The sequence below is a fragment of the Schistocerca serialis genome, chromosome 2, assembly GCF_023864345.2.
Source record: "Schistocerca serialis cubense isolate TAMUIC-IGC-003099 chromosome 2, iqSchSeri2.2, whole genome shotgun sequence".
In the NCBI taxonomy this organism is placed as follows: domain Eukaryota; kingdom Metazoa; phylum Arthropoda; class Insecta; order Orthoptera; family Acrididae; genus Schistocerca; species Schistocerca serialis.
Window position 1 is genome coordinate 231,494,708 of NC_064639.1, and position 133,967 is coordinate 231,628,674.

Sequence of the window (133,967 nt, forward strand, 5' to 3'; positions counted from 1 at the left end):
TCCTTATTACCTTTATCCATGGCTTCCAATATTTCCTTAATCACCCTATCTCTCTCCCTTTTATTTCTATCCATCCTCTGTAAAAACTGCAGTAGCACATTGTCATTTGCTACTTTCGGTGCGCTCACCTCGTTCGCCTGAGAAACCATAGCTTCGCCAAGGGTGGCTTGACTTTCACTGCATACCTGACCTAGTCCCAGCTCGCCCGCATCGTCGGGAAAAGCCCCGGGTTGTGGACAAAGCCTGCCGCTTAAAGGATCACCTAGCTGCAGTCTGCTGAACAATTAGGCCCCTTCCGAGTGTTTGCCGTTCTCGCTCATTAACCCAAGGTCGACACCTACTTCCTGCTGCACTGCTACGTTCACCCCAGAATCACTATTCTCCATGGTGACTACACTTTTCGACTGTGATCTAGTTACTACGGACATTACGCAAAAAAAAAATTATGCAACGGTCTTCCAGCCTTGTACGATATAGCAATTAATTACATAAAAAAAAATTAAAAGATCCTCACCAATCCAGAAAGAAATTGCAAACAAAAAAAAATTTTACTTCTTAGCGCTATCACAATATATTCCATCAAATAAAAAAATCTTAACACCAAACCCTAACAGCAAAATATCTTGGCAAAACATCCTGGCAGGGTCGAAATTACGAGAGGCACCCACATGCCTTGCTCATACTGTGGCATCAAGCAGTCAGGCCTGCAAGATGAGTGGTCTGCCAAGCGAGTGGATTCATTCTTATTTATCGAGTAACATGAACTCTCGTACTCACAATTAAGTTACAAATTATCCTCCCATATGAATAATATGTAACAGAAACGCACATCTGACTATCAGTAATTTACAGAACTCTGACTGTTCACTGCGCACTGGCAATACCACATTTTCATTTTTTATTTAACGGCTTTTATCAACACCTGGCCATCGCACTGAATATGAGTGGCGCACACATTATAAATTCTGGATATCATGACAACATACAATTCGAAGGAAAAGGCCACCAATTTTTTTCTTTTCACTATATTATTCATTCCAATAAATTCTATAACCTAAACACACAAATTCTATAACCATACTCAAATTACGTGAAATACACCACACTACAACATGAAATACAACACAGGGAATAGCCACAACATTATCACTTTCAGCTTTCCCGCTTCAATTAATATTTATCCCAGTTTCACACGACACTGCCCCACTTCGTAATTCTACTTTCCTACTATGAACTCTGGAGATATATACACGCCTTCCTGTGCAATGCAAGCCAAGTGGCGTTGCTGGATAGACGGCTGACTTACCTTGCTTCTCTCTGAGAGTATTATAGTTTGAATCCAGCATCACACGGAAACATATCACGCAAAGTAATATTAAGAAGATATTCATCAACACACGAGTCCTCAACTGATACCATGGACGAGTACTTCTCTTTATCCTTTGTCTCATACACAGATTGAGACTCACACAGTACTTACCACGTGGAAGTACTCGCCTCTAATTTCAAGTCCTGCACACGCTATTTCTTAAATATCTCAACTTATAGTACACACGCTAGTAATTCAGCTTAACTTAAGCACACGGAAGTATTTCAACTTATTGCTACACGTGGTTTCATTGTGACCGTTGGTCACTTCTGAAGATTACTACGATCGCATTAATATTACCTGCCTCACATTTAATTCTCCCCACAAAAGTTCCTGAAATAGAGAAATTATTAATTTCAAACCTCTATTAAGTATTCCACATGCATACCATGTCTCCACTCTTTCGTCTTTACGGAGCACACCTAAGACAGGTCTTAGCAGCACAAGGTCCAGTGGCAGAGTGCTGAAATATGGCCGTTCTTCAGGTCCTCTCGCACCTCTGCCCAAGTGGGGGAACACCTTGCTACCAAATTCGTCAGCCACATTTCAGGCGCTCAAAGCTCAGGTAAATTTCATCTCTTTGGTCCCACCAAAGGTGGCCAAAGGATCGTCTCAAACATGATCATATATTCAAGTTCACTATATGAGGTTAGTAGACGACCATACATTCATTCATTTCACAGATCTCACCAAACTGGATGTAGGGATTTATTTTGTGGGAGTGCACATGTGATCAGTTAAATAAATAAATTGTCATTCTTTCCCACACTGGTATCCAGCTCCGCTGTATTAATTGAAATTGAGTTATTTTACAAAATAATGTGTTGTTCTGACAAAAATAATGAACTATGTTGTACCTAGTTCCAATGTTGTGCGGTACTGTACAGAGGCGATTGCTTACAAATCACTCATATGACTCATTCTAGAACATTGCTCAAGTGTGAGGGACCCATAGCAATCAGGGCTAGTAGGGTGTATTGAATGTATACGGACAAGGCAGCACGAATGGTCATTGGCTTGTTTGACCACTGGTAGAGTGTCACAAAGAGCCTAAAGAAATTGAACTGGCAGACTCTTCAAGATAGAGATAAACCATTCTGAGAAAGCCTACTTGCAAAGTTTCAAGAGCCCCCATTAAATTATGACTCTTTGAATATTCTACCGCCCTCTAGGTATCGCTCACATAGGGATCGTGAGGAAAAGATTACATTAATTACAGAACGCAGAGGCATTTAAACAAGCACACTTCACGTGTTCCTAGGTGAATAGAATGGGAATAATCACTAGTACAATGCGATGTATCCCCTGCCACGTACATCACAGTGAATCGCCGAGTATAGATGTAGATGCAGATGTAAATATATATGTCATCCAAGATCAATTCGACTCGATGTCCAAGTGGGTTAGAGCAACTGTTGATGCCAGGTATGCCATATCTCTGTATCAAATATCGTTCCCTATGTGGCACCAAACCAGTTACAGATGTAGTAAAGAATTGTTCTTAAAATACTAAGTACCCATAATAAATTCGTTATTTGCTATCTTACCGCAGTTGCATGAAACATGGACCTTGCTATTGACAGGGTGTCCTGCGTGCCTCAGCGACGCAGTTAGTAGTACTACAGGTGCAACCACAGCAGAGTGCTATCTGCTGAGAAGCCAGATAAACACATGGTTCCAGAGAAGGGACAGAAGCTTTCTCAATAGTTACACTGGCAGGAGTGTACCTGTGCTGAAAATATACATTCTCAGAAATTTCTTCCTCAGTATAAGGCTTGTGTTTGATACTAGTCGATTTCGCTTGGCTAGAAATAAGTGCGAATATGAATTTTATTTGCCCCTTCCTCCGTCCGTCATGGGTTATTTTGCTGCCTAGTTAGTAGAATTCCTTAACTTCATCTACTTCATGAACACCAATCGTGATGTTAAGTTTCTCGCTGTCCTCACTTCTGCTACCTCTCATTACATTCGTCTTTCTACAGTTCACTCCCAACCAAAATTCTGTACTCAGTAAAGTGTCCGTTCCATTCAGTAGATCATGTAATTATTCTTCACTTTCACTGAGGACAGCAATGTTATCAGCGAATCGTATCACTGATGTCCTTTCACCTTGAATTTTAATTCCATTTCTCAACCCTTCGTTTTTTCCATCGTTGCTTCTTAAATGTGCAGATTGAACAGTAGGGGTGAGAGACTACGCCCTTTTAATCCGAGCACTTCGTTCTTGGTAGTGTACTCTTATTACTCCGTCTTGATTCTTGTACATATTGTCTATTACCCGTCTCTCCCTATAACTCACCTCAATTTTTCTCAGAATTTCGAACACGTTGCACCATTTTACAATGCAGAATACCTTTCCCCAGGTCGACAAATCCTATGAACTTCTTCTTCTTCTTCTTCTTCTTCTTCTTCTTCAGTAGCGCTACAGCCCTTGGTGAGCCTTGGCTTCTTCAGCAAACTTCCTCCACACTTCTCGGTTATTTACTGCTCTTTTCCACCCTGGGACACCCCTACTAGTAATATCCATTATTACCTCGTCGATCCATCTTCTAGGTCTCCCTTTTCGACTAGACGAATGAATAACATCTTTCATCATTTTTTTGGAATTCTATCCTCTGAGATTCTCTCAAAGCGTCCTAGCTGTGATTTCACAGATTTTACTATGCCCCTGCCTTGTATAAACACTTGTAATTCGGCACTGTAGCGTATTCTCCAGCCTTCTTCCTCCCTTATTGGCCCATAGATTTTGCGTAGTATTTTCCGCTCAATGGTTCATAGGGCATTTTTATCGTGTTCTGTCAATGTCCGTACCTCTGACCCTGCATGATAACTTGGCGGACTAGGGAATTATATATTAGCAGTTTTGTTTTTCTTGTAACAAGGCTATTTTTGAATAGTTGCATATTTGCAAAGTAGCCTCTCTAATACTGTTATAATTTGTTATTAGGGCTCCCAAGTAGTTAAAGGAGGACACTCCTTTGATGTTTAGGTTTTTAGGGGTTCTTCTGGCCTCAAAAAATGTTCAAATATGTGTGAAATCTTATGGGACTTAACTGCTAAGGTCATCAGTCCCTAACCTTACACACTACTTAACCTGAACTATCATAAGGACAAACACACACGCCCATGCCCGAGGGAGGACTCGAACCTCAGCCGGGATTCTGGCCTCAGATTGTGACGTTACCATATATTATGTTTTGTTTTCATTTACTATGAGGCCAATTTTTAAGGCTTCTGTTTCCATTGACCGGCATGTTTCAAGCAGTGTATTGGTATTTCTTCCTTCTATAGCAGTGTCATCAGCGTATGCACATATCTGACTAGTTTTCATAAATATGGTGCCTCTTTTGTTGATTTTATTTACTACACTATGCAAAGCTATATTGAATAGGGCAGTGGAGAGAGTATGACCTTGTTTCACACCTTTATTAAAGTCAAAGCTTTCACTTGTTCTATTAAGGACCTTTACTTTTGCTCTTGTCTCTGTCACTGTCATTCTGATTAGTCTTATTAATTTAGCACATGTACCAACTTCTTTCAGTACTCTGCATAGTTCTTGCCGATTTATGCTGTCAAAGGCTTGTTCGAATAGCAAATGCAGATCTATATCATATTCATAGAACTTTTCCATCATTTGTCTTATCACAAATATTTGATCAGTTGTCCCTCTGTCTGATCGAAAGCCACACTGATATTCCGCTAGTATGCCTTCGGCACACTTCCGTATCCTTTCGTTTAATATACTTGTGAAGATCTTATAAGCTGTGCTTAGGAGTGTTCTATAATTTTCACATGCTGTTCTGTCCCCTTTCTTATGGATGGGGATTATTATTTTAATTTTCCAATTATGTGGCACAGTTTCTGTTTCCCATATATCTGATCTTAATGTGTGCAGTTCCTTTATTGCAGCCTCACCACCAGTTTTTATTAATTCAGCAATTATGCTGTCTTCCGCAGGGGCTCGATTGTTTTTTGACGTTTGCACAGCCTGGAAAACCTCTTGTAGTGTTGGCTTTCTTGCCTCATTGGTTTCATTGTCTACTTCCAGCTCCACTCTTTCCTTCTGTGCGGCTGCCTCTTCATCTTCGAGGCTGGTGCTTAGTGTATCTTTGAAATACTCCGCCCATCTTCCCACAATCTGTTCTTCCTCCCTTATCATTTTCCCATCTTTACTGGGACAGGCCATTGTTTTCGGTTGGAATCTATTCCTCATTTTGCCTGTATCTTGATAGAACTTTCTTATTTTACTCTGTTCCTTTAATTCTTCTAATTCTTGAAATTTCTACTTATTCCACTCTCTTTTATTTCTCTTGCACAGTCTGTTACCTCTTCTCCTTAATTCTCTACATTGTTCCACATTATTTCTGGTTTCTCTCTGTAGCACTTTTGTTCTTGCACTGTTCTTTTCCTCTATTGCTGACCTGCAATTTTCATCAAATCATTCCTGAGTTCTTCTATTTCTTCTTATGCCTATTATTTCCTCTGCAGCATCCTTAATGGCATTTTCAATCCTGTTCCACTTTTCGTCTACTCCTACTGCGGTCTCTTAATTGCTCGACTTTCTGCTTAGTGTTACTTGGTATTTTCTTACTTCATCAGGGATGTTCAGTTTGTCTTTATTCCATTTATCATCTTTCCTATTCTGTTGCCATTTGTCTGTGACAGTTACTCTCTCAAGACTGATTTTATCACAAAGTGGTGTGAATCACAGTTTGGTCCTCTGCAGCTCCGTATATACGTAACTGACTTGGAGTGGCGTGCAGTCACTAAAATATAGTCAATCTGATTGACTACTCCATTGGCTGCAGACTTCTAACAAGGGAACCTCCCCATCGCACCCCCCTCAGCTTTAGTTATAAGTTGGCACAGTGGATAGGCCTTAATAAACTGAACACAGATCAATTGAGAAAACAGGAAGAAGTTGTGTGGAACTGTGAAAAAATAAGCAAAATATACAAACTGAGCAGTCCACGGGCGACATAGGCAACATCATGGACGATGTGATCTCAGGAGCGCCGTGGTCCCGTGGTAGCGTGAGCAGCTGCAAAACGAGAGGTCCTTGGTTCAAGTCTTCCCTCGAGTGAAAATTTTACTTTCTTTATTTTTGCATAGTTATTATCTGTCCGTTCGTCCATTGATGTCTCTGTTCACTGTAATAAGTTTAGTGTCTGTGTTTTGCGACCGCATCGCAAAACCGTGCGATTAGCAGACGAAAGGACGTGCCTCTCCAACGGGAACCGAAAACATTTGATCGCAAGGTCATAGGGCAACCGATTCCTCCACAGGAAAACACATCTGATATATTCTATACGACACTGGTGACGGCATGTGCGTCACATGACAGGAATATGTTGTCGACCCACCTAACTTGTATAATTGGTGAATGGGTAAAAAGATTCTTCTACCTTGCCCGATTTAGGTTTTCTTGTGGATGTGATAATCACTCCCAAAAAAGTGATGAAAACATAAGAGTTTGTCACGTAAACTGAAAATAAAAAATTAAACTTTTCGCTCGATGGAAGATTTGAACCAAGGACCTTTCGTTCCGCAGCTACTCACGTTACCACGAGACCACGGCGCTCTGGCGATCCCAGTGTCCTTGATGTTGCCTATCTTCCCATGAACTACACAGTTTGTATATTTTGCTTATTTTTTCACAGTTCCACACAACTTCTTCCTGTTTTCTCAATTGATCTGTGTTCAGTTTTTCAAGGCCTATCCGCTGTGCAAACTTATAACTAAATCTGAGGGGGGTGCGATGGGGAGGTTCCCTTGTAAGTACCCAGATGGATCCTTTTGTGTGGAAAGCAGGTACTTGTAATAATCATATTATTCCTTGCTGCGAATTGGCATAGTAAGTATCCATTCTCATTGTTTTCTTCATTTAGTGAATATTTTCCAGAAACTCCTTATGGGGTCTTCATTCCTCCATATTTTTTGCATTAAAAACTCCTATTACTAGCATCAGATCATGTTTAGGTACTGCACAGCATACTTTTTCCAAGTCTTCGTAGAACTGTTCTTTAATTATGTCCTCTTTTTTCCTGTGTTGGCGCACGTGCATTAACTATTGATACATCCCTAAATTTCCCTCTTAGTCTGAGGCTGCACATACTTTCATTTAAGGGTTCAAATTCTTGAAAGTTTTCCATAACTTCCCTAGTTATTATAAACTCTGATCCAAGTTGGCCTGTTCTTTCTTCTGGTCCACTATAGACCAATGAGTACTCAGGTTTATCTATCTGCCTATTCCCTTGCCATCTTATTTCCTGTAGCCCTACGATGTCACATTTGAATTATAAAATTTCATTGACTGTTTCTTTCATTTTTCCAGGCTGAAGCATTGTTCTCACATTCCATGATGCTACTGTCAGATACTTTATCTGTTTCCTTAGCCGGGGTCATGATACATGCTTTCTACCCAGTTTCCGAGGCTTGTGTTGAATTACCGTAATTTCTTTTTACAGTATGTGGTTATTAGCCACATGCTCAACCTCCCATCTGGAGGACTAGGATTTTATGAGGTTTACTCCTCTAGGGAAGCCGGCTTCACTATGCCTCTAGAGCTCTCCCTGTCCTATATTGTGGGGCACACTTTGTCTGGCTCCTATGAATCTGTCTCGATTTTTCTCTAGTCAGCTTTCATTATCAACCCTAACGTCAGAATTGCCTCTCTGGTACCTTTACCTTTCCTGATGCCAAGATGATGGTCATCTAACTCATCCTCAATTTTCTTTTCCATATTTCCGTGTATTACTCTCGTTAGCAACTTGGATGCATGGGCTGTTAATCTGATTGTGCGAGAATTCTCGCACTTACCAGCTCTTGCAGTCTTCGGAATTTTGTGGATGATATTTTTACGAAAGTCAGACGGTATATCGCCACACGCATACATTCTACACACAAACAGGGATAGTCGTTTTGTTGCCTCTTCCCGAATGATTTTAGAAATTGTGATGGTTTGCTATCCACCACATCCTCCTTGTTTGATCTTAAGTCTTCCACAGTTCTTTTAAAATCTGATGTAGTACTGGATTTCCTATAAGTTTTACATCTGCTCATGTCCTTCTTCTACCACATTAGACAAATCTTTCCCCTCACAGAGGCCTGCAATGTTCTGGTTGCACCTCTCTGCACTCTCTTCTGCATCCAATAGTGAAGTTCCCATTGCACTTATAATGTTAGCATCCTTTTTTTTTTTTTTTTTTTAAATTTCGCTGAGAGTTGCTTTGACTTTTCTATATGCTGAGTAAGTCCTTCCGACAGTCATTACTTTTTGAATTCTTAGATTTTTTATCCAGCTGTTTTGTCTTAGCTTCCCTGCACTTCCTATTTCTTTTATTCCTCAGCGACTTGTATTTCTGTATTCCTGAATTTCTCTGAACATTTTTGTACTTCTTTCTTTCATCGATCAGCTGAAGTATTTCTGCTGTTAACCATGGTTTCTTCGTATTTAACTTCCTTCTGCCTATGTTTTTCTTTCCAACTTCTGTGATTGCCTATGATGTCCTTTCCTCTTCAACTCTACTGCCAGCTGAGCTATTGTTTAAACCAGTATCTATACCCTTATAGAACTTCAAGTGTATGTCGTTATTCTTTAGTACCTCAGTATCCACTTCTTTAAGTTTTGATTCTTCCTGATTAATCTCTTAAACTGTATCCTACACTTAATCACTACTACGTTGTGATCTGAGTCTGTATCTGCTCCTGGGTATGCCTTACTATCCATTATCTGATTTCAGAATCTCTGTTTGAGCACGATGTAATGTAACTGAAATTTTCACGTATCCCTCTGCTCTTATGATTCTTGAACGGTGTATTCGCTATTACTACGTGAAATTTGATGCAGAATTCAATTAGTTTTTCTCCTCTCTCATTCCTAGTACCAATCGCATGTCTTCTGTTTGGTCTACTCCTTCCCTACAACCGAATTCCAGTCCACCATGACTACAAGATTTCATCTCCCTTCGTGTGCTGCATTATCCGTTCAGTATCCTCATATACTTTCCCTGTCTCTTCGTGTCCAGCTTGCGACGTCAGGATATATACCTAATTTATCGCTGTCAGTGCCGGTTTGCTGTCAATTCTGATGAGAACAATCCTAGCACCGAACTCTTCACAGTAATTTACGCTCTGCCCTACCTTCCTATTCATACGTTGTCCTATTCCCGTTATACCATTTCCTGGTGCTGTTGATATTACCACAACCAGAAATCGTCTTCTTTCCATTTCACTTTACTGGACCCCACTATACCTGGACGGAGCTTTTGGATCTCCCTTTTCAGTTTTTCTAGCTTCCCTATCATATAGAAGCTTCTGACATTCCACATCACGACTCTTAGGACATTATCCTTTCATTGGTTATTCAGTCTTTTTCTCATGGTCACCATCCCCCTGGCAGTCCCCTCCCAGAAATCAGAATAACTGATAATGCTCTTAGGACTAACATTTCGTTCCGATTAGTTAAGAAACGAGTAAAAGGGCTCTCTCCTTACTCACTGCTTTCAGCTTTCTTTGCCGTTGGTGCTTTGTTTCTGTGTCCACAGTGGGCGGTCGACCAGAGATATGGCAATTGCGCCACCAGGCCATTGTCTTCAACCCAAACTCCCTCTGCTTGCTAGACAGCCATCTGATGATGAGGATATTGGCAACACTGCCATGACATGAAGGATATGCATCAAGTGGCACACGTGCTTTCTGTAGCTGACAACAGGAGGACTGTTGAAGTAGTGCAGTCAAGGCTATGTTTGAGTCAGTTGCAATGAGTACTGGCTGAAAGAGCAGGGTTTCAGTTCGGGCGCCCTAACAGTATGATTAGACTGATGTTCTACTTTTTCAGAGAGCACAACAATGTTTTTAGGGACTGCATGATGATTTGGTATGGCCATCTCGCATGGTGGCGAGATGGGTGTAGGCGTTTCGAGATACCAGAGATATCATTCAGATAGGCTCTATTTCGGACGAGCCCCACAGACCATATGACAATTTTGAGTTCCTTGTTTCCTTGCTGGAAGTGGATCACCAGTGGACTGGGCGTAAGTAACCAACAGAGTTGGGCGTGTGCCACAAACAGTGAGCGACGTTTCGTACGACATTCTTCGGTTCTGCAAAACTGCAGCACATTGGTACCACATTCAATGACCGAGGTACAACAGTGGTAACGTCATGCACTCGTAGGAAATTGATTAATCACTGCCAAATGGAGGGTGAAGGCTAATGAGAGGCTCATCACTATGGACGAAATCTGCACTTGGCGAAACACAACATGATTACAGCGGCAATCCAATGAAGGGAAATGTTTTAGTTCTCCTCGTTCACAGAACGTGCGCCATGAACCAGATGGCACCAAGGTGATGGTTATTGTGTCTTATGACTACGTTGGTTAATCCTGCATCATGTTGTACCACAGGGGCAGACAGTCACTGCAGCCTACTACTGCAGTTTCTTATGACATTACCTTCGGACTGCACGAAGGAGAAATCAGCAGAACCTTCTGGCACTGTCTCTCGTCCTACTCCATGACAGTGCACAATGCCACACAGTGGATCCATGCAGGAGCTCCTGCGTCCATTATGGTGGTAGATACTAGAATATCCAGTGGAAGACATGGAAGTCATTATCTATGCCATATGACGATCCTAGGAAGACATCGAACAAAAGGCTGTGCTGACGACATATGAAACCTTTCACTTGTGGAGGGGAACCTGACCTACATGTGGGGCGATTATATTGAGGACATACAACAGAGTATTAAGAAAATCTATTACGAATTATAACAATGATGCCATTACTTTTTATCTAACCCATGTATACAGAGCGAGGCAGCCAAGCCAAGCAACGGGAAGTTCATACACAATGATTATTGCTGTGTTATAAAGCCCAATGTGGGTCGTTTTCTGACATATGCTACGTTTGTAGATGCCAAATTACGACGCCGACACAACGTGCGTGAAACTTAATCAAATAGCACAAGATAACACCACAAACTACTGTCTTGCAGTCACAAAAAGAACTCCAAAAACGTACACGCTACTGTACCAACTACATCCGCATCTAGATCTGCATCTATACTCTGCAAGTTATTGTGAGGTGCATGACACAGGTTACGTCCCCTTATACCTCTTATCAGGGCTTCTTCCCTTTCCATTGAAAAATGCGATGTGCAAAGAGTGATGACTTAAACACTTGTCTGAACTGTAAATAGTATAATCTCCACTTTTTTATACTTAAGGGTACGTTGCATAGACAATTGTTATGTATTCCTAGATTCCTCACTAACAGCTGCTTCTTGAAACTCTATAATTAGATTTTCATGGCATATTTTGTGTCGTTTTTAAGTACATGCTAGTTTACGTTTCTCAGCATTTCGTTTCTGATGAACTCTGAGTCGACCAACCTCGTGACTGTTTGTGCTGTGGTCTTTGTATCCAATATGCCTTGATAGTTCTATTTAATACGGGTCCAAAACATTTGATAAATGTTCTAGGACTGTCAGTTTGAGTTTTTGGTAATCAAATACCTTTCAAGAGTGCATTTTGTCATTAATCAACCAATTAACCGAAATACGTCACCTGCCTTATCTATACCTATGTGATCATTGCCCTTCATGTCCCTACTAACTGTTACGCCCAGGGAGTAGTGAGATTCGTGTTCTGACTCACTGATATTGTAGTTAAAGCTATTACATTTTTTCGTTTTGTGAAGAGTCAATTTTACATTGTTGAACGTTTAAAGCGAGTTATCATTCTTTTAACTAATTTGAAATTCTGTCTGAGCAGTAGGGTGATCCATATCCGGTTGGGTCAATATGATCTTTGATCGGTGAATGGCAGGTTGGTTGCGCGGTGGTCCTCGCGAAAGTGGAGACTCGCGAGACCAAGTTGAAGATCGGGAGCATGCGGGCTGGAAGTGCAATGTAGGAAGTGAGCTGCTGCGGCGAGTGGTAGGATGGCTGCCTGTGTATTACAGTTGGGCGGTGATGGAGAGCGAGTGAAGGGAAAGACCGAGAGAGAGACAGAGAGGGAGAGAGAGAGAGCGAGTAATTTGTGGATCAGCGAGGAGTGCAGGGTTTTCTGGCTCCTTGAAAGCAATTGACAGAGCCCTAAAGAAGACAGAAAGGGAACTACGAGGGTTTGCTTCAGGAAGTAAGCGGACGGGTTGACTTTGGGCCTCACGTCGTGGGATTAATCGTTTCAGCTCTTTGGACGGGGACTTGGGCGTGTACTGAATCCCACTCCACTCTCTCTGAAGGCTGAAAAAGCTTGGAAATCCGCCACAAATGTGATGGACGCAGTGCGGATTTATTTAACTTGGTGACCACTTAACTTCTGACAGTTAGGTGTGAAGTAGGGAACTTAGTTAGCAAAAGTAGAGCTGTTACTCACCTCCACCCATGTTTTCAAGGTACATTCTGAGTTATCTAACTTTACGCTTTATGCTGGAACTTTGTATTCTGTAGTGTAATCTAAAGCTCACACCAATGTCAGTTAAGGCAACATACAAAGATGCAGATGTGTATTTCTTAAAAACACGTTTGTCTTTGGAAGTTGTTATCAGCAGGCTAGGCCCTATGAAGGGAACCAGTACATAGAAGATTTTTCAACAGTTGTGTAGCGGAATCTATTGTGACGTTAAGGTGTCGTCGAATGATAATCAGAAAATTCCAGGATTGCTCTTTTATTGAAGTTGGTGCTGCTAGAATTAAAATTTTTAAGAAATGTATTCCCTTTAAATCAGATAACATATTCTTTAAATTGGAAGTTTAATTTTTCATGTGAAGAAAACATGAAGGGTAAACCAGGTTTTACTGAATTATTGTTTAAGGAAGCTTCTCATGAAATGTTAGACGGTATTCCGTGTCAGGTCAGTAAATACCTTTGGCCGTTTTATTATCAAGATCTGAATGAATATTCTGCAAAATTTATCACGCTGTATTCGAAACATAAATCCATCATTCGTGAAAAGTCTGAGTATACTATTAATATTATGTGCCAAGTAATTACTATATAACATAAAAAGCAAGGGCCTCAGCAGCCTTAAATGGGCACCCTCAATGTATCGTGTACACCTGTCTATGACTCTCCATCTAAGTTAATACGTTGCAGTTAGTATTGCGTGGAAGTTGATAAATATATAATATAAACAGGAAGAGACCCAACACCCTTTCCTGGTCACACCAGATGTCACATGTTCATCTGTCTATCAACCTTCGTCCAAGGGAAAATCTTGCGTCTCCCTGTCAAGAAATCCTCAATACAAATTTCGTTCGATATCGCCTCATTACCATGATCTCATTAATGAACATGGGTGTGGTATGGAACAAAATGCTTTCTGGAAGTCAAGAAATACTTCATCTTCCTTATTGCCGCTTGGTTTTGCATGATCGATGTTTTCTCAATGGTATGGATGAATTCTTTTATTTGATGATACGCATTCTGGCGGGCAACAGTTCATACCCTAGTCCGACGATCCACATTTACTTTTCAAATGATCCCCGTAAATAGCCTCAGGCAAATGTTGGAATGGTTCCTTTAAAGGGCATGGCCGGTTCTTTGCACATCCTCCCTAAATTCGAAGCTTATGCTCTGTCTGTCGATGGGATATTAAACGCTAATCTCCCTTTTTTCTATTTATGATACCTCATTGCATTTGAGCTCAAAATAATCCCAACATCCTACAACAGACTTACGTCAAAGACATTGCACGGTAGCTTTTCAGATAACTTTTACTGCTCTTCTCCAACTAAACAACACAATTTTTTTCTTAGACAGACCTGGGATGATAGCAGAGGTCAACACTGCTGCAAATTCCGTACAGAATGCAACAGGAATTCCGTCAGGTGCCGAAAGTTTTGTTCAGTTTTAACGATATCAGTAATTTCTCAACACCAGTAGCAATAACATCTCTACCACTCACCTTCGCAGTGTTGTGAGAACTAGACTGGGACAGTACACTTGGATTTTCATTTGCAATTGGGTATTTAAAGACAGATTGCAGCATACCTGTATTTGCTTTGTTACCCTCAATTTTAATTCCTGTGTCATCCATGAGTCTCAGGACGCTTTCCTTGGCATTATTTACAGGCTTTACAGATGATCAGAATTTATATAAATCTTATGAGAGGTTTTTCGATAAAATTTGGCTAAAGTACAGCTTGAAAGCTTCATGTATTGCCCTGTGGAAGCCAAATCCTTTTCTTTTAGCATTTCCTTATCCGTGCCACTACGCTCTGTTTTACACCAACTGTGCGATACTCGCTGTTATTTCACAAGTGTTTTTACAGAGACTGTACCATGGACAGACCCTCAGGTCACAAACTGTTCAGCTAGCTGCCTATGTAACCAGTACTTAAGTCACAGTTCTTCTACCTGCTCCTGCCCAAAGCTGAAAGTTTCAAATTTCCCATTGAGATATGACAGTTCTGCTGTTCTATCTAATATACTGAAAGTATGTTCTTTACATATTTTAGTGTCAGTTTGAACATCGATGTCCATTGTTGCTGTAACCTCCATAGGTTACTGACATCAGTCTGTGTATGTCCTCAAAGATGGCAGACCTATTTGTTGCTTTTAGGTCCTCAGAAGCTCGAGACAATGTTCCCTCGGACATTGCGGCGACTACAGCCTTTATGAAATGCGTAATGTCGAGCACAAATTGTAGCATACTTACGAAAATCGAAGGCACTGCAAATCGCATTTGTCCACCGACTCCGGGCAAACGGCTTTTGGTTAAAAGATCTCCCCGCCTGTATGGAAACACGCATTATGGTTGCACAAGAGCATGTTGTAGACACATACTTGACGACATATGGAAGTTTGGGCTTGTCTGTCAGTTTTGCTCGGAGAACATAATGGGAAGGCGACCACCCGCGATAAGCTGGAAATCCGGGTTCGGGTCCTGGTAAGAACAAATTTTCACTGCCGTCATTCCATTACACAGCTGATGGTGGTACATACTCTAAACTGTGAACACATTTGATGTAGCTGATATAGGTTGTTTTCATGATCTCTGATGTTGCTGGTGATAACTAGGGATGAGTCTTTTTCTCGACAGAAGACGTAAATTAATGTTGTGTGACCGTCTTTGATACTGAATCCTTGCTAGATAATCTTACATACAGTTTAATTTCTGTCTCGATTGATTGATTTTCTCATCTGCTGCAACAAGTTCATGATCTTCATTCTCCATCAGCCTACCGTTTCGATATAGATTTTGATTCACCTCAAAAATCTAATTGTAAAGAAGTGCGGCTTTTAACCAGTAACTATACCTATTATTCAGTACCTATTGTTATTTTGGGTCCTTCACTTGTAAATGACGATCCAGCTATCACTGATCCCACTTGTAGCACACACTCTTACCCATTTAATGGGACACTACATATCTCAGCTCTATGGCGCAAATCTAAGAAGTCACAGCTTAGCTTGTCATACAAGTTACTTAAAACTATTTGGGATGGATTTATGAAGTAATAAAAAAATAAAGGAATCGAAACTAAAATATACATTGGGTTACATTTAAATAAAGAAATCTTAGAAGAAATTAAAAGGAGGTGTACTACTGCATATGAAAAATATAGACAAAATATACAGCCAAAATCGTTCAAAATGCAGGTAACATGAATTAAAAATTATCAGCTCCAAAACTTACTTTCTAAATAACTTCAGAAATTTAATATGTTGGCATGAATTACATTTCAAATATTTCTACTTCCTATATATGAAGGTAGTATCTGTTCCCGAATGAACAGATCTATTGATGACAATACAGCTTCTCTAGAATGAAATGATAATTAAATCGACACCCTAGCTGCAAACAGGCGTTGATTTACATCAATGGGGACGTGTTGAAAACGTGTGCCCCGACTGAGACTCGAACCCGGGATCTCCAGCTTACATGGCAGACGCTCTATCCATCTGAGCCACCGGGGGCACAGAGGATAGTAAGCTCCCCGTCAGACCCACATCCCCAACATGTCCACACCACTACATTCGTTGTGCGCCTAATAGCTGTTTGCCCATCACACTCATTACTCGTGGCAGATTAATCTACCAAGTCCCGTACGACTTGGGGCACAGCGTGTGCGTTCGCACAAGAAGGTCAATGGCCGGGTAGCCATATTTTAACGATATATGAAGGTAGTATCTGTTCCCGAAAGAACAGATACTATTAATGACGGTGCAGCTTGTCTAGAATGAAATGCTAATTAAATTGTCACCCTAGCTGCAAACAGGCGTTGATATACATCATTGGAGACATTTTGAAAATGTGTGCCCCAAACCTAGACTCGAACACGGGATCTCCTGCTTACATGGCAGATGCTCTATCCATCTGAGCCACCGAGGGCACAGAGTATACCACACCTGCAGGGACTTATCCCTAGCACGTTCCCCGTGAGACCCACATTCCTACATGTCCACACCACAACACTCATGGGTTCGAGTCCTGGACGGGGCACACATTTTCAGCATGTCCCTAATGATGTATATCAACGCCTGTTAGCAGCTAAGGTGTCGATTTAATTATCACTTCATTTGTACATTCTACTGAGAAGAAGTTGCGAAAATATAAAACTAACAATGAAGATACACTAAGATCATCAAAGTGAAAAGCTATTGATATCGTCCCTAAGTTATAAATATTTCCTGTAAAAAGAAACTAAGTTGAGTTTCTTCTGAGATAGATAATAATAATAATATTATCCGATTCTATCGCGACGAAATATCGATGTAACCGATTTATTAGCTGGACAAATATCGATTAAATAACCCCTATAACTGATCCGATAGGTCGACATTTCGAAATGTCGCTGTGTATTTCCCACCCCTGGGCGTGTGTAGCACAGCTTTTTATGCCTTCAGGAGGCGTCCTGTTTCCTATTTTTTTTTTCGTCACAGATAAATATTAAGGGGTGTAAAGTCAAATGGTTCAAATAGCTTTGAGCACTATGGGACTTAACTTCTAAGGTCATCAGTCCCCTACAACTTAGATCTACTTTAACCTAACTAACCTAAGGACTTCACACACATCCATTCCCGAGGCAGGATTCGAACCTGCGACCGTAGCAGTATCGTGGTTCCAGATTGTAGCTCCTAGAACCGCTCGGCCACTCTGGCCGGCGGTGTAAAGTCGGATAATAATTTTGGCTGTGTTGTATATCCAGAGCAACAGGACATACAAGCTTCAGTTATGTTAATAAGAAGGACTGTTATTATCAGTGCAGAATGGATGGGAGATCCGTCATGCTGGTACCAATGGAACCTCATGCACATCGGTATACAATTTAATAAATGCGGTAGAATATCTCAGTAAATTTAAAACTTCTGGAAATTTAGATTCTATCAATAAAACAGGTATCAATTACGCGATTCGTGGGCAGCATTATATTGAGATACACGGGGTAATTATGGAGGTAGTTGGTTAGGAACGTACGTTGTGTATATCACAGTCATGTTAACACTCACACATTTAGATACATTTTATTGAGAAGAGTCACACACTTAGCTTTGAAAGCTGAATAAAACTACGCCGATGAGCCCAAACATTTCGACCACAGCCGAGCACGTTGTTGGATTCCGCCTGGTGGTATTGCGAGCAAGTGTCACGGTAAAAAAAGTATGTAACCGGAGTAGACACGGATGGGTGATCACCCTTTTGAAGATATGGACTGCGGATGAGGAAATCCAGTGAGATAAGCGCCTTTGACAAAGGGCACATTATTACTACGCACGACCTTTGAAAGAGTATCTCGAAAACGGAGAAGGTGGCCGAATGTTAACACGATGCTGTCGTGAGCATCAATAGAAAGAGGTAGGAGGACAGTGAAACTACCACTAGGTGCTAAATGGTTGGACACCCACGGCTCTTTGCAGAACCATAGGTTCGTAGGCTTGTGTGCTCTGAAAGTAGGATGAGTGGGTGATCTGTGGTATCTCTGTCGAAAGAGCGCTTTGATGGTGCACGCACAAGTGTTTCGGAGCACACTGTTCATCGTACATTGTTGAGATATTCTACCTGTGCGTAGAAATCTTGTGTCCCATACCTCCGGAACCTATCATTTGGCAGGAGAGTAAAAACATTAATACCTGCCTCCACTCATCCTCACCTTCCCTTCTATGCGGAGGGAATAACAAATAATGAAATAATATGCGGGCAATGATACTTTGTTATATTGAATTAAGATTGCAGTCAGGCACCATACTGATCTTCACTTTTGGGCCTTTCCTGTGCTTAGGTCGTGTATTAGATCCCACTTAAGCTGGCTGTTGACTGCGGGCGGCTGCCACATGTAAGGCAATGCTTGCGTAAACGACTTCTAGATCGGTCATCTGTACTCGGCAGATAAACATTCAGTAACATTTCGTGTATCACGAGGTGACAATTTGTGCACATTTGTAAATGTAGCAAGTGTTTGTGTTTTACTTGCCTGCACTGAAGCAGAAGAAACAGCTGCCAAAATATTCAGTGCATAGACTAACATATGTAAGACATTTGAAACGTCAATTTAGCAGGTCAAGGTTACACGTTTCGAAATTTTGGAGCTACACCAGAATGTTGGCCAGAAGCTTTGTCACATTAATTACTACTATTTCATCTCATATTACATATCACACTGTCATTCGAGTTAGTGTTTCAAGAACAGAAACGGTTTTAGTTACCTTAAGTTACGTAGATACACGAAAGAATTATTTACTTTTTCAAAAGTGAGATTTCATTTTATGAGGTGGCGGCTGAATTGTCTGGTAAACTCCCGACAGCTCAACCGTCTCAATGATGCTACAGACGCTGTCCGTAGTGTCCTACAGATATTGGAAGCTTACCGTAAGATCATGACAATTTAAAGCAAACAATGTCGCACAACGGATAATGGCTTATAGAACGAGACTTACTGGGGGTGTCCGAATGGAGGAAGAAAGTGTGGGGCAGCACATCTCACACATACATATTAATGAAGGGATCTATGAAACTAGGAAAGGAAACTAATGGTCACCAGAACTGTCTGGTTTCTTGCCAAGAGTCATCAAAAATGTTTTACCCACTCGATAGAGAATACAAACACTTAACAAGTGGACAAGGGATTTCAAATACGAATTATAGCCTTGGCGCAGGTGGGTGGATACATAAAAGAATGATGTAAAACTGTGTCCCGAATACGGGCAACGTATCCGAAAAACATTATTGGTTTAAAGAAACGTTCCTGGAAAAGCGTGAATGAACAGCAATACTCTCGCCCAAGTGTATTAAGCGTGCAACTAGCTTGCTGCAAAAATTAGATCCACAAAATGAAACCATGATACAAATGATCTTACTTCACACTCGTCTCTTCTTGGTGTTTCTAACGGTGGTGCATGCGTACCATTCTTAGACTGTGGAAGGATGGAAGACGGTTGCAATACTCGCTGAAAATTCTAAGTTCAGCACCCTCTGTACTCTGCTCTGAGTTGGAGACATCTCTCTCTGCAACGATCTGGAGGAAATATCTTCTGCGGCTGCCTAAGAAAAACAATGTTCTAGATGGCGTCCATGAAACAAGTGTATTCTAACTCTTCTCTGCAAACTTAGCTGGTTCTGCCAGCATCGAAATCTCGCCGGCCAACTGCACCAGACCTTGTAAGTTCTGACCAATGATAATTTAATAAACAAGTTTAAAGGTTTCCTACTCTTGCAGATCTTGTCATGGTTACCCAATAATGTATGTTTCTCTCATGGCATACAGAAGAAAGCTGAAAATCTTTTTCAGTACATGGCTGGTATTCAGTTATGGCCAACGTAAAGACGTGCATAAACGCACATATTGGACCACGTCCCCACTACCAAAATTGTATGAGCCAACCAGAGAGCCTAGCTACAAAATCCTAAACAAACATTCTAGCAGTCCGCGTTTGGGCTTAACGGCTGCTTTCACACATCATGGCTCGGGTTTTCTCCCGCCTTTCAGAATCTTAACTTAGCCAGAAAGGATTTCTTGCACATATTATACACTGCAGTTTTATTTAATGCTGCACAACTTCCTCGACACTCTTGCTGGGCTGGCAGACTATCCTCCTCGATTCTCTACCTGAGCGGGGAACAGTTTCCAGCCGAAAATAACGACTATTTCGTTCTCTCAGTAAACTTCCGTTTTGCGAGCGAACTAACAAGACTCCCTCACCATACTGCAAGAAAAGGTGATATAGAAAAAATTACAAGTCTAATCATTGGCAATAAATAATACTACTTGCAGGTCTCTTGCAGCTTTAGTGATTTGACTTGACTAACAATTGAAATCTGCATTTTACATAATAAAACATTTTAGTGGGCACGTTGGGAACTAATTGCCATATAAAAACTTGAAGGTTTCAAGTCCTACCATGACACTCATCACCACAGGTTCAAAAAAATAAAATTCTATTGATCTGTGAACCGAAACTGATGACTTATTTTCACCTTCAGGTTTCTGAATTAATTTGTGTTTTTTTCATGATGGTTCTACTGTGTTTCTTCCTCAGTGTAAGTTAATTTTTTTTTATTTGCTAGTTTCTAGAATTATTTGGGAATGGAGCTCTTGAAAGAAAAAGGATGTCTTTTCTGAGTACCTCTTGGCTTCTTTTTCTCTTTAAAATTATGGTTATAAAGCAACTTTTAGTATGTGGACCAGGAGCTTACAATGTCAGGATGACTTGGGTCAGTAGTAGTTTGTATGCACACATAAATTAAACTATATTGACAAACAACACATTGTAAATTGTAGTCTATGTGATATACAGTGCGTAAGAAAAGACTACACTGGTTGGAGGCGAAGTTGCAAAACGCTACTTATGCGTGGACGAATATTTTGTAGTAGCAGTCTCAGCGCTTAAAAGGTACTATGGATGTCTCCTCTTCTCACCGTTACCACTGAACACTGTTCACACCTTCCACTTCTTTACTATTGGAGCCAACGAATATCCGAGGTATTATTTCCGTGGAGTTGTGGGTATCTCTACCTCGTATTCGATCCGAGATATGTCTGCTACGATGTCTGACTACTGCCGGATTCTTCATACTCACCTGGCGTGATCTCCATTCTTCTTTCACATTTTCCACTGGCGCGTTCTTACCTCGTTAGCACAAAGGGGCTTCCCTCCTCCTTCTCATATCCTATCGTTACAAATCTGTCGACCGTATACATAGACTGGTAACGACACAGTATTTTCCCAGATTACCTGACATGAAAAAAAAGCGGCTCATTTACAGTGATAAAAATGAATGTTGCATATTGCCGAAACTGTAAAATTTAAAGCTGTGATGCAGTAACACGTTATAAGTGCACAGGTTTGTTTGTAATATAATTATTGCGGAAGCAGTCCATGTCTTCACCAAGAGGAGCTGTACGTGCACTTAATGCCAACCGTGTCACCTGTAAACACTGCAGTATTTGTGTTGTGTATCACCATGAGAGTTGTGTTGCTTCATGATGGTTTAGACAATATAAAGTTCCAAACTGCTACGGGAGTGCAGATGTTTAGATAAATGACACGAAATAGACCCCACGAGCAGGGTGTTTTTTTTTACGTGCCAGAGGACCTTCCAAGGCTCCTGCTGTAAACAGTGTCCGGAGAGTGACGTGTCGCCTGATCACGAATCCACTCATGGTGGGCTGGGCAGCAGTGGGACAGGACGCTGTTTTCTGATGAGACCCGTATCAGTGTCCAAATGACGATACTGATATTCATGTGTGGAAGCAACGAGGACAACGTTTACATGCAGCGTTTACTCCCCAATTGGCAGCTCAGTCATGTTTTGGGGTGGAATCATCTATGTCCGCAGGACATCCCTTGCACCAGTACAAGCCGGCCGGTGTGGCCGTGCGGTTCTAAGCGCTTCAGTTTGGAACCGCGTGACCGATACGGTCGCAGGTTCGAATCCTGCCTCGGGCATGAATGTGTGTGATGTCCTTAGGTTAGTTAGGGTTAAGTAGTTCTAAGTTCTAGGGGACTGATGACCTCAGTAGTTAAGTCCCATAGTGCTCAGAGCCATTTGAACCATTTGAACCAGCACCAGTACACGGGAGGAAAACTAGTGTGAAGTACCGGGACCACATCCTTGGACCCATTGTGGCTCCATTAGGTGAACATATCGGAGCGGGATCCGCGCTGGTGGACGACAATGTACGCCCACATAGTCACAATCTTGTAAACACCTTCCTTGGGGATCATACAAACGCCGGCCGGAGTGCCGTGCGGTTCTAGGCGCTACAGTCTGGAGCCGAGCGACCGCTACGGTCGCAGGTTCGAATCCTGCCTCGGGCATGGTTGTGTGTGATGTCCTTAGGTTAGTTAGGTTTAATTAGTTCTAAGTTCTAGGCGACTGATGACCTCAGAAGTTAAGTCACATAGTGTTCAGAGCCATTTTGATCATACAAACAGTTGAATGGAATGATCCACACATTTTCTAGAGCTCTTCTGCATTGAAAATGGTACATGCTAAAACGGTTCGCAGTCGTCCTGTCCCACCAGAGATTACATAGAGGCAGCATTGGAAGAATGGAGCAACATCTGGACAATCTGGTAAGGAGAACGCCTAACCACATTCAGAAGTGTCTCTAGTTACAAGGAGGACCAACTGGTTAGTTAACAATGTGTTATGCAAGATGACAGTGAGAAGTAAGTGTATTGTCAGCAGTGGAATCTTTTGTAAGGTTTTCTTGTGTTTAGCAAGTGGAAATCAGTTTCTCTTCATTATTCCAGTTTTCTTGCTTCCTCTTAAGTCCAGTGTTGACAACAAAGTAATATGCAACATTTATTTTGACCCCTGTATATTACAAAATCTCAAACAAACAAAAATAATGATACTTTATACTATCATAATAGCCAAACCATTTTTTACAACTGACAGAAATTGATGAACAAATAACATTTTAGTGTTACACTGTCTCGTTACAAGTCGCCAAGTCATTAACTCCTGGGACTATTCTATCCCGAGCTGTCGCCTCCTCTCCGAGTTAACGCCAGAGAGGTTCTGCAGGCACCATGACCTTCCATGACCTTTGCAGCTTCTGGCGTTTTGTCGTACTGTAGATGTTTCTGCCGAAACATACTGTATGAATATAGTGGTACATGTTGGATGGTTAAAAATGACGAAGAGTTGGGAGAATTTTAAAGTCATTTAGTTCTGTACTTCAGCACCTATAAAATTCGAGGCAAACTGTCCACTGCAGGAGTCACTGACCTACTGTACCAGTTTGTCAGTTTAAATGGTCTTTCTACACACAGGCAAAGATGTGCGTTTAATTAGCATTAAAGAGATAGAGAAATTAGCTCACTCCAGGAGATAGCACGTCAATATGGAATAATAAGTTGGCATCAGACGAAGTAAGTACTATGCTTGAATAGAAAACAAAGAAAACAATTCAAATATCAAAAGCATTCAGCGGGACGCCACAAAGCAAGAGAATGGCTGTTATTAACTAGCCATGAGAATTAGAGAGATTCGTTGGAAGGGACAAAATACTTCGCAGCTCTTAACCAACTTAGCGAAAGGATATAGAGGGGTTCAACATACACTACGATCCATTAAAATTGCTGCACCACGTGCTACAGACGCGAAATTTAACCGACAGGAAGAAGATGCTGTGATACACAAATAATTAGCTTTTCAGAGCATTCACACAAGGTTGGCGCCGGTGGCGACACCTAGAACGTGCTGACATGAGGAAAGTTTCCAACCGATTTCTCATACACAAACAGGAGTTGACCGGCGTTGCCGCGTGAAGTATTGTTGTGATGCCTCGTGTAAGGAGGAGAAATGCGCAACATCACGTTTCCGACTTTGATAAAGGTCGGATTGTAGCCTATCGCGATATTGCTGCTCGCGTTGGTCGAGATCCAAAGACTGTTAGCAGAATGTGGAATCAGTAGGTTCAGGAGGGTAATACGGGACGCCGTGCTGGATCTCAACGGCCTCGTATCACTAGCAGTCGAGATGACAGGTATCATAACAGCATGGCTGTAACGGATCGTGCATCCACGTCTCGATCCCTGAGTCAACAGATGGGGACGTTTGCAAGACAACGACCATCTGCACGAACAGTTCGACGACGTTTGCTGCAGTATGGACAATCAGCTCGGAGACCATGGCTGCGGTTACCCTTGACGCTGAATAACAGACATGAGCGCCTGCGAAGGTTTACTCAACGACGAACCTGGGTGCACGAATGACAAAGCGTCATTTTTTCGGATGAATCCAGGTTCTGATTACAGCATCATGAAGGTCGCATCCGTGTTTGGCGACATCGCGGTGAACGCACATTGGAAGCGTGTATTCGTCATCGCCATACTGGCGTATCACCCAGCGTGATGGTATGGAGTGCCATTGGTTACACGTCTCGGTCACCTCTTGTTCGCATTGACGGCACTTTGAACTGTGGACGTTACATTTCAGATGTGTTACGACCCGTGGCTCTACCCTTCATTCGATCCCTGTTAAACCCTACATTTCAGCAAGATAATGCACGACCGCATGTTGCAGGCCCTGTACGGGCCTTTCTGGATACAGAAAATGTTCGATTGCTGCCCTGGCCAGCACATTCTCCAGATCTCTCACCAATTGAAAACGTCTGGTCAATGATGGCCGAGCAACTGACTCGTCACAATACGCCAGTCACTACCCTTGATGAACTGTGGTATCGTGTTGAAGCTGCATGGGTAGCTATACCTGTACACTCCATCCAAGCTCCGTTTGATTCAATGCCCAGGAGTATCAAGGCCGTTATTACTGCCAGAGGTGGTTGTTCTGGGTACTGGCTCTGAAAACTATGGGACTTAACATCTGAGTTCATCAGTCCCCTAGAACGTAGAACTACTTAAACCTAAGGACATCACACACATTCATGCCCGAGGCAGGATTCGAACCTGCGACCGTAGCGGTCGCGCGGTTCCAGAATGAAGCGCCTAGAACCGCTCTTCCACATCGGCCGGCTCTGGGTACTGATGTCTCAGGATCTATGCACCGAAATTGCGTGAAAATGTAATCACATGTCACTTCTAGTATAATATATTTGTCCAATGAATACCCTTTTATCATCTGCATTTGTTCTTGGTGTAGCAATTTTAATGGCCAGTAGTGTATATATGGATAAACCATGCCTAAAACGGTGTAAGAAATCCGTTGGCATTCAAAACAGCTTTTCTCGTTCAGGAGTGTGTAAATACAGGTCGTGTATAATTTTAAAGTGGATGTTGTGCCATTCTTCCCTAAAATAATGGCAAGTTCAAGTAACAATGATGGAAGTGAATAGTGATCACGCAACATTCTCTCCAAAATTAGACGGAAATAGCTCAACAATATTGGGATCTGGTGCCTGCGGTGCCTAGTGGAGATGTGGCAGTGCATACTAGTGCTATGAAAACCAATCCGGGACGTTGCGAGATGTACGACCAGGGGTGCTGTCTTTTAGAATACGACGTCAGCACTGGGAAACAAACACTGCACCATGGGATGGACAGGATCAGCCATAATGCTCATATAGTCCTTGACAGTAATGCTATGTTGCCGGTTAATCATTAAGTTGAAGAAAAGCTACGATATGGCTGCACAAATCATCACAGAACGTCCGCCATGTTTCACCCTTGGGACGTAAACTTTGCCAGAAGCTAGAACTAGTGTGAAACAATCCTCATCTGACCAACTTACTGTCCTCGATTGCTTCGTAGCCTAGGTATTATTGCTGTTATGGTCATTCGCATCACTGATGGCTGGTTCTGGAATTCTAACTCGCCTTCCAATACCCTCATTGCGGAGCTCCCTTCACGTTGTATACGTTCTGACAGGGTTTGCGAGTACGACAATGAGTTTTGCAGCGAGTTTTTCAGTTTTCGACCTCTTATTTTTCCTCAGAATCCTCTTCAATTACTGCCCGTCGTGATCATTCCTGATACAATTTCGTTCATGTTGTGACTTAACAGACGACGTTTATCCATTATCCCATTACAAATCTACGATGCGGTACCGCTTGAATCCTTAAACGTTTCGACTACGTCGGTCACAGAAACACCAACAACTTGCCCCCTTTCGAATTGAGCTGATGTTTACTCAGGTGAATAAGCAAGCTTTGACTCATGTACACTAAGATACGTGCTAAGTGACGTTAGCATTGACAAAAGGTTTGCTACGATCGGCATTGTGTCCGTCTCCACCAACTATTATACAAATACAAATTGATGTTCTTTTTATTTAACAAAAAAATATCATGTATTCTTCATTTAAGACAGTCCATCACTATACCTTGACTTGAATACGCCCATTATGTGTGTCAGTGTAACCACGTTATGTAGCATGACGGCCGATATGCACTAACGTATAATGGAATGTTGGACTGAAAAGGTATAGAACTGTGCTGCGAACTATTTCTATGTTAATGAAAGTGATGAATTGTTCTACGCAAACACATCTTCAGAAAGAGAAGCATGACTGTTATTTCAACTGAAGCATACTACACCGAAATATGTCATACCTTTGAAAAATAATAGCTACGTGGACTGAAAATTTGTGTGCAATGTTATGCTGTTTGTGAATGATAACAGAAGAAATATTGAATTTAATTGATGAACGGAGAAAATATAAAAATGCAGTAAATGAAGCACGCAAAAAGGAACACAAACGTCTAAAAAATGAGATCGACAGGAAGTGGTTCAAAAATGGCTCTGAGCGCTATGGGACTCAACATCTGAGGTCATCAGTCCCCTAGAACTTAGAACTACTGAAACCTAACTAACCTAAGGACATCACACACTTCCATGCCCGAGGCAGGATTCGAACCTGCGACCGTAGCGGTCACGCAGTTCCAAACTGAAGCGCCTAGAACCGCACGGCGATCGACAGGAAGTGCAAAATGGCTAAGCGGGGATGGCTAGAGGACAAATGTAAGGATGTAGAGGCTTATCTCAGTAGGGATAAGATATATACTGCCTACAGGAAAATTAGAGAGACATTTCAAGAAAAGAGAACCACTTGTACGAATATCAAGAGCTCAGATGGAAACCCAGTTCTGAGCAAATAAGGGAAAGGAGAAAGGTGGAAGGCGTATATACAGGGTCTATAACAGGGAGGTGTACTTGAGGACAAGATTATGGAAATTGAAGAGGATATAGATGAAGATGAAATGAAAGATATGATACTGCGTGAGGAGTTTGACAGAGCACTGAAAGACCTGAGTCGAAACAAGGCCCCGGGAGTAGACAACATTTCATTAGAGCTACTGACAGCCAAGGGAGAGCCAGTCCTGACAAAACTCTACCATCTGGTGTGCAAGATGTATGAGACAGGCGAAATACCCCCAGACTTTAAGAAGAATATAATAATTCCACTCTCAAAAAAAGCAATAATATTTCCAATCCCAAAGAAAGCAGGTGTTGACAGATGTGAAAATTACCGAACTATCAGTTTAATAAGTCATGGCTGCAAAATACTAACGCGAATTTTTTGCAGATGAATGGAAAAATTGGTAGAAGCCGACCTCGGGGAGCGTTAGTTTAGATTCCGTAGAAATATTGGAACACGTGAGGCAATACTGACCCACGACTTATGTTAGAAGATAGATTAAGGAAAGGCTAACTTACATTTCTAGCATTTGTAGACTTATAGAAAGCTTTTGACAATGTTGACTGAAAGACTCTCTTTCAAATTCTGAACGTGGCAGGGATAAAATATTGGGAGCGAAAGCCTATTTGCAATTTATACAGAAACCAGATGGCAGTTACAAGAGTCGAGGGACATGAAAGGGAAGCATTGGTTGGGAAGGGAGTGAGACAGGGTTGTAGCCTCTCCCCGATGTTATTCCATCTGTATATTGAGCAAGCAGTAAAGGAAACAAAAGAAAAATTTGGAGCTGGAATTAAAATCCATGGAGAAGAAATAAAAACTTTGATGTTCACCGATGACATTGTAATTCTGTCACAGACAGCAAAGGACTTGGATGAGCAGTTGAACGGAATGGACAGTGTGTTGAAAGGAGGATATAAGATGAACATCAACAAAAGCAAAACGAGGATAATGGAATGTAGTCGAATTAAGTCAGGTGATGCTGAGAGAATTAGATTAGTAAATGAGACACTTAAAGTAGTAAAGGAGTTTTGCTATTTGGGGAGCAAAATAACTGATGATGGTCGAAGTAGAGAGGACATAAAATGTAGACTGGCAATAGCAAGGAATGCGTTTCTGATGAAGAGAAATTTGTTAACATCGAGTATAGATTTAAGCGTCAGGAAGTCGTTTCTGAAAGTATTTGTATGGAGTGTAGGAATGTATGGAAGTGAAGCATGGACGATAAATATTTTGGACAAGAAGAGAAAACAAACTTTCGAAATATTGTGCTACAGAAGAATGCTGAAGATTAGATGGGTAGATCACATAACAAATGCGGAGGTATTGAATGGGATTGGGGAGAGGAGGATTTAGTGGCACAACTTGAGTACAAGAAGGGATCGGTTGGTCGGACATGTTTTGAGGCATCAGTGGATCACCAATTTAGTATTGGAGGGCAGCATGGAGAGTAAAAATCGTAGAGGGAGAGCTAGAGATGAATACACTAAGCAGATTCAGAAGGATGTAGGTTGCAGCAGGCACTGGGAGATGAAGAAGCTTGCACAGGATAGAGTAGCATGGAGAGCTACATCAAACCAGTCTCAGGACTGAACACCACAACAACAACACTTATTGCAATGTTCTTTCAATTTATTATTTTATACTAAAACCTAACCCTGAATGACGCAGTTTTCATAGTCGTTATATTCATGACTGCAGACGATCCCCTCACATTTATGTCACCACCTGCCAAAAGTCTGAACATTCACCTTTTGTAGCGCGGACGTAGAGGTAGAGAGTCAATGAAGCTCTGCAAGGTACAGCCCGTTCGAGTTGGTCCCACGGTTTGTGATTGGGCTTAAATACCGAGAGTTTAGTGACTAGGGGGGTACGGTAAACTCATCCTGGTGCTCTTCTATCCTCACGTGTACACTGAGTGGTGTGCGACACATTCCACTTTCCTGCTGTAGACGCAATCACTCCGAGGAACAAGCAAACTGCTTATAGATGTGGACATGGCCCCAAGGATGTTGGTCCATTCCGCGTTCGAAAATAGTGTCACTCAAGGGAATGCCACAAAAATATTCCCCAGACCAGAATGTTGGCTCCTCCAAGCTCAACACTTCCTACACTAGTTCCAGGGCAGTACGTGCCAACGACCATCTGTGCGATAAAGCACAAAACGGGCTTCATCTGAAAAGGCTACCTACCGCCACTCAGTGGACGTTTAGCTGCGGTTTCGTCGTGCAAATTCAAGGCCCCTGTGCCTGATGAACAGCAGTCAGCATGGCTGCATGAGTCAGGCGCCTGCTGCAGAGGCGCATGCCCAGCCACAAAAAACACGATAGTAAGTTTCCTGCAAATGTGAACATTAGAAACGGTGTGCATGTGATTTGAAAGTTGTAAACATAAAGCGTAAGAAACAGTACCGGCAAGAGAAGAAGCATTGTTTTCAGTGCTCTGCCTTCATCAGCCATCGTTGCCAATACGGTAAAAGACGATATAATGAATTACGAAAACATTCTTCTCATATCATGGGCTTCTCATCTTTGCTGTCTCAAATGTAGAAACAAAGACAAAACTATATTTACGACGGTAAATACAGTATGTATTTCATACCAGAAAAATGTTTGAAAATAGCTCCCTGACAAGATGTTGGCAGCATAAGCATTGTAATAATTATTATTTAAAACAACTGTAAGCGACAGAAACTACGAACAAAAAACAACGTTGCCTAAACCTACATTATAATGCCGACGTGTTTAAAAACGGGAAATGACAAGAAAGATTAAGAAGAAAAAGAGTACACAGAGATTAATTTTTAAAAGCATCTGCTTCTAGTGTCCCGTGAGGAATGGTTAAGATTCAGGGATATTGGGAATTATCTTTGTATATGAGGTTTGTGAGGTGCACAAACGAAAAGTGAATACATGAGATGAAGTGGTTAGTCGCATCGTGGACGCTGTTGCTCTCATCAGAGAACGTGCAGAGGCATTCGGACAACCAACACAACATGTCCTGTGGCCGTGCGGTTAAAGGCGCTGCAGTCTGGAACCGCAAGACCGCTACGGTCGCAGGTTCGAATCCTGCCTCGGGCATTGATGTTTGTGATGTCCTGAGGTTAGTTAGGTTTAACTAGTTCTAAGTTCTAGGGGACTAATGACCTCGGCAGTTGAGTCCCATAGTGCTCAGAGCCATTTGAACCATTTTTGAACAACATGTCCTCCCAAGAGTGCTCATATGCAATGTAGCTGACCGTGGGGTATAAAAAAATTTACTGCCAACTTCACAATACCTTAATATAAATCTCTTAAAAATACGTATTTTTCAATTGATACTCTGTAAAAATCATGTTGTAATGTTTACTAACTGTTGTATATCTGTACACGTGTAGACCTGACAATGTATTGAATAATACAGAAGCTGAATAACACTCTACATGAAATTTTTATATCTCGGAATAGCGCTTATGTCCATATGAATTTTTTGGACTCAAATGATAGTTCCTGCCGTATCCCTGAAAAGTGATCATTATTCCTGGGTATCCTGTATACAGGGTGGTCCATTGATCGTGACCGGGCCAAATATCTTACGAAATAAGCATCAAACGCAAAAACTACAAAGAACGAAACTTGTCTAGCTTGAAGGGGGAATCTAGATGGCGCTATTGTTGGCCCGCTAGATGGCGCTGCCATAGGTGTGTGTGTGTGTGTGTGTGTGTGTGTGTGTGTGTGTGTGTGTGTGTTTGAGGTTTACGGGCGCTAAACAGCGGGGTCATCAGCGCCCAAACGCATAAAAACAGGAACACATGCAGTGAAGGGACTAAGACGAACAACGAACAAGGGGAACAGCTAAAAGACACAGACCTGACGCAGTTCCAAATCCTCACATACAGAGGCAAAACAAGAGGAGAAGGAGTGCACTAAAAAAGGAAAGGAAACACAAGGAAAGGAGGACAGAAACCGAAGGGAAACAAGGAGGTAGACGTGACTGGTTGACCTCTTACCTAAAATCTGGGTGAGCCAGTCATCTAGCAGCACATTAAAAACCTCTCCCTAAAAGCCGTGGCAACAAATTGGACAGGACACAAAACCGTAAAACCTTAAACACAGACGTTACGTCGTCTTTCAAAATAGAGGGCAAATCCGGTGGCAAAGAAACCACCGCCCTCTGGTCAGAGAATAAAAGACAGTCAAGTAAAATGTGGCGGACAGTAATCTGGACGCCACAAGCACCGCAGATTGGGGGATCCTCCCGCCGGAGTAAAAAACCATGTGTGAAGGGACTGTGCCCGATGCGGAGGCGAGTGAGGAGAACCTCATCCCGCCTGCATGACTGGTAGGACGTACGCCATGGCCGCGTGGTGGCCTTGACCAGACGTAGCTTATTTTCACTGACTGCCAGCCACTCCTCTTCCCACAGACGCATAACGCGAAAACGCAGGAGGGAGGTAACGGCATGGAGGGGGACGGCACAGTCAACAACGTGAGGGAGGGAACATGCATCTTTGGCAGCCACATCCGCCAGCTCGTTTCCCCTAATACCTACGTGCCCCGGCACCCAGCAGAAGGAAACCTCCTTCCCCTGCCGCTGCAGGTGGAGGAGGGCATCATGGATGTTCTGGACGACCGTATCCGCCGGGTACAAGTGTTGCATGGTCTGAAGGGCACTCAGGGAGTCAGAACAGATGAGGAACTTACGACTGGGAACACATCTCATCTGCTCCAATGCCCGCAAGATCGCAAACAATTCGGCATCAAAGATGGCAAACGCCGCAGGAAGCAGTAACTTGACGACTCGATCAGGGAAAACACCAGCACAACCAACAGAGTCCCCCTGTTTAGAGCCATCCGTAAATACTGGTACATGGTCGGGATGCTGGTTTAAAATATCATAAAATAAGGCGGTAAAAACAAACGCAGGAGTGCAGCTCCTCCGGTACTCCGACAAGTCTAAAAGGACGCTGGGCCTCTGGAGCAACCAGGGAGGCAGGCGAGTAAAACCTTGTCGTTGGGGGGCCACACGCTCCACACCAAGGGACTCAAGCAAATGCTTGGCACGAATCCCAAATGGTCTCGTTGCCCTGGGACGACTGGAAAAGAGACGTTCCATAGGCGGTCGGGCAACGGTAGGGTACGCAGGGGATGTAGGACAGGCAAGAAATTGACACAAACGTCGCACCATGAGGAGTTGCCGCCGGATGGCGAGCGGCGGTTCCCCTGCCTCAGCACACAGGCTGGGGATGGGACTGGTACGGAAGGCACCAGTGGCCAGCCTGATACCCTCATGGTGTACTGCGTCAAGTATCTTCAGATACGAAGGCCTTGCTGACCCATACACGGTGCAACCATAGTCCAGACGCGATCGGACGAAAGCCCTATAAAACTGCAGCAGACGTGCCCGATCTGCTCCCCAGGACCGATGGCTCAGACACTTCAAAATATTCAGTGCCTTCAGGGCCCGCACCTTGAGGTCTTTAAGGTGAGGCAACCACGACAGTTTGGAATCAAAAGTGAGGCCCAGGAACCGCACAGTGTCGCTAAAAGGAAGAATGGTGTCCCTCAGACGCAATTCAGGGGAGGTTAAAAGACGTCGAGAACGATTAAAATGAACACACACACATTTGTCGGCAGAAAAGGTAAAACCCGTCTTCACAGTCCATGCCTCTAATCGCTGTATCGTAAGCTGCAACTGCCGACTAGCAGTGACAAGACTGGAGGAAGAACAGAAAACAGCAAAATCGTCCACAAACAAGGAGCATTGGGCAGGACTCCGGATAGTGGACGTGATACTGTTAATGGCGACGGCAAAGAGGGTGACACTTAAAACGCTTCCCTGAGGAACACCATTCTCCTGCACATACAAATCAGATAGCACATTACCAACCCTATATCGAAAGAGGCGGTGGGAAAGAAAGGACCGAAGGAAGATGGGGAGACGGCCACGAAAACCCCACTCATGGAGTTGATTGAGGATATGGCGGCGCCAAGTAGTGTCATACGCCTTATGAATGTCAAAGAAGACACCGAGACAATGCTGGTTACGGAGGAAGGCCTGCTGGATGGCCGCCTCAAGCAGGGTCAAGTTGTCTATAGTTGAACGACATCTCCGAAAGCCACACTGCGAGGGGCTAAGGAGCTGCCTGGTTTCGAGCAGCCAAACCAGGCGACGGTTGACCATGCGTTCGAACGTCTTCCCGACACAGCTCGTCAAAGCGATACTTCGGTAACTGCTGGGATGCGTTCGGTCCTTCCCCGGTTTGAGGAGGGGGATCAAAATCGCCTCCTTCCACGAGTCAGGGTACGTGCCAGATAACCATATCATATTAAAAAACGTCAGGAGAACTTCCTTGGAAGGCAGTAACAAGTGCTGCAGCATGCTGTACCGGATTTGATCATGGCCAGGCGCAGTATCATGAGCCTCAGACAGGGCCGAATCCAGTTCCCACATTGTGAAGGGGCAGTTGTAGGGTTCAGAATTTGGAGACCGGAAGTCCAAGTGACCCCTCTCGATGGCAGTGCGGTACCGGCAGACCTCCGGATCACAGTATGAAACTTCCCTTTTGAACAATTACAAATGACTGTGCTTAACCTGACACACAATATTTTTTAGCGCAACGCAATCTGACTTTCAAAAAATCCCTACGAAAGAATGGCCCTGACTAACATTAACCTATACGTTTCACAAATCACTTACCTCACAAAAATCTTCGCTGCTCAAGCTACTGCAATACAGCGAGTGCCACTACTGCCAGCTAAATAAAAGATTCAAACTACTGAAGGCACTAACTACTGATAGGGATAGTTAGCAAATGAAAGATATTAATAGAGAACAAACAATGTATTTACCTTGATATCATCATATATAAATATAGCAGTTCATGACAAATTTCAAAACTCCGCCATCTCTCTCCCCACATCCACCACTGCTGGCGTCTCACCTCCAACAGCGCAACGCTACGCGCTGTTCACATCCAGCTGCCGCTGCCCAACACTACAATGGCAGACAACAATGCAAACTAGCCACAGACTGCACACAGCACAGCCAGTGATTTTCATATTGAGCGCTACGTAACGTTGCCAATAAGAAAACATAAACAGCCTACTTACATAGTCCCCATGCTCCCCACAAAAAATTTTACAAATTTTTTTTGGGCAGTGGCCGATAATGATTTGATAAAAATTTTCATAATTACAATAACAAAGAAATCAAATGCACACACTTATTGATACAATGTTGGTCAAAAGCTAAAATTTTCTCACAGTCCATAAAGACAGTCCTCATCATTCGTCACAGTAAAATTGCAGTGTTTTTCTCAAAGTCTGAGCAGTAAAGGAAAACGCACACAGAAGTAGTGGATTTCCATGCAATCTTGAAGAAGTAGTGTTGTCCTTACAACGGAACGACAGTGCTGACTCTTGACATGCATACAGGTAATGGGCCACAACAGAGCAAACCCACAGCAGAGTCAGTCGAAATTTTGAAGAGTATTGGTAGGTAGGTCATCACAGAGCAGACCCACTGTAGTCCTGGTAGAGATTACGGTATTGGTGGGCCACCAGAGGTGCAGACCCACTGCAGTCCTTGTAGAAATAATGGTATTGATGGATCATCAAAGATGTAGACCCACTGTAGTCCTTGTAGAAATAATGGTATTGGTGGGCCATCAAAGATGCAGACCCACTGTAGTCCTTATAGAGATGGCCAGCAGCCATGTGTTGTGACTGTGCAGGTGCACAATCACCATCGAAGAGTCTTGCGGATAATATAGCAAGTCCATAAACCACCACTTGTGCACTCACAAAGTTTTTGAAATTGTCCTTAGAACCAGCAATGCTGTTATCCAGTCCCTTGCTGAGTTATTAACACACGTGCAAACACTAACAGTCCCAACTTCTCACATATTGTCCATATACTATGACCAACAGAAACGTGTGCAGTGAAATGTAACTAACAAGTTAATAATATCATGAACTGGTGACAATTACAATTTTATAACATAAGAATACAATAACAAAGGTACAAAATACATCATTAAAAACATAACAATACAGATAACATTTGTAGTACCGGCTTTACAACAGAATAGAAATAAACATATACATCAGTGGAATTATGACATTAGTACATACATAAAAGATCACAATAACTTTTGAAACATCAACTTCACACATGAGCATTAAACAGAACAGAATTAATAATGTCTAACATCTTTACAAAGTAAATAACATAGTATCAGAAAAATTCTACGATGTAACTCATATCCGCTAAACACATAAAGACAGGAAAAACACAAATATATAAGAGTACACAAACACATAGCAGAATAACACAAGAGGAAAGGGCAGGGTTTGTTTTCAGTGTAACATTTGGTACTGCAGTCCAACCTAAAACTTCATTCCATAGATCTTTCGTCTTATTTCAAAATTTGTTTCCACCAAAAAAATCCTATCAAAGCATGCTTTCTGTATTTATATGTTCACATATTTCTTACCTCATTATTTATTTCCAAGAAAATCCTACGTAAACCTGTTGTCCCTAAGCCCTACTTTTTTGCTCATATCCTCTTTCAAAATACTTTTTTTGGCCAAACCATTTTCTTATAGCTTCTCAATGCATTTCTTCCAATTCATCACATCTCGTTCTCTCATATAGCCTACCCCATCTTAAGCTAACTTAAATCTACTGAGCTCAGATGCTAAACTAAAGGACGAGGCAATGCAGCAGCACAAAACAATTAACACAAGCAGCAATGACAAAAAATACAGATTGGCAAAGCTAGCAGCAGCAATTGTAATAACTTATATCAAAACATGACATAGCTCAAGCAGAAAAAAATATTACACTAAAAATGGCCATGTCTAATACCTATGTCACATCTTAACACTAGAGTGATGCATCACAATTTATTCTACAAAAGAAATTACCAAGTACTTGAAAAGAAAATTATGAATGCAGCTAGAAACTAGATATCAAATGAAATAAGCAACTATGTACAAAGCAAAGCGTAAGAACATCGTTCAATAGTCATGTGGCATTTCATAAGTAGTAAAAAAATCTCTCATCTAGAAAGACAGTAGTCATAGTCAGGTGTGTAGACAAACTATTTCTTGTCTTTTCATTAGGCATTTCAGTAAATATCAGAAAGTACGATATGTTTCCAAGTAATTAGCGTGTCGGATTTGCGATGCTTTCTCTAAAGGAATGACAATGGCCAGGATAATGGCCTCCCTTTTTTTTTCCTTCCTGTGCTCTGAAAGGCACGCGCCAATGGCCCTCTCTCTAGGCGTCCGACACAGCTGGGTGCCCACGACGCATTACGTGCAGGTGGTCACTTAACTTTCTTACGGAAATATTTACGACAGCAGTTTCCGCTACAGTGACAGTCACACATAAAAATATTTCACAGGTCAAGAATTAGCATTGCAAATCTGTAGAAAGAAAATCCTATAAATATAAGTGTCCAAATAAAATATTCGTCAGCATTGTGATACAGCCCCCCCATGAACCATGGACCTTGGCGTTGGTGGGGAGGCTTGCGTGCCTCAGCGATACAGATAGCCGTACCGTAGGTGCAACCACAACGGAGGGGTATCTGTTGAGAGGCCAGACAAACGTGTGGTTCCTGAAGAGGGGCAGCAGCCTTTTCAGTAGTTGCAAGGGCAACAGTCTGGATGATTGACTGATCTGGTCTTGTAACAATAACCAAAACGGCCTTGCTGTGCTGGTACTGCGAACGGCTGAAAGCAAGGGGAAACTACAGCCGTAATTTTTCCCGAGGGCATGCAGCTTTACTGTATGATTACATGATGATGGCGTCCTCTTGGGTAAAATATTCCGGAGGTAAAATAGTCCCCCATTCGGATCTCCGGGCGGGGACTACTCAAGAGGATGTCGTTATCAGGAGAAAGAAAACTGGCGTTCTACGGATTGGAGCGTGGAATGTCAGATCCCTTAATCGGGCAGGTAGGTTAGAAAATTTAAAAAGGGAAATGGATAGGCTGAAGTTAGATATAGTGGGAATTAGTGAAGTTCGGTGGCAGGAGGAACAAGACTTCTGGTCAGGTGACTACAGGGTTATAAACACAAAATCAAATAGGGGGAATGCAGGAGTAGGTTTAATAATGAATAGGAAAATAGGAATGTGGGTAAGCTACTACAAACAGCATAGTGAACGAATTATTGTGGCCAAGATAGATACGAAGCCCACACCTACTACAGTAGTACAAGTTTATATGCCAACTAGCTCTGCAGATGACGAAGAAATTGAAGAAATGTATGATGAAATAAAAGAAGTTATTCAGATTGTGAAGGGAGACGAAAATTTAATAGTCATGTGTGACTGGAATTCGAGTGTAGGAAAAGAGAGAGAAGGAAACATAGTAGGTGAATATGGATTGGGGGACAGAAATGAAAGAGGAAGCCGCCTGGTAGAATTTTGCACAGAGCACAACATAATCATAACGAACACTTGGTTTAAGAATCATGAAAGAAGGTTGTATACATGGAAGAACCCTGGAGATACTAAAAGGTATCAGATAGATTATATAATGGTAAGAAAGAGATTTAGGAACCAGGTTTTAAATTGTAAGACATTTCCAGGGGCAGATGTGGACTCTGACCACAATCTATTGGTTATGACCTGTAGATTAAAACTGAAGAAACTGCAAAAAGGTGGGAATTTAAGGAGATGGGACCTGGATAAACTAAAAGAAGCAGAGGTTGTACAGAGATTCAGGGAGAGCATAAGGGAGCAATTGACAGGAATGGGGGAAACAAATACAGTAGAAGAAGAATGGGTAGCTTTGAGGGATGAAGTAGTGAAGGCAGCAGAGGATCAAGTAGGTAAAAAGACGAGGGCTAGTAGAAATCCTTGGGTAACAGAAGAAATATTGAATTTAATTGATGAAAGGAGAAAATATAAAAATGCAGTAAGTGAAACAGGCAAAAAGGAATACAAACGTCTCAAAAATGAGATCGACAGGAAGTGCAAAATGGCTAAGCAGGGATGCCTAGAGGACAAATGTAAGGCTGTAGAGGCCTATCTCACTAGGGGTAAGATAGATACCGCCTACAGGAAAATTAAAGAGACCTTTGGGGATAAGAGAGCGACTTGTATGAATATCAAGAGCTCAGATGGAAACCCAGTTCTAAGCAAAGAAGGGAAAGCAGAAAGGTGGAAGGAGTATATAGAGGGTCTATACAAGGGCAATGTACTTGAGGACAATATTATGGAAATGGAAGAGGATGTAGATGAAGATGAAATGGGAGATACGATACTGCGTGAAGAGTTTGACAGAGCACTGAAAGACCTGAGTCGAAACAAGGCCCCCGGAGTAGACAATATTCCATTGGAACTACTGACGGCCGTGGGAGAGCCAGTCCTGACAAAACTCTACCATCTGGTGAGCAAGATGTATGAAACAGGCGAAATACCCTCAGACTTCAAGAAGAATATAATAATTCCAATCCCAAAGAAAGCAGGTGTTGACAGATGTGAAAATTACCGAACTATCAGCTTAATAAGTCACAGCTGCAAAATACTAACACGAATTCTTTACAGACGAATGGAAAAACTAGTAGAAGCCAACCTTGGGGAAGATCAGTTTGGATTCCGTAGAAACACTGGAACACGTGAGGCAATACTGACCTTACGACTTATCTTAGAAGAAAGATTAAGGAAAGGCAAACCTACGTTTCTAGCATTTGTAGACTTAGAGAAAGCTTTTGACAATGTTGACTGGAATACTCTCTTTCAAATTCTAAAGGTGGCAGGGGTAAAATACAGGGAGCGAAAGGCTATTTACAATTTGTACAGAAACCAGATGGCAGTTATAAGAGTCGAGGGACATGAAAGGGAAGCAGTGGTTGGGAAGGGAGTAAGACAGGGTTGTAGCCTCTCCCTGATGTTATTCAATCTCTATATTGAGCAAGCAGCAAAGGAAACAAAAGAAAAATTGGGAGTAGGTATTAAAATCCATGGAGAAGAAATAAAAACTTTGAGGTTCGCCGATGACATTGTAATTCTGTCAGAGACAGCAAAGGACTTCGAAGAGCAGTTGAACGGAATGGATGGTGTCTTGAAGGGAGGATATAAGATGAACATCAACAAAAGAAAAACGAGGGTAATGGAATGTAGTCGAGTTAAGTCGGGTGATGCTGTGGGTATTAGATTAGGAAATGAGACACTTAAAGTAGTAAAGGAGTTTTGCTATTTGGGGAGCAAAATAACTGATGATGGAAGAAGTAGAGAGGATATAAAATGTAGACTGGCAATAGCAAGGAAAGCGTTTCTGAAGAAGAGAAATTTGTTAACATCGAGTATAGATTTAAGTGTCAGGAAGTCGTTTCTGAAAGTATTTGTATGGAGTGTAGCCATGTATGGAAGTGAAACATGGACGATAAATAGTTTGGACAAGACGAGAATAGAAGCTATCGAAATGTGGTGCTACAGAAGAATGCTGAAGATTAGATGGGTAGATCACGTAACTAATGAGGAAGTATTGAATAGGATTGGGGAGAAGAGAAGTTTGTGGCACAACTTGACCAGAAGAAGGGATCGGTTGGTAGGACATGTTCTGAGGCATGAAGGGATCACCAATTTAGTATTGGAGGGCAGCGTGGAGGGTAAAAATCGTAGAGGGAGACCAAGAGATGAATACACTAAGCAGATTCAGAAGGATGTAGGTTGCAGTAGGTACTGGGAGATGAAAAAGCTTGCACAGGATAGAGTAGCATGGAGAGCTGCATCAAACCAGTCTCAGGACTGAAGACCACAACAACAACATTGTGATACAGTCACGCATTTACGCACATCTCATAACTCTTAAAGTACGATTCTTGGTTTCCAACATACTTCTTATTCCTCATATACGGTAGCAACATCTTATTGATCATAAACATATCTCAACAGCATAGTACACATCGTCGTCGTAATAATAACATCATAACACCTCAGTCAAATCTCAAAATCGTCGTAGCTTCCTCCAATAATTTCAAAACCTAAAAAAAATTCTCTGCTCATTTCAATAGTGTCATCCACCTCAAACGTACTTTAAAATCATGCTCCCTTACCAAATACATCATTCAAAGCTCTCATAGTACCACAATGATTCCGAAAAAATATGAACAGTTTACAAAGTACAGACAAAATACAGTTTCATAAGTGTGAAGTTACCCAACTGTGTATTGCGTAAACATGTGTCACTGATGTAGTAAAAAAATGTTTATCTCTCAGTTAAATGATCAGATAGCTGTGTAATTTGTGTGTGAGAGAAATATGGTACCGATGTGTAATGTTGTATAAGCAAATACCATATTAGCTAGGGTTCCTTGTGGTTGCCACACACATGGTACACAAAGTAAGTGTGTACCCCCCTGAGGATTAATGTAATTATACCCTCAGGTGTTACAGATTACAGCAATGGAATGAAATGTATCACGGAAAACTTTCTTTGTAATTCAAAAAATCTTTAAAAATAAATGTTTTAAGTACAAAATTAATCACTCAAATACGTGTACTGTAGCGCTAAATGTGCGTCTTGTTGCAACATAATCTCTGTGGAAGTGTCGTAGTTATCGTCCTCCGAAAGCTAAGTTCTGCAGAAGTCAATGTACTTACCTCATAATACACAAAAGTGAAATGCTTTGCGTATAAATGTCTTAGTTATTACGCTTATTGCCGTGATGAAGAAAGTACTGCACAGTAACGTATTGTTGTGCTACGGAAAAGGCAGTCTCATTGTAGCTATACTACAAAAGTTACTACTAAAACCTGTTTTACTTTCCAGAATAAAACAGAAAACTGTGCAGATATAAAACAGAAACACTGCAAAAGCAACATTGTAAATTTTCACTCATTAGTAGCGTCGTGATAAAACCGTGTAGTTGTCACATAAACTAACCACTGTGTCGTCTGGTATCTCACAGAAAGTACTTTAAACCCAGAATGTATTTTCAAGTAAACCAAAATGTTGCATTTAAATCTCATTAGCAGTACTGGTAAATGTTCTAAGTATGTGAGCCTTATAGTCGTTACGTAATCGTGCAACTAACAAGCAAGAATGTACAAATACAACACTGTGTCGTCTGTTCACTACAACAATGCATTCGTAATTTCTGTTTAAAAATGTTCCCTAGGTTCTAGACTGGATATTTAACTTCAAACATAGTTGTATGTTAACAGTTTCTTAAGTCTGACACAGCATACTAGTAATGTAAAGTGAAAAGTTATATGACAAAGACAAAGTTAAAAAGCAGATTATCTTTCAATAAACGGTTTTACATGTGAAATGTGGTGTAAACCTTTACTCTTCCTAGTACGCAGAGTTTCAACTTCAACGCAATTATCATGTGGTATACGTCGGATTCTGTAAGGTCCATTGTAAACTAGAAAGAATTTGTGACTCAAGTGTTTCTTCTTATGTGACAATGAATGAGCTTTAATGAGAACTTTCTGACCAATATACAATTTCTTTGCATTTGCTTTACCGTGTAGTTTTCTCCTTTTGTCTGCTGCAGATTTTATATTTTTAAGAGCCAAATCAATTATGTCTTTGTGTCGAAGTTTACGTGTATTCGGGAAAGGTACAAGCTCTCTGATTCTGTTCGGTGGTTCTTCATTCTTCAGTACAAGAGTAGGTGGTAAAGCAGTGGAGTCGTGAGGCATTTCATTCAGCACGTTTTGAAATAAGTGTAAATATCTGTCCCAATGCTGATGCTTTCTGTGACAATAAAGTCTGCAAAGCTTATTGATTTCTTTCATAATCCGTTCGGAGGGGTTACAATGTGGTGAGTACAATGAAATAAAAACAGGTTTGATTTTATGGTTGCGAAGCATGCGTGACCAAACAGCAGATCTGAATTGAGGTCCGTTATCTGAAATGACTTTACTAACGTGTCCAACTTCACGTAAGAAATTTTTAACAAAGGCGTTGGATACAGACCGTCCAGTGGCTTTACGTAACGGTGTGAAAGAAACAAATTTTGAAGTAAGTTCAACAGCGACTAGAACGTACGAAAATCCATTAGATGTTCTGACAAGCGGTCCCAAGAGATCAACAGCAGCAAATTCTTTTAATTTAGAAGGAATAATAGGAAATAACGGAGCACGATGTGAGACAGTAGATGGTTTCGCCTTTTGACAAAGTTTACAAATAGACAAGACTCTTCGAATTCGCTTTTCCATATTGTTAAAATAACAAGTCGTTCGAAGAATATGATAACATTTTCGTGGGCCAAAATGTGCGTAGCTGAAATGAATGTACCAAATGAGCTTATTAACAAAATCGTCAGGAATGCAAAGTACCCATAGCTTGTCATCAACAGTGCAGCGTTTGAACAGTATGTTGTTTCTAACCAGATAATAATGCCGAATCTGTGTGTGTGTCTTTTCATGCCATTTGCTCTTGATGTCTTTCCAAATCGGATCTTTATCTTGTTCATGAGCAATGTCCTTTAAAGATGTGGTGATGAAGTTTTCAAAGGCGACTTTCTGAATGTAAAGAATACTGAAATTTTTCTCAATGTTGCCTTCTGTGTTACTTTTCTCAAGCCCAGCCGGTGCGCGTGACAGTGCGTCCGCAACAATGTTCTCCTTACCGGGAATGTAGACTATTGTGAAGCGGAATTCTTGCAGAAACAATGCCCAACGTTTTAACCTGTCATGATTTAATTTTGAAGACATAAGAAATTGTAATGCACGATGATCACTGTATACTTTTACGTGCTTACCAGAAAGAAAGAAACGGAATTTGTTAAATGCCCAAACGATAGCCAAAGCTTCTAATTCAGTAACGGAATAATTTTTTTCAGATTTTGTTAGCACTCGGCTAGCAAAAGCAATGGTTTTCTGAACGGTAGTGTCATTTTCTATGGCTTCTTGAAGTAAATGAGCACCAAGACCGACTTTAGAAGAATCCGTGCTAAGGCAGAAATCTTGTGACAGATCTGGATGAGCTAGTATTGGCGCGTTAAGTAGCGATTCTTTCAAAGAATTGAATTCCAACTGTGCTTGTTCGTCCCAGTTCCAAATAGTATTTTTTCCAGTGAGAGAACAAAGTTTTGGTGTAACAAGAATTTGCATATTCAGAAAACGACGGTAAAAATTTACGAGACCTAGAAAACTGCGGACTTGTCTTTTTGTGGATGCAACTGGAATGGCTCTGATTGCTTCTAACTTTTCAGGATCCGGCTGAATGCCTTCAGAAGAAATAATATGTCCCAAAAACCTCACCTTTGACCTACCGAATTCAGACTTTTCCAAGTTAACTGTAATTCCAGATTCTGCAAAAATACGTAACAAACTGTTGAGGATGCGATTATGTAGTTCCCATGAAGCTTCTGCTATTAGAATATCGTCCACATATAAGGTGGTGTGACGTTTTAAGAACTCAGGTAATATGGAATTTAGCCCGCGAATGAATGCTGCTGAAGAAATGTTCAAACCAAAGGGAAGTTTCCGAAACTGATAACAAACGCCGAAACAAAGGAAAGCTGTGTATTTTCTACATTCTGGATGAAGTTCGATCTGATAAAAGCTGGATCTGAGATCAATGGAAGACAACACTTTTACACCATTAAAATTTTGAAGAAGTTCTTCCATCGTCTGCGGCCTGTCTGTTTCAGGAATAATGATAGTATTGATTTGTCTCGAATCTAAGACAAGCCTGATCGATCCATTTTTCTTCTCAACAACATGTAATGGATTGTTGTATGAGCTTACTGCAGGCTCAATAATGCCCTCGTCAAGCATAGATTGTATTTCTGATCTAACACGGTCCCTATAATGTGCTGGAATTACGTATGGTCTAACACAAAATTTAGTATGCTCGCGAACAAGAAATTGGTATTGAAATCCCTTGATTGTTCCTGTTTTGTGAGTAAAAACTGTGGAATGTGCTTGTAAAATCTCAAAAGGTCCTGCCTATCAGTGTCATTACAATTCTCAATTGTTTGAATTTTATTCTGAATTAACTTATTAGTGTCAAATGCGCTGTCGATATCATCCCTGTCAGTACTTGCAGAATGATTGTTAGCGTCAAGTTCCGTCGAAAATTCCGAACTGTTGTCTAACAGGAGGTAAAGCCGATTAATTTCTTCGTCATGGTTTGAGAGCCAATCTTTCTAATTTCAAAGCTACTGACTTACCTTCTTTTTCTAAAGTTATTTCAGCATCGTGAAAGTTTAAGATTGCTTTGTATTCATTCAAAAAGTCTACTCCCAGTATAATTTCCGTCGACAATAATGGAACAATAAGAAAGTTCATAGAGAAGCTGTGGCTTTGACAAAAGAATTCTAAGTTGGTTTGTTGGCGTACATCTACACTTTTTCCAAAGATTGCACCTTGTAATTTAATCTTACGTAACGGAAGTGTGGGGCAATCGTTCGATTTGTTGCATTTGCTAAAGGCTGTTTCACTGATTACTGAAATGGGACTGCCAGAGTCAAGTACTGCCGTAAATTTTACGTCATTTACTGTAATGTGAATCACAGGATATGCAATGTTGTTATGTTTTACGTCGTGTTCTTGGAGTAAGATGTCCCTAATGTCTTCCATTTTTACGTAATTACTAGCTACGGCAGCTGCGTCGTTAGTGTCATAAGAACGTTTTGTGGCTGCCAGCGGTGTGAGTCATTGCCTATTGTCTCTTTGTTGGCGAGCGTCGTTATTGGGATTTGGAGACCTAACTTCTACAAATTCACCGTGACGAGAGGGCCCTGCCCTGTTTAAATCCCGCCAGTTCTGATGCAATTCAGGTCTGTCGTTACGATCACATCGTCTGTCGTCATGTCGATAGTTCCTGTAGTTTCTTTCTTGTCGGTTAAGTGGTGGAGAATTTCTCCCTGAATCGTAACTGCGCCCTGGACCGTTGCGTCTAAAGTTATTCTGTCTCCCTTGATAATAATTGTTTTGGTTCCCATATTGTCTGTATCTCTGATTGTCTCTGTGATAGTCATTACCACGGAGAGGTGATCTTTCCCTGTAATTATTACTACTCTGCCAACGGTTGTCATACGGGTGGTGTCTGTTTTGGTCACGATATGTGTTGTGAGAATAGCCTTGTCGTGTCCAGTTATTATTTCTTTCATCGTGGAATTGTGACAGATGTGACCTGTAATTGTTGTGCTCCTGTTTCCGCGTTCCCCGATTGTCAGTGTCAATTTCCAATTCTTGTAACAGACCCTGAAAAGCTTCAATGTCATCTTTGCAACGTCCCGCTAAAATAATATGTCGTAAATGTTCAGGCAATTTGATTAAGCAAATGCGGATGAGTTCTGAGGGGCTGTATGGGTTTGAAAGATATTGATTCTTATGCAACATGTCTTCAAAATATTTCACAAGACTGGAAAATGCAGATTGTTCGAAATGTTTCATCATAATGATGCCATGTTTTACTCGGTCTTGTGTGGCTAGAGACCAATATGCTGAGAGGAAGGCATGGTAAAACTCTCCTTCACTGTGGCAATCGTGAATGACCGATCGCATTCTTACAGCTGGTTCATTCTCTAAATAGCCACACATAAATTCTAATCTGTGTTCTAACGACCAGTTGGGAGGAAAACAATGAGAGAATTGATGGAGCCATGCTTGTGGATGAATGTCGTTGCCAGAATTCTTAAATGTTTTGAATTTACGTGTAGTAATGAACAGCTTATAGTCAAAGTCATCATGTCGGCGAGTCGCATATCGGTCATTGTTACGTCGTTTCGGCGGTTCCATTTCAAAATTCGATGCGCCTTGCCAATTTCTTTCATAATTTCCGAAGTGTCCGGTGTTATTATTTTGTGGTTGTTCCGTATTTCTATGTCCCTCTTCCCGTATTGGAGCGCGAGTGTCCTCTGAAATACGTAATTCTTGTATTACCTGCGTCAACTGATCTTGTACTTCCCGGATTTCTCTTTTGTACTGTGTATTGATTTGATTTTGATTTTGTTTGAATTTTCTTATTTGTTCATACTCTTCTGTGTCAGTGAAGGCTACGGGTCTTGTGTCATTCAGATCATCATCTACCTTTGTAGATAAGTTAGTGACCTGATCCGAAAGTTCGGCTACTTTCTCCGATAGTGTACTTATTTCCTCCATGTGTCTTTCTGAACCAATTTTCAGGATATCTACTGTGTCCTTTAAGTTTTCCTGAGTTCTTGCAAGTTGCGTAACCGAATCGGTAGATGCAACTGAGTCAATTTTAGCTTGCAAGGTCTTATGATTTTCATGAACAATAGTTTGCAGTTCTTTTATGGCTGCTTCGTGATTCTGTAATACGTTTTCATGACGCGAAAAAATAGGTTGGAAATGCTCACAAATTTGTGTTTTTACGTCATTACAGACCTTTTGACATTTCGATTCGATGTTATGTAACTCAGTGGTTAAATCTTCACGTGTTTGTTCAAGTGTAGTGTCTAACTTTTGAAGATATTGTTCCATTGTGTCTAACTTTTTAAGATTTTGTCCCATTTGTCTCTGATTTTGTTCCATTTGTTGCATTAATTGCAATAATAATGTATTAGTGTCTGGAATCTGTTTCTCCACGTTTTTCGGCAGTGCATCTGCACCGGCAACATTCACATTTTGACAAGCAGAAAATGCGTCTTGACTTATTTGAGAAAACGGTGATAACCCAAAACCTGAATCTACAGTATTTGCGAAATTGTGTCCTGTCATTTCGGATACCTGAGGCGAGCTGTTGCCGACCGATCGATCGATAATGCTTCCCTGTTCACTACCTGTTTCACTGTCTACACCATTGTTTGCAGCCCGCTCCATTTCCCTATGCACAATTACCAAATTACTACTTTGAACATCAGTTAATTCATTACTCGGTGGCGCTAACACACTGCTTTCATTTTCACTGTCATTTCTCAGTTTACTTTGGAGCCTAGTATTACGTTTTTCACACGCCATTATTGTCACAATATTTCACACGACAACACAGAAAAGCACAATTTGAAGAGCAAAAATAAGAGAACACATTAACATAACACTGAAAATAATATCTAGTTAATTGCAGCTGCGAAATACTTGGTGCAAATCTACATGCATGCCACAACTGTTTTACTGTACAACAATGAAAGACTGCAACTACAAAGGAGATTTTCTGTACAATTACGCGCTAGAAATAAACAAAATCTACACTAATTACACAAACTACAACAAAAGATCAGAAGATTCCAGTGAGGTATCCTCGGCTAAGGGTCGACATATGAAACTTCCCCTTTTGAACAATTACAAATGACTGTGCTTAACCTAACACACAATATTTTTTAGCGCAACGCAATCTGACTTTCAAAAAATCCCTACGAAAGGATGGCCCTGACTAACATTAACCTATACGTTTCACAAATCACTTACCTCACAAATATCTTCGCTGCTCAAGCTACTGCAATACAGCGAGCGCCACTACTGCCAGCTAAATAAAAGATTCAAACTACTGAAGGCACTAACTACTGATAGGGATAGTTAGCAAATGAAAGATATTAATAGAGAACAAACAATGTATTTACCTTTATATCATCATATATAAATATAGCAGTTCATGACAAATTTCAAAACTCCGCCATCTCTCTCCCCACATCCACCACTGCTGGCGTCTCACCTCCAACTGCGCAACGCTACGCGCTGTTCACATCCAGCTGCCGCTGCCCAACACTACAATGGCAGACAACAATGCAAACTAGCCACAGACTGCACACAGCACAGCCAGTGATTTTCATATTGAGCGCTACGTAACGTTGCCAATAAGAAAACATAAACAGCCTACTTACAAGTTAATAGTAGCGGTAGATTCCGCAAAATGCATGGCCAGTGTCTGGGCAATGTCTCTCGGCGCCGTGAGTAGACTTCCCTGATGCAGCAATGCCGTGACAGGTAGCTGGCCGAGTTTCCCGGAAATTCTCCTGATGGCTTCCCATACTTTCGTAGAACCAGTGGAGCGGGAGATGGAGTTCAAGAACGATTGCCGGGTCCGTCGTTTGCTCTCTTTAACCACTCGCCGCGCCTTGGCCCTTGCCACCCGAAAGGCCGCAAGATTGTCAGCTGAGGGACGGCACCTGAAGCGGCGCAGAGCTGCACGGCGGGCTCGGATAGCTGAGCGGCACTCAGTGGTCCACCAAGGGACAGGACGCCTCTTGGGATGACCGGATGACCGTGGGATTGACAATTCAGCAGCATGGGAGATCACGGCTGTAACATGGTCTACCCATTCGTGGACGCTGGCACGGTGTTCCAAAACAGCCAGTTGGCTGAAAGGTGTCCAGTCAGCCCTGCAGAGGTGCCACCGGGGCGGTACCGGAAATGCCATAGCCTCATCCAGGAGGCGAATCCAAAGGGGAAAGTGGTCACTAGAATGGAGGTCAGCAGCAACCTCCCACAGAGCAGAATCCGCGAGTGCTGGAGAGCAAAAGGAAAGGTCAATAGCTGATGACGACCCAGAAGCAGTACAGAAAAGAGTGGGAGCACCAGAGTTGAGGATACACAGTTCTTCAGACATCATGAGGCTTTCCAGAATGCGACCCCTGGGGCAAGTAGTCGAAGAGCCCCATAAGACATTATGAGCATTGAAGTCCCCCAGAAGAAGAAATGGGCGGGGGAGTTGGCTAATAAGGTCTGCGAGAGCCTCAGAGTCTATCGCATCCTGAGGTGGTAAATAAAGTGAACAGACTGTGAGCCTCCGACCCACAAGAAGGTCAACTGCAACTGCTTGCAAGTCTGTAACGAGAGGGAGCTCAGAGGAGGGGTGCATGTCACGGACAAAAACCGCAACACCACCCTTCGCCCTTTCCCCCGTCAGATCATCTTTCCGATAGACGGTATAGCCCCGTAAAGAAGGAGCATCAGTGGCCCGAAAATGTGTCTCTTGGAGACATAAGCACAAAGGGCACTCTCGTACAAGGAGCTGTAATTCGGCCACATGCGTCCTGAACCCATTCAGGTTCCACTGTAATATGGGAGCCAGTGATCAGGGGGGCTGAACTCTCACCCTGCCTCTGTGCTTTGGAGGAGAGCCTGTACTGGCCAGAGATTTATTCCTGGGGCGAGAAGATCGCCCCCGGTCGACGTCAATGTCCATCAGCTCCGATGACGACCCACGGGAGACGTCAGACAGTACGATGGCCTCGTCATCGGACCGACCCTGACTAGTCTCCGCAGGTGGCAAAACCTTCAGCTTCGGCGTCTTCGTCTTGGGGGGCTTAGAAGGCAGAGCCGTGTCAACAGGTGGAGCATTACTCGCCTGGGCAGAAGGCCCCATATGGGGAGAGGGAGGAAGTACCCCAATGTCAGCAACCACAGCCTTGTCCGACGTTGCGGGGAGAGCCGCAGGTTGCAAAACAACCGCAGCAGCACAAGTGCACTGGCAAATGCAGGTATTAGTGCTAACACTAGCAACCTCCGTTTGCGTAGCAACAGTGGCCATTTGTACCGGTTTTTTCAGAACGGAAGCGAAAGATGTAGTAAACACAGGAGGTTGCATGGCCTTAAAGAGCTTCTTGGCCTCACCATAGGGGATGCGCTTAGATGTTTTAATCTCCTGTATCTTCCGTTCGTCGAGATAGATGGGGCAGACCCGGCTTCAGACAGGGTGACTCCCAGAGCAATTCACGCACTTCACAGGCGACGAACAATCAGCTCCTTCATGGGCAGGCTGACCACATTTACCACAAGTGGCTATCCCATTGCACCCCAACGTAGTATGCCCAAAGCGCTGACATTTAAAGCAGCGCATTGGGTTGGGGAAATATGGCCTTACTGGCAAACGTAAGAACCCCGCTTTAACATGCTCTGGGAGTCGTGGGCAACTGAACGTGAGAATAAACGAGTCGGATTTGACTAGGTCCCCATCGACTCGTTTTATAATATGCTGCACGTCAACAATACCTTCATCAGCCCATTCAGATTTTAACTCGTCTGTGGGGATATCCACCAGGTCCCGACATGTCACAACACCCTTACTGTAGTTCAGAGTGGAGTGAAGCTCGGTCTCGATAGCGTACTCACCGAGACAGATTGCTTTCCGAAGAGAAGCGACTTGACGGGAATTAGATGTCTCAACTAACAGAGTCCCATTGCGAAGTCGCTTCACAGATTTAAGTGTTCCTGCAATTCCCTCAAGACCCTTGTGGATGTAAAAGGGAGAAACCCTCTCAAAGCTACCCTCCTTCCGTTTAATAATCAAAAACACATTCTGATTATCAGCATGTGCTCTGTTGCGACAGTCTGACAAATCTCGAGCAACACTAGGCGCTGGAGGACTCGCAGCACGAAGTCGCTTCTTCGATGGGGTGTGTTTTCCTACCAGTGGCCCACCCAAGCCACTGGCAGGGGGAAATGTAGAGGTCGAAGGGTCCATTGCGGTCCCACGAGCAGCTAGGGAACTAAAGGTCCGCTCAGACAGGGCCCCGCATGCCTGAGTAAGCCTAATACAACTGGGGTGTGGCAGGTGCCCCAGAGGTTGCCCGCTTGTGACTGTTCCACCTCAACAGCCATGCATCTCATAGGCGCGGAGCACACCGGAAGATTGAGGGTTTTTTAGAGAGGTCGGCCTTCCTCGCAATCCAGGCGGTCAAGCCAAGATTACCATTCCCCGCAGCACACAACATTCCACCGCCGCGCCATACGGTGGTCGCTGAAGCATGTCCGGGGTTTACGGTGACAGGAGACTGGCGGCGCCGACCAGTCCCCAGCTCAGGACCCCGGGGTCGCCAAGCCCGTACTCAGCAAACGAATGCTTAGCCCCTGGGGGCGCTGCCATAGGTCACACGGAAATAAAATGCGTTTTTTAAAAATAGGAACCCCCATTTTTATTACATATTCGTGTAGTACGTAAAGAAATATGAATGTTTTAGTTGGACCACTTTTTCACTTCGTAACAGATGGAACTGTAATAGTCACAAACATATGGCTCACGATTTTAGACGAACAGTCGGTAACAGGTAGGTTTTTTAAATTAAAATACAGAACGTAGGTACGTTTGAACACTTTATTTCGGTTGTTCCAATGTGATACATGTACGTTTGTGAACTTATCATTTCTGAGAACGCATACCGTTAGAGCGTGTTTACCTGTAAATACCACATTAATGCAATAAATGCTCAAAATGACGCCCGTCAACCTCAATGCCTTTGGCAATACGCGTAACGACATTCCTCTCAATAGCCAACAGAAAGTAGATCGCCTTCCGTAATTTTCGCACATGCATTGACAATGCGCTGACGCATGTTGTCAGGCGCTGTCGGTGGATCACGATAGCAAACATCCTTCAACTTTCCCCACAGAAAGAAATCGGGGACGTCTGATCCGGTGAACGTGCGGGCCATGGTATGGTGCTTCGACGACCAATCCACATGTCATGAAATATGCTATTCAATACCACTTCAACCGCACGCGATGTGTCGGACATCCATCATGTCGGAAGTACATCGCCATTCTGTCATCCAATGAAACATCTTGTAGTAGCAGCGGTAGAACATTACATAGGAAATCAGCATACATAGCACCATTTAGATTATCATCGATAAAATAGGGGCCAATTAACCTTACTCCCGTATTGCCGCGCCATATATTAACGCGCCAAGGTCGCTGATGTTCCACTTGTCGCCGCCATCGTGGATTTTCCATTGCCCAGTAGTGCATATTATACCGGTTTACGTTACCGCACCAAGGTCGCTGATGTTCCACTTGTCGCCGCCATCGTGTACTTTCCGTTGCCCAGTAGTGCATATTATACCGATTTACTTTACCGATGTTGGTGAATGACGCTTCGTCGCTAAAACGCAAGTAAAATATCTGTCATCGTCACGTAATATCTTTTGTACCCAGTGGCAGAACTGTACACGACGTTCAAACTCGTCACCATGCAATTTCTGGTGCATAGAAATATGGTACGGGTGCAATCGATGTTGATGTAGCATTGTCAATACCGACGTTTTTGAGATTCCCTATTCTAGGGCAATTTGTCTTCTACTGATGTGCGGATTAGCCGCGACAGCAGCTAAAACACCTACTCGGGCATCACCATTCGTTGCAGGTCGTGGCTGACGTTTCTGATGTGGCTGAACACTTCCTGTTTCCTTAAATAACGTAATTATCCGACGAACGGACCGGACCCTTGGATGATGTCGTCCAGGATACCGAGCAGCATACATATCACACGCCCGTTGGGCATTTTGATCACAATAGCCATACATCAATACGATATCGGCCTTTCCGTAGTTTGTAAACGGTCCATTCTAACACGGATAATGTATCACGAAGCAAATACCGTCCGCACTGGCGGAATGTTACGTGATACCACGCACTTATACGCTTGTGACATTTACAGAGTCATGTATCTCAAAGCGAAAAAAGTGGTCCAACAAAAACATTGATATTTCTTTACGTACTACACGAATATGTTATAAGAAATGGGGGTTCTTGTTTAAAAAAACGCAGTTGATATCCGTTTGACCTATGGCAGCGCCATCTAGCGGGCCAACCATAGCGCCATCTGGTTTCCCCCTTCAAGCTAGACGAGTTTCGTTCTTTGCCGTTTTATCGTTTGATGCTTATTTCGTGAGATATTTGGCCCGGTCACTATCAATGGACCACCATGTATAAAGGGACTGCAGTTTAATTTGTTTGCCGGCCGAAGTGGCCGTGCGGTTAAAGGCGCTGCAGTCTGGAACCGCAAGACCGCTACGGTCGCAGGTTCGAATCCTGCCTCGGGCATGGATGTTTGTGATGTCCTTAGGTTAGTTAGGTTTAACTAGTTCTAAGTTCTAGGGGACTAATGACGTCAGCAGTTGAGTCCCATAGTGCTCAGAGCCATTTTTTTTTAATTTGTTTCGCGTTTATACATTTGGTACTTGGTTATGTGTACCAATGCCTAAACTTTTTTCAGATGAAACCATAATACAAGGGACGTTCAATATGTAAATGCAACACATTTTTTTCTGATACCAGGTTGATTTATGCAGGATTCCAGTACATCATAAGAGTCCCTTCTCTTTTGGCTACAAAACTCCATTTTTCATCATAATCTCCGTAAAATGCTAGGGCCTTGCCGCCCGTTACTGGAAGAGCCTATACGCCTACATCGTACCACATACTAGTCGACGTCGAAGCCATCATCTTTCTGCATCAATAACCTCCCTCCTCACTCCCCCCCCCCCCCCCCTCCCTCCGATCATCCACGTACAGCTTCCTTCGGAGTGCATTATTCATTGGACCAAAAAGATTCGAGTCGTAAAGTGCGAAATCTGAGCTGTAGGGTAGAGGAGGAAGAGCAGTCCCATGAACTTTTGTCTCTTGGGTGTGCAGACTTGTGTAAGGCCTTGCTTCCTCCTAGAGAACGAGAATGTAGTTTGCAATTTTTTGGCGACGAAGACGCTTAAGTCGTTCCTTCAATATCCTGAAGGTGTGTGCGGGGAGCCGGCACGCCGGAGATCGCGACGGTTTCCTCCTTCTTGTTGTGATGATGACGCACGCCTCGCCCTAGAACTCACCGTGCATTTTTTCACTGCCAGGTCTCCATAGATATTCTGCAAACATCTATGAATATCTGCGATGCTCTGGTTTTCCGCCAAAGGAAACTCAGTGACTACTCTCAACTTGGGAGACACGACGTTTGAATGATACGTATAACGCCGCCACATATCGGAACTTCATGAAAATTTATAAGCTGAAGCGAGAATATTCCAACCTGTCCCACAACAAATTTCTCATTTCTTCAATCTATACTGAACGAGGAAACAATGTGTTGTGTTACTTATTGAACGTACTGCGTAGAACGATGCCTTTGTAAGTAGGCTGTTTAGGTTCTTATGTTGGTAACGCCACGTAGCGCTCTGTACGGAAATCACTGGCTGTGCTGCGTGCAGACTGTGGCTAGTTTTCATTGTTGTTTGCTACTGTAGTGTTGGGCAGTTAGCTGTTCAACAGCGCGTAGTGTTGAGCAGTTGGAGGTGAGCCGCCAGCAGTGGTGGATGTGGGGAGAGAGATGGCGGAGTTTTGAGAGCGGATGATCTGGATGTGTGTCCATCAGAGACAGTAAATTTGTAAGACTGGATGTCATGAACTGATATATATATATATATATATATATATATATATATATATATATATATATATAATGACTTTTGAACACTATTAAGTTAAATACATTGTTTGTTCTCTATCAAAATCTTTCATTTGCTGACTATGCCTATCAGTAGTTAGTGCCTTCAGTAGTTAGAATCTTTTATTTAGCTCGCAGTAGTGGCGCTCGCTGTATTGCAGTAGTTCGAGTAATGAAGATTTTTGTGAGGTAAGTGATTCATGAAAGGTATAGGTTATTGTTAGTCAGGGCCATTCATTTGCAGGGATTATTGAAAGTCAGATTGCGTTGTGCTAAAAATATTGTGTGTGTCAGTTCAATTTTTCTAATGGGACGTTTCACCTTGAGTTCGGATGGAGTTTACTCCGACGACGTTATGTAGCTTTACGACAGTAGTTAATACGAAACGCTTCTCAAATTCTTTGGAATAAATGATGACACGTATTTATTTATTTACATACAGTTGCAGTCAAGTGTAAGATCCTTATGAATAAAACAAAAACTTCCCCTCTACTTGGTCCAGGTTCTAGAAGCTCCTCGTTAAAGATGAGACCTACCAGAGAACTAATGTGTCCCTCCGCAGCGTTTCACTGAAGACGCCCATCGGATAATAGGTCCTGTTTACGCGCCGACAGGGGGGAATGTGGGCTGCGACTGGGCGATAACGAGCTGCCCAGGCGGCCCTGCGCGGGCAGCCAGCCCTCTGCAGGCAAACATCCGCCGCGCTAGTGGCCGCGCCGCGCCACTTGTTGTCGGGATGGAGCGGTACGCAGGTCGCGTCGCCCTGGTGACCGGAGCCAGCTCCGGGATCGGTGCCGCCATCGCACAGGCGCTGCTCAGGCGCGGGCTCAAGGTCGTCGGTCTCGCCAGGAGGGTCGACATGGTCAAGGTAATTAATTAACCAGCAGCCTCGTCATATTATCTGAGGACCGTACAGTCACAATAACTGTGGCGTTGCTTCTGTTTGTAGCGTTGTTTAGCTGTTTGTAACAGAAGTAGCACTGTTTTCAGTGCCAGAAGGAAATGTATATGCTATATTAAGAGTAAGGTATTATTCTTTCGTTTTTGAACCGATCAGTTTTTTATGATACAATGCTAACCGGTTTCGGCCTTCAAAGACCATCTTCAGGTGCTACATCAGAAAACAGAAAAGCTTAAAATCAAGACCTGAAACAAGTGCAATTACTTTCACTAGATCTACCTGTGAATTTAGTAAAGTGCTATTACAATTCATATGGCTCATATATATGGGCGGTATTTCATAAGCAAGTGTTCATCAAATAAAAGTGGCTCTGAGGACTATGGGACTTAACTTCTGAGGTCATCAGTCCCCTAGAACTTAGAACTACTTAAACCTAACTAACCTAAGGACATCACACACATCCATGACCGAGGCAGGATTCGAACGGGCGACCGTAGCGGTCGCCCGGTTCCAGACTGTAGCGCCTAGAACCGCTCGGCCATGTGTTCATCAACGTCTCTGCAAATGGAATGTCGTTTTTTTTTTCCAGAGTGTATTAACACTTCTTGCTGCTAAAAAGTGAGCCCAACTGTAAGACTAAACCCTAGAAAAAGTATTGTCTTAACTTGTCCATATACTTTTTTTTTTTTTTTTTTTTGGTCATCAGTCTACTAACTGTTTTGATGCGGCCCGCCACGAATTCCTTTCCTGTGCTAACCTCTTCATCTCAGAGTAGCATTTGCAACCTACGTCCTCAATTATTTGCTTGACGTATTCCAATCTCTGTCTTCCTCTACAGTTTTTGCCCTCTACAGCTCCCTCTAGTACCATGGAAGTCATTCCCTCATGTCTTAGCATATGTCCTATCATCCTGTCCCTTCTCCTTATCAGTGTTTTCCACATATTGCTTTCCTCTCCGATTCTGCGTAGAACCTCCTCATTCCTTATCTTATCAGTCCACCTAATTTTCAACATTCGTCTATAGCACCACATCTCAAATGCTTCGATTCTCTTCTGTTCCGGTATTGCCACAGTCCATGTTTCACTACCATACAATGCTGTACTCCAGACGTACATCCTCAGAAATTTCTTCCTCAAATTAAGGCCGGTATTTGATATTAGTAGACTTCTCTTGGCCAGAAATGCCTTTTTTGCCACAGCGAGTCTGCTTTTGATGTCCTCCTTGCTCCGTCCGTCATTGGTTATTTTACTGCCTAGGTAGCAGAATTCCTTAACTTCATTGACTTCGTGACCATCAATCCTGATGTTAAGTTTCTCGCTGTTCTCATTTCTACTACTTCTCATTACCTTCGTCTTTCTCCGATGTACTCTCAAACCATACTGTGTACTAGACTATTCATTCCATTCAGCAGATCATTTAATTCTTCTTCAGTTTCATCAGGATAGCAATGTCATCAGCGAATCGTATCATTTATATCTTTTCACCTTGTATTTTAGTTCCACTCCTGAACCTTTCTTTTATTTCCATCATTGCTTTCTCGATGTACAGATTAAAGAGTAGGGGCGAAAGTCTACAGCCTTGTCTTACACCCTTCTTAATACGAGCACTTCGTTCTTGATCGTCCACTGTTATTATTCCCTCTTGGTTGTTGTACATATTGTATATGACCCGTCTCTCCCTATAGCTTACCCCTACTTTTTTCAGAATATCGAACAGCTTGCACCATTTTATATTGTCGAACGCTTTTTCCAGATCGACAAAGCCATGCTTCCATTAATAGCCGTAACGTCAGAATTGCCTCTCTCGTCCCTTTACTTTTCCTAAAGCCAAACTGATCGTCACCTAGCGCATTCTCAATTTTCTTTTCCATTCTTCTGTATATTATTCTTGTAAGCAGCTTCGATGCATGAGCTGTTATCTGATTGTGCGGTATTCTCGCACTTGTCAGCTCTTGCCGTCTTCGGAATTGTGTGGATGATGCTTTTCCGAAAGTCAGATGGTATGTCGCCAGACTCATATATTCTACACACCAACGCGAATAGTCGTTTTGTTGCCACTTCCCACAATGATTTTAGAAATTCTGATGGAATGTTATCTATCCCTTCTGCCTTATTTGACCGTAGGTCCTCCAAAGCTCTTTTAAATTCCGATTCTAATACTGGATCCCCTATCTATTCCAAATCGACACCTGTTTCTTCTTCTATCACATCAGACAAATCTTCACCCTCATAGAGGCTTTCAATGTATTCTTTCCACCTATCTGCTCTCTCCTCTGCATTAAGCAGTGGAATTCCCGTTGCACTCTTAATGTTACCACCGTTGCTTTTAATGTCACCAAAGGTTGTTTTGACTTTCCTGTATGCTGAGTCTGTCCTTCCGACAATCATATCTTTTTCGATGTCTTCACATTTTTCCTGCAGCCATTTCGTCTTAGCTTCCCTGCACTTCCTATTTATTTCATTCCTCAGCGACTTGTATTTCTGTATTCCTGATTTTCCCGGAACATATTTGTACTTCCTCCTTTCATCAATCAACTGAAGTATTTCTTCTGTTACCCATGGTTTCTTCGCAGATACCTTCTTTGTATCTATGTTTTCCTTCCCAACTTCTGTAATGGCCGTTTTTACAGATGTCCATTCCTCTTCAACTGTACTGCCTACTGCGCTATTCCTTATTGCTGTATCTATAGCGTTAGAGAACTTCAAACGTATCTCGTCATTCCTTTGTACTTCCGTATACCACTTCTTTGCGTATTGATTCTTCCTGACTAATGTCTTGAACTTCAGCCTACTCTTCATCACTTCTATATTGTGATCTGAGTCTATATCTGCTCCTGGGTACGCCTTACAATCCAGTATCTGATTTCGGAATCTCTGTCTGACCATGATGTAATCTAATTGAAATCTTCCCGTATCTCCCGGCCTTTTCGAAGTATACCTCCTCCTCTTTTGATTCTTGAACAGGGTATTCGCTGTTACTAGCTGAAACTTGTTACAGAACTCAATTAAATGTAAGCGTAGGCTTCCGCGGCCGTTGTCTTCTTCAATAAAATTCTTCAGGGTATCAGGCCGCATCGTCATAATTTAAAATGCGCCAACGTTTCGGCCAGCGTTGGCGCATTTTAAATTATGACGATGCGGTCTCATACCCTGAAGAATTTTATTGAAGAAGAACTCAATTAGTCTTTCTCCTCTTTCATTCCTTGTCCCTTGTCCCAAGCCCATATTCTCCTGTAACCATTTCTTCTACTCCTTCCACTACAACTGCATCCCAGTCGCCCATGACTATTAGATTTTCGTCCCCCTTTACATACTGCATTACCCTTTCAATATCCTCATTCACCTTCTCTATCTGTTCATCTTCAGCTTGCGACGTCGGCATGTATACCTGAACTATCGTTGTCGGTGTTGGTCTGCTGTCGATTCTGATTATAACAACCCGGTCACTGAACTGTTCACTGTAACACACCATCTGCCCTACCTTCCTATTCATAACGAATCCTACACCTGTTACGCCATTTTCTGCTGCTGTTGATATTACCCGATACTCATCTGACCAGAAATCCTTGTCTTCCTTCCACTTCACTTCACTGACCCCTACTATATCTAGATTGAGCCTTTGCATTTCCCTTTTCAGATTTTCTAGTTTCCCTACCACGTCCAGGCTTCTGACATTCCATGCCCCGACTCGTAGAACGTCATCCTTTCGTTGATTATTCAATCTTTTTCTCATGGTAACCTCCCGGAGATCCGAATGTGGGACTATTCCGGAATCTTTTGCCAATGGAGAGATCATCATGACACTTTCTCAATTACAGGCCACATGTCCTGTGGATACACGTTACGTATCTTTAATGCAGTGGTTTCCATTGCCTTCTGCATCCTCATGTCGTTGATCATTGCTGATACTTCCGTCTTTAGGGGCAATTTCCCACCCCTAGGACAAGAGAGTGCCCTGAACCTCTATCCGCTCCTCCGCCCTCTTTGACAACGCCGTTGGCAGAATGAGGCTGACTTCTTATGCCGGAAGTTCAAATGGTTCAAATGGCTCTGAGGACTATGGGACTCAACATCTGTGGTCATAAGTCCCTTAGAACTTAGAACTACTTAAACCGAACGACATCACACACATCCATGCCCGAGGCAGGATTTGAACCTGCGACCGTAGCGGTCACGCGTTTCCAGACTGAAGCGCCTTCAACCGCACGGCCACACCGGCCGGCCATTATGCCGGAAGTCTTCGGCCGCCAATGCTGATTATTTATAACAATTTAGGCAGTGGCGGGGATCGAACCCGGCACCGAAGACGTTTTGATTATGAATCAAATACGCTACCCGCTTTTTTTTAAATTTGACCACATTTCTTCCGTTAAAAAGCCCCTTAGGAAAATGGAACTAAAAAAAAAACATAAGTGCCACCGCCACTTTTCATCCTATAACAAAAAATCTGATCCACTTCAGGCGTTGGCTCCTGAGTAAACCCACCCCAGAGAGCTGCCTATATATCAGGGGAAATGGGAAATCAAGGTTAGGGCTTTCCTTTGCCACGTTCTTTTTTTTTACATGATTACATTTAGGGAACGTGTACAAATGAGAATTCTAGTAACTCAGTGTTACAAGTAAGTGTTACAACAACGAAGGTGGCATAAAAGAGTAATCAAAAAATAAAAATGTAAATCACTGATGTAATTCCAACTAAAATGTTCTTCAATAACGTAACTGGTTCCACTTGGAGCCTCGCCATCGTTTTCTGATATCTCCAATAGCGCCTTTGAAGGGCATCTGCAACGGAAGCATTCTGCTTCGCTAGTGCCTCAAGGAAAACAGCATCCTTGCAGCAGCTTGTCTCTTCCTTCGCTCATGGCTGACAAGGCAGAACGTTGAGCCGTTAGTGTGATGCGGCACAGCACATTAACCACAGCCTGGCACTCCCCAGCTGAGTGGGGGGTTAACGAAAACGCTGCGTAAATAATTTGCGAAGAGCGTACGGTATTTCGGTGTGCGTTCGAGGGCATTGTGAGCATTTTGTAGGAACCACCAGTAATCAACCTGCTCTTCCTCTCCGTCGCTAAAGATGTAGGTGACGGTAATTCCTTTGAACCATGTAAGCGCATGATATTTTGCAGCCCGAAAGTAAGTTTCATCGGGACAGAGTAGGGTCTGAGGGTCAATCATATCAGGTGTGACCCGGAGGTAACAAGCTAATATCTTCTGTGTTAGTCGCCAAACTCCGGACGATGATGCGCAAGTAAAACGATGTTCATCGGTATCCAAAAGGTGACAATCTGGACAATAAGGGGAGTCTGCCAGTCCAATAGTGTGAAGTCGCTGTCGTGTGGCATATTTTTTGTTGGCGATCTGATACCACTTCGAACGCACCGTGGATGACAGAAAGTTGTGGTGTATCGTTTTCCACACTCTTGGCCAGTGAACCGTAGGGTACTTGTTTTCCACCACGTTATGGGGAACAGCCCGCAGAAGGTTGGTATAAAAATCTTTCACCTTTGGTGGACGTGTGGCGGAGACGTTCGAGCTGACATAGCTGTAATCAAGAATGAAAGTCGACACATGGGAGAGCTGTGGTGCGACGTGCGCAACCGACACCGGCGGGACGTTAGAGGCTGGCATCAGAACCTGTGAGAGAGGTATATATACATTTCCATCGTTTCCTCATGTTGCTCATGTAAAGGGCAGCTGCTCTCGCCCTGACGTTGACCAATCCCAGCCCTCCTTTGTGCACTGGGAGGGTAAGAGTGTCGTATCGTACTTTAAAGATATGACCTGCGGAAACGTAGTAACTGAAGGCCGCCTGAAGCCGGCGACCTATCTGCAGCGGTAGTGGGAGGACCTGTGCCACGTGGTTGAGTTTTGATGCTACGTAGAGGTTCAAGTATTCAACACGTTGTAGCTGATTCAAGTCCCGGAGCAGGTTCTGTCGCACCATTGCTCTTATGACCTGTAATAGCCATCGGTAGTTTGCTGCAGCTGTTTTACGTACATCTTTCTTGAACGTGATTCCCAAATATCGCAGATCAGAAACTGGTGGGAGGGGAGCGAGGGCTTCCGGTCCGAGACCACGCCCAATATCCAACGCCGCCGACTTGTTGATGTTCAGAAAACTGCCTGCGGCCGGTCCGTATCGCTCAATCCAGGTTAGGACGCTTTGAACTTCGTCATTGGAACGAACCAGCAGTAGCAGGTCGTCAGAGTATGTCCTATAGCGAAAGGTGACGTCCCGCAGTATGATGCCAGGTAGGCGGTGGTTGAGGCCCCCTAGGAGTGGCTCGAGTGCGATTGCATAAAGGTAGGTAGAAAGGGGACAACCCTGTCGTAGAGACCTCTTAATGGGTACCGGTCCTACCGTCCTTCCATTGACCTGGACGTGTGAGCTGGCTGCGGTCCAAAGACGTCGTAGGGTGTCGATGAGGCCCGGGGGGAATCCCATACAGTCCATCACTCGTAGGAGGAAGTTGTGGTGCACTCTATCAAAGGCGCGGTTGAAATCGATGGAGACGATCGCCGCTCTCAGACGGCACGCAGAAGCGATCGCTATTAAGTCCCTGCAGTCACCGGTGGCCATCTGTATGTTGGCTTCTCCCCCCCTGCGACGTCTGTTCTGGAGCGAGGATCATCGGCAAAGTCGTCTTAATACGGCTCGCCATAATCCTGGTGAAAATCTTGTAATCGGCGTTCAGCATTGTAAGCGGCCGATAGTCGTTAATCGATAGCCCTCCACCTGGCTTGTGTACCAGTATGAGAAGACCTTCTACAAACGCTGGCGGCACAACCCAGTCTGGAAACATAAGTTCTCGGAACATTATAACCCAGCGAGGCATCATGATGTCACGGAAAGTCCGGTAGAATTCGATGGGCAATCCATCAGGTCCAGGAGACTTATTGGCCGCACCTTTGTCCACGGCGTCTTCGACTTTTTCAAGTGAGATTTCCTCTGTTAGTGCATTCACGTTAGCCTCGTCGATAGTACGTGTTACCTGCTGTAACACTTCAGTAGTGGCCTCGTCATCGACGGTTCTTTCCTTGTAAAGATGACGAAAATGATCCTCCACCGCCTTTACTATGGTTGCTTGGGTCGTACATAAGCGACCGTCGTATGTCCTGAGTTGTGTGATTAAATGTTGGCGTTGTCGGCGCTTATCCGCCACAACGTGGTGCATAGTGGGTTCCTCTGCAACCGTTCGGTCGTGCCGTCGCGAGCGGACTACTGCACCTTCTAGTCGGCGCTTCGTCAATGATAGTAAGTGAGCCTTGATTTTGCTTTGGTCATGTTGTCTTTCTGGGGAAGGGGGTAAGGCGTCGAGGTCCCTGAGTGTCGCGTAGTAAAAATCGAGGATCTGTCGATGCCACGCAGTCACGTCCTTGCCATATTGCATAAGTGTCCTACGGATTGGTTTGGCACAGAGGAGCCACCACTCCAGGGTCGAGGTGTATGGTGGGTGGCGGCGTTCACAGTCAGTCCACGTTGCTGCAACTTGCCGACAGCAATCCAGGTCCTGGAGATGCGTTATGTTGAGCTTCCAAAAGCCATTGCTGCGCCAGACTTGTTGGGGCCGTAGGTGTATAGTGCAGATATAGGCACTGTGATCGGAATAGGCTTGAGGCCATAGTTCGGCGTCCAACACACCTTGTGTGAGATCTTGTGACACATATATGCGGTCAAGTCGGCTGGCCGAATGACTGGTAAGATGAGTGTGGCCAGAGCGATTACCGTGGACTTTTTCCCACGTGTCGCACAAATGAAGTTCTTGGATCATCGCACCTAGTTCAGGACAAGGCATGTAATGTGGGATTTGATCCTTGGGGTGAAGTACGCAATTAAAATCGCCGGCGAAGACGCTGTGGTCGTATCGTCCAAGGAAAAGGGGAGCGACATCTGTGGAGTAGAATTTGGCGCGGTCGTGACGTCTTGTGGTACCCGACGGCGCGTAAACATTAATGAATCGGGTGTTGAGTGCCGTAAATGCTATTCCTCGCGCGGAGGAAGAAACGCGACGTCGGTAACTTCAATACCTTCACGCACTAATATTGCCACTCCGGTGTCTGCAGGGCTACCGGGCGTCACATGTGTGGCGTAACCGTAAAAGTGCGGGAGTGCAGTCGTTTTCACTTCTTGTAGGAAAGCAAAGTCAACTCCCATGGCTCGTATGGTTTCTTTCAAAAGTTGGATCTTGACAGGAGAACTGATCATGTTGATATTCATTGTCGCCAGGCGGTAAGCCTGGCAACGCGTTGTTTGGGCGAGGTTATCCACGTTCAAGTTGGAGAGAAGCGAACATCGGAAGTGATGTCACCCCCCGCCGAACACGGTCCTCCATGTGCTGCTTATGCTGCATGATCCGGCGGCGCCTCAGCTGGCCGCGGATCGGGATCTCGTGTCTCGACGTCCTCGGCCCACGAAGCGGGGGCGGATGTCTGTTCATGTTCCATAGCCTCGGAATGTTTGATAGTAAGGGACCGGGCGACTTCGCTGCCTGCACTGGTACCTTCCCGCTGCTCACTGTTTCTGTCAATGGGCTGATGGTCGAAAGCTGCATGTTTGTCTGTCTACTCTGCAAGGTTGGAGTCAGTGGAAACAGCCTCAGCTTCGCGGCTGGCTTCTTGAGTGGTCAGTTGTTCTTCCCCGGCCGAATGCGAACCGCTGTGTTCCGACACGGTCCGACGACGGCGCTTTCGGCGTTTCGGTGATCGCTGTTTCCGTACATGGCTTTCATTGTCAGAAGACGGCACTGACTCACGCTCCGCCGGAACAAACGCTTCGGTCGGTAGAATAAGGGAATCAATTGCCATCTTGCTGGCGTCAATGTCTGTCGCGTTCGGTAACTCCAGAGTCGTAGTACTGTTTTCCACCACTGGCCAGGTCGGCGGATCATGCAGGTTTTTGTCCGTGGAAAGTGATTCTTGTAGCGCTGAAGCGGTCGGCCGTGTCTGTTGTGTGGAGAACGTCGTTAAGTCACGGGTAGAATAGTCTTCGCCCCTGGTGGTGCAACGTCCTTCGGTGGGAGTTGTGTGATCCGACGCTGGAGGCACTCGGAACGAAGGTGACCTTCCTTGCCGCATCCGGAACACGTCTTCGGCTGGCCGTCATAAATAACTATGGCTCGGCATCCTCCTATCTGTAGATAGGATGGCACGTGTCGTTGGAGATCTATGCGCACTTGGCATACTCCGTTGAGTACTGGATACGTCTTAAACTGGGTCGATTTTTCAGCCACGTGTTCGTGTACCGTGCCGTAGGGGCGGAGCGCCGCTACAACTTCTGCCGCCGGGAGTTCAAATGGAAGTTCGAATATGCGTATAGTCCGCAGTCCCATTGCAGCATGGCCGGCCTCGACGTTGCCAACATTGCCATCTCCGTGGCAGAAGCGGAGTTCTTGTTTCATCTCACGAAGCACCTTGTCGCATGTAGTTTCGTTTATGAGCTTTACATAGACCGTGCTACTGACGATCGAAAAGTGAATGCCGACAATGTCGGCAGCCAGGATCTTGGCTTCGTCTTTTAAAAAGCGTTCGATTTCGAGCGCCTTTGGTCGGGTAAAGTCGTTCCGAAATGTGAATTTCAAGGTTGATCTTCTGTATTGGTTTGGCATGGTCTTGTAGCGCTACGGCGTCACGTTAGTGTCGGCCGAAGAAAGTAAACAAGGCGCGCGGGTCCTCTCTGACAGCGGAGAGCACACACCGCACGTCTGCTTCGCTCGGCTGCGAGAGCCGCGCCCTTAGACCACGGCTACTACCCACAGAGATTCAAAACACGCAATCTCACGTCGGCAAGTAAAGAAACGAGCAGATTCTTTAATGTTCTATGTGGCTTACACAGCTACTCTGAAGACCCTACCATAGTATTCGAGACGAAACATTGGGTTGTGTGAACACACTGTAGTGCAGACTGTACGTAGCTCGAGGTCTAGTTTTGATTGGTATGAGGTAGCTGGGTTCTGAGTTTGCGAAATCAACAATCCGTGTCGAAACAAAGCTGTTATTTAATGTAATGTTCTGCAACTATACACATATTCCGCACGTCACCATACGGTGCACGGCAGATGGTATCTTGTACTACTACCGGTATTTCCCTTTCATATTCCACTCGCAGATGGAACGAGGCAAGAACGATTGCCTACACACCTCAAAAAGAGCCCTAATTTCTCTTCCCTGATCTTGGTCGCCCTTAGGTGTAATATATATTCCCAGCAGCAGAATAGTTCTCACTTGTGTTTAACGAAAGGAACAACGTGTTCCCTCCAGGGATTCCAATTTACATTCACAAAGTATCTCTGTTTCACTTGCCTATTGTTCGATTCTATAGTAAGAAATCCGGCAGCACGTATCTGAATTGTTTCCTTTTCTTTCTTAAATCCGACTTGCTGGAGCAGCACTCAAAAATGGGGAGCACCAGTGTCCTCTACGTGGTCTCCTTCATAGATGAACTGCATTTTCATTAGAATTATCCCAATAAATTGATGTCGGCCAGTCACCTTCTCTATTGTCGACATTACATACTCATTTAATTTCATTTACATGAAGTTATTTCATTGAAATGACTGCGTCGTGTAGCACAGCACTAAAACTCTATTCGCATATCACAGGATTGTTTTTTCTACCCACCTTGCATTAACTGACATTTCTCTAAATTTAGAGCAAGCTGTCATTCATCACACCAGATTGAAATTATCTCCAATTCATCCTCTATCCTGCAACACACTCAAACACTTTCCCGTGTCAGCGAATGGTTCAAATGGCTCTAAGCACTATGGGACTTAACATCTGAGGTCATCAATCCCCTAGACTTAGAACTACTTAAACCTAACTAACCCAAGGGCATCACGCACATCCATGCCCGAGACAGGATCAAACCTGCGACCGTAGCGGTCGTGCGTGGTTCTGGACTGAAGCGCCTAGAACTGCTCGGCCACAGCGGCCGGCTGTCAGCGAATAGTCACCCTATCCGTCACATGGTTCGTTCATATAAAGAGAATAAGATTGGTCCTATCACTCGACCCTGGAAAACGTACTGGGTCCTGTTACTTCAAAAGCCTTATAGCCACTCACATATCTGAAAACCTATTCGGTATTACGGGACCGTCACTTAGTCTACAGTAGTACCCTGTGCGGAGCCCATACTGGAAATCTAGGAAAACTAAATCTTCCTGTGGTCTTTCATCCATGGTTAGCAGGATATCGTGCGAGAAAAGAACGCCGACCGCTGTGGCCGAGCGGTTCTAGGCGCTTCAGTCCGGAACCGCGCGATTGATACGGTGGCAGGTTCGAATCCTGCCTCGGCATGGATGTGTGTGATGTCCTTAGGTTAGTTACGTTTTAGTAGTTCTAGGCGACTGATGACCTCAGATGTTAAGTCCCATAGTGCTCAGAGCCATTTGAAGCATTTGAGAAAAGAACAAGCTGACTTTCGCACGAGCGATGGTTTTTAAATCTGTGCTGATTTGCTGACAGAAGCTTTTGTCCAAAGGAAGTTTGTTATTTCGAACATGTGTGCAGTGAACCAATGTTAATATTACTGATCCGTAATGCTGCGAATCCGATATTTCACCCTTCATATACGCAAGAGTCACCTGCCATTTTTTCTAGTCACTTGAGACTTCACTGTGGGTGATAGATTATGCAAGTTGAGCAAGCAGCCAGTGTTGAAGAGAGCCGCCTATAAAATCGAATTGGAATTTCATCCGGACATGACGACTTAATTGTTTTCAACTTTTTCAGTTGCTTCTCATGCCAGATATACTCGTTACTATGTCTTCCATACAGGAGTCTGTGCGACGGCCAAACGACGATATTTGTACCATCTTCGTTCGTGGATAATTTCTTAAATGCGAAATTTTAAACCACTGCTCGTAATACTGCCTTTTGTTGCTACATCAGACTGCTTGATGAGTGGGTGAAAATTTTTGGAAATTTGTAAGGTCTTATGGGACCCAGCTGCTGAGGTCGTCGGTCCCGAAGCTTACAGATTACTTAATCGAACTTATACTGACTTACGCTAAGGACAACACAGACACCGTGACCGAGTTCGACTCGAAATTCCGACGGGGGGAACGGTGCGAACCGTGACAAGACGCCTTAGCGATGAGTGGGTCGATCAAAGCCTTCGACCCGAATTTTCCCCAGGTCTTGTCCTCTGCCAACATATGGCGGTCGAAACTCTATGCTTCTCGTGTCTTTTTCTACACGGACGAATTTCTAATAATTTTTGCCTGACAACTCTTGCGTTTCCTTTTTTGAACCTAACAAAAAATCTCTGCTTCCTCAGCATTTTCGGAATTTGGTTATTAAACCTCGATGGGTCTTTTCGGTCCTTAATACACTTACTCGGCGGGTTGCGCTGACAGACTGATCTGTAGCGTTCCCCCGAGGCCTTCGTTAGAATTTTCAAAAATGGTTCAAATGGCTCTGAGCACTATGGGACTTAACATCTATGGTCATCAGTCCCCTAGAACTTGAACTACTTAAGCCTAACCAACCTAAGGACATCACACAACACCCAGTCATAAAGAGGCAGAGAAAATCCCTGACCCCGCCGGGAATCGAACCCGGGACCCCGGCCGTGGGAAGCGAGAACGCTACCGCACGACCACGAGCTGCGGACGTTAGAATTTTAAGGTGACATATTTGCTGCCTAGTGAACAGAGGGAGCCGACGGTCCAAAACTTTGACGTGTGACCTTACGCGTTGCATAAATGATCTCTTTCTCCGATGTTTTTATTTGTAAGACTCAACTGTAGTTGTCGTTCGTGTGGTTCGTTAATAATGTGTCCTTCGTGCTTGCGGATGAGGTTTCGATTGTGTTGCTACACCGACGATGTCATTCACATGGCATAGTTTGCAGTCTCGCGAAATAGCCAATGAACGTCGGAACGTCGTCACTAATACGAAAAACATTTAAAAAACAAAAACTTGGAACCATCACGTTAATAAACAGCCCGTTACATTAGGTAATCATTGTTGCTTCTTGGTACAGCAACATAACACATGAAAAACACAGTATTGTGTATGATCTACAACATAGGGAAATAGTGATCCACGGAGCCACATGCTGCCGGCTAATATTTGTGTGGCCCACCAAGACAGTCTGGAAAGTCAGCCTTGAACCCAGCCTTCTTTCCTGGACGCGACAGAGGATTTCCAATAGGATGGCCACATCAACGCGCATGCGCTACTCAATGTAGATACTAATTTCACAGCCGGCCGCGGTGGTCTCGCGGTTCTAGACGCGCAGTCCGGAACCGTGCGACTGCTACGGTCGCAGGTTCGAATCCTGCCTCGGGCGTGGATGTGTGTGTTGTCCTTAGGTTAGTTAGGTTTAAGTAGTTCTAAGTTCTAGGGGACTAATGACCACAGCAGTTGAGTCCCATAGTGCTCAGAGCCATTTGAACCACTAATTTCACAAACAAAGTTGACACTCGGCGCGGTGGCTTCTGGGAGCAACCACAGAGGTATTTTCCATTTACTTATTGGCATGCCGTCAAATCACACGTGAAAGGTATGTTTAACGCTACGACATTAAATGGCTTTTAAAATCTTTGCCTGCTGAAAAATTTCTGTGTTTGAAGAAATTTACTGTTAAGATGTTCTCTTTAATTGGGTCTATAAATGTATGTGAGCAAAGTTTCCCTGTCTTGAAGAACGATAGTAAACGTAGGCCACTAGATGCTCTTTGACAGACATTAACTTGGAGGCTATGATGAGGATTTCAACAAGCAATTTTACTGATGATAAAAAAAACCGTAGAAAATGGTAATGTGATACATTTGACTCATTAAACTAATCCTAAAATTAAATTTGCTTTGAGCTATAGATGATGTCAAATCAGCACAATAAATAAACTGACTGAGACTGCGACCAATATACATACGCACTGAAGAGCTTAAGAAACTGATATACCTGCCTAATATCATGTAGCGTCCCGGCGAGCACGCAGAAGTGCGGCAACACGACGTAGCGTGGACACGCCTAATGTCTGAAGTAATGCTGGGGGGGGGGGGGGGGGGGGGGGGAACTGACAACATGAATCCTGTAGGACTGTCCACAAATCAGTAGGAGTACAAAGGGGTGGAGATCTCTTATGAACATCACCTTGCACGGCATCACAGATATGCGCAATAATGTTCATGTCTGGCGAGTTTGATGGTCAGCAGAACTGTTCCTGGAGCCACTCTGTAGGAATTCTGAACGTATGGGATGTCTCATTGTCCTGCTGGAATTGGCCAAGTCGATCGGAATGCGCAATGGACATGAATTGATGGAGGTGATCAAACAGGATGCTCACGTACGTGTCACCTGTCAGAGTGGTATCTAGACATATCAAAAGTCCCACATTACTCCAACTGCAGATTCTCACAATATGACAGAGCCTCCACCAGCTTGAACAGTCACCTGCGACATGAAGGGTCCATAGATTCATGAGGTTGTCACCATACAAAGACACCTTCATTCGCTTGATACAATTTCAAACGAGACTCATCCGACCAGGCAACACGTTTCCACTCATCAACAGTCCATTGTCAATTCTGACGGGTCCAGGCAAGGCATAAAGCTTTGTGTCGTTCAGTCCTAAAAGGTGCACGAGTGGGCCTTTTTCGTTCAAAAGCTCATGCTAATGATGTTTCGTTGTATGGTTTGCTCGCTAAACTTTTTGATGGTCCGTCATTGAAATCAGCAGCAATTTGAGGTAGAGTTGCACTTCTGTAACGCTGAACGATTCTCTTCAGTCGTCGTTGGTCCCATTCTTGCAGGGTCTTTTTCCGGCTGCAGCGATGTCGGTGATTTGATGTAGGTGTTGCCGATTGCGGCGTCGTATTCTGCCTTTTACATATCTTTGTATTTGAATACGCAATCCCACACCAGTTTCGTTTCGCTTCAGAATATATATATATATATATATATATATATATATATATATATATATATATATATATATATATGGTAAAATTCTGGAATTCGACGTAAACTAATGAATGCAATCATTTCAGGAGGCGCTACTCTTCGCTAACCTCTGCTTCCACGATGTGGCTCCTAAGCAAAATCAATTGCCCACCCCCGTTTCACAGGATTGATTCGTTTATTTAAGTGGTTTTCGGGTAGAAGTCCATCATCAGACTTTAAACGATTATCATCGTCAAAGAAGTTACAATATTTGTAAATAACATAGGAAAAGATTTTACTCGTATAGGCCGGCCGCTGTGGCCGAGCGGTTCTAGGCTTGGCGTCCGTAACAGCGCGACTGCTACGGTCGCAGGTTCGAATCAAATGGTTCAAATGGCTCTGAGCACTATGGGACTTAACATCTGAGGTCATCAGTCCCCTAGAACTTAGAACTACTTAAACCTAACTAACCTAAGGACATCACACACATCCATGCCCGAGGCAGGATTCGAACCTCCGACCGTAGCAGTCGCGAGGTTCCGGACTGCGTGCCTAGAACCGCTAGATCACCGCGGCCGGCGCAGGTTCGAATCCTGCCTCGGGCATGGATGTGTGTGCTGTCATTATGTTGGTTAGGTTTAAGTAGTTCTAAGTTCTAGGTGACTGATGACCTCAGCTGTTAAGTCCCATAGTGCTCAGAGCCATTTGAACCATTTTACTCATATAGACTGAGGCAAAAAAACCAAGCAAACGGCATCACTGATAGCGGGGAGGTAATATAATTAAAAAGATAAAAATTTGAATAGTATATAAACATAAGGGGAGCAAACCAGGAATAACTTTAACACTTAAATTGTAAACAGTGCATCGGTAACAATTTACATTAACTTAACATTTCCAATAAAATCAGTACTTGAGAAGAGTAAGAGGAAGTAGTTCATGAGATGAAAGTGATGCAGAAGCAGAGTAAAATAAAGATTTCACAACCGTAACAACAGAATATATGAAGTACATAAACACTCAGAATAAATTAAAAATGAAAACAGGAAACGGGAGGAATAGAAAGGACAGATGTCATGAAATTGAATGAAAAAACTGAGAGGATTAAGTGAAGTTTACGAGAGGGTCAGTACTGAGCTCTGTTTGGTCATTCATTTGAAATCAGGACTGTTGGCCAGATGTTTGTTTATTTCCAGAGCTTCCAAGGGATTGACTGTTTGGCCTTTGTCTGCTAAGTGATATGGGACTATGACTCATAGCCCTGGTCTTCTCAGTGCGTGCTCAGCGAATGTGGAATCATCATTCTGAGACCTTCTGCTGATTCAATATTCTGCCAGCAAGGTGCTATGCCTGTACCTCATTGACCAGTATGAAACTTACCACAATCACGACAAGTAATTCTATGTACCTGACTTTCAGCTAGAAATAGCGTGCTACTTCTCCTTTACACTGAACTGAGGTGTTCTTCACATGGTATAGTGGATGGCTTTCAGTACATTCACTACACTTTGTAATACCTGCGTAGGTATGGAGCTATACACCTTTCCTACAGTCGATGGAAAGAGCAGCAGAGGGATTGTTTCCTGTGAAAGACGTGGTCAATCAGAACAGGATCGCAGCTATTGGTTGTGACAATAAACGTGTGCCTCACGCCAGATGAATAAAATCTTTTCCAATACTACGATAACGTAGTGCCGGTGTTCTTAAGAAGAATAATGGACTGTTCCTTCGGACGTCCATACGTGTCCAAAGGAGCAGGTACTGTGGCGACTGCAACCGTTCTGGAATACATAAAATGTACTAGCAGTTGGAATATGAACAACCATCAGATGTTTAAGGGAACGATGATAGGAAAAATTCGTGCGGGATTGGGACTCCAACCCGGATTTCAAGTTTTACGCGAGCGGTCGCAAGTGTGTCTGAAGGATCGTCGCATCGCTCACCTCATTCAACATGTTTCCTTAGTTGTGTGGGAGGGCGATGTGTCTGTCGCTTCACGGTCGGCATGTGATTCCTCACATGAGAGAGACACTGGAGCTCCTAGTTAGGGAACGATGGCCGCTGCTTCTGCCTTCCCAAGCAGCTACAGTTGTCGAGGACTGGGGATCTATTTTGCAATGTCTCCCGATGACCTGACTGAATTTTAGTCTGCAGCCGAATATGCACTGATCTGAAACTCCCTCCCTATTAACACTGTGTGCCAGACTGTGACTCGAACCCAGAATCTTTCCCTTTACTGGTAAGTGCTCTACTGACTGAGCTTCCTGGCACAGGTCGCGACTTACGACCTACCCTCAAATCTATACTTCAGCTAGTACTTCTTTCCTACTTTCCACAACTCATAGAGCTCCTGCATATCATTTACAGGATGGTGAATTGATCGTGACCGGGCCAAATATCTCACGCAATAAACGTCAAACGAAAAAACTACGAAGAACGAAACTTGTCTAGCTTGAAGGGGGAAACCAGATGGCGCTATGGTTGGCCACCTAGATCGCGCTGCCATAGGTCAAATGGATATCAACTGCGTTTTTTTAAATAGGAACCCTCATTTTTCATTACATATTCGTGTAGTACGCAAAGAAATATGAATGTTTTAGTTGGACCACTTTTTTCGCTTTGTGATAGATGGCGCTGTAATAGTCACAAACATATGGCTCACAATTTTAGACGAACAGTTGGAGGATTTTTTAAATTAAAATACAGAACGCAGGTAGGTTTGAACATTTTATTTCGGTTATTCCAATACGATATATGTACCTTTGTGAACTTCTCGTTTCTGAGAACGCATGCTGTTACAGCGTGATTACCTGTAAATACCACATTAATGCAATAAATGCTCAAAATTATGTCCGTCAACCTCAATGCATTTGGCAATACGTGTAACGACACTCCCCTCAACAGCGAGTAGTTCGCCTTCAATAATGTTCGCACAGGCATTGACAATGCGCTGACGCATGTTGTCAGGCGTTGTCGGTGGATCACGATAGCAAATATCTTTCAACTTTCCCCACAGAAAGAAATCCGGGGACGTCAGATCCGGTGAACGTGCGGGCCATGGCTCAAATGGCTCTGAGCGCTGTGGGACTTAACATCTGTTGTCGTCAGTTCCCTAGAACTTAGAACTACTTAAACCTAACTAACCTAAGGACATCACACACATCCATGCCCGAGGCAGGATTCGAACCTGCGACTGTAGCAGTCGCTCGGTTCCGGACTGAGCGCCTAGAACCGCTAGACCACCGCGGCCGGCCGCGAGCCATGGTATGGTGCTTGGACGACCAATCCACCTGTCATGATGATGCTATTCAATACCGCTTCAATTGCACGCGAGCTATTTGCCAGACATCCAACATGTTGGAAGTACGTCGCCATTCTCTCATGCAGTGAAACATCTTGTAGTAACATCGGTAGAACATTACGTAGGAATTCAGCATACATTGCACTATTTAGATTGACATCGATAAAATGGGTGCCAATTATCCTTCCTCCCACAATGCCGCACCATACATTAACCCGCCAAGAACGTTGATGTTCCACTTGTCGCCGCCGTCGTGGATTTTCCGTTGCCCAATAGTGTATATAATGCCGGTTTACGTTACCACTGTTGGTGAATGACGCTTCGTCGCTAAATAGAACGCGTGCAAAAAATCTGTCATCGTCCGGTAATTTCTCTTGTGCCCAGTGGCAGAACTGTACACGACGTTCATAATCGTCGCCATGCAATTCCTGGTGCATAGAAATATGGTACGGGTGCACTCGATGTTGATGTAGCATTCTCAACACCGACGTTTTTGAGATTCCCAATTCTAGCGCAATTTGTCTCCTACTGATGTGCGGATTACCCGCGACAGCAGCTAAAACACCTACTTGGGCATCATCATTTGTTACAGGTCGTGGTTGACGTTTCACATGTGGCTGAACACTTCCTGTTTCCTTAAATAACGCAACTATCCGGCGAACGGTCCGGACACTTGGATGATGTCGTCCAGGATACCGAGCAGCATACATAGCACACGCTCGTTGGGCATTTTGATCACAATAGCCATACAGCAACACGATATCGACCTTTTCCGCAATTGGTAAACGGTCCATTTTAACATTAACCATTTTATCACTGGCGGACTGCTACGTGATAACATTTCCTTATACGTTTGTTACTATTACAGCGCCATCTATCACAAAGCGGAAAAAGTGGTACAACTAAAACATTCATATTTCTTTACGTACTACAAGCATATGTAATGAAAATGGGGGTCCCTATTTAAAAAAAAAAAAACGCAGTTGATATCCGTTTGACCTATGGGTGCGCCATCTAGCGGGCCAACCATAGCGCCATCTGGTTTCCCCCTTCAAGCTAGACGAGTTTCGTTCTTTGTAGTTTTTTCGTTTGATGCTTATTTCGTGAGATATTTGGCCCTGTGACTATCAATGGACCACCCTGTATAACCAGCACACCTGGAAGAAAGCATACTGTGGAGAAATGGCTTAGCCACAGACATAATAACTGGACTCGGAATGAATATAAGGCTACAGTAGAGTGTGTGACGATTTGAAACATTACGCCATATTAAAATGCGTACCGCACGTTGGAATGGACTTCTAATCAGGGAACAAACAAATGTGTCAACATGGTGCATAATATTTGGAGTCTTGTTAGAAGAGATTCCTCCCGCATGAGGCTCCATAAGCAAATATAGTATGGGTGAACAGTTGACATTAGAGTTTGCAGCTTGCTGAGCGTCATTACCTGCCACTCTGCTTCTCTTTGCCACGAGAGTCTGTGGCAGCTAGGTGTTTCGTTGTAGAAGATTCGTGGAGTGCTGTAGTCACTAATTCGTTTTCCTGAATCACTGTAGTAATGATATACTGAGGAGTAGCACCATCTACTGTAGGCTCTGCAGGCGTGGAGGTAGTCGAAAATATGGGAATATTCCATCGTAACTGTAGCATCGTCTAGCTAGAAGGGCTACTGCAGATTAATGGCTTAGACACAACAAATCACGCCATGGGATCATGTAGGTTCGTCACCATTCTTATTCCGTGACTGTCGTGAAATGTGCTCACAGATTTTACGCTCTTAAGAGGCAAATAGTCACAGAAGGAGACTACTGAAATCTCCTCGCCAAGGCGAAGCACCATAGGACGCTGTCAGTAGTAGACATTTATTCATAATGACTACACACAAGTTAATTCTGCAAAGGACAGAGCCACATATGCCCCACCCTGTCACCCTGTTACCAAAGTGAAAATAGAACAAAACTATTACAGTCACGTCTAACTGCGTTTTGATTCAATCTGAGCTGCTGACAAAAATTATGAGGGAATTTAAAAAGCATATAGCCACCTGTTTATATTGTCAGATAAATGCACAATATTGCAAGTTCTTCTCGGTACATCCTCGAAGTTTAATTATGAGTATTGCATAAGTATTATCTTGCGTTATACATTCGCTACCAGTTCTGTTTCCTGTGTATTAAGAGAAAATGTATGAAGAAATTAAGCAGGACAAGTATTGAAACTTCCTAGCAGATTAAAACTATGTTGGTAGAGGACTCGGTCCCAGAACCTTTTCTTTTGCAGACAGTGTATTGAGTTATCCAGGCATGGATAAATACCCTCTCTCACAGCTTTACTTCGGCCAGTACCTCCTTCCCGTGTTCCAAACATCACAAAAGTCATCCTACACACCTTCTCACCTTCTGGGACTAGTACTTCTGGAAGAAACAGAGCTGGTAGATTAGGCCACCATCAGCGACTGGGTACCTCAGTTAGTGATAAGAGCATTTCCAGTAGTGTAGGGAATAAGGATATTGTGTACCAAGTAATGGATACAAAACAAATCGCGAGAGGTCCTCCATTGGCTCACCTGATGCCACTCAGTTACCTGCAGCAGCCTCCACTCGGTGTCCACAACCTGAACCTCTTCATGCTTCTGCGTCACCTCCTCTAGTTTGCCATATACATCCTCCGATAGTGTGGATAGCCGCCATACGAGGCTCTGTCAACCGCAGACTATATCGTTTCTATCTCATGCTGGCGGACATGGAAATTCTTCCCCAATTTGCCCCACGGACACCCATACAGCTCCGCACCAGCAGATAGATCAGTGCAAGGCCTGCAGTCAGCTCAGTACAACACGCTGAAAGCTACCTTCAGACTCAGCAGTCGCCACTTACGGAGCACTAGGACCAGTAACAGTATCATTCAGTCACGAGAATAAGAAACAGCGAAACTAATGAGACATCATTATGTTAGATTCAGGTGTCACACACCAAACTGTACCAATATTAAGTACCGCTTGTAATAGGCCCTTAATAAATATTATTTTTTACTACTTATTGTGTTGCTACATTCCTATTACAGTGCCACTCCATCAAACAAGTGATAATTAGCAAGTATGCAGTGACTAACATCAAGGCATTATAGCAAGGAAACATTTTTCTCCTACCACAGTTGTTTGGGCTAATTTAACTGTAGCATTCAGTTACTACACTCACAGCACTACATACAAATATTCCTTCATTTCCGTGTTACCTTTTCCCGTTACATCAAATTCACTGTTCTGTTGTGTTGGTTATGCATTCTTTATGTCTGATGGCCGTAATAGATGTGTATGATCAAAGATTTACAAAATTTCGATTGCTGATATATGGTGACCTTCAGCGTTTCGTGACTAGTTATCAGTACACATTGAAATTTGAGGTGTGTTGTAACAGAAGGCAACGGCCTTGCGGCAGTGGATACACCGATTCCCGTGATATCACCGAAGTTTAACGCTGTCGGGCGTGGTCGGCACTTGGATGCGTTACCATCAAGCCGCCATGCGCTGTTGCCATTTTTCGGGGTGCACTCAGCCTCGTGATGCCAATTGAGGAGCTGCTCGACCGAATAGAAGCGGCTCCGGTCAAAGAAAACCATCATAACGACCGGGAGAGCGGTGTGTGACCACACGTCCCTCCTAACCGCATCCCCAACTGAGGATGATACGGCGGTCGGATGGTCCCGATGGGCCACTTGTGGCCTGAAGACGGAGTGCTTTTTTGTGGAAACAGATAATTTTTATACTCTCGTCACATGATTTATAGATATGAATGGTATCTTATGTCAGACATGCTTGACAGAACCGGCACTACTCATACCTACACTTCTATGGGCACGACTTCTGGTTGATGAAAAATTTTCAGTTTATGTGCACAAAGAACCTTCCAACTCCAACGGGAATCACAAATCTGCGAGTAGAGGGTTAATGAGGGACGGGGTGGTCGCTCTGATGTGAATTTGGGTTTATTGGAAAGTGCCTCCGGACGGTCAAGGAGGTTAAGGCAACGACCTAGAGAATCTGAAAATCTGGGTACAAGTCACTATCGCCAAAAGTGTTCAACTCTCGCACTTGTATCGCCGCAATGTCCTGTGCAGCTGGAAGTCATTATTTCTTTCCTATCGTTTTCCCATTCCATTTATATTCCTTTCACCACGATCAGTCTTGTCTACATGAGTCAGTAAAAGGTAAATCGCTTATATTCGCTGGGCATCATCAGCGTGCATTAAATGGCAAACTATCCGTTTTTTGTGTACCTTGTGAATTCTCAATCAGACTCCTAGACAAATGAAATAATATAAGGGAATAACCGTAATCACAACTATCGGCATCTTCTTGACGCGAATAGTAATTATTTGTTAAATGAATAGCGATATGAAATGGAATTAACTCATAATGGCCGTTGTAGAGAAGGCGACTGATCGACTTCGGGTTATTGGGGGGAAATCTCTTAGCTTAGTACGTCTATAAAGGTGGACACGTACAGAACACTCGTGTGAGCCATTATTGAATACTGTCTGAGTATTTGGGATTCCCATCGGGTCGGATTAATGGAAGACATCGAAGTAATTCACAGTATGCAGACAGTCGTATTTCCCTCGTTACATATGCAAGTGGAACTGGAAAGGGAATGACTTTCAGTGGTATAGAATACCTTCCAGTGTGCGCCGTATGGTGACTTGTGGAGTGCGAGCGTAGACATAATTTGAGCATATAGTTGGATGTTCTCAGTCAGCATACTCGCTCCGACACGTACTTTAGATTACAGCATATGGCGTATCGGTTTTAGTCATCTAATCTGATGATTTGGCTTCAAAGCTATTAAAGCGATCGTTAAATAAATTACTCAGGAGAGTAGCCAAACAGTTATTATTAAAATGAGTAGAAAAACAGCTGACCACTAGACGGTGGTACTGCAACTGCTTACTGCAGTCTGTGTGTGATGGAGAGGCTTGAAATGCTCACATTTTTCTGATGAATTGTGGATGGATTTATCAGAGCACGTGAACTCTTAACAACAGCAACCTTCAAAGTTCTGGAAGATGTTGATCAGCTATGTCAAGGCCCTCTGCATGACGTGAAAACAAGACTGTTCTGTGCAGTTACCGCAACTTGAATTACTGAATCTATCACTTCCCCCAGATTAAAACTTATTAGGGTCTATGTCAATATTGTACAGCAACTTTCTTCGAGAGCTAACATATAACAAAAAGACCTGCCGTTATTTCGTGTAAAACAATGCGCTGCCAATAAGTCTGCGACAGTGTTGAGAGATATTTGTAGCTTAGCGAGAGTGTAACAACATTCAGTTTGCAGTAGTTTTCAGAATTTAGGATTACTATTTAGGCAAGGCAGTCATCGTCGTCTTTTTATTACCCACATAGCGATTTTATATTGGGTCTGAACGTTAGTAACAACTCGTCTACTGTTCTTGAATTATGAGTAAGTGTTCAATTGAGTCTTCTACGTAGGACTGTCTATCGGTTCCATCATTTGCGAATGATCCTCTTGCGTTCTTTACAAATATTTTCTTCTTGGTGACCAGCATTGCTAACCATGGTCACCAGTCACTGTCTGTCGACGGTCGCAAGATCATATTCCGTTCTTGTTGTCAGCACCCCTAAAGTTTCTCTGTCACGTATTGGCTGTCGAACTAATTTTTCGGAGCAGTTACCTGATGAGGTATGCTTGAGCTACATCCGTGTAATTCAATTTAGGCTATGTTGAATGACTGTACGTCAGGCGAGTCTAATTCTGGCATCTTTTGCAAGCAATCAGTTATCAAACTACCCCCACCATCGTTAGTTACTTTCGTTTGCGTGTATTCGTAGTTACGTTTAATTTGCACTTCGCGTGAGCTAATATTTTTTTCTTGGTCAACCGCGAGGAGAGTTTCTATCCCCTTACTGGTGAGCTATGTGTTTAGTATTATGTGAGAGTTATTTGAAACTCGAGCTACGGCAGTTGACAGCTAACAGTTCAAGAGTCTCACGTCCCGAACTTGATATTACATCGTTTTCAATAACTGGGTTCTCACATTACGAATTTTTGTCCGGAGATCTTGGGGAATTTAGCTTAACACTCACGAAAGTGTGTTCCACATGTACTCTGCTATCCCTGTAGCTGCTTCTGGCCTATAGTGAACACATGGGCAGCCTTACTCGTCTTCACAGATGGTGCAGACTTGAGGTGCGCCCTGCGCCGTACAGGCGAGGCCTCTGCTTTAGACAGTCCACTTGGTTCCATTCCGTAGGAAAATGTTGGAAATTAGCTATTGTGGCTATACAAGGGTTATCAATATAGTATTCCAGTGCACGTTCGTGGAATATACACTGAAGGACGAAAACTACAACACCAACATACAATTAATGTACAGTGATGAAATTTTAGGAATATTTCTCTGGGTAACATCTTTAAGTCCAATATCGCAGGTTAGTATAAGATTTCGATAAGCCATTACAAATGTGAAATGCTAGTACATTACTAACTAGTTTTACCGCCAGAATGCTGAATAGAAGCATGCAAATATGTATGCATTGTGTTGTACGAGTGCCGGACATTAGCTTGTGGGATGGAATTCCAAGCCTGTTGCACTTGGTCTGTCAATACAGGGGCGGTTAATGCTGTTTGTGGATGACGCTGGAGTTGTCCGTTGACGTCTCATATGTGATCGAGTATTCTAAGGCAACATGTCGACACAGTTGGTAGTAATTGGCGGAACGTCATTGAGTAAAACAGAAGTGATTTCTAACGTTCCCCAATGTAGTGTTATAGGCCCTTTGCTGTTCCTTATCTATATAAGCGATTTGGGAGACAATCTGAGCAGCCGTCTTAGGTTGTTTGCAGATGACGCTGTCGTTTATTGACTAATAAAGTCATCAGAAGATCAAAACAAACTACAAAAAAAATCTGAATGGTAAGAAAAGTGGCAGTTGACCCTAAATAACGAAAAGTGTGAGGTCATCCATATGAGTGCTAAAAGGAACTCGTTAAACTTCAGTTACACGATAAATCAGTCTAATCTAAAAGCCATAAATTCATCTAAATACCTAGGTATTACGATTATGAACAACTTAAATTGGAAGGAACACACACAGAAGACTGCGTTTTATTGGCAGGACACTTAGAAAATGTAACAGACCTACTAAGGAGACTGCCTACACTACACTTGTCCATCCTCTTTTAGACTACTACTGCGCCTTGTGGGATCCTTACCAGATGGGACTAACGGAGTACATCGTAAAAGTTCAAAGAAAGGCAGCACGTTTTGTATTATCACGAAATATGCGAGAGAGTGTAACAGAAATGATACAGGTTTTGGGCTGGACATCATTCAAAGAAAGGCGTTTTTCGTTGCGACGGAATCTTCTCACGAAATACCAGTCACCAACTTTCTCCTCCGAAAGCGAAAATATTTTGTTGATACCTATCTACATAGGGAGGAACGATCACCACGATAAAATGATGGAAATCAGAGCTTTCACGGAAAGATATAGGTGTTGATTCTTTCCCCGTGCTATACAAGATTGGAATAACAGAGAGCTGTGTAGGTGGTTCGATGAACCCTCTGCCAGGCAGTTAAATGTGATTTGCCAAGTATCCATGTAGATGTAGATGTAGACACTTTGTAGAGCACGTTCCGTTACAAGAACAGAAGAACAGTGCCACAGGTCGAATCAGCAGATGGACTTACAAATTTGCAGTCAGGGTGTGTGGGCTAATCAAGAGAGTGCTCCTGCTGTCATACGAAATCGCACATCAGACTAAAACTCCAGGTGAAGTTCCAACGTCCAGCTTCCTTCTAACCAACATACGGCCATCAGTGACATCGAGTCAGAACCAGTTTTCAACAGAAAACACAACAGACCTTCACCCTGCCATCCAATGAGCTTTTGTTTGACACCGCTGAAATTGCAAATGACAGTGGTTTGGGACCAATGAAGTGCACGCTACATTACGAGTGGCTCGGAGCTGTCCTTGAAGTAACCGATTTGCAACATTTCGTTGTGTCACTGTGGTGTCAACTGCTGGTCATATAGCTGCCGCAGATGCAGTCCGATGCGTCAGAGCCATAAGCCGAAGGTCTTCTCTCCTGTTAGTGCCACTTGGCTGTCTGGAACCCGGCCTTCTCGCGACTGTACATTCACGTGACCACCGCAGCCAGCAATTACGTGCAGTTTCTAGGTTCCTGATAAGTCTTTCTGCATTATCGCGGAAGGAACACCCAGCTTTCCGTGACCCTCAGTGTTGGCAATGGCGTCTTTGTTGTCTTAAAGGCGTTCTTGACTAATATGAAATCAGCACGTCCAGTCTCAAATGTAACTAACGCTTGCGACTATTACAGCGTGTATTTGAACCAAACCTGACTTGTATCCTCAGAGTGACGATAGCAGCACCAGTCTTACGCGATTGGAGCGAAATTTTAATAGACGTCACCTTTCACATGTAGAAACACGCTTAGCAACTAACGTTTGTGTGGTACGTCTCCTTCGTGATACGATTTGTTTTTCCATCTGCGAATTTCGGTCCAATGTCAATACTCTCTGTGTGGTGTCACCGCCAGACACCACACTTGCTAGGTGGTAGCCTTTAAATCGGCCGCGGTCCGGTAGTATACCTCGGACCCGCGTGTCGCCACTGTCAGTGATTGCAGACCGAGCACCGCCACACGGCAGGTCTAGAGAGACGTCCTAGCACTCGCCCCAGTTGTACAGCAGACTTTGCTAGCGATGCTACACTGACAAATACGCTCTCATTTGCCGAGACGATAGTTAGCATAGCCTTCAGCTACGTCATTTGCTACGATCTAGCAAGGCGCCATTACCAGTTTATATTGAGATTATAATTAATGTATCATCAAGAGCGATGTTCTCCAATTATGGATTAAAGTTAAGTATTCCAGCCGCTACGTTCTTTTCTTCATAGTATAACTACTTTAACTGTTCCAGACCTCACGCCAGTCTGCGTGAGGTTAAACGCGTGCATTTCGGCCTCCTCTAGCAACACGGTGTTGGCTCTTCTGCCAACACATCACTCTGAACTGTGGAAATGTGGTATCAAGTAATTCACTTTCACTATTCAGTACAAGATAATGAAATTACAAAGCGGCAATATCATGGAGTCACTTGGGGACTCAACATAAAATAAATGATACGGCTCACAGCAAAAAGTTATTTACAGGTGGCTCGAACACACCAGGCATCCTTGCAGAAGCTATAAGACAGATATTAGTAAATTCGATTTTCTTTACATGGCCGCTTCTGTTCGCTGTCCATACAAAACAGCGTGCTAATAGCTAAACTACTTTCTGACAGGTCACATAGTACGAAACAAGCCGACGGGCTCTTCTTGAGTACCGATCCCATGAGCACACAGTTGCCTGCTGCGAGAGCTGCTTCGAGGTAAACAGCAAACTATCTAGCACTGGGTTGGGGTTGGGTTGTTTGGGGAAGGAGACCAGACAGCGAGGTCATGGGACTCATCGGATTAGGGAAGGACAGGGAAGGATGTCGGTCGTGCCCTTTGAAAGGAACCACCCCGGCATTTTCCTGGAGCGATTTATGGAAATCTCGGAAAACCTAAATCAGGACGGCCGGAACCGGGATTGAACCGTCGTCCTCCCGAATGCGAGTCCATTGTCTAACCACTGCGCCACCTCGCTCGGTACTGTCTAGCGCTGGACGTCCTAAGATATCTTGCTACATCGCAAGAACTCCATAAATCGATGTTACTGGCGACAGTAAAGTAAGAGACAATGGTCGCATCAGTTTGCCAAACAGGAGCAACAACTGACACACACTTCAGTATCCCTTCTTCAACATGACAACTACCAACTGCTTGAGCCGAGACAGTGGCAGGGTTGTCAACGTTATGTTGCGACATTAACTCCATGGAAATTGGGAACTGAGAAAACTAACAGCTTCTAGTCTGAAGCGGAAGATTTTCACCATTAATAGGTTGAGAACACTCATTTCCATTGCAATAAAATGCCACAATGGATATACACTGTCGTTTGTGAAAAGTGCTACACCGAGAAGGAATTACCCGAATAGCGCCACGCTTCGTGGATGTGGCGACGGGTGTGAAAGCAATACTCGATACGCTTTGCAGCGAGACGGGGTACACGTAGGCCGAGCAGAGCCCTCTCGTGTCGGTCCGCCAGGGTCGGTGTTGCGCCAAGTGTAGTCGGTGCAGAGCCGTCACACAAGGTGGAAACAATACAGTGAGTGCCACTATGCCTCGTCGACGATAAAAGTGAGCCACATCGGCATGTGAGCGAGTTTGAACGGGGCAGAGTGGTCGGTCTCCGGGAAACGGGGTTGTCATGCCGTGACAGTTCGGCTCACACAGGACATGATATTACAACAATGATGCGTGTGTGGAAGCAGTGGGTAGAGGAAGGTCGTACGCAGTGACGAGCGGGAACTGGACCACGGAACATGACCACAGCAAGAGATGGCCGTCAATTTGTCCGCATGACCATTACGGATCGTACAGCGTCATCCACATTGTTGGTTCGTCACTGGAGCAATGCAACAGGTGTGAACTTGTCTGCATCGATGGTTCATCGCCGTCTGCTGCAGGCTGGACTGGTTGCACGCATACCATTACGTCGGCTTCTATTGTGCAGGAAGCACAAGCTCCTCCGACTGCACTGGGCACATGAACACCGTCACCGAGGTGCTGAGTGGCAACATGTAATCTTTTCGGATGAGTCCCGCTTCAACGTGTCCTACAGTGATGGCCGCATACGTCACCGGCAGTACCGTGGTGAGCCCAACCTGGAGGGCTACATTATGGAGCGGCACAGCGGTCAAACACCATTTGTGATGATTTGGGGTGCAATTGGTTACAACAACCGTTTTCGCCTCGTACGTGTTGTGGAGACTTTGAACAGCAACAAGTACCTAACGGGGGTTGTGAAGCCTGAGGTACTCCCTCTGCTTCAGGCAGCTGCACAAGCCACATTTTAACAGGACAATGCCCGGCCATATATTGCGAGGAAGGTACAGGTCTTCTTCGAAGAGCGACAGGTATCATTGCTTCCATGACCTGCACGTTCGCCAGACATGTCGCCCATGGAACATGTCTGGGATGTGGTTGGTCGGCACCTGGTGCCTCACGGTCCTCCAGTAACTTTTGTCACGGATTTGTGGGCTCGGATACAAACTGCATGGAGGGAAATCCCTCAGGAACGTATTCAGATCCTTATTGATTCAATGCCATGGACTACAGCAGCTCTCATTGCAGTGCATGGTGGCCGCACGACATACTGAATAGTAGGGCTCAAAGGACGTGTACAGATTTGAAAAGGTAATCATTTGTTACTTGCCATGTACCTAATCTGTGGTATTAATTTAATTGAATTCATGCGTTTCCTTCTTGGTGTTGCAATTTCCACATATGGTAGTGTAGTTAATACCCTACGCAAATTGCGGTTATTGGTCAGATGAAAAGGTGAAGTTACAGACTGACGCAAATAGATCACAACACCGAGAACAAGTTTCGTGACACGATAGTTGGTAGGCGTGTTTCGACATATGAAAGATGATGTCGACTCAAATTTCGCTGAAGAGTGGCGCTAACAGCACTACGAGGATGCAAACAGGTTTTCTTCAGATACACGCTTAACAGTCGTAATCGTTAGTTAACTTGGCGGTTCGACGTGTTTAGTTGATGTTAGTCAAGAATGCCTTTAAAGCGACAAAGACGCCGTTATCAATATCTCACTGAGTTTGAACGAGGTCGTGTAATAGGGCTACGTGATGCTGGATGTTACTTCTGCAATACTGCAGAAAGACTAGCAGGAACATAGCCACTGTATATGATGGCTGGCAGCGGTGGTCTTAGAAATGTACTGTCGCAAGAAGGTGGGCCTCCGGGCGGCCACGTGGCACAACCGAGAGGGTAGACCAGCTTTTTCAGCGTATGGCTCCTGCACGTCGTCCTGCATGCAACAGTTGGCACCACAATCACACAATGAAGTTACAAATCTGTTACATCAAGGACAGCTCCGAACCAGGCACCCTGTAGCATGATTTGCACTGACTCCAAACTACCACCGCTTGGGACTTTAGTGGTGTCAAGCAAGAGTTCGTTGTAGGGCTGGGTGCAGATCTGTTGTGTTTTCTGATGAAAGCTGGTGCTGCTTCGGGGTGTCGGTTAGAAGGAGGCCTGTTTAGGGCCAGCAACCATCCTGTCTGCATGCTGGACACAAAGACTTACAACTGGAGTTGTGCTGTAAGGTGCGACTTCGTAATAGAGCAGGAGCCCTCTCGTGGTTATCTCACGCACCCTGATTACAAATTTGTACGTCAGTCTGGTGAGTCTACCCGTTGCTCCCATTCATGAATAGCATTACAAGGCATGTTTTCCAACAGGACAACGCTCGTCCACATATTTTTGTAATCCTGTATGCTCTACAAAGTGTCGTCATGTTACCTTCGCCTGTTCGATCAGTAGATCTTCCTGCAATTACGTACATACGGGACATCATCGGCCGACAATTCCAGCGTCATGCACAAACGACATTAACCGTCCCTCCAATGACCGACCAAGTGTAACAGCCATGGAACTAAAGCCTGCAAGGTGTCCTACAGCACCTGCACGATACAATACATGCACTTTTGAATGCTTACATTCAACAGTCTAGCGGTTACACGGTTTATTAATGTACCAGAATTTCACATTTAGAATGGCTTATCTCGAGCTTACATTAACCTGTGATCCCACAGTGTTACTCAGTTAAATATTATTGATTGGCGACTCCATAGAGTGCTGTGTGCACAACGACTACATGATAAATAAAATTACAAGGAAGATCAGCATTGGCTGTAATCTTGTTGATTTATTAACAGCAAAATCGATTTTCGATCACATAATGATCATTTTCAGTGCTGGAAGTTTAACATTTCACATAGCGATCAGTGAATAAGAAACAAGAGACCACAAGTACACCTGAGGATAAACCAGCTGTTGGTAAGAACATACGTTTAGCGTACAAATTAAAGCTCGTAGGCACTTGTGTCTAGTTACTAGCAGTAACAGGAGCTATGAAACAATCACAGTAAACAGCGGCTTCAGCAGGAGAGTATGCCAGCCCAGAGTGGTACAACTCAGTACATGCAAAGCAGGTTGATGTAGCCTTAAAGGACAGCTGTAGGATAGTTACAGGCTGCCTAAAGCCAACCCTCATAGACAAAATTCAATGACTCGCTGGGATTGCTCCATGTGACATCAGAAGAGAGGTCGCCGCTAACATCGAGAGGCATAAATCACATACAGTGACCTCACACCCACATCAACCTGCCAAACCAAGACTGAAGTCTGGGAAGAGATTCCTAACAACTTCACAGCCCTTAGAAGGATCAGCTGCGGCTACCCGACTCACCAATTGGAGAGAAAGATGCCAACACCTGTCAAACTGGATGACACCACAAGAATCCCTGCCGCCGGGACATATGGAGAAGTGGGTCATTTGGCAGTCCTTGAACAGACTACGGACCGAAGTAGCAAGATCGAGGGACCATCTCCTTAAATGGAACTTCCATCTGCCAACTGCCAACGCAACACTGTGCGAATTGAACTGCAGACAACCCGGCATCTCTTAAAATGTAACTCATGCCCAACGAGCGGTAGCATGAAGGACTTAACGTCTGCAGCACCCAATGCTATCAAAGTTGCCCAATTCTGGGCGAATACTGTATAGTTTTCTTTGTATGTATTGTATATGTGTTCATTTTAGTGTACCTCTGACACGAATAAAGAAAGATAGCTTCTATTACTATGTCTAGTTACACCAGTGCCCACGAGCTTTAATTTCTACGCTAAAGTTATGTTCTTACCAACAGCTGGTTTATACTCAGGTGTATTTGTCGTCTTTTCTTATTCATTGATCGCTATGTGAAATGTTAAGCTTCCAGCACTGAAGATGATCATTATGTGATCAAAAATCGATTTTGCTGTTAATAGATCATCAAAATTACGGCCAAATCTGACCTTCCTTCTAATTTTATTTTCAGTTAAATATGTCACCTAGACAAACGTATTTCGGAAGTTTCAGTACTCTACTTTTATCATTTTTTTGGTGTTGCGATTTTTTCCGTGACTGTAGTTTCTGGTGCACTAGGTAAGGTATAACAGCTAGCAGAACACTAAGTGATGTTCTCAAAATTGTTGACTTTTTCATTTTGATTAGCTCTAAGTTGTTTGAAGAATTCTGAAAATGTAAATTTTTGAATCTTTACCTGATTGGTGCTTTAACCCGATTAGTTAGTGGTAAAAGCTTAACAGTGAATGGCTACGTTCAGTTTCTTTATATACGTGATAAAATTAAATGATTCTACATGTGTTCATGTACTTCGCCATTCTCGGAAAAGATACAGATGTATTTTCACCCTTCGTGGCAACGGCTTCTTTGTTCCTGTACTGATGACACTCACTTGTGTAGACTGGAAGTTAGTTAAATGACAATCGTGATCTTTCTCCTGATGGCAAAGTTGATCTTCCTCCTGCTATCCTGTGCAGATTCTACTAACCTGTCATTTATTTCTTGCAGGCTCTAGAACTGAAGGATGCTCCGGGTACGCTGTATCCATTGCAGGGTGACGTTAGCAGCGAGGAGGGTATTCTATGCGCCTTCAAATGGATTAAAGAGAATTTAGGAGGAGTCGATGTCCTTATCAACAACGCCGGCATTTGCAGAGAGAGTCTTCCGTCAAGTAAGTGAGCCACAGTTCGCTTCCATTCAAGCAAGAACCACGACACGTCATGTTACGACAAAGAACATGGAAAGAGGTTTGAGGTTTATGTGGACAGATAGTAAAGCACGGACAGATATTGTGCTGAAAAGACTTCTTATAAGCTTTCTGATTCTCTCTTGCCACGACTGAATGTCTTATTCATCTCGTGTAATACAAACTGCATGTAGCATAAGAAGCAAAGTTCCCACAAAATATTGACACACTTTTTGATAAAGAATTGTTCAGTTCACAGACTGTAAAATGCTCAGTTAATGTCGAAGGGATCGTAAGGTGCCTTGAGAAAATTGCGAAAGCAAGCAACTAGTCTAACATGTTCACAGGTGGCGGATGAGGCAGTGCAATGACGAAATAACACAGACAGTACATAGTGATAAGGCAGATCGTGAGGCCAGTTGCACATCACATAACCAAAGCAAATCAATAGCCTTGGGTGTACACAGGCTGGCAGTTGAGGCAGTGGCATTTTGATACAGAAACACGCTGCTGAGACAAGCGATAGGACACGTAGCTATTGTTCAGAGCTCGCGGAATTTGAACGAAAAATAAGCACGAGGAATTCCGCAGTTGGCACACACATACACACACACACACACACACACACACACACACACACACACACACAAGCGACGTAATAATTGGACATGGGACAGTGGTAAAGATCGAACTAAAGCCGAAGACAGGGCCGTCCCATAAGAGGTCATCTATGCTATAACAACTGACAATGAATGTAACTGGCGGCCCGCTTGAATATGCGGGGTCAACGGCCTGCTCGGCTAACTTCAAAGCTTATTATTTTGGAGACAGCGCAAAGCATTGTATCCGTTTCATAACACCCTTAAAAGGTTTTCAGACTGTTTCTGACTACTCTGTATCCCGTATTCATGATGCAGAATGAAATAAGTCCAGGTACTAGTGACTTAGCTCCTGCAGAATACTAATTAAGTGCAAACGGCAGCCAGCTCAAAAAAATTCATTGTGACTACTTCTGGAACGAAAAGGATGTAGTTCTTGATTTTCTGTAACGCCGCTGTTTATAAATAGCTAGAATTACATTCACCTTTAACAATCATAAAGACATCAACGAAGGGGGAGATTACACAAGAACACGAAACGATACAATTTCACAGTGGTAATGCCCAACTGCAAGAATCTTTGGCAGCGAATCTGCCACCTTCTTGGAAAGGATCAAGATCCCTTACCCACTGCACAGTCCACATGTGACATCCTTCATCTTTTACGCGTTATAACCCATAAAAGACAGTTCCAAGCGTCCGCGATTTGATAACATTTTGAGTTGAAGAAGTAGATACAACAGTTTATCCGAATTCTTTCAACGAGGATTACGGAATAAGCTTCAACAATGATGCTCAGTCACTACAATTTAATTTATGGCTGTGCTGCGTAGCTTCATTATATACAGGGCCTTTAATGCATAAGCACCTCGAAAGATGAGTCAGTTAACACGGTTTTAATACAGTCCACGTCCTTCGGTTTGTTGCTGACTGATCGTGGTGGCATCCTCTGTTTCCAGCTGGACAGACAGCCGAGTGGAAGCGCATACTGGACGTCAATGTGCTGGGGCTGTCTATCTGCACCAGGGAGGCCGTCCAGAGCATGCTGGACAGGGGTGTCGACGACGGCTTCATCATCCATATAAGCAGGTACACTTCAAAGCGTTTATAGCGATACTTTTCTTGAGACTGTATAAAAGTGTTCTTCAGAATACAGCCATTCAGCATGTGACAGTCAGCGAAGATGTTGTATTAGGCTTCTGGGAATCCGATAAACATCGACATCCGTTACTTCATTAGAATGATGGTGTCTGGTGACCTGAAGACTACCCCACGCTTGAATTCTGCATTCAAACCTGCGGAAGCTCTGACATGGAGATCATTTCGTCAGATACTTTACGGAGAAAGTAATAAGGTTCTTGATCCTTCTTGGATTACAGTACTCTTCTTCATCGTGTACCAAATATATGTTTCAATGTACAACAATGAGTTTGGTTCGGAGTTCTCCTGCGCCGTGCCCACTAAATACACTGATGGCTAAAAGAGACACTCTTTTCAATTTATTCTATGTTCTTTATTTATCGAAGAAGGTAAGGGTCGTACTAGATACACAGGCAACGCTCAGGGACTGGTGGAGCTTTTTGTAAGTTATGGTTTTCGTGGCTGGTCCATTGTATTAGGATTCCTCCAGCGAATTACATACCAAAATTTATCTCTTCCGCAACTAGCGTCATGTGATAATTTCACCATAGATCGCTTGGGACACACAGTCATACACTGATCAGCCAAACCATTATGACAGTTGTCCACCGTGACGTTCTATGCCGCCAGGTGGCTTTGCGGGCGCATGACACGGTAACAAATGTATTGGGGATCAACCTATCGAAGATATGGGCTGCAAATGGGGAAATCCATTGAGATTTGGAAAAGGGCAGATTAGTATTTCGCAGAGCTTGTAAACGAGTATCTCGAGAACGGTGAAGCCGCTGAAATGTTCACACGCTGTTGTCGTCTGCATCTACAGAAAGAGGCGGAAGGACAGTGAGTCTACCACTAGGCACTAAATAGTTGGGCGCCGACGATTCTTCATAGGACTTAGGGTTCGGAGGCTTGTTTGCTCTGTAAAATGGTCTGTTCACACAAAAAAGGTGAATTAAATTAGCTCTGCCATTGACAATCTGCAACCGCGGGTGACGTGTAGGTTATCTTCCAAGATTGTGACAATACTCCACTGTAACTTAATGAAGGTCTGTATTTGAAATCTAATTCTAATCTACTGGATGCTGATGACAAGTTGGCCGGCCGGAGTGGCCGAGCGGTTCTAGGCGCTACAGTCTGGAATCGCGCGACCGCTACGGTCGCAGATTCGAATCCTGCCTCGAGCATGGATGAGTGTGATATCATTAGGTTAGTTAGGTTTAAGTAGTTCTTAGTTCTAGGGGACTGATGACCACAGCAGTTTAGTCCCATAGTGCTCAGAGCCATTTGAACCATTTATGACAAGTCTGTTATAAAAACAACTCTCAAACAAACAATGCAAAGAGAACGCGTATAGACATAAAACGGTAACTACTATTCATTAATCTAAATTTGATATTGGCAAAACGCGTATGATATGACTCGAAATCACGCCACCGTTTATAAGACGCAAAGAGTTAAGTGGTTGATGTTAATTAACATCGAATTTAAGAAAGCCTCTACCCTTGCTGGTACTAGCAGCAACGGCTCTGCGATTAAACAATTGGTACTTAACATACTTGCTGTTAAAGAAGAGCAGCTCCGCAGCGGTGATATGGGCGCTGCTACCAGTGGTGGTGCAGACGAAGTACTTTGCGCAGCTAAAGATTCTGACTACAAGGGGGCGTCAAATTGCGTCTGCATACTCTTTAGGTAGAAGCCACATCCGTACAGAGCCTGACACGAGTCAAGATCCGTGCTTGCTCATAGGCCAGGAGCAGAGCCTTAAGTGTGCGATAGTAAGGAGTACTTCGTACTGCCTCCATCTCCACAAAGAAGCAGAGTGTCGAATCTCTGCTCACAGAGAGGCGAATGATGCCACTTTGGAATCTAATGCTGAGACTGTTCTCCGTCACCTTGCCAGCAGTGTCTTGCAACGCTGCCCAGTGAAGTTATGTCCTACTGACACCTTGCCAGCAATGTCTCTAAATGCTATCTAGTGCAGTGCGTCCTACTGACACCCGCTAGAGATCTCTCAAAGTCACTATACAGCCAGCCATGTCCTATCGACATCCGCCAGACTGTCCCCTCTCCACGAGGAGACCAGTTTAGAGCAAACTTCGCGTCATTAGCATGAACACTTGTGAGGTGAAAGGCTGTGGCGGGGCGGATGTGAAGACTGCAGTTTCTGTAGTAAAACTCGCGGCAAAGTGGCAGTCGAGAATCTGGCGTGTTTACATCTAAGATGGGTGTGTGTCAGCCGTCTTGACAGGAGCAGAATCTTCCTAGTTTCGGCACTGACCGACAGATGGCACTACTTTAAAATGAGTACGGTCAGTTTGGCGTCCAGCCACGTGATGGGGAAACTCAACGGCCGGCACACTGGCTCATGGCGGGCTTTCTCCGATCCGCTTTTAACATAGAGCTAAAGTGAATGTATGATGTAGAAATAAATAAAAACTGATTCCAATGTGGCACAAAGGAGCTTGTAGCCTCATTTTAAAGCAGAAAATTAGCCGGATGTGCTCATACAAATGCGCCTCCACTTGCCCTGGTAGTTTTTGAATTATAATAAATTAAATATTTTAATAACAAAGTAAGATTGTAAATTGGACATCTTGGAGACCCTTTCGCAAAATTTTACAAACGAGGTGTCAAATAAAAGGTCCGAATGAGTTGTATTAAGATATATATGTAACATTTTTTACATGTTTTACAAATTCAGATGAGGCGCTGGAATGCTGTTTTCGTTATTATAAATGCAGAATTTTGATAAATAAAAATAGGAACTATAATGATAGCGGCAGTACGGAAAAGTAGACATAAGGAAATAGGTAATACAATAATAATATGAGTTATTTATGCATTTAAAGTATTTTAAACAATGAAAAGCTCTATATGAAGAAGACCTGAATTTTAATAATATGAGAATAAGATCTCCTACACAAATTCTGATGAAGAATCTGAATGCAGCTGAAAATTTCCGTATGAATAGAAGTGTTACATGCATTTTATTGTATCTATATTAAGTGTAAGAGTAAATTTTATGTGCAAACAAACTTGGCTTGACCTCAGAGTGTTCAAACAGAGGGCTTTTAAGGACGACCAGTTTCTGTGGTAACGTGCAGTTGAGTTGAAAGGGGTAGCACATGTGACTCGCAAAAATCCGTGCACGAATTAGACTTACACTATTTTCGGACCGCGGAGTCGCCTGAACTTGTGATTTTCAGCAGTTGGGTGCTGCTGGACTTCTGTGGTGCGTTTGTGAGACTTGTGAAAATTTCGCGCGAGAGTTGAACTTCGTAGCGCGAAGTCGTGTTGAACTTCAACTCCGAACAACCGCTGTGGGACATAGTGATTTCAGCTTGCAGTTGGACTTCGAATTGTGTTTGGTTTATTATTATTTTTCGAGAAGTATTCTCAAATGGTTCAAATGGCTCTGAGCACCATGGGACTTGACTATCTGTGGTCATCAGTCCCCTAGAACTTAGAACTACTTAAACCTAACTAACCTAAGGACATCACACACGTCAATGCCCGAGGCAGGATTCGAGCGTGCGATCGTAGCGGTCGCTCGGTGGCAGACTGAAGCGCCCAGAACCGCTCGGCCACACCGGCCGGAGAAGTATTCTCCGCTCGGAACGTTGTTCATCTTGGGATTTCAGATATTTTAAAAGAAAAATTAAGTGAATAATTGCTGAATAATTGTGATTAATATTTGAGTGGCGCTGTTGAACTAACTCGGTAAATATGTGAGGTCAAATCAAGAACACTAAGCAGTATTTCAGTCAAATCTGTCCTGAATATGTTAAAATAAACTCCAATTATTTAAAATTGTGTTGTGTTCACCAAAAATTATTCCTGTCTGCTAAAATTGGTTTTTATAAACTTGATATTAATTTAAAATTACTGGGGAAAGTGCAGCGGATGTGGTTGGCACCCCTAAGACCTAACGTAGCCAATTCAGTTAGTAAGTCCAACCACATTTTACGGAACCCCAAGGGGATGGTATGTAGGTGCTTGGGTGATATCTGTCTTTTGTTTTTCATGCAGAAGCACGTGAGGGCTCGAGCCATCTAGTTTTACTAGGCTTTGAACTAAACTTATTGTGATCACCCGGTGCAACCAGTGTGTTTCTCCCTATCTCGCGCATAGAGAGAAACCGTAGCACGTCGCAGATGGTTTCTCGACCCAGCGAAGCTCGCAAATGAGTATTTCTCGTCCGTTGTAGCTCGCACTCTCCATACAGCCAATCACCAGCCCAATTACAAATGGAACACCTACCATTCCAGAGATCAAGAAGCTATCAGAGAACCTCGTGCAGCTCATACTCAGTTCAGTAGAAACTTCTAAAACAAACTGCGATACCTCCTCCATTTATAATTCAGCCAACCAGATGCGTTTCTCCGTCTTTTGTCTTTTGTCAGGAATACACCCAGATACCTGGCTTCAGAACTTTCTGCGACCATTAGCCCGCATTTGAGGCAGGCATTCCATGTGCAATCCTCGTGTTAAGAAAGGCAAGTCGCAGTACTTGTAACATCCTATCACTACGGACTTACGGTTTCACCATCATCTCACCCTCAGCTCCTTAGCGATCACAAGTCCATAACGAGAAGCCCCTTTCTACCAGCCTCACGACGGGGCGGCATTATTAGGCCGTAAGCGCTCGGCATCCTCTTTTCAGAGCTGTGAAACTTACCTACGTGCAGCATGTGTTCTATGTCCCACGTTCGCCCCGCTGTCAGAGCCAGCGCGAAATTACACTCAAAGCATGCACCTCTACAGAAATGTTAGTACAAGGCTACTCAGTATCAACCGATAAATGCTTAATAATTCGATAACCTCAGCTAAAAAGTGCTATCCCTTACTAAGTAAGTGAAGTATGAATTGTCAAAATTATTCTCGTATGATGGCTAAATTTTGTCGACTTACACAGTATAAAATCTGTATCTATATAGTGCAGACAGTAGAAATTTGCTTCTTTCTCTTGTTTCCAGTATATTTGGTCACATTATGCCACTTGATCCATTGTACTCTATGTACCATGCCAGTAAGCATGCTGTCAAGACCCTGCTTGAAGGGCTGAGGAAAGACCTGGTTGCCAGGAAGAGCAAGATACGATGTGGGGTAAGTTTCAGATGCATTATGTGATTACATTTGAAAGACTCTGAGCAGAAATTGAGCTGTTGATTCTGTGGTTAAGTAAATATACTTCTCAATTATGCAGATTTTTCTAAGCAAGTAAATGTGTATGGAAACTGCAGAAAAGGAATATTAGTCCTGTTAAATAATGGAAATGGTCATGGAAACTCCAAAAATCTGATTTATATCCAGACGGCATATTACTCTGTAGATAACACAGCGTTAAAAAAGACATTATAGGAATTCAGGCTTCAAGACAAAAGTAAGAGGATAATTAATAGAATCATTACTAACACAATCTCACAGAAGACAATTCCACTTTGTAGCAGACTGTATGGCCAACTAAGACTTTCTGTCTGTCTGATGCAATGCTCAGAGTTTCGTCTCGAACCTGAAACCCTGACTTCGGCAACAGAACTCATACTGGCCGAGTTACCCACACAAAGTCCGTCTTCTTATTTCCATCCTACCATTAACTCCCTCCTGTGTTCCAACTCCCTCTTGCATTCCAAAATTCTTAACAGGTCCCTAGAGGTACCTTGCTTCATTGACCTCCCTGAAAGAATGAATATTCCCAAGAAATGTAATGAAATAACCTCCAGTCGGGAGACAATATTAAGTAAATAAAATTATCAAACAGTAAATACGTGTAACAGTAATTCTTTATTCCCGATAGTATTCCACACACAATAGAAATTCTCAAGACTGGTATGACGTATACATTGTTCAGCAATTACACTTGTAGCGGGGAACTGACCATTTTATCTCCCATGATGAAATCACTCAGAACAGCTTAACCTGCGTTCTGACGCTGTTCCCTCCATAATCTTTCTGCAGGTAAAACCGTAACTTGACAGCTACCCCAGATCTGTTGTTTCATCCACATTGGCCATCTGCTGTCACCCATGGCCCATGTGGTGTCTTTTACTCGCAGTAACTTAACTGCGAAGGTGGAATCTATGTTATATTTTCAAGTGTAGGTCAGGTAGCAGGAACAAAATAGGGACATTGGGCTGAAAGAGAAACCATTGGACATAGAATGGAATCTGACGCTGTCAGAAAATGACAGTAGGCCTTGGGATGAATACAAGGCTCAACTGAACAGAACACAGACTGAAATGCCTGAAGAATGCCAAATCAGGATGCCCACCCCAAAACAGAATCACCTCATCACTTATAATGCCCTCATACCACCCAAATCCAACCTCTGGAAGGCCCGTGATCAGGTGTTTCTATATCCTTACCCCCAATCCTGTTCTAGATGGTGTTGAGTTTTCCATAGTTGCATCTTGTCATTGGTGTGCTCAGTTTCCAATGTACCACAACGAACAGTCGAAATTACGTATCCCCACTGTGTCAGTCGAGGTTGCAGGCTTCGACCCCTTTTCGAGAATCCCCCTGCAGTGACCAGTGTGGATATAAGAATCCAAACTGTGCTCCCGAGGCAGTCTCACACAAGGCACCTCTCACTGTCTGCACCCACCATAATTTCCCTACCAAAAGTTTACAAGGATAATATCCCATTAAGACCCATCATTAACTTCCGAAATGCTCCATCCTACCACCTAGCCTAACAAACATACACACTACTGAAAAAACTGTACACAATTGATAACAACAGGACTCTGGAAAACGCAAAAGAGTTAATCGACAGAATCAAGAACATACACACACCGGACACAGAAACCCTCATATCATTCGACGTCACATCAACGTACACATGTATTCCAATAAATGAAACAACCAACATCATCACACAAAGATTAAAACAACAAGGGAACACACCAGACACACACATAAATGAAGTAACTACCATACTCATGACAATAGCATCACAAAATTATTTTGTATTCAACAAAGAATTTTAATCTCAACACGAAGGACTGCCAATGGGATCACGAATCAGTGGCCTCCTAGCTAGCATATTCATGAACAACCGGGAAAACATGATCTTCAGACACATAATAAAGCCAAAAAACTACAAAGTTATATACTGGTACCGCTATGTTGATGACATAATATGCCTGATTGATGAATCACATACACGCATAGAACAGCTACACAATGAAATAAAAAAAGTTACGCCCAAAAATCAACTACACATTACAAACAGAAACTAACAACACACTACACTTTCTAGATCTCACAGTGCATACAAACAACACACACAACTTAACAATATTCAGGAAACCGATAACCACAAGCACCATCATTCAGAACCTATCAAACCACCCACTGACACATAAGCATGCAAACTTCAGATTCATACTATACAGATTAAACAGAACACACAAGAACAAACAGAACTACACACAATAACTAAACACAATAAAACAAGTAGCAGTAGAAATGGTTCAAATGGCTCTGAGCACTATGGGACTCAACTGCTGTGGTCATAAGTCCCCTAGAACTTAGAACTACTTAAACCTAACTAACCTAAGGACAGCACACAACACCCAGCCATGACGAGGCAGAGAAAATCCCTGACCCCGCCGGGAATCGAACCCGGGAACCCGGGCGTGGGAAGCGAGAACGCTACCGCACGACCACGAGATGTGGGCAAGTAGCAGTAGAAAATGGTTATACTACCCATACGGTACACAAGTTAAATAAAAAAATATGAAAACAATACAAAAACGAACATATCACACACACACACACACACAAATCCTCACCCAGCACAGAACGACACAAAACACAAACAATGACGACACACACAAGACACAGAAGAGCAACAACACACACACAAATGCCACATATTCACCTACAATTAAAAGGTTGTTCATAGAATAGGCAACATATTGAAGAAACAGGGACTCCAAATAGGATACAGGACAGAGAACATAACACAGAAAGAGATCAGAACACAAGAAACACCCATTGATAAATCTGACAGATCAGGAATATATGAACTCACATGCAACACTTGCCAGTCAGTGTACATAGCCGGCCGGTGTGGCCGAGCGGTTCTAGGCGCTACAGTCTGGAACCACGCGACCGCTACGATCGCAGGTTCGAATCCTGCGTCGGGCATGGATGTGTGAGACGTCCTTAGGTTAGTTAGGCTTAAGTAGTTCTAAGTTCTAGGGGACTGATGACCTCAGCTGTTAAGTCCCAAGTGCTCAGAGCCATTTGAACCAGTGTACATAGGACAAACATGCAAAAACTTCAAAACCAGACATTCAGAACACCTCAGAGCTTTAAAAAGCAACAGCTCCCATAGCACATTTGCTGACCACCTTGTGGCCAACAATCACCACCCAACCACAATAGAAACAGACTTAAGAATACTAAAACCCAGCCATAGCCCATACAGAAAACTGACCACTGAGGAAAACTTCCATATACAGGAGGCAATAGCAGAAGGAAAACAGGTCTTCAACGAATACAATACACTTTGCAAGGGAACACTATTTAACACATTAAAGGAATTTTACAAATAATAACAGCACAAACAGATAAAGTCTACACACACACACACACACACGCACACACACACACACACACACACCGCCACACACACGCACTCACACACACACACACACACACACACAACCACACACACACACACACACACACACACACACACAAAGATAAAATGTAAACAAAATTCAAATTTGGCACCGAGCTCTCTGGTTAACAAATGAACACTGACTGGGCTGGAACACACAACAAACCACAATCACACTGTATTTCGGTGAAGTGAAAAGTGTTTTACTACGTTATTTGTCGATAATACTTGTTATAGTTACGTGTGCATAACACCTCAGCATGACGCGGAGAATGGAAGTTCTTGCCACACGAAAACCTAATTAAAAACGAATATGGGCGCCAAAACATCACGACAAACTAAATTACATTGTAGAAGATAGGTAAACTCCTAGCAAAAAACTTTCTCTTCAACATGATTTGGTTGCAGATGACAAGCTTCCTGTTTATGACTTTGGCATATGAGTGTTCATTAAATATTGTTCTGTCTTTGGTCTTAAGCTCTATAAATGGTTGTTATGGTGCTAGATGCACAACAACCAGTCCAGGACAACCTTAGATACCATGTAACCATCATTTTTAAGCAGATCCAGATAGAATGGAGCGTTATAAATATGTTTTTCGTGTGTACTTTAAGGTAGTAAAGTGCTCCAAACCATCATTTTCGGCCAGGACTCCAACATATGGCCACATTTACAGTGCTATTAACAGTAAATGAAGATGTTTTACTTAACCCAGTGGTAGCCAGATCTCGCCACACATTGTATTTAAAGCTATGTGTCAGCCTTCCTGCACATTTACAGTAGCTTCTTCCTTTTGCAATTGCAGTTCTTATTGTTACTTTACGGCAATTGCATTTGACATACACTCCAGTTTTCGATCTTTGTTTTAAATGTCTCCCATTTCCAGTTTTGTTTTCGTACACACAACATAGTAAGTGCACTAAAAGGTGAAATTTCGTTAATTGGGGTGGTTTGAGAGTGTGTAAGACTTTTACTCTTTTTCTTACGACTTGTCGAATAACATTATTTCTGGGTACCAGTCCTAATTCGGTGATCTCTGTACGCAACGATGTGGTGGAGGACAGTGTCCTAGATTGAGGGAATTACGTTTCTCTTCCTTTAATGTAGCACTTCTCCGTTGTACTTATGTTGTCTGTGTTGGGGTCAGTGTTCAGAATCTCTGCACAGTTTACACATACATAATTAAGGCCATATGCAGACAGAGCATAACTATAAGCTTTTCTCGGTCTTGAGAGTATGGCAGACTTACCTGAACACTAGTCAGTTTTCGGTTATATTTATTACCCCAGTGGACAAACTAAAGAATGTTGTTATATACCACACAGAAGATAATATGTAAATTATTAGTTAACTGACACTACATGGGTGTAATTGGCACAGAAGATTGGTTGGTTGGTTGGTTGGTTTGGGGAAGGAGACCAGACAGCGTGGTCATCGGTCTCATCGGATTAGGGAAGGAAGCCGGCTGTGCTCTTTCGGAGGAACCATCCCGGCATTTGCCTGGAGTGATTTAGGGAAATCACGGAAAACCTAAATCAGGATGGCCGGACGCGGGATTGAACCGTCGTCCTCCCGAATGCGAGTCCAGTGGCTAACCACTGCGCCACCTTGCTCGGTGGGCACAGAAGACAGTGGATCACATTGTAAATAGTGTTTGTTATATTTAATGGTTTTACACAGAGTCAAATACACGATCCGTTCTGTACTAATAAATTGTTCCTTCCAGTCTGGCAATACTTTGTTCCTTAGCCAAGGAAGATGAAAAACTTTCCTGTAGTCACATCTCTGAACGCTTCACAAAATATGTAAGGTAGTGTCTCTGATTACTGGCTTTGAAACCCGCTACCGCTTATGTTTTGATTAATGATCGGCATTGGCGGCGAACAAGTCCAGCATACGAAGTCACCCTCATTCTGCCAGCGGTCTTGGCAAAGAGGGATGACGAACGGACAGAGGTTCAGGGTACTCTCTTGTCGTATGGGTGGGAAACTGCCCATAAGGCAGAAGAATCAGTAGTGATCAACGGCATGAAGATGCAGAAGCCAACGTAAGCCATTACATTAAAGACACGGAACGTGCAACCACAGGATACGTGGCCTGTAATGGGAAAAGTGTCATGACGATCTCTCCACTTGCAAAACATTCCGGAATAGTTCCCATTCCGATCTGGAGAGGTGACTGCTAATGGGAAGGTGACCATGAGAAAAGGTTGAACAACAAACGAAAGGATAACATTCTATGGGCTGAGGCGTGAAATGCCAGAAACTTGAACATGGTATGGAAGCTGGAAGAACTGGGAAGTGAAATGCAAAAGTTCGGTCTAGATATAATAGGGGTCAGTGAAGTGAAATAGAAATAAGGAGAGGATTTCTGGTCAGACGAGTATAGGGTAATAGCAACAGCAACAGAAAATGTTGTAACAGGAGAAGAATTCTTTATGAATAGGAAGGTAGGACAGAGAGTGCGTTACTGTGAACAGGTTAGTGATAGGGGTGTTCATATCAGAATCGACAGCAAACCAACACCGACAACGACAGTTCACATATACGTACGTGCCGATGTCGCAAGCTGAAGATGAAGAGAGAGAGAGAAAGCATATGAGGGTATTCAAAGGTAATACAGTATGTAAAGGGAGATGAAAATATAATCTTTATGGGGGACGAATGCTGCTGCTGGATAAGAAGTAGAATAAATATTTACAGGGGAATATAGGCTTGGGACAAGGAACGAGAGAGGAGAATGTCTAATTGAGTTCTGCAGTAAATTTCAGCTAGTAATAGCGGATACTCTGTTCAAGAATCACAAGAGAAAGAGGACGGGTGGCACAGGAAGATTTCAGTTAGATTACATCATTGTTAGACAATGATTCCAAAATCAGATTCTAGATTGTAAGACATACCTGGAGCAGATATAGACTCAGATCACAATGTAGTAGTGATGAAGAGTAGGCTCATGTTTAAGAGATTAGTTAGGAAGAATCACTACGCAAGGAATTGTGATATAGAATTACTAAGGAAGGACGAGATATGCTTGAAGTTTTCTAGGGCTTTATAAATAGCTCAGTAGGCTGTATACACTCCTGGAAATGGAAAAAAGAACACATTGACACCGGTGTGTCAGACCCACCATACTTGCTCCGGACACTGCGAGAGGGCTGTACAAGCAATGATCACATGCACGGCACAGCGGACACACCAGGAACCGCGGTGTTGGCCGTCGAATGGCGCTAGCTGCGCAGCATTTGTGCACCGCCGCCGTCAGTGTCAGCCAGTTTGCCGTGGCATACGGAGCTCCATCGCAGTCTTTAACACTGGTAGCATGCCGCGACAGCGTGGACGTGAACCGTATGTGCAGCTGACGGACTTTGAGCGAGGGTGTATAGTGGGCATGCGGGAGGCCGGGTGGACGTACCGCCGAATTGCTCAACACGTGGGGCGTGAGGTCCCCACAGTACATCGATGTTGTCGCCAGTGGTCGGCGGAAGGTGCACGTGCCCGTCGACCTGGGACCGGACCGCAGCGACGCACGGATGCACGCCAAGACCGTAGGATCCTACGCAGTGCCGTAGGGGACCGCACCGCCACTTCCCAGCAAATTAGGGACACTGTTGCTCCTGGGGTATCGGCGAGGACCATTCGCAACCATCTCCATGAAGCTGGGCTACGGTCCCGCACACCGTTAGGCCGTCTTCCGCTCACGCCCCAACATCGTGCAGCCCGCCTCCATGGTGTCGCGACAGGCGTGAATGGAGGGACGAATGGAGACGTGTCATCTTCAGCGATGAGAGTCGCTTCTGCCTTGGTGCCAATGATGGTCGTATGCGTGTTTGGCGCCGTGCAGGTGAGCGCCACAATCAGGACTGCATACGACCGAGGCACACAGGGCCAACACCCGGCATCATGGTGTGGGGAGCGATCTCCTACACTGGCCGTACACCACTGGTGATCGTCGAGGGGACACTGAATAGTGCACGGTACATCCAAACCGTCATCGAACCCATCGTTCTACCATTCCTAGACCGGCAAGGGAACTTGCTGTTCCAACAGGACAATGCACGTCCGCATGTATCCCGTGTCACGCAACGTGCTCTAGAAGGTGTAAGTCAACTACCCTGGCCAGCAAGATCTCCGGATCTGTCCCCCATTGAGCATGTTTGGGACTGGATGAAGCGTCGTCTCACGCGGTCTGCACGTCCAGCACGAACGCTGGTCCAACTGAGGCGCCAGGTGGAAATGGCATGGCAAGCCGTTCCACAGGACTACATCCAGCATCTCTACGATCGTCTCCATGGGAGAATAGCAGCCTGCATTGCTGTGAAAGGTGGATATACACTGTACTAGTGCCGACATTGTGCTTGCTCTGTTGCCTGTGTCTATGTGCCTGTGGTTCTGTCAGTGTGATCATGTGATGTATCTGACCCCAGGAATGTGTCAATAAAGTTTCCCCTTCCTGGGACAATGAATTCACGGTGTTCTTATTTCAATTTCCAGGAGTGTAGTTGAAGAGGAATGGACATCTCTAAAAGGGCAATTGCAGAAGATGGAAGGAAAAAAACATAGGAACTAAGATGGTAACTGCAAAGAAAACGTGGGTAATAGATGAAGTACTGCAGTTATCGATGAAAGAAGGAATTGCAAAAATGTTCAAGGAAATTCAGAAATACAGAAATACGAGTCACTTAGGAATGAAATAAACAGGAAGTGTACGGAAGCTAGGATGTGAAAAATGTTAAGAAATCGAAAAGAAATGATTGTCGGACGTACAGGCTCAGCATATAGGAAAGTTGAAACAACCTTCGGTGAAATTAAAAGCAATGGTGATAACGTTAAGAGAGCAACGCCAATTCCAGTGCCAAGTGCAGAGGAGAGAGGGGATAGGCGGAGAGAGTACTTCGAAGGACTCTCAGAGGGGGGGGTGAGTTGTCTGATTGATAGAAGAAGAAACGGGGGTCGATTTAGAAGTGACAGCGAATCCAGTATTAGAATATCAAAGATTGGAGAACGCAAGATCAAATAAGGGAGAACAGATAGATAAAATTCGATCAGAATTTCTAAAATCACTGGGCGAAATGCAAAGAAAACGACTATTCACATTGGTGTGTAAAAATTCATGGGTCTGGCGACGTACCATCCGACTTTCGGAAAAATATCGTCCACACAATTCCGAAGATCGTAAGAGCTGACAGGAGCGATAATTATCGCTAAATCAGCTTAACAGCTCATGCGTCCAAGTTATTGACAAAAATAATATATGAAAGAATGGAAAAGAAAATTGAGGATGAGTCAGAGGGCGATCAGTTTGAGTTTAGGAAAGGTAAAGGAACCGGAGAGGCAGTTCTAACATTGTGTTGATATTGGAAGAAGACTAAAGACGTAGTAGCCCTTAATTTAAGGAATAAATGTCTGAGAGTGTACGTTTGGAGCACAGCATTCTATGGTAGTGAAAAATGGAGTGTGGAAAAACCAAAACAGAAGAGATTCAAAGCTTTTCAGATATGGTACTACAGACAAACGTTTAAAATGAAGTGGAGTGATAAGGTAAGGAATGAGGAAGTTCTGGACAGAATTGGAGAGGAAAGGAGTATGTGGAAAACATTGACAAGGGGAAGCGACAGTATGATAGAACATCTGTTAAGAGTTCAGGGAATGACTTCCATGGTACTACAGGCAGCTGTAGAGGGCAGAAACTGTAGAGGAAGACAGAGGAGTTTACCCAGCAATTAATTGCAGACGTATGTTGCAAGTGCTTCTGTGTGATGAAGAGGTTGGCAAAGGAGGTCCACTTCAAACCTTACGTTATGTCGTAAACCAAAGGGTAATAGTATTGAACACGTAGCTGCTGCAATATTCCAGACAGCCCTCCCATTCGAACAGCCATTTTTATGGCAGCTAATTCCACTTTATATAATATAGCTACAGGATTTTTATAGTCCTTCGAAAGGTTTTACATTGTTTTCCTACAGGTTTTATCCAATATTCCTCTTGCGTTTGTACTGTCATTCTCGAGCAGGAGCAATGGTGGCTTCCCCTTGAACCGTCTTGGAATGACGAAAGTGGAGAATTTACTACGTAGATAATAGTTACATTAGACACACGCCCCTTTCTTTAACATGTTATCTTTCTTCAACATGGTATCTAAAAAAAAAAAAAAAAAAAAAAAAAAACTGAACTCCACCCGAACAGGCCATGGACGCCCAACGGTACCGACCGACCGCTGTGTCCACCTCAGCCCACTGGATACGGATAGGGAGGTTCAGATGGTCAGCACACCTCTCTCCCGGCCGTATGTTAGTTTACGATACCGGAGCCTCTGCTTCTCAATCAAGTAGCTCCTCAGTTTGCTCCACAAGGGCTGATCGCACCCCACTTGCCAACAGTGCTCGGCAGACCGGATGGTCAGCCCAGCCCGACAGCGCTTAACTTCGTTGATATGACGGGAACCGGTGCTACCACTGCCTGAAGGCCGTTGGCTCTGAAGGGAGTAAGGACATTTAAATTCTTCTTGCTAACGAGCGTACCATTTCGGTGTAGTTTTTCTTTCCAGTGTCAGAAACATGACTGTCGAGGTTCACGATTAATAACCATAGGCCGAAGCGTTCGTCCGTTGGTCTAGTCCTCTTCCCCAATAGCTGAGGCATGTTGAGTGCTTTGAGGAATCCATGTTGACACTTCGACTACCACAGAAGAATGATTGGTTATGGCTGTCAAGGCTCCTCTTACACTCGTTATAATCAAAAATGACGTATTTTTGGTCACGTAATCTGTCGGTCATTCATTCTTAGTTTGGTTGTACTTGGCAATCCAATTGTAAACGGCTAGTGAAATTGCTCTATTTTGTGAAAAGGTGTCCGTAGAGGGGAGGGAGACTACCTCTAGCGAATGGACAGAACAGTGTAATGCTGCATCCGAGCGTGATGGTTTGGCTGTGCAGCGCGGGGTAGGATGATACTCATGTATTTACAGCAGGATAACGTCAACAAAATGCCTGAAATAGGGATCTATGTGTACGTGTATGTGTGTGTGTACAAGTGTTTGTGTGTGTGTGTGTGTTTGATTCTTGGTTTTGGCCATTAGCATTGCCACTTGAATGAATAAATGGACACCCTACTTGGATAGAGACTCTGTATTAGTGTTGGATGGTTCAGAAAGAAATAGCAATCTACAACTGGTTATGTAAGCAATATGAGCATATTTATTATTGCATATTAACATATGAACTGGATAAATATTGAAAAATGACGTGCTTTATCTAAAGCAGCCCCACCTCTTTACTCGTCAATCAAACTCCAAACCGCATGGGTATCGTGGTAATAAAATATGTCACAGATAGAGTCTTACAAACTACAGACCATATCATCATTAAATCGACATTACTGAGGTGGCTCTGCCTCCCTGGAGTGACAAGGATGCCTTGCCTCTCTACTTGTTTTACACCTATGTTGCTCTACGATTGGTTATAACGTATTGTACCTGCAAGCCGGAATGAGGAGTTTCCTTGCTGTCTACCACTAACAGAACGTAGATTCGAACCTAATGCCTGATGCGTGACACCTCACACCTGATTCCTGATGCATCACAACCAATGCCTAACGCCAGACAGCCCTACAAGAAACTGACACACGTATACACACGATAGTACAGTTCAGCTATGAGTTTGCAATAATTCCAAGCAAATTTAGAATGAATGAGTGGAAAATAATGTGATAAGGAGTACAGCTCTCTTTGATCTTTAGAGTGTAAAACGAGGATTGTGTGGTAGTGGAAAGTCTTCTTCTAATGTTCTACACATCCCTCACCTATTAGTGAGGGGAAGAGACCAACTGATGAACGTTTTGGTTTGTGGTTATTACTGGAAAACATGGACAATCTTATTACTGTTATCGGCAGTCTAAAATCACATTCATGAATAAATATTTTTTTTGTGTACATGACAATTATTTATTTGGTCGCTTCCTGTTTTCCACCTTCTCATTCACAGAATTCAGGTAAGTATTGAACCCATGTCACATCATGTGTCCTTCTCTTGAAGAATTGGAGAAATAATTCTGGAGACTTCGTCAGTACGACGATCAAAGCACAAGTGGTCGATGGGCACCTGCATCCACTGTTCCTTCAGAGCCTCTGTGTATATGGTAAAATCCCATTCGTCCAATGCGTAAATTAATGTGTACGCAGGGTCCAGGGTCCGGTAAATGAACTCGCTTCCTGGCATTCATGCCTCCATTATGAACGGCACAGCTGTTGCTGTCAAGTGGGATATCTGCCTGTTGTCTTGTTACACCAGCAGGTCGCAGCAGCCATGGTGCCTAGCCATTGGTTCTTTGTTTCTCAACCTTTGTTGATACCGAGAAAAGTCTTTTGGACCTGACCTGTCTCTCAGGTTGCATCAGCAGGTCGCAGCGTGCATGGCATTGCTGTGTTCAGTCATCAGTTCTCCAGTTCCTCTACAGCCGCACGTGGTGCAGCAGTTGGCATTGTGACTACAGTTCACGGTAGCTGCAGATCGATAATGGTCATTAAACCATAAGGGAATTTATGTGCGTGTAGGAGGTAATATGTGCAGAATGGAAGAACGCCCAAATTCCTTTCCAGAACCAACGCCTCAATACAGTTCTGCTGAAATAATGCAGGTAACATTGTTGCTTAAATACAGGACATAGGACGCTAAATTAGCAACATACGACGTGTTGCCTCTTGTTGCTAAATAGCAGCTGGATGAGCTAAGTGAAGAGGAACAAATTTACACTGGTTGTGGCGATGAAATTGTGTGTTTTCATAGTGGCGGTGTTTGGAATCATTTGCATGAAAAGGATCCTCTTTGGACAACAGACACTGTGTGGTTCTCCAAATGTATGTTTCTAATTCGTGTAAAGGACACTGACTCCGTGGCTGCTAACTGTCGAACGAAAAATGAGACAACTACTGCAAACGAAGTGTTAAGTATTAAACTTCAAGGAGATATCCTGAACAAAGCAAGGATACTCGTCTGTGTAATATCTTCTTCCAAGACGAGGTGGGCGCGTTGTTCCACTCACGTGAACACATGACAACCTGTGTTAAATGTGCAGTCTCCATTTTCTCATGTGTCGCACGTTACGTGCCTATACTATCTATAGTTATTCATTTAGTATTCAATTCATTCAACGTAAACAAGACAGCACCAGCAGAAAGTGTTTTTTTCACCAAATTAATATGTAACTGTTGTGAAGCACAATAAACGTCTTTTTTTTAGATTTTTTTAAAGAAGTTGACGTATGCTATCATAACCATATCCACGAATTAAATGACGTATTTACATACGTCTATTTAAAAGTGCTACACAGAGTGCCTCGATTATATGCAACAACGCTAAGACAATGAGAAATTTTCGTGGCGCTTTTGTTTGTATTCTGATATCCATGCACATTAAAGAAAATTTAGGTGCGCGATATTTAATTTGTGCTTGCAAAGTGTGAGACGTCTCGCAGTAAATTATGGTCCACAGCTGTTTCTCGAGATATCAACTCTGATGTTGTCCTTGGAGATGTCGCATATGCCAGTGCTACGTTCTATCATTGTGTGTGTACAAGCTGTACATGTTCTTCTATTCTCTAAGAAATATCTTTGGTAATAAAAAACACCTTATTCTTTCCTTCCTTTTTTAGTAACACAGTTGTGTTATGCACGTGTTTGTGGTGTTGTAGTTGGCTACTGGTTCCTATTTTCGCAAGACATGTTTTGCAGTATGCAACTGCACGGATGGAATACTTACAGTAAGTATTCAACAAAGTGAACAACACTGCTGATGTAGTTTTTAACAAAGCTTTTATAGATCCTTATAACTGCAAACTGCTGTTACTTACATACACTCCTGGAAATTGAAATAAGAACACCGTGAATTCATTGTCCCAGGAAGGGGAAACTTCATTGACACATTCCTGAGGTCAGATACATCACATGATCACACTGACAGAACCACAGGCACATAGACACAGGCAACAGAGCATGCACAATGTCGGCACTAGTACAGTGTATATCCACCTTTCACAGCAATGCAGGCTGCTATTCTCCCATGGAGACGATCGTAGAGATGCTGGATGTAGTCCTGTGGAACGGCTTGCCATGCCATTTCCACCTGGCGCCTCAGTTGGACCAGCGTTCGTGCTGGACGTGCAGACCGCGTGAGACGACGCTTCATCCAGTCCCAAACATGCTCAATGGGGGACAGATCCGGAGATCTTGTTGGCCAGGGTAGTTGACTTACACCTTCTAGAGCACGTTGGGTGGCACGGGATACATGCGGACGTGCATTGTCCTGTTGGAACAGCAAGTTCCCTTGCTGGTCTAGGAATGGTACAACGATGGGTTCGATGACGGTTTGGATGTACCGTGCACTATTCAGTGTCCCCTCGACGATCACCAGTGGTGTACGGCCAGTGTAGGAGATCGCTCCCCACACCATGATGCTGTGTGTTTGCCCTGTGTGCCTCGGTCGTATGCAGTCCTGATTGTGGCGCTCACCTGCACGGCGCCAAACACGCATACGACCATCATTGGCACCAAGGCAGAAGCGACTCTCATCGCTGAAGATGACACGTCTCCATTCGTTCCTGCATTCACGCCTGTCGCGACACCACTGGAGGCGGGCTGCACGATGTTGGGGCGTGAGCGGAAGACGGCCTAACGGTGTGCGGGACCGTAGCCCAGCTTCATGGAGACGGTTGCGAATGGTCCTCGCCGATACCCCAGGAGCAACAGTGTCCCTAATTTGCTGGGAAGTGGCGGTGCGGTCCCCTACGGCACTGCGTAGGATCCTACGGTCTTGGCGTGCATCCGTGCGTCGCTGCGGTCCGGTCCCAGGTCGACCGGCACGTGCACCTTCCGCCGACCACTGGCGACAACATCGATGTACTGAGGAGACCTCACGCCCCACGTGTTGAGCAATTCGGCGGTACGTCCACCCGGCCTCCCGCATGCCCACTATACGCCCTCGCTCAAAGTCCGTCAACTGCACATACGGTTCACGTCCACGCTGTCGCGGCATGCTACCAGTGTTAAAGACTGCGATGGAGCTCCGTATGCCACGGCAAACTGGCTGACACTGACGGCGGCGGTGCACAAATGCTGCGCAGCTAGCGCCATTCGACGGCCAACACCGCGGTTCCTGGTGTGTCCGCTGTGCCGTGCGTGTGATCATTGCTTGTACAGCCCTCTCGCAGTGTCCGGAGCAAGTATGGTGGGTCTGACACACCGGTGTCAATGTGTTCTTTTTTCCATTTCCAGGAGTGTATAATTTAGCCGGTCAGGGCTAATTGTAATAACAGCAATAACGGCCAGTGTAAAGCATGGTTTATATGTTTTCTATTGAATAACACGATGCATTATCGGTGTCCCCTATTAAATCTATGCTTGAAAACTGTTTACAAATGATGAAATATATACGTTGAGGCTGTGTTGTGAGTAATTAGATTAAGTCTGTCTATTTGAATGCTTAGCTAACACAAATTTTTCTACAGTTATAAACCTAGTCAGGGTAAATTTACGATGCTGAATTTTTAGGCCTAAGCCTGGTCTGGATAGTTTTACGACATCGGATTTAAGGCCCTATTTCTAAGAATGTCAATTGGTGAACTCTACCACTGGCCCACACACTTAAGAAATTTGGCCACTAATTTAAGGACTGTCTGTACCTTTGGAAATTAACCTATGCTTTCTTCTACCCTACAGACCTTTTCTTTTAGCAATATTGTGACAGCGTTTCTTATGTATTAACCTCAGATAGTAAAATTAACATTGTGCTTCTTGCACTTTCCCAGAAATATTTCGTTAGACTGTATGTTGTGGGTAGTTACACTCAGTCTGCCTGCTTAGCTGCTTACAGACACTTCAGAATGTATGCCAAACCTTAAATGCAAAAATAATTAATTTGCAATCAGTTGGAGGTTCAGATTGCTATTTGAGCCATCTGTTGTGTAGTACAATGATCGAACAATGGGCTTGATTTTACAGTGCAGCCAGTGCAGCGAGTGACACGAGCAAGTAGGATGCCACAGTGGACTTGCTTATATTTACATTTTCAGAGTTTGTGGGAAAGTGTTTATGATAAAAAACGGCTATTCAGTGAATAATAATTCCAGTTTTGTTACTTATACTTTATGGCAAATGTTGGTCTTTAATCGTTTATAGAGAAATATACATTTTACCCGTTTCCATATTCAACGGCGGATAATATAGACCTTCAAATCAAAGTTACCTCTCTGAGGACTGGTGAATCAGTCCTTAAAAGAAATTTTGGAAGGAAGTCACGCAAAAATAGCTGCAGAGTGGAAGCACGAGGTGCGCGGTAGCAAGGGGCTGTGGCTGGGGTGGGGTGTTCTTAATGCAAAATTTGCAGAGCTGTTGAAGGGTGGGTGGATGTTCTGTTGTCTGCGAAATATGGCATGCGTGCGAACTGCAGTCGCATGACATAAATCCTCAAATGAGTGGAGATAAGGAAATGCTGATGATGACATCAGCAAAATAAGACATGCACAATCGCATGAGATTTTCCTGAATGATCTCTACGTTGGAATCATAGGTCTCTCTTCTCTCCTTGCCCTACTACTTCCAGAAAAGACCAATTTAGTGTTGTAAGATTTTTGCACTTGGTTTTAAGAACCCAAATAGAAATTAATTTGAAATGAAGAAATGGTTTCTTAGGATTTCGTGAGGTAAGGGGCTATGATTGTGAGAGTTTTAAAAAGTAAATAATAAAATTAGTTAGAGAAGATGAAAATACAGCTGGATAGATGCAGTGGTCAAAGATACGACCATGCTGTATCTGTAAGAGGCGAACACTAAGGTTTGCAGTCAACAGATAAACCATGGATCCCAAATATGAAATTATACATTGATTATTACACAAAAAAATTTGCTACTAAATGATTCCATAGTGAATATATTGGAACTGCAACAGTTTTACACAAAAACCATGCATCTAAGCGTTCATCAGTGATGCTGTGGTTCAGTGGCAACAAATAAAAGAAAATATTGAACTGAAAGACGTGTTAGACGCTAAAGATACTGTGCCCAACTAGGCGGTCTTCCAGATTTGATTCATTGTCGGGAAGCAGAATTTCATATAAATTTTGCAGTGCCTATCCCGTATAATTTTGAACAGTAATGGAAACAGAGAGAGATGATGCTTGTAATTTCATAATATATGAAAACTTCTGATTTTTTCAAGCCTCTTGTATTCCTCATTAATATTTTGAAAAGTACTGACTTACTTTCTATTCAACTCCATTCTACCACTGTTGATGTTTCAGGACACAGGTTCCTATGCTAGAGCTGTTCCTCAACACACATTCTGCAACCCTCTGAAGTTGGTCGCATTATTCCGGGGACACTGTGTTTCTGCTTGTGTGTGTGTGTGTGTGTGTGTGTGTGTGTGTGTGTGTGTGTGTGGTACACGGGTATATGAAGCTCTGGTCCTTCGTGTCCATCTCACGTTTTTGCCAGATCAACTATCCCATAAGACGCACGTACAAATTTTCTCTATGTTTCAGGGGGAGATAAATCAAATCGTTACCTTCAATTTAACAGAACGTAATGGAAAACTGACCGTGAAAGTTTAACTGCTAAAAAGTAGCAAAATGAGGCTTTATGTAGTTTTACTTACGTAACACAACTACTGGATACGGATTTCTGAAGGCTTTTGACTGAGTAATATATGTATAAGTTGTTCCACTAACTAGGACAACACGCCATTCTATGGATACATTACACAGTTACTGGGAAGCATCTGTCTCATAACACTGACGTACGATTAGACAAATAGTAGGCTCGTTAATATGGCTGAGTGAGACTAGGCTTCAACTGTAGAGTTCATATGACAAACATATGTGACTCTTAGGACGGTCAAAGAAGTTTTCACACGATATGCCAATCAAATTTATCCAAGGAATTCTCTAGACTGACACCATCGCGCACATGAAGACATTTAGTGAAGTCAACAGCATACATTCGATGGCGTCTAACGTAAGACGTTTAAGGAACTCTAAATGAATTACATCACAGAAATTGTACTTGATTTACGAGTTTCATATTATTTGAACAGTGAAAATTATTAAAAACCTTACGCAATATCTTCTAGACTATACAAGTCATGTAACTTAGCTGTAAAACCCATACTGCTCATTGTATGAGGACAATTAAGAAAGAAAGGAACAATTGGTCGTAAAATGGAAACCGCAGTGAGAATCCGATGAAACTTGACTCAGATGTGTTGCGCAGTTTATCTTGTCCGCCCGTAGATAGTGTCACGTCGCTCCTTTCAGTTCTGAGCGTGCACAGAGGGTGCAAAATGCCTAGAAAATAGTGTCTCTCGCATTATGTGAGTGCCTGTCTGGAGCTTTCGCCTGATTTAATGCAATTCCACATAAAGTAACTGCCACGCATTTCCCTCTTCATGACAACTCTCGGTCGCACACTGCAGGGGTGGCGAAGACGCTCCTGCAGCGTTTTCGATGGGAAGTGTTTGATCACCCACCATATAGCTTGGTCTTTGCTCCCTCTGTTTATCATCTATGCGCAAATGAACCGCCGGTTATGAAGACAAGATTTTAGCACAGACAACGAGCTGCAGTCCAGCATGGAAAACTACGGAAATCTTAGGAGGCGGCCTTCCTTGAAGAGGGTATTGTACAGTTGTTACAACATTACGACAGATTAGTAACTCGGAGCTGTGCTATGTAGAAAAGTAGCTGGAATTTGTAGCTAACTGTTACAAATGTAACACTTTTTGTTTTCACAGTTGTTACCGTTTAGTGATCGATTGTTCCTCACTTGCCAAATAACCTTCTTATATGTAATATACTTGAACTAGTGTAATAAGTTCAAGAATCACACAGATATCCGTAGATAAATAGTTGTTTCCGTTTAGTGATCGATTGTTCCTCACTTGCCAAATAACCTTCTTATATGTAATGTACTTGAACTAGGTTAATAAGTTCAAGAATCACACAGATATCCGTAGATAAATAGTTGTTTCCGTTTAGTGATCGATTGTTCCTCACTTGCCAAATAACCCACTTATATGTAATATACTTTAACTAGTGTAATAAGTTCAAGAATCACACAAATATCCGTAGATAAATAGTTAATATGAAGGGGCAAAAAAAAAAAAAAAAAAAAAAAAAATTGGAAAATCTAACACAATCTTCTGTTTTCTCACGTTTCATCTTTGTTTTAGGAAATATCACCAGGACTTGTGAAAACAGAATTATTCCATGCTTTAAAAAAGAATACGCTTGAAGTACTCGAAAATATGCGTATGCCTATCATGGAATCTGAGGACATAGCGGATGCAGTTATCTATATGTTATCGCAACCTCCACGTGTTCAAGTACGTACTCATAATGGTCATTTAACTAGACAATTCTTCTTCCTAGAAAAATTACGGACGTGTATTCTATGACAGGTAATTCTGTATCTTGCACAGTCTACATTAAAACGATAGGTATTAAAAGTCTAAATTTTGTCACTATTATTAATGTTTATAATTAAAACATTGGTGGTTACAAACGTACACAGTCCGTCTTAGAGAACCATTAAATCTATATTAAGGACTAATAATAATAATAATAGTGATAACTGAATTACAACTTTGAGGTACGATAGTAAGATTTACAATATTGGCAGTTTAGCAGTGGGCATGTAGAATTTATGCGACACAGACGAAGCTGAGGTTATCGGAAACAAGTGATTGGATAAGAAATAAAACTAGCAAATTTAGTTCAGTTAATTCAAAAGAAACAACGGAGGTTATAGCAAGTGTGAGAACAGAAAGATATGAGAATTCTCTTCTGTGTAACTGTGAAAAAAATAATTTAGGCATTATTTTGACAACATTACCACGATCAATATATATCGCTGTTCGAGCACAAAAGGCGAATATGCTCTTCTTTAAGAGACTTTAACAGAAAAGTGAGGAACCAACTACCTCAAAAATTTTGACACTTTGTGAACTATTCGTACTCTTTTAATACTGAACATTCTATTTCCCTTTTTCTCAATCTCTCAATGTACCGAGGTGATTATACCCTTTATCCCATTCTCACTGTTACTCTCTGTATATGTATATCTCTTTCCCAATGTCTACTTCGTATCTCACTGGACTTTCTCCTGTCTGTCTCTCCCACTGTCATTGTCCTCATGCCTTTCTTTTGCTCTTCCTTATTTCTGTCTCCTTCTGTCACTTTTACTGTCTCTCTTTGCCCCACATCCATTGACTTCTTCCCACTCTTTTTCTCTCCCACGTCAATATCTCTTTCTTTCTAGCTTAGAATATGCTATCCTTTTCTTCAGCCATCATTTTCTCCTCTCCACACTTGTCCTTTGGGATGGTTGCCTTGGGGCTTTGACGCCTAGGCTAGGAAGCTTTAGCACGTGCGTGGGTTGGGGGAAGCAGCCAAACTTTTTCATGTCTTAGGCTGGGGGGGGGGGGGGGGGTAGGGGCGGAGAGAAGGAGAGTGGCTTCCAGACCCCAAGCTTATGTACAGTTCCACTCATCTCTCTCTTTCCTTGGCACTGTCTCTTGTCTCTTTGGTTCCAACTGTTATTACCTTCATCCATCACATTCTCTTTCACTGCCACTTCTCCCCTCTCTCTTCCAATGTCTGTCTCCATCCCTCCCTCTCTCTCTCTCTCTCTCTCTCTCTCTCTCTCTCTCTCTCTCTCTCTCTCCCTCCTTCCCTCACTCCCTCTGTGTCTCTCTTCTACCGTTACTGTCTCTCAGCTACTCTATTACAGCACGAAAAGGCTATAGTATGTTCGCATACCAAAAATTTATAGTGAGGGATGTTGAATGGGTATTCAGGCAGCTGCTTACCCACTTTTCTCTGGATTTTCTACAGAGTAACGTAATCGTCTTTTATTGTGCTGTGACAGGAGCATTTCTAAGCTGGTTCCCTTTCTTCCCCTGTTACAGTAGGGTGTGGCGCTTATACAAAAAGAATTCTGTAGGTCAGTAAAGTTCAAAGCGTGCTGCTAGATTTGTTGCCCGTAGCTTCGATGAGCACGCAATTGTTACGGAACTAAAACTGGAATCCCTGGAGGGAAGACGACGCCCTTTCCGCCGTCTGCAGATGGATTCTACTGCCGCCAAACTACATTTTGCGTCAGGACCACGAAGATAAAATGAGAGAAGTTAGGGGTCACAAATACTGTATGCGACTAGAACAGGAAAGGAAATGATTGGTAGCGATACTTCGTACCCCTCGCCATGCACGGTACGGGGGCTTCCGGAGTTCGGACGTGGATGCAGAAAGTGGTTGAAGGACGGCGGGTTCACGTGGGTCACAACGTTGTGGACCTCCCCCCTCCTCATAGAACGTGAAATCAGAGAGTCTTGCCCACACTGTGAAGCGGGCTAGGCGGTGATTTGTGGCAGATGTGACTACAGAGTACAGTGCTGGTGCACACACAAATGTTGCAGAATGCAAAGCACGAGCCTCAAAAGCAGACGACTCCAACGTGGTCCGACGCCGACCGAATAATTACGATTGCTGTGGGTACTGGATAATCGAGATAGGACGGCGGATCAGTGGAAAAGTGTGACCTGGTCGAACGAATCGCATGTTTTGCGTTACCAGGTTATTGATTGTGACGAATTGTTCGCCATGGATTGAGGCCGGTTGGCTGAGTATTGTGCTATGACGGACATTTATCTAGGCTTACACAGGAACTGTGGAAGCAATCGAAGTCACCTTCACTGCTGTGAAGTACGTGAACATTATTATGTCACCGTGGACCTCCTACATCTCTTCTTGCAGCTCTGACACCTTCCAGTAGGATAACGGTCCGTGTCACAAGTTGGGAAGTTATCTGGCGGGCGTTACAATGAATTCACCTAACTGTCTTGATCACCAGTATCGTCTGGTGTGAACCAGATAGAACATATCTGGAATGCTACCGGGTGCCAGCTCCGTTCCCAGAAACCGCAAGTTCGTGATTTGTGGTATCTTTTCGTTCTAGTCTGACGCCACATACCTCAGGAAACCTACCAAGAACTTCACCATTCCATACCACGCAGAATGGCTGCTGTATTTTGCTTCAAAGGTTGACCAATACGCAGTTAAGCAGCTGGTTCTGGTGTTATGTCTCTTCAGTGTAGGTATTTCTGTGTACGCTGTTGGGGTTTTACGGTAATTACATAAATCTTTGGGTTCCTCTCAGTCCATTCTTGATTATTCTCGTTCTCTCTTCCACAAGCCTTCAAGTCTTAGAAAGTGCTGCGTGAAGAGAACAGATGGAGATGCATTTCATTCTCAGTATTAAAAAAGAAAAGGGCTGCGTCATATAGGTGCACTACTAGCTGCAGATTTACTGCAGTCGTTATACTTCTTTGTTAGTAGGTATTAAAATAAAGTTCTTGAGATTTGGATTCTGTGCATTGAAGTGAGTCTGAGCAGGGCAGGGGTGTAGTTGAAAGCGTGCCGTACTTCTGTCACATCAGAACCACAGCACATATTCTCAGCAGCTGCCTGGCTGGAGGCCAGAAGGTGGGCGAGGATGGTAGTTCGCGAACCGCAGGAACGCACAACGGTGCTCTATGGATGACTAGCCCCGAGTGTGCGCCAAATACCGGCCCAGCAAATAGACACAGGTACTTAGTCATACAGCAACACTTTAAAGATGGCAAGAAATGATAGCTTGAGATAGAGGTTCACTGGAAAAATAAAAGAGGAATTTAACAGTAGCATATACTGAAAGATAATATCAAAAGTACACTGCGTAAGAGGATGGCTGTACAACAAATCTTTTGATACACGTGCTGGTGATCTCTTGTTCTTAATTAAATAATCATGAGGGAATATGATAGTGTTCTTATTGTTGTTGTTGTGGTCTTCAGTCCTGAGGCTGGCTTGACGCAGCTCTCCATGCTACCGTGTCCTGTGCAACCTTCTTCATCTACAAGTAACTACTGCACCCTACATCCTTCTGAATCTGCTTAGTGTATTCATCTCTTGGTCTCGCTCTACTATTTTTACTCTCCACGCTGACCTCCAGTACTAAATTGGTGATCCCTTGATGCCTCAGAACATGTCCTAACAACCGATCCCTCCTTCTAGTCAAGTTGTGCCACAAATTCCTCTTCTCCCCAACTCTATTCAGCACCTCCTCATTAGTTACGTGATCTACCCATATAGTCCTCAGCAACGTGATAATAACAATGTAACAATGTTAAATCGTATTCCCACTTGTGGACTGCCAGGTAATGGTTACTATTACTATTTCAGTTTAAGTTTAGTTGTAATATCTGTCCTATTCTGAAAGCTGTTTCTTCAGAGGCACACACTGTTCACAATCTATTGGGGTACATAAACAGGAACCACTTTCACGGCCAAACCATACATGTCTATCAGTCACTTCTTCGTAAGCATTATTACTTTCCTCCTTCTTCCATAGTCAGTTACATTGCTTGACATAATATGTGAAACATCCAGAATATACTGTCGGATTTCAACTTAATTTCGTAGATGTACACTTCATCGTTGGGTATGTGTATGCTCAGACTTGTAATTTCCTTTAAGTGGTAGAATGGGTATCGGAGTGCATTAGTGTCGGTCATGTCCAGTGTCATAACCAGTCCTCACAGGGTATACGAGGGGCATGAACTGTGTCAGGTGTTGACTGACGACTATGAAGGACACGTAGATACCAAGTCCTCGAGTGAAACAGCATTACCTTCACTTGACGAAAATACGTGAGTTCTTCATCTGCCCACTAGGTCGAATCGTGCAATATCCAGATTTGCGACGTGGCCTTATTCTAGACTGCATGGGAATGTGTGGGCAAGCATACTTGTATTCAAGATTCCGGTTCTCTACATCTGACCGCAAGAGGGAGAATCACTCAATTGTGCACCAAAGTGCATATTACCTCTTCATACCTGCGCCTCTCATCCGAGAAAATTTATTCAACAATCTGTCTAACACCGCGCCATTGGTCAGAGACCTCCAGCAGGTAGACTAAGGAATTACCGTCCCCTGCGTAGCATGACGTCACCAGCACGACAGAGATACGTGCGTTTCGACTGGCGCCGTGACTAAAGAGCGCGGCTTGTTGATGAATGGTGTTACACTGCGCTGCGCGGCGAAACGTATCTGTGCACGACCCCGGATGACCATCGTCAGCGAATATGGCGGCAACCTAGGGAGAGGTCCTGTTCTTTCAGCGATTCAGAGCGGAATAGTTCTTTTACATCTGACCTCTTGGTGTGACAAGCCATCAGATTTGAGTTCAGGTCAAATCACTGAGGATCCTATGACCGCAGAGCGACACGTAAGAGATGTCGCTGCCTGGAAGGGTTTCCTCTCATGCAACAGGATCGTTATGCCATTTTTCAATGTGACACTGCACTTCCACACATGACACGTGTCCTTGAAGTGTCTGGATATGCAGAGTTAGAGTCTTGTGGCCTGCAAGATCGCTAGATCTCTCCCGGACAGAACATGTGTTGGACCAGCTCAGTCGTAAACTCTGCCTCATTGCGAGTTTCTATGGTATCGCGGACGGGTTACAACAGTTGTTGGCCTGCTTGCATCAGGGGAGGATACATTTTTATGACACACTTCCTATGCGAAACTGTGAACGCATCCATGACAGGGGAAGTGAGGCTGTTATTAAGGTCGTAGGAAGCGTTACCCGATATGGGCGAGACTCATCATGTCTTCTGCGGGAGGGATTGCTGGAGAATAAAACCGATGTTTTGGCCGAGGCTAAAGCAACCTTCCCCTGGGTATACTGCAGCAGTGGGGGAAACATCGGGTTTAGTCATCTAGTGACAGTTTACAACAATAAGCGCCTTTATACCTTGAAAATATATACGTCAACTGACAACAGATACGGTCTTAAAGCAGATGTGTTCACAAAATTTAAAATGTGTTTAGGTACCTGTGTTCGTACTATAACATATACAGGGTGTTACAAAAAGGTACGGCCAAACTATCAGGAAACATTCCTCACACACAAATAAAGAAAAGATGTTATGTGGACATGTGTCCGGAAACGCTTAATTTCCATGTTAGAGTTCATTTTAGTTTCGTCAGTATGTAATGTACTTCCTCGATTCACCGCCATGATTTCAAACGGGATACTCTCCCTGTGCTGCTAGAATATGTGACTTTACAAGTACGACACAACATGTGTTTCATGCACGATGGAGCTCCTGCACATTTCAGTCGAAGTGTTCGTACGCTTCTCAACAACAGATTCGGTGACCGATGGATTGGTAGAGGCGGACCAATTCCATGGCCTCCACGCTCCCCTGACCTCAACCCCCTTGACTTTCATTTATGGGGGCATTTTAAAGCTCTTGTCTACGCAATCCCGGTACCAAATGTAGAGACTCTTCGTGCTCGTATTGTGGACGGCTGTGATGCAATACGCCATTCTCCGGGGCTGCATCAGGGATTCCATGCGACGGAGGGTGGATGCATGTATCCTCGCTAACGGAGGACATTTTGAACATTTCCTGTAACAAAGTGTTTGAAGTCACGGTGGTACGTTCTGTTGCTGTGTGTTTCCATTCCATGAGTAATGTGATTTGAAGAGCAGTAATGAAATGAGCTCTAACATGGAAAGTAAGCGTTTCCGGACACATGTCCACATAACATATTTTCTTTCTTTGTGTGTGAGGAATGTTTCCTGAAAGTTTGGCCGTACCTTTTTGTAACACCCTGTACTTACTACCAACACAGCATTTTAAATCATTGTTTGTTGATTGTTTACTGTCTGTAACATGTATTTTATAGTTACAGTATTTACTATATCTACGTATTTATTAGCTTGCTGATGCATACTCCACAAATATAAACAAAATTAAAATCTATAAATGACAATAAACATTCCAATACTGTCAACAGATTTTTCGTGCAGTGTACAGTTGTACCAACCAGCGCAATGAATGCATTTTATTACTGTCACACATTAAAGAAATTACTGCATACTGTACTGCTGCAACGATATTAACTTATTGACATGCGGTATGACATAACATAACCTGCCATGCTATAACAGACCAGGTCATTACCTAATTAGAAGTAATCTTATACTAAGATTTTAACTTTCCACACACTCAATATACAAGACATATAACTGGCAGACAACAGGGTAGAATGATCAAATACAGAACCAGGCGCTTAAGTTGAACAAACAGGAGGCTACTGATTACGGACTCACAGTATCCGAAATACATTGCGAGTTAGTAAAATACCTGTAGTGAGATTAGACAGTATTTATTTACAAATGGACGCAATGACTTTAATGTACACACTGCTGGTACACTTGGTGAGCATAACACGCCAAAATGATTTTAATAAAATGTCTATTTACATCTTTACTTTGACGCCCTTAGATATCTCAGTGATTTAGGTGTGTTTATTCTCGTCTGCTGCTTGTATTGTTGCGAATAATTAACCATTTTCTGTTGCAGGTCTGCGATATTATCCTTCGTCCAACCGGAGATTTGTTGAACTGATGAAAAATTAAAGTGCTTCATAAAGTTTGCGAAGGAATCTACGATTCTCTTAAAGTAGGCGTACTTGCATATGTGACGCTAAACGTAATAGAAAATCCAAATACATGTGTAAACAACCATGAAAATAATTTATCGGTGTAGTCTTTGGTAATGGAATTCTATAGATTGTAGCTTGTTTTTAAACGTTAATCCTCCATCAGTAGGTATGGTCAAGTTGGAAAAAGCTCAGCTAGCCTAAGAGCGGAAAACTGCATCTGTTGTATTACCATTACCTCAGTAAAAGAATAAACAATGAGAAATAAATTTGGCAAACAACGTATCACAGAGAAACAGAGTCAGTCTATTCGTGTGAAGCAATCCAGCGAATTTTCTGAGGTTCATGGGATAAGTACTCAGATGTGTCAACAAACTTTATTAACACAAGTATTCTGTTATGGAGTGGATGGTCGTAAGGTTCCCGTGTCACAGTGAGAGATTAAAAATTAAGATGTGAGTGAATGACAACTTATGAAACAATTCACGTAATTGGTTGGGGTTAACAATTTCAGTTGTATTCAATATCAGACAAAGAAATATATACACAGAGTGGAAATGGTCTACGTTCTAAGCCCATTCTGTTTTTCAAAACGTGTTTTCAGTGTTCTTGTGATCTTAGTACTCTGTCGCATGACCGTAGACTATTACAAGTGTCACATCATAGAGAAAATCTTTGAAACATTCATTGCTAGAAGGTACATGGTCTTTGTGCATAGCAGTACTTACGTCAGCGGTTCCATCAGCTAAAGCTCTCGAACCCGTTTCATACGATTCATATTAACACAACTCCATTCTCTGAATTTGAAGACGCTGTTGAAGCGTTGTTGTCATTGGAGGCAGTAAGATACCAAATACAGTCTCATCGAGGTGACTCACACTCTCGTATATGAAGCTCTATTAAAAATTCTTACTCTGACACAGAAGGATGGAAAAGTGTCACTGATTTCAAACGAAGAATGGAAAAGTGTCACTGATTTCAAACGAAGAAGGAAAATAACAGATCAATGCTATGCCATACTTTCTCTGAAAGACCAGCCAAGTTTATCAGTTGCACAATAAAAATACCTGCTGACTATGTTGCCATTTATTCCTCAAAAACATAGGGAGTTTGGTTGTAAAAGTTCGCAGTGACTGAAGCAACAGAAGTCAGTACCGAGGGACTTTTTCACTAACTTAATTTTCTTATTCCCTTGTAAAAAAAGGAAGAGAGAGAAATGGCTTTTGTTGACTACAAATCGCCTAGTTACACTATTATTGTTTCATTTCGGTAGTGGTGGTGTCACAAATAAAACGGGTAGTATCTTTCTCAAATAACTTACGGGTTTGCTGCCGGGTGACGTCGTCAATCACCGCCGATATTTCGGCAGGAGCACGCACTCCCATTCTCAAGGCAAAAATGCAAGAAGGAAGAAATGTGCAGGAAAATTTATTACCTCGGTTCACAGGGGAGAAACAAGGAAGATACCACACACAGAACAAGTGTTAACACAAACAAAGATAACCAACATCAGAAATATCGATAGTGACTATTAATCAACAGGTGAGGTAGCACTAATACTGTCCCTCTGTTTTTTGTTGAGAGACAGAGCCGGATTCCAAGCAGCATTTAAACAAAACCCACCATCTCTGTTAATAAGGTTGCTTGATAGTTTTATTTCAACAGCTTCCTTAATAACATTATCCCAATAGCTGCATGTGCAAGCCAGAATCTCCTTGTTGTTGTATTCCATAAGATGACCGGTGTCAAGGCAATGTTCTGCAATAGCGGATTTGCTCGGCTGTTGTAAGCGTGTGTGACGCTTATGTTCAATACACCGGTCTTCTACAGACCTGATTGTCTGACCAATATATGACCTGCCACAAGTGCAAGGAATATGATAGACCTAGACCCCCGCCTTACGCAAGCCAAGATCATCTTTAACGGACGCCAACAGGGCCTTAATCTTAGAAGGTGGTCGAGAAACACATTTCACATCATATTTCCGCAAAATACGGCCAATCCTGTTGGAAATGCTTCCTGCGTAAGGCAAAAAGGCGGTAGACTTAGGTGCCACTTCGTTGCTATCGTCACTCACCCGTTGCACAGAAGGCTGATAGCGCAAAGCACGTTTGATCTGCCTCTCACTGTAACCATTCTGACGAAAGGTGACTTCGAGATGTGACAGCTCAGCTGCCAAACTCTCAGGGTCTGAGATATCGTGGGCCTCGTGCACCAAGGTACGAAGTTCTCCTTCACGCGGAGCTGGATGGTGACAGCTATCAGGTCGCAGATACAAGTCAGGCTGAGTAGGCTTCCTATAAACAGAATGTCTCAACCTACCATCAGTCTTCCTTTTGACCAACACATCAAGGAAGTGAAGGCATCCATTCTCTTCCACCTCCCTAGTAAACTAAATATTCGGGTGGATTGAATTCAGGTGTTCCAAAAACTGGTTAAAATTCTCACTACCATGAGGCCAAACAACAAAAGTATCGTCTACACATCTGAAAAAAACACGCAGGTTTCAAGGTCGCTGACTCCAATGCTCGTTCCTCAAAGTCCTCCATAACAAATTGGCCACAATAGGTGACTACGGGCTTCCCATTGCAACTCCATCAGTCTGTTCATAGTGCTGACCATTGAATAAAAAGTAAGTGGAAGTCGGCACATGTCGAAACAGATTTGTTAACTCGCCACCAAACTTAATCTCAATTAGCTGCAACGAATCAGAGAGAGGAACGTGAGTGAAAAGAGAAACCACATCAAAACTGACTAAAATATCAGAGTCATTTAAAAGCAATCCCTCCACTATCGAGGGTAATGTGTTCGCTTCTTTTTGTCCCACTCCACAAACAGGTCAGTGCCGTTCTAAAAAGCAACATCTGCAGCGAGTTGCCTCAATGCGACTCTTCTTCGCCAGAACCTAGCTACAAATCCCATAACACACATCTACTGTCCCACTTACAACAACGTCGCAAGATTTATAAAAATGCTATCGGAGCTATTACAAGCAATAAAGTTGGAGATATTGACATATTATTTCCTGATAAATACAGAAATATTCTCAGGATCGTTTCTTACCCAGGGCTGCTGCTATCACTCTCAGTCCAGCTAAGAGCTGTATGCTTATCTACGTTGTTCACCTATTTATCCACAACTGTCGAAGAACGATTTTTATGCACTGTAGAACGAACACAAAAATTAAACATTTACATACATATAAAAACTCAAAACTTATTTCGTATGAAGTTATCGCTAATTGTGCATATAAGATTAGTATAATCTTACATGAGGGTATTTCAGATGCAATCCAGTCATTAAATATATCTCCTTACAATAAAGGGCAGCTAGTTTTTGTCTGGAAACATGTTGCGTTGAACGAAATCTGTTGTGTGAAGGAAAATGAGGTAGGGGTTACATTAAACAAGAGTGATACACGTTTTGTTAACTGCACTGGATGCAGGCTTTGGCCATAGACGTCGCCAGCGACACTTGCGTCGGTTTATAGTGTATATCAGAGTGGTACACCTACCTTGTCACAGTGTTTCGTCATTAAGCTTTCGTTCACTTAGGAAAGCAAGGAGATACAGGATACCACAACCATACGCTACAGATAATTGTCTGAGAACCTCTTCCAAATGACTTCATTTCCGCCTGAAACTAGAAACATGAAACATAAACCTGCAGGCAGTGCTGGTTCTTGGACAAAGTAATTTCCTGATGTCACTGATAGCGTTATCGGATTTCCCGAACCCTCTCACTCCACCTACCTGACCAAGTTGAATTGTCCTGTGTATAAAATGGCAAGATATTAAAAAATTGTACTTTTGCCATATGTTTTCTGCATTTGTTAATAATTCACCTATGCTGTACATTGACAAAGATGTTCGATCGCACCGCACGAGCAGTGAATAACATTCTTGACTTTGTGTTTACGTTCATCTGTTGTCCGCTTGATGATCTGTCAATTGTGTAGCGCCGAGGCTTTCTTATTTGAAGCATAGTAGCGAGCAATTGAGTTTTGTAGAGAAGGTGGCTTGATATTTGTGAATCTGAGAGAAATGATCTGGGATACTTTGTTATGAAGATGAAAACTTGTTATTGACTGCACTCAAAGCAAAGATTTTGGGACAAATTTTTCAAGGTAACCAATGGATGCACAGGAATGAAATTCTTGTTTGTCAGAACTATTGATTCAAGGAAATTTTTGTCCCTTAGGTAATTAATAACATTCGTGATTAATGTAATTTGATCTCTTTGTTTTCATTATGTCACAAATAACGCAATTGGTTTAAATGTTATAATTTTTGCAAGGAAAGAATTACGTAGGTATTAGAGTCTCCTTATTTTATACAGTCTATTTTTGTCAATAATCGAGTTTAATTTTTCCATGAACGATTTTATTTAAAGCAACATCCACCTCCATCTTTCTCGGTAGAGTTGTTGAATGTTGTGTTGTGTGCGCATTGCACCTTACATCACATGAAGCCAAAGATCGTTTCTGAAAAGCAAAAACTAAATTTTATAGTGAGTAGTTTCTTTGTTCTTTAGCTGCTACATCTGCTGATTTGAGTTTAATTTCCAGAACGTCACTACATCAGACATAAAATAGCATGCTAAGCAAGAGGGAATTTACTTTCCTTTCAGGCCACATCTCATTTCACATTCTTATGCAGCTTTACTGTATGGTTAAATGATGATGGTGTCTTCTTGTGTGAAATATTCCTGAGGTAAAATAGTTTCCCATTTGCATCTCCGGGCGGGGACTACACAAGAGGACGTCGTTATCACGAGAAAGAAAACTGGCGTTCTACGGGTCGGAGCATGGAATGTCAGATCCATTAATCGGGCAGGTAGGTTAGAAAATTTAAAACAGGAAATAGATAGGTTAAAGTTAGATGTAGTGAGAATTAGTGTAGTTCGGTGGCAGGAGGAACAAGACTTTTGGTCAGGTGAATACAGGGTTATAAATACAAAATCAAATACTGGTAATGCAGGAGTAGGTTTAATAATGAATAAAAAAATAGGAGCGTGGGTAAGCTACTACAAACAGCTTATTGAACGCGTTATTGTGACCAAGATAGACACGAAGCCCAGCCCTACTACAGTAGTACAAGTTTATATGCCAACTAGCTCTGCAGATGACGAAGAAATTGAAGAAATGTATGATGAAACAAATGAAACTATAGATAGTAAAGGGAGACGAAAATTTAATAGTCATGGGTGACTGGTATTCGGTAGTAGTAAAAGGGAGAGAAGGAAACGTTGTAGGTGCATATCGATTGGGGATAAGAAATGAAAGAGGAAGCTGCCTGGTATAATTTTCCACACAGCACAACTTAATCATAGCTAACACTTGGTTCAACAATCATAAAAGAAGGTTGTATACATGGAAGAAGCCTGGAGATACAGACAGGTTTCAGATAGATTATATAATGGTAAGACAGAGATTTAGGAACCAGGTTTTAAACTGTAAGACATTTCCAGGGGCAGATGTGGACTCTGACCACAATCTATTGGTTATGAACTGTAGATTAAAACTGAAGAAACTGCAAAAAGGTGGGAATTAAAGGAGATGGGACCTGGAAAATCTGATTCAACCAGAGGATGTACAGAGTTTTAAGGAGAGCATAAGGGAACAATTGACAAGAATGGGGGAAAGAAATACAGTAGACGAAGAATGGGTAGCTTTGAGGGATGAAGTAGTGAAGGAAGCACAGGATCAAGTAGGTAAAAGACGAGGACTAGTAGAAATCCTTGGGTAACAGAAGATATATTCAGTTTAATTAATGATAGGAGAAAATATAAAAATGCAGTAAATGAAGCAGGCAAAAAGGAATTCAAACGTCTCAAATGGTTCAAATGGCTCTGAGCGCTATGGGACCCAACTGCTGAGGTCATTAGTCCCCTAGAACTTAGAACTAGTTAAACCTAACTAACCTAAGGACATCACAAACATCCATGCCTGAGGCAGGATTCGAACCTGCGACCGTAGCGGGCTTGCGGTTCCAGACTGCAGCGCCTTAACCGCACGGCCACTCCGGCCGGCCCAAACGTCTCAAAAATGAGATCGACAGGAAGTGCAAAATGGCTAAGCAACGATGGCTGGAGGACAAATGTCGGGATGTATAGGCTTTTCTCACTAGGGGTCAGATAGATACTGCCTACAGGAAAATTAAAGAGACCTTTGGAGAAAAGAGAACCACTTGTATGAATATCAAGAGCTCAGATTGAAACCCAGTTCTAAGCAAAGAAGGGAAAGCAGAAAGGTGGAAGCAGTATATACAGGGTCTATACAAGGGTGATGTACTTGAGGACAATATTATGAAAATGGAAGAGGATGTACATGAAGATGAAATGGGAGATATGATACTGCGTGAAGAGTCTGACAGAGCACTGAAAGACCTGAGTCGAAACAAGGCCCCGGTTGTAGACAAAATTCCGTTACAACTAGTGACAGCCTTGGGAGAGCCAGTCCTGACAAAACTTCACCATTTTGTGAGCAAGATGTATGAGACAGGCGAAATACCCTCAGACTTCAAGAAGAATATAATAGCTCCAACCCCAAAGAATACAAGTGTTGACAGATGTGAAAATTACCGAACTATCGGTTTAATTAGCGCGGCTGCAAAATACTAACGCGTATTCTTTACAGACGAGTGGAAAAACTAGTAGAAGCCAACCTCGGGGTAGATCAGTTTGGATTCCTCAGAAATATTGGAACACGTGAGGCAATACTGGCCCTACGACTTATCTTAGAAGCTAGATTAAGGAAAGGCAAACCTACGTTTCTACCATTTGTAGACTTAGAAAAAGCTTTTGACAAGGTTGACTGGAATATTCTCCTTCAAATTCTGAAGGTGGCAGGGGTAAGTACAGGGAGCGAAAGGCTATTTACAATTCGTACAGGAACCAGATGGCAGTTATAGGAGTCGAGGGACATGAAAGGGAAGCACTGGTTGGGAAGGGAGTGAGACATGTTTGTAGCCTCTCCCCGATCTTATTAAATGTGTATATTGAGCAAGCAGTGAAGAAAACAAAAGAAAAACTCGGAGTAGGTATTAAAATTTATGGAGAGAAATAGAAACTTTGAGGTTCGCCGATGACATTGTAATTCTGTCAGAGACAGCAAATGACTTAGAAGAGCAGTTGAACGGAATGGATAGTGTCTTGAAAGAAGGATATAAGATGAACATCAACAAAAGCAAATCGAGGATAATGGAATGTAGTCGAATTAATTCGGGTGATGCTGAGGGAATTAGATTAGGAAATGAGACAAAGTAGTAAAGGAGTTTTGCTATTTGGGAAGCAAAATAACTGATGATGGTCGAAGAAGAGAGGATATAAAATGTAGACTGACAAAGGCAAGGAAAGTGTTTCTGAAGAAGAGAAACTTGTTAACATCGAGTCTTGATTTTACTGTTAGGAAGTCATTTCTGAATGTGTTTGTATGGAGTGTAGCCATGTGTGGAAGTGAAACATGGACGATAAGTAGTTTGGACAAGAAGAGAATAGAAGCATTCGAAATGTGGTGCTACAGAAGAATGCTCAAGATTAGATGGGTAGATCACGTAACTAATGAGGAGGTATTGAATGGAATTGGGGAGAAGAGAAGTTTGTGGCACAACTTGACTAGAAGAAGGGATTGGTTGGTAGGACATGTTCTGAGGCATCATGGGGTCACCAATTTCGTATTGGAGGGCAGCGTGAAGGGTAAAAATCGTAGAGAGAGACCAAGAGATGAATACACTAAGCAGATTCAAAAGTATGTCGGTTGCAGTAGGTACTGGGAGATGAAGAAGCTTGCACAGGAAGAGTGGCATATAGAGCTGCATCAAACCAGTCTCAGGACTGAAGACCACAACAACAACATGAGGAAAGTGTTCATAGACAGAATTATCAGGTTTTGAGCTAAGCACACAGATTAATTTACAGTGCACTGTGCAGGTAAATTAAAACAGTTATTTTTCTTCTGAGTACAGTAATATTGAGTTGTAGCTAAAAACGTTGCACTGAATATACTCTTAGTTGCTTTTGGCATTTAATTAGATTACTTTTTGTTATTTCAAATTCAGTATTTCACTAAGTTCAAAGTCTTTTTCAAACACTGTTCAAATGCGCAACAGAGAGCCAACCAACAGCAAGTATTTCCCAGCACCAGAAAAACAAAATGTGATTCACACGTTACACCAGGAGAAAGTTTTTGAAAAAACAATGTTCAACATTTTCATTTACAGCTACATTTCATAGGACGCTTATAAAATTAGCAGGAAATTTAAAAAGAAATAGATGTTCCCCTCACTCCTATGATGTCATGGTGAAAGCAGGGTTATTGTCCACCTTAAATTGGCAGGATTTTCAAAAATAAGATACGGTACACTGTCATACTAGTGGAAGTAGGTCTCTAGTACTAAATGTAGACTTCAAGATGGGCACTGGGTTTTCCTTTGATGTCACTGTGGATTAAGGTCTTTTGTCCTAAGTATAGAACCCTCTGGGATACTGGTGCAATATTTATGATGTCAGAATCTAAGATGATAGGAAAAATTGAAACTGCAAGGCTGGTCACTTTTTTCTAAGGGTGGGTTTCCATACAGCCTGGACAATTCTTACTGGTGCTTCTCAGGGTCTGTAGTACAGCCTATTGCCGAAAACTGCTGACTGCGGACTGTTTCAAACTATTACTGAGTGGAGATTCTACGGTGTTGAACACGCAGCACCATTCGATTCAGTAGTTTTGACATGAAAAACTATGGTTTTTCTTAAGCTTCTGTAGCATAGGCAGGTATCTGGTTAAGCACAACTGGTAATAAATATTTACACATAAAACCACTAAAGATGGAGGATAGTTTTCCACTCTGTTGCAACTAAACCATTCCACTTTATTTTTCTACATTATACATATTTACAATGTTTTCGGACACCAAAAGCTTTCAAGTACAAGGAGCGCCTCCCACAAAATCCGCCACCGCATTTAGCAAATTTACGAAGGGCAATGATGGATAACACTTGCTAGTTCCTGTGATGTCATGGAAATGTACCAAATCTATTAAAGCGAGTTGTTCAAATCATATTTTGATAGGGTGAACGAGAAATTTCTTTTACTTCTTTAACGAGCACAGGACGTGTACCCCGAACAAACCACCAAAATTGTTCATGAGCGCTCCTAGATTTCAATTTTGGCACTTAGATTGTTATCTCAGTTATTATTTAAAAAGTGGTTATTTGGAGAAAATGCAATATTCCCTTTGATAAGAATGTAATCTTAGATTAGTTTAATACCAGCAGAAGTTTGTCAACAATTACTATAAGCACAAAGACTTATGCTGTACTTCGCCTGTAGCATGTCGTACATTGACGATATGAACACATAGCTGTATTAATCGACCCCAATATCAATGCACATTGTGGTCAGGACGCTTCGGTCGGCTTATCTTGAGTGAGCGCTTCATTAGGGTTGACAGAATATGCACAACTGATTTATTTATTTGTCCATATAAATCTGTTTTTCAGTACATGTATCGAACACAGGATATTGGACAAAAAACCTTTTTATGTAATGGTTTTTCTAACTTCAAACATACATTATTCAAATTTTTATGACAAATTGGATCTATGCAGATAATAATTACAACTTCTTTAAGTACTGTATACTTTTAAGAAATTAAATTTTTTCTTTCATGAGATACTGTGAGACTGAATAATAGCTGTTTTTTAGAAGGTATGCTGTCGCAGAATTTTTAAAGCTCTGTAATTCAGGAAGAGATTTTATACCTCTTGGTAATCTCCTGTCTAGTTTTGTTACTGCGTGATATACACCTTTCTAGCATAGTGTGGTGTTACAATGATTAACATGTATGTCATTTTCAGATCTGGAATTGTAATCATGGACAATTTTGTTTTGAGGAAGAAGGTTTTCTTTTCTCAGTATACTTTTTTGACATGTGTCACTACTTCCAGTATATAAATTCAGGGAGGGTAAGAACTTTTGATCTTTAAAGAAAGGTTTGCGTGGTTTTCTGCTGCTCACTTGTTTCATTTTTCTTGTAATTGCCTTTTGTTTCCTGAAAATTGTTATGGTCTGGTGTACATTTCCTCAGAAAGTAATACCGTACTTCAGTACTGAATGTACCTGAGCCCTAAGCGTTTCTGCACTAGTATTGTTGTAAAGAATTGTAACTACATAGTTCACTTGTGCTAGTTTTGAATTTAGGAATGTGATACGTGTGCTACATTTAAGGTTTTCCTGGATATAAATCTAAAGAAATTTAGTTTCATTGACAGCACTAAAGATCTGGTTATCTATACATATTACAGGTTGTGCCTCATTTTTATTTTCACCTGTGTGGAAATTCATGTTTACCGTTTCTTAGAGATTAACTATTAGCCTGTTACTGGTAAACCATTCAGACACTTCTTTTGTAATATCTGTTGCAAACGCAGTGGTATTTTTTTTTCTTTACTTCCTTCAAACAATATACTGGTGTCATAGGCAAACAGTACAGGTTAAGAATCCTTAACATGTGATAGGAAATCATTAATGTATACCAAAAAGAAGGGACCTAAAATAGAGCCACGTTGAACACCACGACTTAGTACATATGGTTCTGAAAGGTGTACCTGAAGTTCATTTCCCCCCATGTGCTTAATTTCAGTTACCTAAGAACGATATTCCAAATATGATTTAATCCGCTGATTTGGCGCACCTGTTACACCATACCATTCAATCTTCCTCAGGAGTACAGAACGATCAATCACATGAAAAGCTTTTGTTAGATCCAAGAATAAACCTGAGATATTTTTGTGGTAGTCCACTGCATTTAAGACATGGTTTATCAGGTTGGAAGTGGCTGTTTCTGTTGATCGCTGCAATCTGAAGTGTAGGGTTGGGTTTTTTGGGAGAAAAGATAAAACAGCGAGGTCATCAGTGTCATCGGATTAGGGAAGGATGAGGAAGGAAGTCGGCCGTGCCGTTTCAGGGGAACCGTCCTGACATTTATCTGGAGAGATTTAGGGAAATCACGGAAAACCGAAATCAGAATGGCCAAACATAGGATTGAAGTGTCGTCCTCCTGAATGTCCAGTGTGATAACCACTGTGCCACCTCGCTTGGTGGTCTGACGCCATGTTGACATCCAGAAATTATATTGTTCTTGTCGAAGAATGTAGTTACTTGTGAAAGGAATGCTTTTAACGATAATTTTCGAAGACAGTAGACACACAGGCCTGCAGTTACCCATACATTTCTGATCACCTTTTTTGTATAGTGGTACTACTTCTGTCATTTTCAAGTGCAGTGGAGAGACACCACCTGATGAAGAAGAAATTGCATATGTTTAGTAAAGGGGAAAGTATTTGTCTTGCTGTTATTTTTATAATATAATCTGGAATATCATCAACACTAGTTGAATAATTACTTTTCAGCGAATTAATGGTCTTTAGGAGCTCCGTTGGGCATATTGGACTCGGAAACATGGATATATTATGTATTTAAATAGATGAAAGTTCTTTAGATGTCGTATTACGTGGATTTCCAAATTTTTCCTCCACTAGTTTTCCAGCAACCGTTGCATAATAAGAATTGAAGCCATTTGCAACTGCTCTAGGGCCAGTGACATTCTTGCCGTAATGCAATATCACAATCTTTTTGTGAGGTGTCTTTTCCCTGTAAGAGCCTGCACAGCTTTCCACAGGGACTTAGTTTTATTGGATGACTTCATGATATATTTGTCGTTTTCCTTGAATTTTTGCCTCTTTTATGACACATATCGAAACTAGCTTGCATTTTTTGATATAACCAAGAAATTCTGGACTGCTGGCAGCTTTTGACTGCAGAGAAAGTTCTTGCATCATTTTACAAGATAGTCTAATGCCTGATGTAATCCAGGTTTTTAATCTATTTGCGCTTCTGGAAATCACTTTCCTTTATGGAAAAGCTACATCAAAGTTATGGTTGAAAATCTTGAAACAATTTTCCGTCTCTTCATTGGTACTAGTGGTATCATATACTTCTCTCCAGGATTGTCCTCTGATTAGACGCTGGAAGTACTCAATATTTTTCTGACTATAAGTCCTTTTATGGATAATATTTTGTACACTGGTCGAAATGTGATTTACAGGTGTGGTGATTTACAGGTATGGTTAGTAATTGCGAAAAGTGGTCACTATAGCCGGTATCAAAGTTTTCTGATACATACCTGATCAAGGACAGTGACACTAGTTTTTGCTACATGTGTTGAAGAGCTAACAGTCAAATAAAGATTGTAGGCTTTTACAACATTTAAGAAGTTTTCCCTGTGTAGGTTATGGCTCAGAAAGTCAATATTAAAATCTCCACACAGTACCACTGTTTTCCCAGTTGTCTTGAGTTTGCCTAAAGCAAGGTGCAGTTTTTTGAAAAAGAAAACACTTATGTTGCTAACAGGAGATCTGTGCACACATAAATTAATAATTTTTTCAGACATTAACTCAACAGCTTAGATTTCAAAGTCTCTTTCACACCCTAGTATGCAAACAGAGGCTATGCTCTTATACCCTACATTTTATTTTACATAAATACAAGTTCCCCCATGGTTTGATTCCATTCTACAATAGCAGTTTTCAAGGTTAAAATGCAATATTTTTAAGGATTGAATAAACTAATTTGGAACCAATGCTCGGAAAAACATAAAACTGAAACATCTTTCTATTCACTATTGAGGATTATATTTATTTTATCAACTTTGTTTGTTAAT

General features: G+C 42.9%; 1 protein-coding gene across 1 annotated transcript; it reads left to right on the forward strand.

Moving 5' to 3' along the window:
* The first annotated feature begins 55,234 nt into the window (after window positions 1-55,234).
* LOC126455495 (dehydrogenase/reductase SDR family member 11-like) lies at window positions 55,235-121,468 on the forward strand. Its single transcript, XM_050091246.1, has 7 exons — window positions 55,235-55,366; window positions 79,864-79,869; window positions 88,168-88,330; window positions 89,904-90,033; window positions 95,061-95,190; window positions 113,928-114,080; window positions 121,173-121,468. Exons 1-7 carry the CDS (start codon window positions 55,235-55,237, stop codon window positions 121,215-121,217), a joined length of 759 nt encoding a protein of 252 aa, XP_049947203.1. The 3' UTR covers window positions 121,218-121,468.
* Window positions 121,469-133,967: the final 12,499 nt, after the last annotated feature.

Coding starts and splice junctions, on each gene's coding strand:
- LOC126455495 (XM_050091246.1), top strand. CDS start 55,235: ATGGAGCGGTACGCAGGTCGCGTCGCCCTGGTGACCGGAGCCAGCTCC. Junction 95,191..113,927: donor AGAGCAAGATACGATGTGGG/GTAAGTTTCAGA, acceptor TCTTTGTTTTAG/GAAATATCACCAGGACTTGT. Junction 114,081..121,172: donor CGCAACCTCCACGTGTTCAA/GTACGTACTCAT, acceptor TTTCTGTTGCAG/GTCTGCGATATTATCCTTCG.